Raw genomic sequence first — 144,179 nt, forward strand, 5'->3', positions numbered from 1 at the left:
TATTCTTTTTTTTGACTGGTACAAAAGAGAATTAATACTTGGATGGGCTTGAGAGATGTAGACCAGATCTATAGGTAGCCATAATCAAATGTCTCTCAAACACCTGGAAGATGGTTAGGGGAGCTGAAGTGGAGTCTGTGCATCCACCCTTAAAAATCATACAAGCAGAAGGAGGAGTACGGGCTAGTCCTTTAAAGATATTCACGAAAGGCCTAAATGAAAACATCAAAATTGAGCATTTGGAGCAGATTGCGGAGCAACAAAACTTCACCATCATAGCTTTCAGATCAATAGAGAAGAAAATAGAAAGGATTGAAATAATCCTTCTGGAGAAAAGAGAAGAAGTAGACAGGGTGTTCCCTAAGGTCTCTAAAGGCAAAAGGGTACCTCAACTAAAACAAGTTAAGCTACCCCAAAACAATAGTAAAATATCTTCAAAAAAATGTTGCTCCGATATTTACTTCCCATGAGTTGGACTTAGAAGCCAAACTAGGATCGTCCTTCTTAGAGGAATTGATTAATGAATTATCCATAAGGATGTCTTCTCCGATGCTTACTTCCTATGAGTTGGACTCAAAAGTCAAACTAGGATAGTCCATCTTAGAGGAGTTGATTAATTAATTATCCATAAGGATGTCTTCTCTTGAAATCAAAGACGCAATAAATTGTCTATCTGAAAAAGAAAACTCTGAAAATTAAGGATACTTCTTCAGAAGAAACAGAAGATGAATCACCAAAAAAACCTGTAGAGGATGAAGAGAAAAACAAAATCTCAGCCTATAAACTAATAGTTCGAGCCTCTAGAATAAAAAATTATTATCCTAGACCCACACATGCAGATCTGCAGATCAAAAAAAAATCAATACTGCAGTAGCAGTCCAGTTCAACAGGAGAAGCCTAGTCAAATGGAATTTTGATGGACATACAAAATATCAGATGTTCATCATGTGTCATCAAATGATCATGTACTCTAATTCCTGTAAGGTCCATGGAAATTCAGAAAAGGTTGTGGCTCGAATAGTAGTGGCAGGCTCTTCAAGACAACTAAGAGGCTGGCGGGATAACTATCTCACTGAACAATAGAGGCAGAAAATTCTGAACTCTATTAAGAGAGATCCTAATGGCAATTATTTGCCTGATCAACCGTCAGATGTTGTCATTACATTAATATTAATATTATATTCTATTTTGTAGGAGGTTACCAAGATATATATGAAAAGCTTAGAGAATAATTAATTAATCTTAAATACAAAACCATGTTAGCTTTTAGAGGGTACACAGATACTTCTCTATCTAAGTTGTACCAACTTCTAGATCCAAATCAAGAATTATGGAAAGAAAAATTCATCTCAGGTCTTCCACCCTTATTTGTAGAAAAGGTTAGGACTCATTTAAGAAATGAGGGTGATGGAAGTATAAATTATAGTCAGCTTGACATGGACAAAATAACCTAAAAAATTCAAAGAGTTGGGGCTGAATTGTGCTGACCAAAATTCAGGATCAACTGAAAAGGTAGAAATTGATGGGAAGAAAAGAATTAGGTGATTTCTACTATCAATTTGGATTCCAACTAGATAAATCTTATCAAAAGGAACGAAAAAAGTCAAAAGAGTATGGAAGAAGTATTATGATAAAAAAGCACAGAAAAATTCCAAAAGAAGGGGTGAGAGAGTACATGGAAGAGGAGGAAAGATAAGGTTAAAACCTCCAACTTGATACAAATGCAAGCGAATAGGACATTATGCAAACAAATGCCATAAAACGGATTTCAAGAAGAAAATTCAAAAGATTACTGAAGCAAACAATCTTGATGAGATAAAAAAAAAGTTAGAAGACCTCATCAGTAGTCTAAACCTAGATACCGACAAGGAAGAAGAAGCCAAAAGTTGTTCGTGCTGTAATGAATATTACAGCGAAGGTCAATCGAGTAATGATGATTTAATAGTATTGATTGATGAGGAACAATTTATCATTCACATGATCGATTCTCTGAAAGACCCAATGGAGTGAAGGAATCAGTTCACCAAGTTCTTTGCTATGACAATGGGTCAAGAGGCAAAGTCCCTCCAAAATTCTGAAAGAAGGCATGATTTCAATTCTCTTGTTGAAGTCTTCTAGAGGCTAAGAAAGTCTAATCAAAGCAATAAGAAATCGAGTCTTAGAAGATTTATTAAGAGAACAAAACTTGATGAAAAGAGAAATACAACTATTAAAAGAAAAGGTAGAACTTTTGAAAACCAAAGAATTAGAGAAAAGGAATGGAGAAATGAGTCTTAGAACCAGATCAAAACACCTTGGTACAGGAAGAGCCTTCAGAGTTTATAAGTTCGATAGAAAGGTTCAGGAAACAAAAATGGTACTATGAAATCTTGTACAAAATTCAAGAAAGATTTAATTCAAACGCAGAACTTTAATAGACTCAGGAGCTAATGTAAACTGCATCAGAGAAGGATTGGTCCCTTCCAAGTACTTTGAGAAATCAACCCATAAAGTTCACATGGCCAATGGTGAAGAACTTAGGGTAAGTTTCAAAATCCCAGAGATTCATGTCTGTATAGGAAAAAACTGTATTAAGATATCGTTCTTATTAGTTAAAAACCTAAGATAAGGAGTTATTCTAGAAAACCCCTTTTTATTCTTAATAAAACCCTTTACCATCACAGAGGAGGATTGTGACATTCAAATTTTGTTTAAACCTGAATAATCTTTTCTCAACCAGCTAAAAGAAGCAATTGAGTATAAAAAAAGATTTGTTAATAAATTATCATATGAAATACAAAATGTTAGGATAGATAAAGCATTATCTAATCCAAAGTTCCAAGAAAAGGTAAGAACTTTGGAAAACCAATTAAAAGAACGTATTTGTGCTAAGCTACCATCAGCATTTTGGTACTGAAAAAAAACATTAGGTTAGCCTACCTTATGTCCCTCAGTTTGATGAACAAAAAATTTCGACTAAGGCTAGGCCTATACAAATGAATAAAACACTTTTAGAAATATGCAAAGATGAAATCCAATTTTTGCTTGAGAAAAAGTTAACTAGGAAAAACACTTCCCCTTGGAATTATGCTGCATTCTATATCGAAAATGCGGCCAAAAAAGAAAGAGGAGTCCCTAGGCTAGTAATCAACTATAAGCCTCTGAATAATATATTACAATAGATAAGATATCCAATCCCTAACAAGCAAGAATAATTAGGGGATCCTTGCATTCTAGTCCCTTTTGGGGCTTGCCACGAGCCAATCATGGCTATAGTCGTAGAGACTAAGAGAGTGAGGAGGATGGTCCATCCAAGGTTGAATTGAAAAGTTATTTTGACCAAATACATTACATATCTCCAAATCTATATTGATAAACTTGATATGTTCATTATCATGTTTTTATATATATGGAAAAATCATGCAAATTAAAAATTTATCTTTCTTGCACAAAAACTTGATCTTACTACAGGTCTTGGTAACTTACTGGGCTGTGAAGCTCATTATGTCTCTTCCATTTTTTTATAGATGCAACCAAGTAGACAAAGTTTGGGATTGAACAATGAGGAGCTTAGAGTTGAAAAACCATTTGATTAGTGTTTTTAGAATAATTTGATGTGTTTTTTAGTAATTGTGGACTATTCTTTTGAATAAATGCATTAGTTTATTTATCTCTATCACTGCCTAAGTATGGAATGACATGTATGAATAAAAGTGTATGTCTTGCATGTCCTGTGGGGTTAACCCTAGGGATGTGCGGCCATCTGTCACGTCCTCGGAACCGGCTATCGGGTCTGGGCATGACACTTTTTAATATCTTATTGTATTATTAGCTATAACTTCCAAGAGGTTGACATGTTATCTTACTTGTGTAGATAAAAAAGATCAAAATTTTCATAGATATTTCAGAAATGCCATTTTGGGAATTGTTTTAGTGTTTCATTAACAACAAATATTTGATTGGTTTTATAACTAGAGAAAAAAAAAGAAAAAGAAGAAAAAATTTCAAATTACTGCCGCTGCTACTTGTCACACTTTCTAATAATCTCATACAAGTGGTCTAGGGGCTCAATCCCCAAATATTTGGATGCTCTATTGGCAATTTTCTTTATCTTTTTTTGAGTCCGTTGGCTTTTGGTTTAGTTTCCACTAATTTGTTTTTAATTTTCACTAATAAAGGTTACAGAGCACCTTCCTTTTATCATATATTTAAGCATGAGATTAGTCAGCATATTTGACATGGCCTTTCAACAATGCTGAAGACAAAAAATAATTTGGTGAGGACGAGGCTAAGCCTGCCTCACTCTCCTCATGGTTAATTAAGGTTGCAAATGGGTTGGGTCGACCCGTGACCCAATTCGACCCGATCCGAATTTTAGGATCCGCGGGTTTGGATCGGATCCTAAAATTAAACCTGAATTATTTTCTGGGTTGGGTCTTGGTTTACTCAACGGACCCGACCCAATCTGAATGGACCCAAAGAGAGAGAGGGGAAAAGCAAAAGAATCATTTTTTTTTTTGTGTGTGTGTGTGTGGGGTGGGGGGGGGGGGGGGGGGGTTGCGGTACTATTGGCCGTTTTTAAGTAAATTTATGGCGGGTTTTCAAGGCAGACAGGTAGGAGATATGGGTTTCTTAGGAGCTTGTTAGCTTGCTCCCATGGCCTTATTATTCTCTAAGGGATGGGCAATGTCAGTCAATGAGGAGGGAAAGCTTTGTACCAAAAAAAAAAAAAAAAAAAGGAAAAAGGAGGAGGAAAAGCCTTAAGGGGAGTAGGGTTCAAGCGTGGAAGGATAGCAACAAGCATAGGTTCATAGAATCCAAAGGAACCTCGGCCCGTCAGGATTCTCTCTCGATCTATTACACCGTTGATACCTCTGGTGTCCCGGTAGCTGGCTTTTTTTTTTTTTTTTCTTCTTCTTCTGCTTTTTGGTTTTTGTTTCTTTTAACTTTTGAAGGGAGAAAGTGAGGGAGCACTGAACTGAATATGGGTCATGTGCCAGTTTTCTGCAGTGGAATTGGTGGGTCATCTGTTCTGATTGAAGGTTAATTGCGAGTCCTTGGAGTCATGGGTCACCCAGCACCCCATAATTATGATATGACTAAATTAGATTTGTCCAAATTCTTTCCCAAAGCATAAAAAAATAAATCTGATTTGGATCCGAATCTAATCCGACTCGAACCAAATCCGGATCTGACTCAAGTCCGATCTGATCTTCAACCAAATCAGATTTAGGTCCAAAATTAAAATTCGAACAAAAAATCGAGCCGGATTGGAGGCATTAGGATTCAATCCGATCCGCCCATTTACACTCTTATGTTTAATAAACTAGCCTACCTCACAATGTCGAAGATAATGAATAATTTGGTAAGGATGAGGTTAAACTTGTCTCACTCTCCTTAATTGTTGATTTGATTTGCCTCCAAAGGAAGATACTCGATGGCACAAACTAGTGTTCCTGCTGAGTGCCACAAAACGACTATCATAAAGAATGACATGCTATTTTCACCAAAAAAAAAGAATGACATGCTATTGGGAATAGAATGATTGTACTAGCTCAGAGTTTAGAACAAATATCAAAAAATTAAATAACAACAAAGAGATGCTAAAAAAACATTAAAATAGAGAACAAAAAATTTATTAAAAAATATAAGAAAAGAATCAAATTTGGCTCTGCAAGAAAGCCACACACATCCCACACCTCATGGTTAATAAACTAACCTGCCCCACTTTCAACAATGTTGAAGATAATAAATAATTTGGTGAGGACGAACCTAAAACTGCCTCACTCTCCTTAAATGTTGATTTGATTTGCCTCCAATAGTGATACCTCAATGACACTAACCATGAGCCAAAACCCAGATCCCACCTAAGACCAGTGTTCATGCTAAATGCCACCCATCGATATCATTCGAAATGGATCGACCATCTTGGGTCACGATTTAGAACAAACATAAAAAAAAATAAGTAACAACAAAGAGATGTTAAAAAAAAAAAAAGCGAAAAAATTTATTAAAAAAATGTAAGAGAAAAAAAATCAAATTTGGCTCTGTAAGAAAGCCACGGGTGGTTCTATATACACCCCTCCTATTGCTCAGGACACCCCCCAAAAATTAAAAAAAAATTAAATACTCTCTACACCCCCCCATTTGCTAAGGACACCCCTAAAAAATTAAAAATTCCTAAATTACCCCCCACCCTCCCCACCCCCTCACCTAAATTGCTCTCTACACCCCCCAAACCCCCCCCCCCCCACCCCGCTCTTCCCCTCCAAAATACCTCGCCAACGCCCAAAACCCCCCGTTCCCCCTTCTTCCTCTCGTCGCCGGCATTCTTCCGATCTCCGACCACCTCGCCGGCTTCTCCCGGAACCACCTCGCCGGCTTCTCCCGAAATTTTTTTTTTTCACGGTTCGTGCTCCGTTCGGCACTGGATCGCCGAACAAAAGGCTTCTGTTCGGCTGAACAGTGCCGGACAGAAGCCTTCTGTTCGGCACTGTGCAGCCGAACAGATCTGTTCGGTTGAGGGTTGCCGAACAGAAGGCTTCTGTTCGGCACTGTTCAGCCGAACAGAAGCCTTTTGTTCGGCGATCCAGTGCCGAACGGAGCACGAATCGTGAAAAAAAAAAATTTCGGAAGAAGCCGGCGAGGTGGTTCCGGAAGAAGCCGGCGAGGTGGTCGGAGATCGGGAGAATGCCGGCGACGAGAGGGAGAAGGGGGAACGGGGGAGGAGGGGTTTAAGGGGGGTTTGAGGGGTGTTTTTTTTTTCTTTTCAAAACGAAACGGAGGAGGAGGAAGGGGGGGTGTATGAGAAAATTTCAAGGGCAATATGGTAATTACACTAAAGGTTAGTTTGGGTTTTTTTTTTTGGTTTTTGGGGGGTGTCCTGAGCAATAGGGGGGGGTGTATATAGAACTACCCGAAAGCCACACATGCCTCGCACCAAGGAAAGGACGCCTCTATCCCTCTCCCTTTTTTTTTCCCCCTTACGTCATATAAGAAGATGCCAGCCACTTTCTCCTCCTCTCTCTCACTAAAATATAAAATAAAGTTCTACAAAAAGTAGGCTTGGATTTGTTGATCCTAAAGCTCATCCTAAGCTAAATTGAATCAGTGCATAAAAACCAAAAACTATATAATCATGCGAAGTTTGTAATGACTTCAAAAAATCAATCTCTCGCTGGTTTTCCCTGCAGTGGAAGCCAACCATATTTTGTCCCCCATTAATATCATCATAAAACATTTAGCTTGCTAAATGATAGCGAGAGACGCATTAATTACACAATATCTACATACATGCGAATAAGCCGTGTCTCTGCGAACATGAGCAAGGAGGCGTTTTTTAAAAGCATCGTCAAGATGCGCATTCAAGGGCCATAAAATGCATCTACCTTCAAAAATAATGCACGCAACTAGCAAGAAGTCACGCCAATTTCCAAATAATATAATATTATCCGGTGTCAAACAAAATAAAATTTACACTAGTGGGATGCATGCGGCATGAAAGGTATCATGCCATACATAAAGTTGGTGCGGTGCATGGCAGCATTACATAATAAAAACCTATGAGAGCAGTAGACAAGGATGGCAATTAGATAGGATCAAAACAGATCCGAATCCGATCAAATACAAATTGGACCAAAATTTTATGAATTAGTATCTTATTTTTTTATTAAATATATTAAACTTTTAGATCTAAATTCGATCTATCTATTAAACCGATAGTTCGATCCGGTCTATATAACTTATTTATTAGATAGATCAAATTAAGTAAATGGATTATATGAATAAATGAAAAATAGGTTAAATGATTTTAAATAAATTTTAAATAAATTAAATGAGTTGGATAATACTCTGACTTAATTATAATTTATTTAATAAATTAGTTTGGATAGATTGATGGAATTTATTATATTAAATTTAAATTTGTTTTAAAAAAATATTTATAAGCCAGATTAATGGATCACATCATAAGTCACCAGGAGTTGAGCTATTTCCAGTACTAGAATTGGTTGTCAAAACATTTCACATAAAAGGGACGGCATGCCCCACGCTCGAATAGCTCTGTGTAGATATGTTTTCCTTCCATCAGTACTGAGGTGGCGCTGGGGTGATGTACTCATGTAGATGGTCCAGTGAAATTTTCTATAGATTGGAGAGGGCATGCGAAAACTTACGATTCGCATCGAACATTTTCTGGTGGAAGAGGGACTCAGTGGGGGCTGCTATGCGGGTGGGGTTATGCTCCACCCCCTCCCTTCCTATTTTTTACCAAAAAAAAAAAAAAAACATTTTAGGCAAATAATATCTACCCTTAGTCAACTCACTTCTTCACCGTTATCAAACCATCTTGGTACTCCAATTCCCGGGAATCCCCTGTGCCAGCCAATCAATAAGAAGTCCATCTCCATCCGTCCCTCATGATAAATAAAAAGAAAAAAAAAACAAAAAAAAACATATGGCCTTTTATTATATATATATTTATTATTTTTTTGGTATATATATATATATATATATTAGTCATTATACGCTCGGTGCAGCTAATGAGGAGATAGATAGAATGGCGGCGTCCGGTCCACAAACGCTATCACGGGATGTTAACATTTGTTACCGTCAGCCGCACCCCACCGAGCTTCTTTGACCCCGGGTTTTGCCTGTCTTAACTCCTACGACGCGCACATGCCCGCGTTATTTTACTCCCAATTAAAGATTAAAAAAAAGAAAGCCCCACTTGGCCCAAATAACTCACCAAACCTGATCCAACTCCAATAAATCGCACCGACTACTTTGATTTCCACCAATAAAATAGTTCCACGTGGGACTGGGAATGGGTCGGTGATTGTTTTGCGCTGCGAGGAATTATTTGTGAAGAAATGATGGGGATGGGGTTGGGCGCGAGTCCGGTGTCAGTCTGCGACAGAAACTCAGGGATGTCAGTCGATGTATCGGTAGACTGCGGATGCGAACTCGGATCGTGAGCCGTTCGTTGGCCAACGGGTGGCCATCCTGGGGCTTAGGAGGGCCGGGTCTCCACTCTAATGGCGAGCCAAGAATCTTCCCGAAAAAATAAAAAATATATAAGGATAAAAATAAAGGGAAGCGGAAGAAGCCTTGAGTTGCTGCTCCTCTCCTGAAGCTCTCTTCGACTCCTCTTCCTCCTCTTCTTGGGAGAGCTCCTCTTCGAGGGCGGCGATGGACGCCGGCGGAGGACGTGGAGGTGGAAAAATCCGGCGATCTCTCTTTTCTTCTAGCTCCAGTGGGGGGTGGTTCCTGTGGTGGGATTGACTCAAGGTAAAGTTCGCAATCTTTTTTTTTTTTTTTTCTGTTTTCCCCTTTCTGAAAGGTGTTTGGATCAGACCTGTGAAGAGCTTGTTCACCGGTTTGTGGGGGGAGTTCGGTGGCCAATTGGAGAAGAGAGGATGGTTTGACCGAGGTCGTATTTGTTTCTCCCAGATCTTTCCACTCTGCTTACGTTCCGCTCTTTTTTTCTTTCTTTTGCTTTTGAATGACTGATTAATGCCGGTTTGGTTGCGGTTTTATGAAAATTTGAAGAGCTGAAAGTGGTATGGGAAATTGATTGGTTGGTTCCTGTTTGCAGTCCTTTTTAGTTGTTATTTGCTAGTCAAATGAGATTTTTAAGTATTGTTGTGATAGATTTTCTCTCCTGTTTTGCTTCTTCTTCACCTTATTCAGACCAGTGGATGGACTACTGGGGAGATACTCTTTCTCCAGTCTGTTTGTTAATTGATTAAAAAAAAAGGCAATTTTGAAGTGGCCAAGCTACCAAATTTGGAGCATTTGAATATCTTCTTTCTATCTAGTTGCTGAAAGTATTTGTGTGGAATTTTTGCTCATTCTGTCGCTTACTATGATTTATTAATTTTCAGTCCATGTTGATCTTCCTGCAGGTGGATTAATTTAGGGCAGGGATATTTGGTGTATCCTTTGACTTTGGAGACGTTCTGCATAGGGTACAAAAGCCTACCTTAGGGAGAATATCACAGGATACCGTGACTTGTTGTGGTAAAAGTTTTTTGGATGACTTGAGGACCTACTTGCATCTAATTGCAACTTTACTAATAGAAGAAGCTTGGGATCTTCCTCAGCCAACCCTTGGTTTAATTGGTGGGGTTTGAGGTCATGTAAGGAAACACGGTTAGGCGTGGATGCCTCATAAATTCAGCTTCCAACATGGCTGGCATTGCGAGGATGTTTGGAAGATATAACTTCATATAACTTTTGGTGGGAAGCTTATTAAGTTAGCTACCCAGTGGCCAAGCAGAATTTTGAGCAAGACAAACTGCTACTTTTGAATATCATAACTTGGCTTGAGGTGTTTGTCAACGTTGGCATTGGTCAGGCACGGTCACATTTTCTGTCTTCAGCTCTTCTGTGAAGATAGTTGATAGACTCTGGAGTTCTGTTTTGGTCAATTCAATTGCTCATAAGAGGAAGTGGGGTTAAGGTTCACGTTAATGTGAACAACAGATATAACTTGAGCCATCAGTATCTTAATTTAAGGTTATGCCAGTTTTTTTAAATTGATACTTCAGTCAGAGTATCTTTGTTTATTCAGAGGTGTTAATAGTAGTGTTGTCCTGATAGTGATTGCCAAGCCATGGAAACTATGACATCAGGGGGAGCTGTACCTCATCTTTTTCCTTCTATTGGACCTGCGCTTATGATTTCTATGGGATACATCGACCTTGGGAAATGGGTGGCAGCTGTAGATGGTGGGGCTCACTTTGGATATGATCTCATGTTACCTGTACTCTTTTTCAATTTCACTGCCATTCTGTGCCAGTACCTTGCAACTTGCATTGGTATGGTCACTGGAAAGAATCTTGCAGAGGTAATGGATATCCTTTTTTGAACTTCAAAGTATAATAATATCTTGTTTGCTGCACCTATTACTACCACAGACTGAATGTGTGCTAAAGAATATGAGTGCTTCCTATCATGATGTTACAATGGTATTATGAATGAGTGGCCGAAACAAACACAATAACCATAGTATAAGAAACCATTGCCCTGACAACACATACGCAAAAGGAATAAAGTAAGAAAGAAATGGAAAAAGAAAATGCTAGAGAGAAATTCCTCCATCCTACTGAAGAACCGGGAGCTTGAATGTGGAAGACACTCTCTACCTGATTCGACCTGAATACAAGTTGTCCCATAAACAGAGTTCATCACTTCATTGACTTTGCAAATTGCTGACTTTTTTTTTTAAGCACTTGGCAGGTATTGTTAATGGCTAAGATATGCACCTTCAGTGAGAAATGAAGTCCTATTATAACAACCATGGTTTCATTGCAAAACATTCAAATATTGCAGATTTACACCATATTGAGGGCTGGTTGGTGTGCTGCAGTTATCAATTGAGGGGTAGTACAGCTCGATACACCTTGATACAAAGTAAACAAAAAAAATCAAAAGAAGAAAACAAGTTGTATCAAGTTGCATGGGGTTGATATGCCTTGATATGGTGTGATATGGTGCAATATGAGCCGGTTCACCCCTGGTATGCACTGGCCGCTACCGTGCCGGTCATGACCAGAATGTGAGAGTACAGATGAGATTATCAATCCTTGTTTCTTAGCAACCTGAATTTATGAACTTTTAATCCTTGTTTATTAGCAATCTAAATTAAATGAACTTAACATCCCTGTCACATGGTTGCTTTGTCATTTAAACTTTTCATTTCTTGAATGTGCTAAAGTCTGTTCTATTTCCATGTGTTCATGCAAAAGATTTGTGTCGAGGAGTATTGCAGGCCAGCATGCATTACACTTGGACTCCAAGCACTGTTATCCATGATTGCTTCAGACCTGACAATGGTATTTTATATGTTTGATTAAATGGTCATGCAGCTGCCTTATTTATGTGTTTCTTAAAACATTTTTCTTTGTTTTTTTGTTGTCCAATAATAGTGGGACGGCAAGGCCAACTAAGTTTCAGATATTTTCATAATTGATGAGTTTTAAGTTATCTTTTGTTTATTATTCCAGATTTTGGGCATTTCATATGGACTCAATCTTCTGCTTGGGATTGATCTCTTCACATGTATCTGTTTTGCTACACTTGGTGCTGTTTTACTTCCCTTTTTTGCCACCATTTTGGTAACATCTCTTCTTGGACTCTTTCTCATTAATCTTTTAATAGTGTCGAATGCAAAATGTTTAATACAAATGATGCTCCTTGAGATGCAGGACAACTGGATAGCAGAAACATTGTATGTAAGCATAGCGGGCGTTGCTTTTCTACTCTATGTGCTTGGCGTATTAATTAGTCAACCAGAAATCCCTCTTGTAATGAATGTGATTTTTCCTAAGTTGAGCGGGGAGAGTGCATACTCACTTATGGCTCTTCTTGGTGCGAATATAATGGCACACAATTTCTACATACACTCTTCAATTGTACAGGTGAATTTTAGGAGTTTCCTTGCTGGCTTTTCTGAAAACTCTCTCATGAACTTGCAAATGGAACTCATTAAACACTTACATCTTTTGAATATGAACAACATTTGTTGGTAAAAATCTTTGGTTCTAAGTTACCACAATATATGCACTCAGTTTTACACTATACACTGCTATCACAGCATGTTCCGTAAATGGATTTCAGTCCACTTCATTTGTCAGAATAGCTGCCCAGACATATTATCTGCATGAACAGGAGTGCTGTTTAATGTTTTTCCCCTGGGAATGTTAAAAGATCAGTTTGTCTTTCTGAGGCTTTGCATCCTGGAAAATGTTTCAAGTTTCAACCATATGCTAGGTCTAAACATATTTGGGTATTATTTTGTTATGAAATGTTTTGGCCAAAATGTCTTATGCTGGGAGAAATTAGAAAATAAACACCAAGTCCCATTTATTCGGGACTGGGAGTTCTTAGATTAAAAAAATTAGAGATTAAAAGAAAACAAGCCTTGCTCCAACTAACTCCAATCCCCAAAGATAGTAATACTCATCTAATCCATTTTTTTGAATCGCCAAATGTGTATTCCGGATTCCAGTTTTATGCTCAATTTTCAGAAAGGACAAGAGGTTGTTGGCCTTTCTCCAGTTGCTCTCTCTGGTTTTTGCTAGTTAGTATTCTATGCAAGTCCTTATTCGATAGTGTCCAGACAATCTTTACTACAAGGGAACTGTTGATTGCATTGTGAGGTTTCAGCAAGCATGAGAAATGTGAGTGATGGCTTATGCATGTTAACTTAACAATTCTGTCACATATTTGTTAATGCGGATGCAGCTGTTCAATGATGTTTACCTTTCATATTTATTATCCATAAGACCATAATTGTACATGTCAAAGTAACCCAAACCTCATAGACTGAATCTTCATCTCTATCTCGAAGTTATATACCTTTTATTAGATCTGGTTTTTGATTTTCAGAAAATTATTTTAATTCACAAGTTGATTTAATCTTTATCGTGCACTATCTATTCATGTCAAAATTTCATTTTGTGCTCAAAGAATTTGCTTCAAAAATCTTTATTAGTATTTAATTGCATTTCGTCTTTGTTCAGTGGCAGAGAAGACTCTCAAATGTTGCTATGGGTGCTTTATTTCATGACCATTTTTTTGCTATCCTGTTCATTTTTACTGGCATTTTTCTGGTGAATTATGTACTGATGAACTCAGCAGCTGTAGTATTCGGCAATGCAGACATTGCGCTTAATTTTCAAGATGTTTCCTTGCTGATGGACCAGGTTCATATTTCTTCCTTGTTATTAGCTTCTTATAGCTGAATATAAACATAATTTCCGGTTTTCCTTGTAACAAAAACTAATTTGCCAATAAGTATACTGTGATTTTTTAAACTGAAATCATGAAAAATGAACTAACTATATACAAGAATATATTTACAATGCCTTTTCTGGGCTAATTATAAGCTTGAGCTTTGCTTCAATACTAATACTCTTGCTTGAGAGTTAATAATCACTGCCAGTTTACTTGCTCACTCATTGTTGCTGGTCTGATATGTTTTGGTTTTGTCTTAATCTATGGTCCACTTGCAGCTGATAGGGCTGTCCCAGCTAGAAGAAGAAGGGTTCCAAGCCTACATTTGTTGAGAGAATTCACTAGGGCTATGGTGGTCCACTAGTCTTGATCCTTAGCAACCTATCACAATGACTGTATTGCTTGATGGTCATGAATCTGTAGAAAAACAAACGGTGGCCTGTTAGACACCTAGAATAACAGTGTAGGCTATCCAGGTCAAGCAGGACAAGGACAAGCAGCCATGTATATCCATCAAAAAATGTTATCCAAAGGAACATATTTAGAGAAAGTGGCATTTTAAGTAGAAGATGACTCATAAGCTACCCTAGGATGCGTTCAGGTTGGTTATTTAAAATGTCGAGTATGTTAGGTTGGTTCAGATTGGGGTTGACTTGAACCGACATGACATTTTAAATCACAACCACACCCAAACTGACATTTTACTTCTCCAATGACCAAAAACCCAACCTGGTATTTTAGGTAACAGGCCTTAACTGAGTTGAGTCCCTCACAAATTGGCAGAACCATTTTCTGAACTGAAACAAATAAATATCTATGTACCCAATCAATCCGATTTGCTGTCAAGATTAATTTTTCCTCCCTTTTAAAGAAGAATTGTGTTGAGGTAGGGGAGAATAGGGTTTGGGTGACAATTGACAACAAGGGGGGGCTCAACGAGTGTTAGCCATGAGGTGGCTGGCTAGAGACTGAGAGAGGCAGACAGAAAGAGAGAGAGAGAGAGAGAGAGAGAGAGAGAGAGAGAGAGAGAGAGAGAGAGAGAGTTATAGTTTAGTCCTAGGAACAGATGGGAAAGTTGGGGCAGCTCCATGGTAGGGAGAGAGAGATGTGGGATGACTATGGAAAAGCAAAAAAAGAAGGGGGCGCCCGCGGGGGCGGGGGGGGGGGGGGGGGGTGGTGTTAGAGAGGCACGGCTAGAAAGGGACTCATTTGATCTGGTGCTGACTCCTGCAGGGAGAGGATCAGGGAAAAGGAGCAGAAGCGAGGAATTGAGAGTGAGAAAAAATGGGATTTGGCAATTGGTTCACCTTTTTTTAAAACCCATATATTTGATAAATATATATTATATATCATCTAACATATGATATACATCCGTTTGTTGTATTATTTACAAATACATACATATATAGGTATGTATGTACGCAAGGTTCGATGTACCGGTCGGTACCGAGCGTACCGTACCCTTACCGATGGGTACCGGTATCGGTACACCAATGTCGGTACGGTCGGTACCGAGCGTACGGTACCGTACCGACACTCGGTACGCCTATACTAGTGCGGCACCGGTACGGGGTTCGGTATCGGTACGGCGAACCTTGTATGTACGTTTGTAATGAGTCATAATCAAGTCACGCTGACCTAAAACATGCCCCAACCCTATCAGTATGTTGGATAATTTGGTTGTCTCACAGTGAAGTATTTGAGTCAAGAGTTCAATGTTTGGCTTTGTATTATAACCTGCCCAAAACTCCCCATGCTAGTGTGAGCAAACCTGAACAATGGGAAACTGTTGGATGGGTAAGAAAAAGGAAGTGGTAATTTTCAGTGAAAGAAGAAAGAGGGCTTAGAATGAGCTGATTAAAAAGGAGTGGAAAAAATTGAGGAATGGTCTTTGAGGGAATAGAAAGCATCAATTGAAGGTAAATTCTTTGGATCAAGATGGGTTATAACGGAGATATTGATGGGATTATAATGATGGTAGCCTTATTTTTAGAGTTGTATTGCACGAGAACACATTTCGCTTGGAGATTTGTTGATGGAGTAAAGCAAGTATTCAAATGTTTCAAGATGCCCACAAACAAGTAGTTAATGTGTACAGGACATGCGTTGATCAAGAACAGAAAAGAAAACATGTTTAATAAGATATATAAAGGATTTATTTTTAAGTTTTTACTAGAATTTATTGGGTCATTAACTTACAACTAGACAGAGCTCAGGTTTCTTGATCATGAGTTTGAATCCCTTCCAATTCAATTATTTATTTAATTATCCCTAGTTATATGTTATCATGATTTTAGTCTATCTTGACTCAGTTATCCTTTGGTCAGTCTCAACTGAGTTATCCCTTTATTTGCATAGTTCGGCCGCATGTGAGGGGGTGTCAAGCGTGATATATATTGTCGACAGTTTCCCTATTAGTTTTAGTTTTTGGTGTCTAATGGTAAGGTAACAAGCCTGATATGCATTGTTGACCCCTTCCCTTTCAGCTTAAGCTTTTGGGATAAATTGGTTAGTTAACATAGTATCAGAAAACATGTTTGGTGGAGGTCAGGAGTTCGAATTGCTAATCATTTATTTAACTAACTCAGTTATTATCTTGATTCATCTTAGCTATTGTGTCTCTACACGTGCATGGTCTATGTTTTTTTTCTTGATGAGTGCTAACATTGGGATAAATTATTGATCCTTTTCCTTTTTGCTTAAGCTTTTGTGGTAAATTGTTTAATTAATGGGTACACGACACAAAGGAGTAGGTAAGCACTCAATGGAATGGGTTGATGCTTCCTTTTGATACATAAGGCTTTAATGGGTTTGCAAAATAGCATTTGAATAAAGTGATTAAATCATAAGACATATGTTGCTATTGTATCATAAACATGCTAGCTAAATTTTAGTAAAGAAAAAACTATCAATAGGGTTTAAGCAGTGAATATCTCTATAGCTATTGGGGACCGGCCTATCCTAGGTGCCAAGCGAGTGAGGTATTGGTGCTGGAGGGCTCTGCGATCAGCTGCTCGGATTATGCTGGGTTGCGGCTTGAGGCGGACGGCTATAGCCGGGATCCTGGTCCGCGATTGCGCTCCGACCTGAAACAGTAAAGGTGAAGAAGTCCTTTTGTTGGAGTGTATTCGGCAGGGGATCCTTCGATACCGAAGTCAGAATAATACTCAGGGAATAGAGGAAGTTGCTCAGTGGTTTGTCAGGGCGCCCGAGCACTACCTAAAAGATCCTCCTGAGAGTTGGTTGTATAGGCGAAGGCGAGGGCCTGACGCCTTGGAATTCGGACATGTGGGTCGGCCAGGATTGGTAGGCCTCTGCATGTTTCGAATATTGGGCGCGGATGTTTCGCACACGAATCGTGCCCCGCCTGTTTGGTTGGTGTGACGTCAGAGATCGCTTGGGATCTCAGCTGGGATGTCGCCAACTGTAAGGAGTTTTTGATTTTCGAAGTCGGCCGTGTGCTTCTGAGTGTGCTATATGGCGAGCCCCAATTGGTGGTGCACTAGCTCTGTGGCGAGCTTTAGTTGGCCAACCCCTTGCATGAGTCGTGGTTGGTTTCGTTGCAGATCACTTGCCCCCCACTTCTGTAACCGAGCCGAGCTTGCTAACTCGGGTTGACGAAGTAGCTTTCTCGATGGGGCTGACTCGCAAAGATGGCGATTATCTGGACTGCTCTTCTGTAGGGGAATGGAGATTTTCCGCATCCTACATTTATGAGGGGCATGACTATGCTTGTCATTTTCGAAGCATTGTGTCATAAGAGGGACGCCTGCAGGCTGAACGGATGTTTGGAGTCTGATGGTGATCCACGAGGTCATTCAGGGGCAATGTCTAGGCGACACATGGCCGAAGTTGGTGAAATGCCGTACTGAAATGGGTCGCTCGAGTCTTCTATAAATAGGAAGGCCCTTTCACCTTGTCCCTTTATGCTCCAGAACCTAGAGAGAGGAAGAGAGCAAGCGTGGGGTTTAGGTGGCTATTTTTTTTGTGCTTTCGTACCGTGGTTCGTCTTTCTCGTTATCGGGCAGAGTTTTTCTTTTGCCTCCCGGTGGATTGCTCTGTACTTTTGGCTTGCCTTGTGTCTTTTTCTTTTTCTTGTCTTCTTTTGTCCTTTTGATGCTGTTTATGGATCCATCTATTAGAGGCTAGTCTTCCAACTCTGAAAGGGTAGGTCAGAGCTCCCTCGACCGAGCCTCTAAAGAATTCCGCAATGAGATGATGGAGGCCACCAGAGATTCCTTCAAGAAGAATGTCATCATCTGCCGGGGAAGGATCCATAAAGTGGCCCCTAAGCGCGACCTCAGCTCGGTCACCTTCTCGAGGGAGTGTTCGGGCGAAGACACATTCCTTCAAATGTCGGAGAGCGAGGCCGAGGAGGAAGAAGAGGGAGAAGAGGAAGAGGAGCATGGGAGAGAGTAGTTATTTTCTAGCTCGGATGTGAGCCATGATTTTATATCTTTTCTTTTCACCTTTGTTGTCTTTGTAACCCTCTTTCTTTTGAATGAAGAAAATTCTTTTTTGCATCTACTTGCTCGATTGTTTGGTCGGATTGATGATTTTTTGCTTGAGGGGTTGCTCGGTTCGGAGCAGGGCCGCTTGGTACGTTTGTCCCCATGTCGTTCATTTTCCTAGTGGATTGCTGACGAGAGCATCGTAGTAAGCATAATAATGCCTGCCCCCAATCATTATGTAGCTGGTGTCTGTCTATTTTTTCACAAAGTTGCGCATGTCATTATGCTGATCATTTTTCAAAGTCCAAAGCATTTTCCTCCATTGGGATTTAAACTTCGACTGGGTGACGACTTGAGAGGTTGCCACCTCAACAATGAGCTCCTTGAAAATATTCCTTGAATTAAGTGTAGATCGCCTAGGAGCTGAGCACATGTCTGCTGATTCGAGCCTAGGCGCTTTGATCTCAGCCATGTATTCTTCCTATAAATAAAACTAGAATTCATTCATTGGAATAGAGGGTTGAACCCCTTGTTACTCTTCGTTGTTGCCATTCTCCTCTGAGCGAGTCCGAGGGATGTTTCGCATGCATGGTCTATTCCATCCTCCGCTGGGGCTCTTGAAAGGTTGCAGAACGATTCGTGCAAGCTTTCCATTGTTGGATAGACACCGAGCTGGTGGAGACAAAGGCAGGGCCGAGAATGGGAGTGACCCAGGAGGAAGATGTGAATCTCAAGATCACCAGATCAACGGTGCAATCATAAGTCATGCCTCTGTGCACCATGAAGAATGGGGATAAGGTTGCTCCCACTGCACGACACGAACCTTTAGCTGTTGTCGAACGTGAGAGGCTAAATCCTCATCAAGGAAGTTTGGCTGAGGATTCGTGTTGTCCTCTAGGGAGTGCGCAGTGGAAGATGGCTGCTGGACTCTTGGATGTTGTAGTCAGAGGGGGTCTGGCTACTATTGAGTCGTTCTTATTATCATTTATGTTGTTCTGTTCCTCTTCTTGCTTATGTACTTGGTTGACAAGTTGGTTCCATTGTAATTGGAGCAATGAATGAACAAAGACTTTCATTCTTAGTCTGCCCCTTCATTGCTTTTATTTCTTTCATCTTCAAAGTGTATGTGTGTGCAGTGGCCAGGTCCACTGTTGTGTGGCTCTCCACGTGCTGCCCTCATCGGTGAGGCCGTTAACTCGGCTGGGGCGAGTGCCCGTAAGGTTGACTTCTCAGTCCTGACAGTTTCATGGGAACCTCTGCAGGGACTGTAGGGATTAGCATCTCTGTTTGGATTGCTAAACCTAAAGAGGTTGGTTAGCTTGTCAAGCCTTCAGCGTGAGTGCTAGAACTCCGATTGGGCCGTTTCGACCTAGAAAGGTCAGTTAGCTCGCCAAGCATTCTCGCTAGCGGAGGATTTGGCTAGAAATGGAAAGGTAGGCAAGAGCTTTGATGTTTCCACGCCTGCCTTGCCTCCCTGCTCATAGTGATTCTAGCTAGGCTATAAATTTTAGATAGCTTTAGGCTAGCCATTGCTTGGTCGGGTTGAGTTGGCTCGTTTGAGTCAAGTTGGCCGAGTCTGACATTTCCTCCGCAAAGAAATTTGGTCCTTGAAATTGACATTCTTGGGCCTTCAAAAGGTTGAGGTTACTTAGCCTATCAGACTCAAGCTCCTAAGTAGCCTCTCTCTTAGAATAATTGCTCCATCAAACCTTGACGTAGGGGATGGTGTGGCATCTCAAGACTTGATCCTTTCTGTCCACCATCTGAATAGGGTGCAGTGGCTTAAGTTTCACTATGTGGCTAGGGTGTGGTACATACTTCTATAGCATTGGTATATGTAACACATTGCGCACCTCACATAAGGTTGATGGGAGTGCTAATGATATGCAACTTCCCCACTCTTTCCAAAATTTGGACAGACCCACAAATCGAGGCTTAACTTGCCACATATCCCAAGCCTCATCACATCCTTTGTAGGAGACACCTTTAAGAAACCATGGTCCCCTACTTGGAATTCCAGCTCCATTCTATAATCTACATAGCTCTTTTTCCTGCTCTTAAATTATGCGAAGCTGCTTTCTGGTTAACTATACATTTTCTATGGTCTATTGCACTAATTTTGGATCCTACGATTTCCTCCACATCATCTCAACAAATAGGAGATCTGCACTTTCTGCCATACAATGCCTCGAAAGGTGATATGCATTCTTGCTTGATAGTTGTTATTGTAGGCAAACTCTACCAAAGGTAAATGGCTAGCCCAGGCGCCTCTCAAGTCCAAAACACAGGCTCTCAACATGTCCTTAAGGATCTAGATGATTCTTTCGGACTGCCCATTTGTTTGTGGGTGGAAGACTATGTTGAAGTTTAGTTTGGTCTTCATGGCTTTATGCAGACTCTTCCACATTTGAGATTCGAATTTAGTATCCCTTTCTGACACAATAGAAGTTGGAACCTGATGTAATCTCACAATCTATTTAATATGCAAGTTTGCCAATGTCTCTAAAGAAAAACCAACTCCGAATAGTAAGAAGTGTGACAATTTTGCCAATTTGTCAACTAGTGTTTGCTGTGTTGGTACCGGGCCCCGGACCAGTTGCCTAGCGACACGGGTTGGTATGGGCCTGCGCTGTACCGTGCCGTGTTGGACCCATAGCAACACAATAGAGGAGGCGGAGAGGGTGAACGGGAGAAAAACAGAGAGAAGGGGGAGAGGGAGAGAGGAGGCCGGCGGAGGCCGGTGACTCGGGCGGAGGAGAGTTCCGTGGCTGGGTCCCCTGTTTCGTTCGAAATAGGGGATCGACCGCTTTGTAATTTCGGCGACTTTTAAAAAAAGTCGGTAAATCACTTGCCGACTTTACTTAAATATCACGACGTTAAAAAGGGGTCCTGAACTTCACTTAAATGTCGCGAAATTAAGAAAGCGGCTGGACCCCTATGTCGAACAAAATAGGGACTCCAGCCGCGGAGCTTGGAGGAGCCTCCTCCACGCAGCTCGTCGGCGTCCACCTCCCTCTCTGTTCCTCTCCCTCTCCCTTCCTCCCCGCTTACTCTTTTTTCCTCTCTTTCCTTATCCTTTCCCTCCGGCGATGGATTTTGTTTTCGTTCTTGGAACCATCCCGGTCCGCTGCTGGGACGACACGGTACGATCGGAATCGTCCGGTTTGGGACGGTTCTGCCGACCTTACTGGCAACAATCATCCATACAACGTTCTAGATGGATCTGTCACAAAAGCCATGGTGATGCGCTCTCATTTTCATTGGGAAACTAGGAGAGACTGCAATGCTGCAGCTTAGCTTTCACTCGCTGACACACTAAGCACTCGATAACATATTGAGCAATGACTTTCTTCATACCACTCTACAAGAGATTCTTTCTTAAGTCTCTGCACATCTTAGTACCTTCAGGATGCACAGTGTACGTAAAATTGGTAGCTTTCTCCAAGATCTCTTTATTAAGATCTCATAAACCCTGAATTCCATCAAGGTGCCTGATTTCACTCCTTTCTTTGATCTTTTGCATTTTCGGATCTTCTCTCTGAAAAACCTTAATTCTTTCAATTAGAGAGTATGCTGCACCTTAAGTGTGGCACGTTGGGCTTGAGAATTAGGTAGTTGCACCTCAATCCCTATCCTTTTCAGATCTTCCAAAACATGCCTTTGCGAAGTGATTAGAGACGCGAGTCCAGCCGAAGATTTCCTGCTCAGTGCATCTACCACAACATTTGCTTTCCCTCGAGTAGTACCTGATAGTTAAGTACTTAAGTTATATTCTTTTAACAGCTCTAACCACCTTCTTTGCCTTAGGTTCAGCTCCTTCTAGGTGAAAATGTACTTCCAACTCTTATGGTCTATAAGTATCTTTTAAGGCTCCCTGTATAGATAGTGTCTTCAATTTTTTAAGGCAAAGATGATGGCTGCCACTTGTAAATCATGAGTGAGGTAATTTTGATCATATTCAACTGTTCGGAGGCATAAGCTATCACTTTCCTATTCTGCATCAATACACAACACAGGCCCTTCCATGATGCGTCACTAAAAATGGTGAATCCTTCTGACCCAGATGGGATAGTCAGAATTGGGGCCGTCACTAACCGCTTCTTTAGTTCTTAGAAGCTCTTCTCACACTTCTCTTTCCACTCAAACTTGACATGCTTCTAAGCAGGCAAGACAAAGGTATAGCAATGCGAGAGAACCCTTCGATGAATCTCGGGTGGTATCTAGCCAACCTAAGGAAGTTCTGCACCTCAGACAACACATTAATGGGCCGACCTTACTCAACCATTGCCTCCACTTTCTTTGGAATGGAAATGCCATCCTTAGAGATCACATGCATGAGGAAAGAGATGCTATTCAACTAGAAGTAACATTTTTGCAGCTTGGCATAAACCACCTTCTCTCCTTAGATACTTATTCTCTTTTGCCCCCTTCAAGTAGACTAATATATCATCAATAAATATCACCACGAATTGGTCCTTGAAGGGTTTGAACTTTGAACACTCTATTTATCAGATCCATGAAAGCTGCAGGTACATTTGTCAGGCCAAAAGGCATCATCAGGAATTCATAATATCCATATCTTGTTATGAATGCTGATTTGGGCACATCCTTAGCTTTAGTTTTGATTGGTGGTAGCCTAAGTGAAGGTCAATTTTTGAGAACGCCTGTGCTCCCTGTAACTGGTTGAACAAGTCATCTATCCTTAGTAAGGTGTACTTGCTCTGTATTGTTCCTTTGTTCAATTCCGGTAATCAATACAAAATCGGAAACACCCATCCTTCATTTTCACAAGATTACTAGAGCATCTCAAGGAGAAACACCGAGTTTAATGAAACCCTTACCCAACAGTTTTTGGAACTACTTCTTCGGCTCGTTTAGCCCTGTAGGAGGAGCTGAAATTGGAGCACATCCTTGTTGGGAGCGATTTTCTTGACATTTTTCTCGATGAACTGCCAGGGTTACCTCTTGACAGGGAGATCGAATATTCAATTAATTTGGTTTCAGGCACTGGATCCATCTCCAATTTAAAAAGGGTTGGCTAGACAAGTCATTAACTAGGAAAACTTACACCAAATGTGAGGACCTGTGTTGACGTAGGTTTAGTCCTCTATCCGTTGTGTGTTGGGGAGATCTTGGGTACTTAAGCAAGGCCAAGGATTGCAAATTACAACATCTAGCTAGCTTTTTAAGGAGAGGTCCTAAGTTGTTACACCAATCCAGGAATAGTTTGTAACTAAATGTCTTGGTCTGTATGAATAACAAAAAAATTGTCAAAGGGCATCGTTTATCAGTGAATATTGTGAGGCTTTTAACTACTGGATTGTGCTAAAGTTCAAGTTTTTCCCCTTATATTTTTCTCTTTGATAGCGACTAGTGTGAAAATTTTACCCAATGCTTAAATGCAATTACCACGTGGTATATGGCTATTCCGTCCAGCAAAACGAGCATGATGCAGTTAGCCTGCTTTCTTTTCTGGGTGACAACATTGAGAACTCAAAAGTGTGCTTGGGCCTAAATCTGGTACTGAAGTTCAAAAATTTGGCATGGGCCTGCTGTCTCTAAGAATATAATCAACTAATCAGGGTTCAATCTATATTTGGTTTGGTAACCGAAGCAAGAGACATGGAAAGAACAATCTCTCTTACAATTGTCTGTAATCTGAAGTCAGCAAACTAGAACTTGACAATTAGATCTGACATTAGGAATAGAGTGCGTTTACATGTTTTCTTCACGATGCATTTGAAGTTATTATGATTGAGCCAAGATGATGGTTGATAGTGTACATGAGAAACTTGAGTAGCAATTATGAAGGAGTCATTGAGTATGCAAGGGAATAATATTGGAAGCGATAACCCTGCACGTCCATATAAAGTTTGTGCCCTTCTTATATAATATGTGATTACAGTACATAGATGAGCAACAAATCCAAGTACATACAGTTATGTTATAATATGACCAAGGATGGTCAAACCACATTGCACCAGCCAGTTTGGGGCATAGTGAACTAGACTGGTTTGGGACTGGCGCTATTCAGCTTATAAATTTGAGATGGTGCTCATTGACTTTAGTTGGTGGATTTGTCCTCGCGTTCGTCTCTCTCCTATTTGCTTGATTTGCCCTTGTCGCCCTCACATTCGTCTCTCTCTCTCTCTCCCCTATTCACTTGATTCGCCTTCGTTGCCCTCGCTTTCATCTCTCTCCCCTGTTCGCTTGATTCGCCCTCCCCGCCCTTGCATTCATCTCTTTCTCTCTCTCTCCTATTCACTTGATTCTCCCTCGTTGCCCTCGCTTTCATCTGTCTCCCTCTTGTTCGCTTGATTTGCCTTAGCTGCCCTCACCGCCTTCGCCAACTAGCAGATGTCCTAGGTAAGCCTCTCTCCTCCCCTCTCTGCTTCTCTTCCTCTCTCTCCCTCCCCCTCTCTCACTAACCCTCCTTCGCCTCTGCCGATGCAGTAGTGCCGTAGTGGCCCCACCTCTGCCTTTCCTCTCTTTTTGCTCTCTCCCTCACCCTCCCCCCTCTCCCTCTCTCCCTCTCTCTCCTCCCTCTCCCTCTCCCTCCCTCTCTCTCTCTCCCCCCCTCCTTCCTCTTCTCCCTTTCCCTCTCCCTTTTGGTACGTTCCGGCATGGCACGATACAGACCTGTATAGTACCGGTAGCTGACTGGTATGGGTCACGGTACTGATTCGGCGAATGCTACATATGACAACATCTCAACAGTTTTTTTCACAGCTTCACTATAGCACATGTAATAAAGTTGGGTTGTAGAAGCTTATTTGTGATCCTAGAAAGTATATAAACTTACTGACGGGTAATTGTATTGCACTTCATTATATTCTTTGGGCAATTTTTTATGAATTCTGAAATCCCCACCTTCGTGTTCATTTTGAATTCCAACTTGCACTTGTATCATCTATCAGATGCTATGAAAAATAAGGGCACAGCCTTAGGTTTAAAGGTTGGCAAATTAGGTCTTACTAGCTTATCAATGAGATGTTTATTATCAGGTCAAGCTAATAATGAGGCAACTAATATCAGCAGGCATTTGGTATTTTCTTTTGAGTGACTACCGACCCCTGCCAGATAATAGGCGAGGAGCCTGACCTGCACTCCTTAGTCCTTATAGCTTCAAGATGATTTCAGGTTCTGTAAAAAGTTTGTGGTGGTGTTGATAGTGAGTTGCTTTTTTGCTAAAGATAAGTTATAGTTGATATTGAGTTGCTTCTTTGCAAAATATGAGTCATATAGTCTATTCGGGACTTGCTGAGCATGTTAGGATTGTTGCCGTAATATATGTATTCACAATATATAGCAACCAAATCCTATTCACTTAGTACCTTCTCTTTTCCTCTGCTTCCTTTCTCTCCTGCTTCAAGAGCAGCTTTTTTAAGAATTTGGTTGGCGGAGACATTTGATATAGTTGAATTTCAAAATTAATATTCATAACAAATATTTTTGTGTTACTATCTGTTAACTGACTCATTACATCTATATATTTTAATTCGGTTGCAGATATTTAGGACTCCTATAGCACCGATAGCATTTTTTCTAGTCCTTCTCCTCTCAAGTCAGATCACAGCTTTAACATGGAATATCGGTGGGCAAGTGGTATTGCAACATATTTTTGGCGTAAACCTGCTTCTGCCAGTACATCACATGTCAGTTAAGGCTCTCACCATCGTTCCAGCTCTCTATTGTGCAAAGAGTGCAGGTGCTGAAGGAATGTATCAATTTCTTATTTTCTGTCAAGTTATACAGGCTATGCTTCTTCCATCCTCTGTCATTCCTCTTTTCCGGGTTGCATCATCAAGATTAATAATGGGAGCTTTCAAAATCTCTTGGTATCTTGAAATCTTGTCTTTGGTTGCATTTTTCGGGATGCTTGCACCAAATGTTATCTTTATCATAGAAATGTTATTTGGAAACAGCAGCTGGATAAATAACATGAGGGGCTGTATGGAAAGCAGTGCGATAGTCCCATATACTGCTCTTCTACTTACTTGTTGTATTTCCATTATTTTTACACTATATATGGCAGTTACACCGCTAAAATCTGCGAGTGATGGGCCAGAAGCACAGTTATGGATCTTGCGTGATAAGTTGGAGTTTCCTGAGGGCAGAGAAGAAAATGATCTAATCGATAACATTACATTTGTTGAAAATCATGGGTCTGCGGTAGAACCTGTCTTGGAGCATTCCAGTCTTCTTGATAAATCAGGTCATGAATTAAATGTTGATATGTCCAAGACAGCTATTGATTCTAACCATGATACACATCGGTCTTCTTGCGGTCCAAACATTCGTTCTACTTGTACTTCCCCATCACATTATCCTGAAGATTTGAAGTCTGTAGTTGAACCTGATTTGCTGGAAACCGTAGATAAAGTTTCTCCTGGTGGCTCGCCAGATGCAGGTATTGTACAGAGCATTGAGTCCAAGGACCCAGTAGAAAAGGATGTGAGTGTGGAAGCAGATGTTCATACAGATAAAGATAACGAAGAAGGAGATGCTTTAGAGGCTGAAGAGTCCCCCCCAGGAGCTTTGTCAACTTCAACCTCTGATGGTCCTGGATCCTTTAGTAGCGTCAAGGGAAAAGGTTATGATGGAGGGAATGGCAGTGGAAGCCTATCAAAATTGTCTGGGTTGGGTCGTGCAGCACGACGTCAATTAGCAGCCATTTTGGATGAGTTTTGGGGTCACCTGTTTGATTTTCACGGGAAGCTAACACAAGAAGCAAGTACGAAAAAACTGGATGTTTTGCTGGGATTAGATTTGAAAATAGTTGGTTCTGTCAAAATGAACAACTCAGGAGCAGAATTGTCCAAGAATTTCTTTACAGATGCAGATAGGGGAATGGTTATGTCAGCAATCTCAAGAGACTACGAATCTCCCAAACAGAAGAAAAATTCAAGTATGGAGTCATCCTACAGGCTTCATATGGGATCCCCATCTTGGTCACAAAACATGCATGCATCGAACACACATGTGAAAAACTCATGCAGTGACATGGTGGATCCCGGTGAAAAACTCTTTTCTTCTTTGCACTTGCCACAGTATTCTGATAATCGGGATTATCATCCTGCTACAATACATGGTTATCAGATAGCATCCTATCTCAAAGGGATTGGTTCGGGCAGAACTCCCTATTCCTCAAGCATTTCACTAGACCCACTGCCAGCTACCAAGTCTGCTGAATCCTTTATCCCAAATTTGAGGGATTCAGTTATGTATTCTCAAGGGCAAAATGGACTCGGTTCAATGGGAACATCTGGTTTGCAAAGCCCAACAGCATCTCGAGTTAGCATATTGCAGGTAGAAAGGCCTTACTACGACCCTTCCCTAGTTGAAACTAGTAAAAATTTTGGCGCTTCAGCCTCCACAAAGAAATACCATAGTTCACCAGACATTTCTGCCCTCATTGCTGCTAGCAGGAGTTCGTTGTTGAATGAGGGGAAATGGGGCAGTCCTTTTGGCCCTCGTCCATCCTTGAGTAGGATGACATCTGAGAGATCGCAATATTTGAACCCTATGCCTAGAGCTGGAGTTGCATTGCCATTTGATGAGCTTTCTCCACCCAAACTCCATAGAGATGTGTTCTCGTTACAGTCAAATTTGAATCCAGAAACCAAATCTCTTTGGTCTAGACAACCATTTGAACAATTGTTTGGTATGATGGGCACTGATCAGAATAGAGAGGATGGAGGACTTTCTCACAGATCCAGCACAGCTCCCAATAAAGACACTTTCTCTTGTTCAGAATCAGAAGCCAAGCTACTTCAAGCTCTTCGAAATTGTGTTAAGAAGCTCTTAAAATTGGAGGGATCAGATTGGCTGTTTAGACAGAATGGTGGGTCTGATGAGGAGCTAATCGATCAAGTTGCTGCAACTGAGAAATATCTATGTGAAGCAGATGTTAATGACATGAATCAGGTATTCCTGAGTGAGCTTCATCATTTGTCTTCTGATCGAAGGTTTAGTTCAGTCCAAAGGAGTGAGGAGGAAGATATCCCTAATGCTTTGTCATTGCCCAATTGTGGAAATAGTTGTGTATGGCGACCAGCTCTGGTGGTTAGTTTTGGTGTGTGGTGCATCCGCCGGATATTAGAACTATCACTTGTGGAGAGTCGGCCAGAGCTATGGGGCAAATACACTTATGTTCTCAATCGTCTTCAGGTAAAACCCTTGAAGCCATTACTAGCGATATTTCTTTTTGTTGTGAACAGAGACAGAGACTGAAACTATAATCCTGTATGTGGGTTCAGTTCAATGACTGATTTGACATGTGTGTGCATTGCAACTTGAATGCCTGTGAAGAAGGATTTGTAGCTGCTTTTATAAATATTTTCGTCATGTGCTTTTCTAATAGTTTTCCTTAACGTATAAGTGATGGGAGTCAAAGAAGAATATATATATATACACATATATATATGTGTGTGTGTGTGTGTGTGTGTGTGTGTGTGTGTGTGTGTGTGTGTGTGTAAATTCTTGACTAGCATTTCCATTTTGTTTATTCTAGCAACAATGAAATAACTCTGGCTTTTGTGCAAGCATAGATTTGCACACATTGTGAGAAGCTTGATGCAGTTTTTCCACATTTGAGTTTCCCCAAATCATGAGGAAGTCGTCTCGGAATTTGGGATTGAACTTCTTAATACTGACAGTGATGTCGCAATACAATCTGATCTTCTGAATAAAATGGCTGCTTTACATGTCATCTCGTTGAATTTTGCTGTGCAAAAGACATAAGCAGCAGCATGAAAGTGCAATCTCTCTCTCAAACACAACTGGAAGTTTATTACCCTTCTGTTTGGCTTGCTTATTAAGCTTCTTTCAATGAGGTTATTATAGCCCTTTGATGTACGTTGAAATTATCTGGATTTCTTCCTCGGGTAGTTGGGCTTTGCTTTCTTATTCTGTACTTACAGGGGCTTTTATAGCCACAATTCCTGACCCTCTGCTTGTTGACCCCAATTTTGTATCATATCTTGTGGTGATGAAATCTACCTATAAAGGAAAGGCAATATACTTGTCTTGTACATTTTCGGCAGCTTTGACAAGGGTTAGAATTGCTAAATCAAATCATACGAATGCAAAAAAACTAAAATGGTTGCACCTCCCATAACTTGCACTGATTTGGGTTATTCTAATTTCTGATCAATGATGAGTGCATTTACATATCTTGATGGCGTATCTACTCGGGCAAATGCCCGCCAACTTGGGTTGTAGATTGTTAATTAGAACATAGCCTTTTGCTTTGATCACCTTCTAGATTCTGCTTGTGCTGTTTGGGTCTAATTGCATGCTTATCCATTATACCTGGATCGGTTCTCATTGCACTTTAACAGTCTTTTTCAGTTGGTGTAGTACCCAATAATTTTCCTCTCTTTTTTACTGTATCAATCTCTGCGTGTTGATATTCTCTTTTTTTAATTTTCAAATAATTCCAGGGAATTCTTGATCCTGCGTTCTCCAAGCCCCGGAATCCCATCAGTCCCTGCTCATGTCTTGAAAGACTAGCAAAAGACATGAAGAGCTTCAAGCAGTCGCAGCAGAAATCAGTTAATGAATCCCTTACAACAGCAAGTACAATTCTTAAGATCATCAAGGATGTTGAGATTGCAGTCTCAGGCCGAAAGGGCCGGACAGGCACCGCAGCAGGTGATGTTGCATTTCCCAAAGGGAAGGAGAACTTGGCATCTGTATTAAAGCGCTATAAGCGTCGGCTCTTGAACAAGTTTCCTGGGAACCATGAAGGTACTTCATCCGGCAAGATCCCTACACCTGCCACTTCCTTGGGTTTATAACATGCAGAATGTCATTCGGAATGTTTATTTTGCTACTTTCATGCATCATGGGTTTTTTCGTTGAAAAACGTTTTGGGGTTCAAGGATTATGGATCTTTGTCCCTTCCTAGTTTCAACTGCATGTATGTTGTATAACAGTTAAAGGAACGGTAATTGCAGTAGAAAGTAAGGGTCAAGGAAAGAATTTTTCTTTCTTTATTATTTCTCTTCTAACTTTTTTTTTCTGATTTTTATACTTGGTAAAATATTTACAGAATAAGAGAAAAATAAAAGAAAAAAAAGAGAGGATTTTATTTATCTGTTCGGTTACATTCGGTATATTTCAGGAGTTATATATATTCGTGTTCAGGCTCTATATAAAAAAAATAATATAGGTTGATATAGGATCATGCTAATAAAAGAAAATATTACTTGCTGATACAAGTTGTTATGGAATTTCTAAAATTACTCTAACAATATAATATTAATAAAAAAATAATACTGAACAATAGAGAATCATGCTAACAGAAAAATATTATACGTTGATACAAGTTATGTGATTCTTAAATTATGCTAATATTTACTCTCAAACTCAAGATGGTACTATAAGTGCCAACTTGAGTTTGGAAACTAGACTGTGAATGTATCTAAAAATTGGCATACTAGATTAAGAGCTAAAGTACCAGCTTAAAAATTAACATGATAGACTAGAATGCTGACATAACAGTTCAAAGGCTGATGCATTAGTAGATTAATAGTTGACGTGGTAGCATCGAGCTTTATATGGCAGAACACGAGCTGTTATAGCTGCTCAGAAGCTGATGTAGCAATTAGGAGTTGACATAATAACTCAAAGATTGACATGACAGATTGATGTGTCAAGTTAATGTGACAATACAGAGAGGCTGACAAAGTGACAAACTAGGTGACTCCAATGTGGTTGTTCATAGTGGATTAGAGTATTGACAGATCTCATCCGTATTATCGGGCTATCTTTAGGATATATTGCTGGATGACACGAGTGGTTGTATCTATTTAAGGACTCTGTAGAGCAATTGGATCCAAATAATCATAATAATAATAATAATAATAATAATTGGGCTTGAATAACGTCTTGAGCTGGTCTCGGTTTTTCCAATTATATTCGATTTTTTATTTAGTTAACAAACCAGCAGGCGCAAATTGCATCTTAAAGAAAATTCAAGACGTCAAACCAAAGTCGACCTGCCCCCCTCCCCACAACAATAGAGAAAAAAACAAAACAACAAAAGAAAAGTAAAAAATAAAATATATAAAACGCAAACACAATATAATGTGAATAAAAAGCAACAAAATCTTAGGAAAGATAAAACAATAAAACTTCAATTTCTAGTGGCCATTAGTTTCATTGTGTTAACGACTGTTCTATCTTGGGTTACGACGTTTCAAATCATTCACTCTCTATCAGAGGTCCATGAGGTACTTTTTTTAACAGACATTCTTAAATAAATTTATTCTGACAAATTAGGAAATCATTACATCTATCGGTTCCTTTCCAACTTTCTCATTTATTAGAGATGAAAAGTAGAAAGCTAGTTTCTATGGAAATAACATAAAAAAGAGGAGCTAATGATGAGGAATCAGCTATTAAAAAATAAAGATGGGAAATGGAGTTGTTTTTGAAAAATATTGTTTGGTGAATGTAAAGATATTTTAAAATTTACTGAAAGGCATTTTTGTTAGAAAAGCTAGCTGACAGAATTGCACAGAAAATAATCTGAGATTCAAATATCTATTTCTAATATAATATAGATTAGCGGTTAAAGTGTAATGTCGGTATCTCTATCTATTTATCTTAGTACCATACTATCTATTTATCTTAATACTATAAAAGCCTCTTAGTTTTTTTCAATTCTGAACGTAACCCCAGTCAGTCCTTTAAATGCTAAGTATGCTAAACTTTTATTTAAAACAAAAAAGACTAGGATTACCAGACTTCGGACATGGAAGGAAGGCTGACAAATGAGTTCTGATGTATATCTCAAAGGATTCTCTCATTTTGCCCAAGTATGCAAGCAGATCTACCTTGTGCCAGCCTCCAACCTAATGAGTGAGAGCGCATGAAAGTGGCTTAATTTTTTAATTTTCAGTTCAGAAAATAAAGCTGATTAGTTTGTTAAAAAGTTTAAAATATCATAAAGTTCTATTTAAAATAAAAAAGACAAGAGTTTTATACTCTGACAATGCAAGGAACGCTAAAAATTTTATTCCAAAAGTGCATGTCAAAGCCTTCTCTCAAGCAAGAGCAAGCCTAAATTTCACCGACTTCCAACACGAGATTAGAGAAAATCAGATTTTGAAAACATAATTCAAAGACTTATAAAGACGAGATGTTAGTGTTTTCATTCTAAGGAAGGAGGGGAGAGAGAATGTAGGATGTTTATGGACTTTGTTGTGGCAATTTATAATAGGTATAATGTGGCACATAAGGATTCATCCAGCACACAACTCTTGTTGTGCTTCTTATGCGTCTAAGGGTCCTCCGGAGTAGTTCGACTTGATTTTCTTGGTCAGACGCAGAGGTAGTCTGAACAAAGCATAAGCATTCAAACCCTAAGGCTGACCTCTTCCTAGCTCGGCTCCGCTACCTCAATTGCTAACCCATGCTAAACATAACCTTCCTGCAAAAGAAAAAGCTTGGCTTCCACCATCTCAAAGATATACTTGCTTCTGCCACTTGCCAATTTGTTATGGCATGTCCCCAAGATTGTTACGCCACATCAACAGTCCATAGCGGCACAACCTCTGGTTTGTTAAGATGCAATCCTAGAGGTTTCGAACTCTAGCTATAAATAGGTCCAAATGGTTCTCCAAAAAAATAACAATAATAACAACAAAAATCACTTTGGCTAGAGGAAATTTTGCTTCTGTATTTTCTGGTCTTTCTTTCTCCTTCGTTTTCTATCCACAAAATTTTTATTGACTTAAGCATTGGAGAGCCAGACCAGAGCCAATCCAGTAAGCCTTTATCCTTCATCCGTTGTTTTGCAGGTCCACATCCACGTCAAGGTCCCAGGATCAATAGCAATAGATTAGTGCCTTTTGTGAGAATGGAGGAGAAAACAATGAGGTTTCCAAGGAGTAATCGTCAGATGCCCACCTGAGCTACTCCAGATGGCTCCTTGTGTAGTCCTTTCGAATCTCAATCTTCTCAACTCACTATAGGAGTTGTTGATGCAGGATGGTTCAATCTACTTGCCCAACGAGTACAAGCCCTAGAGTTGCAGTGCAGGATCTATAGCAACAAGCCAGTAATCCTCCGAACGGTCAACTGAATCACAAAGAGGTTTCAGCATAGAACAGTGATTTCCATCAGCCCTAGAGCCCAAAATAGGGCCACAAGCATGATTTCCCCTTTCTCAGTATGAGCTCTAACTTTGAAAACTCTTCCCATATTAACCGAAATAAATCTCTAACCGGAAGGCTGGCCTTCGTCGCAAGATCGAGGAGTTGTGTCGTCAGATTGAGGTCTTACAAGAGCAAAGGGCTGATATAAAAGATGACTTGAAAGTGATAGGCAATTCGCCTTTCACCATGGAGATCTTGGTGGAACCCCTATTGAAAAAATTCAAGATGCCATAGTTTGAACATTACGATAACACTATTGACTCGATGTATCATCTAGCAAGCTTTAGGGCTCTTTGGCTGATCCAGGGTGCTAATGATGCTGTGATATGCTATGCTTTTTTGGCTACTCTTAAAAAGGCTACTCGACTTTGGTTCTCCAGTTTACAATCAGAATCTATTAGCTCCTTCGACCAACTTGGTCATCGGTCTGCAGACTGCTTCCTTAGTAGCAAAAAGAAGAAGAAGATTTCCACCGACCTCTTTGCCCTCAGGTAGGGGGAGGATGAGATGCTTTGAGCTTACATTAGTCGATTCAATGATGCAACCTTGGAAGTGCATGAGCTAGATTGGCCCATTGTTGTGGGCACAACGATGAACGGACTGAAGCCTTCACATTTCAATTTCTCATTGGATAAGAAGCCTCTGAGAGACTTAACATAGCTCCTCTCTCATGGGGACAAGTACATAAGAGTTGAAGAGGCCGGGGCTGCCTGAAAAGAAGTGGCAAGGAAAGGGAGTAGTAGAAAGCATCAGAGCTATAGAAAGAAAGTCGAGCCTTGAAGTAAGTGTGACTGAGATGAGAAGGTCGCCACAAGATCTTGTGATCTACCTCAAAGGTTTGAAAGGTATACCCCTCTCAATGCTCCAAGGCCCAAATCATGATGGAAATGCAAAATCTGGGGTACCTTGGTCAACCTTGGAGGATGAAGACTCCAACCAATAAAAGAGATCCAAACAACTTCTGTTGGTTCCACAAGGACTATGGGCATGGCACTGAAGATTGTCTCCAGCTAAAGGATGAGATCAAAGCCCTCATCCGATATGGGCATCTTTGTCATTATATTGGGATCTAGAAAGAAAATGTCGAGTAGGACAATCAACCCTTAGGAGAGCTGGATAGCAACAGACCACTCACTAGAGTAACCGTCTTAGTCCATGAAGGATCAGCGGCGAAGGAGAGCCCATGACTTGAAATTTCAAGAAACAAGACCAAAATTTTGACAAAGTGAGAACCACCAAGCGAGGAGAACACCGAACAACTAACCTTTGACACAGACAAAGTCGATGCAGTAAGACTTGTAAAATTCACTCCAGTATTTTTGTTGCGAATGATATTAAGTTTCAGATCTTCTCCAATACAATGCCTCGCATTGATATAACCGACCTGTGGAGACACCCACAAGTAATTGGGATCTCCGTTCTATGAGCCTACGTAGCTAGGAAGCTAAACTTGGAGAGCCAAACCCTAAGTACTCTCGTGGAGACACCCCAAAAATAGTTAGGATCTCCATTCTATGTGCCTACATGGCTAAGGAGCTAAATTTGAAGAACTCTAGGTACTCCTCCAGAGACACCCCAAAATTGATTGGAACCTTCAAAAAGTTCTAGTCTAAACTAGGCTTGGATGATGCTCGGTTCGATCCCCTGAGCATGCTGACTAGAAAAACCTACTTGATTGTAAGTTCTTGTCTCAACTAGGCTCGAATGGAAGAAAACATGTCGGTGTTCCCCCCGAGAATCCCTCCCTTGTTGCTTGCTCAGGGTCGGTCGGAATCACACACTGGAATTCCTCTATCGAAGGTTGCTGCACGGAAGTAAGTTGAGTAGATTGATCGAAAGAGTCAATCGGATACGATGGCAAATCAGTGGGTATCCAATTGGTGTTCAGTCAGGGGTATGTGATTGATTTAAAAGAAATGCATTTATGTTTCAATTCGACGTTTGTAAAGAAGGAGTCGCATGAGCGGCTTCATGTAGAAAACCAGCCTAGAAGTTATGCTTGAAAATGGAGAAAACTACATGTTATTGATTGGATATCCCTATGATAGGAAATGAAAGAAAAGGTCGAGCTTAAGCCGATTCCATTGTGGAAAGAAAGGAGGCGATACCATTCCCACCTGATACGTCAAAAACGGAATTTACTAATCCTGGTTTGATCACCCCAGTATTATCGACCAAAAGAACCTAACCAAATTTAAATTCTAGCATCAACTAAGCTCAAATGGGAGAAGCATGCTTGGTTCGATCATCTGTTGCCAACCAGAAGAATCTAACCGATCTTAAATCCTAGTCTCAACTAGGTTCGGATGGGAGGAAGCACACTCAACTCAATCACCCGAGCATTGCCAATTAGCAGAACCCATCCGATCTTAAGTCCTAGTCTCAACTAGGATTGGATGGAAGGAACCACGCTCAATTTGATCATCCTAGCATTGCTAATCAAAGAACTCAACCAGATGCCAACTCAAAAGCCCATAAGAGGCTATACTGTGCTTCAGTATGGCAACAATTTCGACATATTTTATGGTCAGTGGTGCTACTGTTAACTGTGGTTATTATAAAATTCTCTTCATGATTCAACCTATCTTCGAGAAGCATTATCGCTAAAATATTTATGGCTCTTTTTCCTTCCTGACTGGCTTATATATTAGCTCAACTCATCTTGTCATGGTCTTGCCTTATTATGCTTTTTGGGTTTATCTTTCTTTCTTGACTAATATTTAAGAGTACTATGGCATTGTGGCCTTTTTTCGAGATGCTCAAATGTTCTTGGATGATTATTCTGTCGACTACGACTCTATCCCAACTATCTGGCTTGATTTGGCCATCCTAATGTCACGTGGACAACCCGTTACAGGCAATTTAGGTGATAGAGATAAATATAAGAACCTTTCTTCATTTCATCTATAATATTTGAGTACATGGCAGGTTCGAGATCATGCCAGGCTACAAAAAAAGGGAAAGAGAGAATAAGGAAGAGAGGCAAGTTGATCTCTCCAAAAGTCTACTCGCCATGCCTTGGAGAAGGGTGTTCATCTGATGAGTCCCACCTTATCTTGGGATGACTCCCATTGGGAACGAAGTAAATAAGGTCTGGCTAAAGTCTAGCAGTTCTCTTCTAACATTCTCAGAAGTCCTACCAGAAGAAATCAATGATCTCCTATTGGAAGTCAACTGAGGACTTGCATTGCTTTCCCCTCAGCCACTATGACTTATCTAACCTTCAACAATTTCTAACGACCACAGAATCTCAAATCTCAGCAATGTCAGCACTATCCTCAGTGGCCCTCAATTGGACCTCCATTTCAATGATTCTCCGTAGAGAATCAGTGCCTGCAGAAGCTGATTCATCCGCTAGCCTCGCCCAAAGAGACCCTAGCTCGGATTCCACTTGAGCCACCTTCTCCATAATCCGTTGAAGAGCCAGCTGGAGTACCTCAATATGTTGATGAAGACCTTCCTGCAAATGATCCATAAGAACACTATGTTGCAATAGAAAGGACAAGAAGAAGATTAAAAGAGTACTGAACCCCTTGGGAAGAAAAGAAAAGAAAAGAAAAGAGAGGTCACAAAATAACTTTATAAGTTGATTTGAAGTGAAGTCATTCCTCGTCTTTTTATAGGTGGCTGGATGGCGTAGGTTAATTTGTACGAGCAAATTAGTGGACACATGTCACGCCCTCTTTGTTTCTAACAACTGACATCCTTTTAGAAGACGAAAGAATAGAATTCAACAGTCCGATAAAAGTCGTGGCCCATGGATTCGCTTCTTTTTTGAAGTGGTACAAAGTTCAATGGTAGTTACTTTCTTCGTCTTAATCAAGGTGATGCTTTGGACTCGAAAGTGAAAGCCTAGTGTTGTGGCAATTAAAGATCGGTGTAATATGTGGCATAAAGATTTGTCTAGTGCATAGCCTGCTCTATGCTTCCTGCACGTGTAAGGATCCTCTAGGATAGTTCAGCCCGATCTCTTCGGTCATACATAGAGAGCAGGCCGAGCAAAGCAAAGGCATTCGACCCCCAAGGCTTACCTCAACCACTAATCTGTGCTGAACAGAGCTTTCTCGCAAAACGAACAACTCAGGTTCTACCATCTGAAAAGCATATCTAGTCCTGCTACTCGCCAGTTTGTTATGGCATGTCCTCAAAATTGTTATGCTATGTTAGCGGTCCGTTATTGTACGACTTTGAGTTTGTTAGGATGCGATCTTGAAAGATTCAGACTTCAGCTATAAATAGGTCTGAATGGTTCTCCAAAATGGTAACAATAATAACAAAAAAATTACTATCTAGGGGAGATTTTGTCTCTCTATTTTTTGTTCTTTCTTTCTCCTTCGTTTTTCATCTATAAAAGTTTACTGACTTAAGCATCGAAAAGCCTGACTAGAGCCAAATTGGCGAGTTTAACCCTTCGTCCGTTGTTTTGCAGGTTCATAGAGGCAATTCACAGCATATTTTTTAATCCCGTTGGTCCAAAGATTATCATGGTGTCTATTACTGCCGATCCCGAAACGTCTATCTAAAGTTTTGATACTTCGATGAAATGCGATAAAAAGAATAAGTTCAGCAAGAAAAATAGTAAGAGGAAGCTTTCACTGTTAAATCCACATTTCTATTGATATTCCAAACCACAGTTATTCACGATTTCACACCATCTACTAACAAGTTATTAAAACTGTGAAACTTGCACTTGCTGACATATTGATGAAAAGAATAACTAATACAGATTGTTCACATGATAAGAGTCATTAGTTGCAAGAGTTGTTTGCCATATAATCTCCCTCAGTTTTTGGACTTGCTTTGTATCAGCGTACAAAACTCAGGTGATAAAACCAGGCTTACGAACATTATATTCTGCACTGGCTGCCTTCCTAGTTAACCAGTCAAGCCACCTGGCTGGCCTCCCAACAAACATGACTAGCAGACTGAGGCAGGTTCAAATAAGTCTGCCAGATGCCAAGACAGCTAAAAATAAAACTTATTATTCTTTGAATAGCTGAAAATCCAAAAAATGTTGTCATTTCCTCGCCATCATTTTCTGTCATATTTATAGCAGCTAATAATGGTTCTTACAGCATTTCTTAAAACAGTCCTGTTTACAGGTAAACTGAACAAACAAGGGCTGTTGTTTCCATTATCACAAATAGATGGCTTTTCCTGGTTTCTGCTGCATGGATGTATTGGCATTTTTGAAACCTTGGTAAAGCTTTCTACTGTGATATTCTTATAGCCACAATGTATTACAGAATGCCCACTTGCATGGAAGGTTACTTTTCTTCACGACATAACGTCTTGAGGAGAAATTACAAGAAACCGCTGCTGTTATTGACAAACTCCTTTGACTCCAACCAACTACAAACTTACAACTTTTTTCTCCTTACCTCTGGTTTCTGCTACAAGCTTTTCAACTGACAGCGATATCAAAACATGCATGATCCATGGAGGGTACCGTACATGTCATTGAAAACATCAGTTATCACAAACACTAGAGCACTTTCTGAATCTAGTCTTTCCCTTCAATGCAGCATAAAGCAATATATACATCAAATTACCAGATTTTGTGGAAATCGTGACAGTCTGCTTCAAGTTGATAAAGAGAATCTCGGAAGCCATATCTTCAGTGAATTGTATGTAATTTCACCAAAGAATTCTTCAGAAATGACTGGTCAGAGTGCAAAGAAAACACTTATCATCAGCTGGAATGGAATGCTATAAGGACACCCTGCTGATAAATGATGGCTATTGGTAGATCTGATCTAATTCTTTGGTTAGAGATGCTGCGTCACATTCATATTAATCCTTATTTTGTAATTGTAGCCTTCAGGATTAGGAGCTCGATTTGAGCTACCTTCTTGAAATTAAATGGTTAAAAGAGCTGCAGGTGGCTTTCTTCAGTTTCAGTTATCTACCATTTCATCTGAAGCAACCAGCTTTAGCTTTGTGGTCAACCAACTCCAGATAGTGTAGCCATGGACTGTAGATCCATCTGTCAGCCTCCAATGTCTGAAGAATATTCATTCTGCGCTACAATTTGAAGAACTGAAAATCATCCAGAAACAAAAACTAGGAACATTCAGTCGAACTTGTGGAAGACATAGAATGATCTGACACATTTCTCTCTCCTTTGGCATCTTCTTTTCTATTTAGAACACTGTTGTCAACATCCAAGCGACAATATTTAACACCATCATCACATAATAAATTCTCGGACTCGTGGTCTGGAGCATCATGTCTAGCTTGATACTCTGCCTCAATATCAGTTGGTACGTTGTTCTTGGAGATTGAAACATGAGGGATATCTGGTCGATCCAAGCTAAGGGATTGCTCATTATGTGAGACCGATGCACTGCTCCTTGTGGCCTCAATCATGTCAGTCACTCTCACCTGATTCAATGATTAGTTTGTTCAAGTTAGTTACCATGCGAAACCATTATGTCAGACATCATTAACATAAGTATTCATATATTTCTGGTACCTGCAGTGGCTCCATGACATCAAATTCTCGATCCTCGGTTCTGTTGAGTACCTCTTGTGCTTGTAGCTCCATTGAGTCTCTTACGAGCTGACTCAAGAAGGTCACATCATCGGACATGACACCAAGCCCTTTCAAAAGCTTCGAGCCAAGTTGTAAACTAGTCTGTAGAAGAGAATAACAAAGAAAAGCAGTGATGGCAGTAAATTAAACATTCTATTACATTAATTGATGCCTGGAAGCAGACATTAGAAATCAGCCATGACAGCAAAATTAGAAGTTGCCTGTTGATTACCTCAGCATTTTCAAGAATAGCATCTGTGACACCTGCTTTCTTCAGATCTAATAGATGGGCAAGGTCCCGAGCTCGGGCATAAATAGGGACCTGTTAAAGGAATCTTCAGTGAGAACATTCATTGAAACAATTGAATAAAATTAGAGAAGTGCGAAAATGTCATTGCAACACATTTTCTCATCTTCAAAATCAGTGTTTTTTCTTGGCAGCAGTTCCCATTGCCAGCATACGAATATATTTTAAAACTTTTGAATAGCTGGAATCAGAGAACTACAAATGTGCTTCTCTCTCTATGTATATTTTCTTACCACATAGAATCTCAACATTCTCTTAAGAAAGATTTAGTTCATGATGAATTGAACTCAAATCAAATTTTCATAATAAAAGGTATAAAAAATTAAGAATGAAGGACTATAGTCAAACAAAATGATCAAAGAAGTCAAATATTACTGCAGGAAAAGCAAGCCTTATTCTTTGAACAGCCTCAATTGTTTTTTCCTTTCCTGCATACATGACCATGACAGCCTTAGGAGAGGATATTCCAGCAGATTGCAAAACTGCTGGGCGTGACCCATCTCCGTATAGTATAGGAAAACCTGCTTTTTGAGCTGCCTGAGTGGAAGGAAAGAGCACAAAACTTTAGTCCATGACTGCAAAGCTTAAGAAAAAATTATAGGAATTTTTGGGTAAACAATAACAAATGAGAGACATGGAGGAGCTGTGCTAGTAAAATTTTTCTTGTACCTTAACTACTCCAGGATTAAGATCAAATGCAACATAAGGACATCCCACATTGTCACCATCTATTCCAGAAGCCAATGGAGTTGAAAGAAAATTGGCGAGGACCTGTAATTTGGATCATTAAAACTATGCAGAAAACACAGATTGCATCACCAGATGATAATTACTTCAAAAATCATTTGGCAACATGCATAATTACCTGACCCATCTGCCCAAATCCAAGAATGATGACTGGTTCAGTGGCATCAAAGCTCCCCATCATATCAATCACTTTCTACCAGGAAAGAAAGAAAAAGAATTCACTCAAGAGAAATTTGTTAATGAAAAGGTCACTTTTTCATTGTTACGAAAAGAAACCAAGTCTAAAGACATACTTCTTTTCCTTGAAACTTTTCATCAATGACCTTGGCAGCTCTCCTTCCAAGTTCATTGAGTAAAGGAGTTAATGCCATTGACAACACAACAACGATTATGAGAAGTTTGTTCAACTCAAGTGGTAGAACTCCAAGCCTGTTTTAAAAAGTAAGCTTTCTAAGAACAAACCATAAAATGGGATTAATCAAAGAAACCACATTCACAACTTACAGTTTAGTGATAACTAACCTGTTTGCCAAGGAAAATACGACAAATCCAAATTCACCTCCTTGTGAAAGAAGCAATCCTATTCTAATGCTTTCTTGAAAAGTTAGTCCCACATTAGGTCCTATTACAGTAATTATCACTGTCTTGATAACAATCAAACCTGCCAAGAGGGAAAGCACATTTGGCCATTCTCGGAAAAGAAGCTGCAAAGCAGAAAGAGTTTAAGAAAGCCTGATGGAAATCCTTCTGTAAATATAACACAAAATACAATTGAAACTATATGCAGAATTTTTGTTCATATTACCGTAGAACTAGAAACAAATACTAACATCTATACTCTATATAAAACATTATATTCAAGGTGAGGCAAGAAAAAAAGGCAAAAGAAAAAGAACTACTTGAGTGGCTTGTTTCCTTCACCAAAATAAGGATTAAGCAAGGTTTGAAGAAACATGGTACATATGGGTCAGGTCATGTGTCAGAACAGTAATGTACAATGCTATGCCCCTGTATTTACTCATGGTTTACTGAAGCAGGGTCGTGCAATATGCAGCATGTACCAGTATGGGATGGTACATACCTTGGGATATGTGATATGTGATATACCAGCATGGTACATATGGCATGGTCGGTTTCTCAAACCTTGGGATATGTTATTCTAAGTTTCAGTTCATCTTTATGTTCTTATTGATTTGTGTGAGTCAGGACCCTTAAAAAATTCAGTAATATCAGAAGCTTGTGCATATGGACAGGTGAAGACACAAGAATACATTTAGGTCTCATTTACCTAAACTATTACTCCAACAAGCCACTATAAAGGCTCAAGAGGCATAACTATTATCCCAGCATCAAAGTGTCAGTGAATTCATTCCTGTCTTGCTTCAAGAACCTATGGAACCAAAAGGGGCAACCTTGGTCTTCAGCATAAGATATAAATGCTCTCACTTTAAATAAAGGACATTTTGGAAGAACTTCAAGATACATGTCTGTTTGAAAATTATATTTTTTTATTGCTGAGAATGAAACATCAAGACTCTTTTTCGAGTTTTGGAAACAAGCAGACATGAGATCAAAAACTAAAGATACCAAGTCAAACACTGATGGCATAGAAGAAGGTATTCAGGAAAAGAAAGCGAGGAAGGAACATCTTTGATTCCAAGTCCATGTACTCATATTGTAATATCCTATTAGAAACATATTTGATTTCCAAAAATATCAACACCATAATCAACATGATCAAGATAAGAAAATTAGCTCTCTCATGTTCATGTTTCCTGATAAGAATATTCCTTATGTAAGATGTCACAGAAATGCTCACCTGGGCAGACAACGCTAGATCATGACTGTGGCTGGAAAGTGGCTTTTAAATGATCAACAGCCAAAATCTTATGTTTGGTTCAAATTGATGGAAGAAGTCAGCCTGCACCAATTCTCAGTTTGGTGCCATGCTCATCTCACAGGTTACCTTTTATTATATATTATTTTATTTTACAATTTTTGAGAGGAAGTTCCACAGCCTACTTAAATCCACGGCTATCAGGAGAGCATCCTATTTTCTATAGGTTGAATCGTACCATCAGCAAGGATATCATCATCATGTATATAGTCTTTTTGTTTAGTGCCTTCCCACATTATAAACCAATATGTTTAGTGACTAGAGAAAATATGCATTCCAATCATATTACAAGTCTTACAAAGCACACATCTTGGTCAAAATTGCAAAATGGCATGTAGAAAACCAAAAGCACAAAAAATGTGATTAGTTAGCCAGGTGAACATATTTTTGAGGAAAAAACAGAAGTACCTGCATGTCAATGGATGTCCCCGTAGTTACAAAAAATAACCCAAGCAGTAAGCCTCTAAAGGGCCTTATATCAGCTTCAATTTGCGTCCGAAAATTTGTTTCCGCAAGAATTGCTCCTGCCAGAAAAGCTCCTAGCTAGACATGACAGCAGATTCATAATTATGTCAAGCAGAAAAAGAAAACACACCTTGATGCTTAACAACTTCATCCTACCGTGTCACTAAAGCCCAGCATTTGTGTAAGAAGTGAAGTCCCTGAAACCGTAAGCAGACAGAGAGCAACGAAAGCTTCTGAGCTTCTTGATTCTGCAACAACCTGCATTACGGTAGTTATAGTTAAAATTCATAATGACAACCATTATTCAACTAACCATGAAAGAATAGTAGAGATAAAGATCATCATACAGACTTCAAAAATACGCCTCAGAAAGTATTTTCCTCCCAGGGAAAGTAGACCAAGTCCACCTAAAGCTTTCAAGCTTTCAGTTGCTAGTGCTGGCCAAATACTTTCCCCAACAAGGTTCTGCAATCAAAGATCAAAAAAGTTGAATACAATATCAGTGGAAAGAGAGTTGAAAAGTGGGGTCCGATTGAAATTTATGGGAACGAGATACAATGACATGTTCAGATTTGAGATCTAGGATCTTTCATACCAAAACAAATGGAATCTTACAAATCAAAACCATTCAGGTGCATGTCATAAAATAATATCATGTAAAAAATGAACTTAGCTAGTGTTTGGTTGTGGGGTGAGGGATAAGTGAAGAGATATATGTTTATCCTATGGTCCTACCAAACACCCAACCTTTAACCTAAACACTTTATTTACATTGATGGCGGTTAACACATTTAACCTAGCTAACATTATTTGGGGGATGGACAGGACAAAATATCTTTACTCTGTGGGTTTGGGGGGAGTGACATGCCACTGCCTAGGCTTGATGGCACCATGCAAGATCAAGGTGCACGAGGAAGCAAGTATGTGCTAAAAGTGGGGTTGTGCGTCAAAAATGGGGGATGCTTGCAAACAAGTACAATCCAGTGCGTATATCATCATGTATGAGACATTGGCAGGACCCTAAAGGCCTTAAGTCACCCTATACAGGATAATTAAGATCTAAGTTGCATAATTCATAGAATTAAGGATGCCAGGCAGCCACACCATAGCATCCCATGTGGAGTTGCCTTGCCTTTTACTTAGCGGAGGATAGTTGAAAAATATTTCAGTATATGTCGAAACTGTACTCATCAATATCATTTCTTCTTCTCTTAGCAAGCACCCCTAACCAAGTTTCTACAATTCTTCTCTGATTTCTCAGTGCTCTCCAATAACACACAAAGAATGTTTCCCTTCCTGTGCTATCTCCTCACTTTTGATTTCCTTGTTCCACCATCTTCGCTCAACAATGGGGCCTCTACGCTATTCTGTCCATGAGGAAATCTGCCCAAGCCATCCCTTTCATACCTCCAGAAGTGCCATGAGCGCCATGGTCTCCTTGTCCAAGTCAACACTTCTTTCCCACATGTTTTGTTCTGCAATCTCTATCCCAAGAGCAGCCATTGCAAGTCCAAGTCAATCACCTTCTTCCACCCACCTCCACTTCTTTTGAGGCCTTCCCCTTCTTCCACTCACCTTTGCCCCTTCCGTGTGCTTGAGGTTGATTTCAGTGTTCACCTGCCATGAGCCCCTCTGAGCTTAGTTAGCTCTAGAAGTTACTTATGATGTTGAGAAACATGATCAACACTAACAGCTAGAGGAAGAGCCTTGTAGAAGTGAAGCAAGGTAAGAGAGTGGAAAGGAAGGTTGGGATGAAGAAGAACGGACATTGGAACATTAAGCAGAGAAGAGAGTAAAGGATGAGAGAGACCAGAGAAGGGAGAAGGTGCTTGAGAAAGTAATGCACTGCTTGGGCATGGTGCTAGACGAGGGAGAAATAAGACAAATTACAAAAGGAAAGAGGTAGAGTTTGGAATTTAACTCATACCCCGTCGTACAATTGGCCTTGGTCAATAAAAAAAAGGAACATAGCATGGAATGTTAAGCTTGGCTCCCTATAATTCCTCTAATTCCTATAGATTCAAAGGAATCTTCTGCCAAAATCTATAATGAATGGTTGGTTGCCATTAGAAAGCTTCTTACAGAAGTAGTTGCTCGATATGTGTGCTTAAGAGCAACTTCAAGCTCCCAATCCAATCCAAAGATTGCAAGAAAGGATAACTAATAACTACACCTTGCTACCAAATGTCTTCCTTGACCTCCATAATCCACCAGTCTTCAAAGGTTGTTCGCAACTTGCAGTCAAACAGTCCCTGGAATCTAGGATTGCTCTAAAATCCAACAGAAGGCGCAAAAAATTGACCAAGAAAGAGAGAAACATTCAAAGTACATTTGAAGGAATAAAGTTTTCATTGATTGATGAATCAAGAGTATGGGGGGTATTTGTAGGTTCTAGGGTCCCTTACAATGATTAGACTCATGGGTGCTCTTAGAATTTGATACAAACTCTAACTACTAAAGAAAATAAGATTTTCCTAGAAGTAATCTTGCACCTTAAAGGCAGTCATATGACTCTGGCTCTTTTGACAACATTTATGTTGTCGTCTGCACCTAAACTAATGACCACCAGGGTGCCATAAGATGACTCTAAGGATAAGGACTTTCAGAACGAAAATCCAACTGATGGCTATAGGTCATAAATCTGTTTTAAAGATGGATTTGGATCTCTAAAGAGACAAAAGATTCACAATTAATTTTTCTTTTTTTAAATTGGACCCCTCCAATTCACCCTATAGGAGAGGGTTTTTTGTTTATGTGAATCCATGGCTCCCAGCAAGCTCAAGAGCTTATTATTCATCATCCCTTTTTCCATCGATTAAGAGCCCTTAAAAAGTTACTATAGAAAATCAGTGAAAATATAATGTAGGTTTATTGCAATTTAATCAAATTTACATGGATTAAATCCCTATTATACATTGTTTTACGAGTAGATCTACATTTACCAGGAGTCAAGAACAGGAGATTAAGTAGAAAAGCACAGTATAAAGATTTTGAAATCCAACTTAAGTTTACCAAGTTTTAGGACTTATCGGTCCTTCTTGAATTTAGTTTGCCTAGTTTAAGGGACTGCCTGTCTTAAATATAACCAGCTTAGAGACTTAGAAGTCTTTTAATTTTGGCTAGTTTAAAGACTTAGAGGTGTATCCTGAATTTGTCCATCTTATAGACCTAGAGGTCTATCTTCAATTTGTCCAGTTTCGAGACATAGAGGTCTTTCTTAAATTTATTCAGTTTAAAGACTCAGAGGTCTATTTTGAATCTGTCTAGTTTAGAGACTTAGGGTTAGGGTCCTATGTTAAATTTGCCCAATTTAGAGACTTAAAGGTCAGTCTTCAATTTCTCTAGTTTAGAGACTAAGGGGTCTCTCTTGTTGTTTCTTCCTAGTTCAAAAAATACTTAGAGATCTATTTTGATTAAAAAGAAAAGCTATTCCTAAAGGAAATGGCTACATTTTAAAGACTTTGAAAGTCCTTGGAGCCAAACCACCATGAAAGAATATGTCTATAAACCCATTTTTCATGACTTCGATTGTTTTGGCCTACATCACCTTAAAGGGCATGGTTGTGGGCCCTCTTTTTAATGTGCCACTTTGGGCTAAACTATATCAAAGGATATGATTTGGGGCCTACTATTCTTGGATTAAACCACCTGAAGGATATGGTTTTGAGTACATTGTTCAGAACAAGGTCTGCCAAACCGGTACTGGAACCCATACCGGTCAGTGGGCGAACCAGTACCATACCGACACACGATACGCTTAGGCTTGCCAGTTTGTCGGTACGCTTGGGCGTGCCCGTTCCGAACCGGCACACCTAATTTTTTTTAAAAAGTTTTCCAAGTTTGATTAATTGGTAATCAATTTTTTTTCAACTTTTTCAATGATTTTAAGTATCATTTGATGTTTCTTGATGTTTCTACGATCCCGATTTAACCTAAATAATGCATCTTATTATTTTAAAGTGATACAAAATATAAAAAGATTAATGAGATGTTGCATGCTACAAGAAGCAACATAAAATATCCTAAAATCAACTAGTAAGGTAAAAAATATAAAATAATATAATCAATTACATATATTTAAAGTACAATATATATACCGATATTTAAAATTTCATAGCATGGCAATGCCTCTCGTAGATATCCGGATCATTAACATAATCAAGAGGCATATCAACCCACCCCTCTAATTAAGCAACCCTCTAACATAAAGAATGTGCTTTGGGTTATAAGCACTCTAGGATCTCTCGCTGAAGCTTTACCTCTGAGAGGTGTCCTCTGGCTGATAATGCGGCTGTAGAGGGGCTCATCCGAATATAATGGCAACAAAATCTGATCCGTAAGATGCTCTGGATTGTGTAAGATAGTAGCCCCAGAAGACAATGCCTTAGATGCACCAGATTTAGGCCCGAGGGCATATATCAAAGGATATTTGTTTCTCAATTTTTTTCAAAATTAGGCCTCGGTCACTATGCATATGATCGCATCAAAACTTGAATAAATGGACACCAAATTTAGCCGAAAAGTAGCTTGCATGCCCCTAAATATGCTTCTGATTTTACATTTTTTTAAAAAATTATTTATTTTTAATTTTTAATTTTTAAAAATTATATATAATCTAAAAATTAAAATTTTTTGTCATCGTGTAAATCATCCATAAATCTACAACATATCATAAAATCAAGTCAAAATCAAAATTTTTGGTATAATCTTTTCTTATTTTGCAAATTTCAAGATATTTTTTTGTGTCCTAAAAAAAGAGAATGAGATAGAGGAGAGGAAGCATACCTTATTTAGAATTGGATCCTCCTTCAATCGTGCTGAATCAGCATATTTTTTTTGCCATAAAAAAGGGGGAGAGTATTCGGATAGGTTGGGAAGGCCTGAGAAACTTCTCAAGCTGTTTCTCAGGCCTTCCCAATCATCTTTTAATGCAAAAGGAAAAGGGAGGGGGGCCGGTTAGGAGTCGGTCCAACTTGGTGCGAACTAGACGGTTCACATTGGTTCCACATAAAACCGGCCGGTTCGGACCAAGTCCGGGCGGTTCGCGACCAGTTTGGGCCAGTTTGGAGCCCGTCCCGAAAAAAAGTGAACCGAACTGGTCCCCCACTAGGTCGGCTCGGTACGGGCCGAACCGCCCATTCGGCGGACCTTGGTTCATAATTATACATCTTGGAAAAAACCACCCAGGAGTTGATTTTGTGTGCATTGTTCATGATTAGACATTCTAGGCTAAACCATCTTGAAGGGCACTATTTGATGCCCGTCTTAGATTATCCATCTATGCATTTAATATGCTTTAATTGTCACATGTGGATGGATTTAAATTGTGGTTGCATTGCATCTGTGGAATGGCATGGGCTGCATACATAAAACACATCTAGACTGCATATATAGATAGCCAAATTTTGACTACATATATGACTAGTTTTAGGCTGCAGATCTGGGTTGGTTTAGACCATAGATATGAGGCCATACTAATAACAATTTGGGCTAACCTACGATATATTTGCACAACACAAGAGGTTGACATGAGCATGGTACGCCGTACTGGTCCAAACTAGGCGGTACGGGATATACTGTACCATACCAGTTCGGTACCGGTATCTGGAATGGGTGGCGTACCAATACTTGATATGCCAAAAAAATTCTGTAGCATACCGTACCGACACTGTGCTAGTGTGGCACCAGTAAAGGGTCTAGTACTAAGACAACAAACCTTGGATATGAGAATACCCATATGAGGATGATAATGTTATTTTGATGATTAACACAACCATTGAGGCCATATCAAATTAGAAATGCAAATTAACTCGATACATCATTGATAAATGGCACACCCTTGATACACTCATGATACATTAGGACTATATGGTCAGAACCACTCTCAAGAATTGATAAACGAGATAAAATTTGTAATAGAGAATGGTAGAAAGCTCAAGAATCCATTTTGGCAAAGTTTCACGTTAAAAATATCTAAAAGGGCAATTCGGTAATTTCTACTGTTAAGGGTATGAAACTCTATTGTGCCATGTATCGTAATTTGCTTGGAATATCATATTGTTGTTTCAATGTGCATAACTAACCTTCAAAGTGCAGAAAAACATGATTAGAGTCGACCCCAATTAGTTTGGAGTCGACCCCGATACATTTGGCACGCCTTGGAACGAAGTGGCACGCCTTTGGAACACTTGGCACAGAGTAGGAGTCGACCCTAGAAGAGATGGAGTCGACCCTAGCACGTTTTAGAAACATTCTGGCACATTCTAGCACTTATGGCACGGATGAACAGCACTTGGGTCGACCCAAGTGAAAGTTGAGTCGACCCCAATGGAACTTGAGTCGACCCCACCTTGAGTCGACCCAACCTTGAGTCGACCCAAAAAGAGTTGAGTCGACCCAAGTGAAGGAAGGTTGAAATACAAGGTTCTGTATTTTCTGAGAGGGCCGACCCAAGAAAAGCTTGAGCTGACCCAAGTCTGATGAACAGTGGTTTGGGTCGACCCAAACTTTTTTGGGTCGACCCAAGCACGGGCAGAAGCATAACGGCTAGTTGTGCAGAAGTGCTTTTTGGACTCCCAACGGCTATAAACGGCTAGTTTCTTCAATCCAACGGTCAGGAAGGACTATTTGGAGGTTGGAGAAGTATTTAAGAGGGAGTATTCATCAGAGAAAGCAAGCTTTGGAAAAGACATCAAGTGCATTCAAGAAAAAATCCTAGCAAGGCAAGCTTCATTCAATTGCTTCATTCAAAGAGCCAAAAGAAAGTGGTTGAGCAGATTCCAAGAGACATTAAGAGCTCCACCAACCCTTAAAGAGTGAAGCAATCTTGACAAAGAAGAGAAGAGCCTTATTAAAGGGATAACTATATTTTAAACTCTTCTTTGTAGCTCATAATTGTTTTATTTGCTCATTTAGAAGCTTTAGTTCCTTGTTCTTTATTCTTGTTGTAAGGTTTGTTGGTAAGCCCGTAAAACCAACATTGTTAGGTTGTTGGTAAGCCCGTAAAACCAACGTAGGTTGTTGGTAAGCCCGTAAAACCAACGTAGGTTGTTGGTGAACCCGTAAAACCAATTGTGAAGGTTCGTTGGTGAGCCCGTAAAACCAACATAGGTTTTTGGTGATCCCGGAAAACCAAAGTGTAAAGGTTTTTGGATTGTGAGCCCGAAAAACAATCCAACTGTAATCCGCGGGATTATAATGAATTCCCAAGGGGTCGCTTGGGGAGTGGACGTAGGTGCTTAGGAGAGCACCGAACCACTATATTTCTTGTGTCTTTGCATTGTGTATTGTCTTACTTTACTACAATTACTTACTCATCAATTAACTCGATTAAGGAATCAAAAAGTTAGAAAAACCAATTCACCCCCCCTCTTGGCTTGTCACGTTGGGCAACAAGTGGCATCAGAGCAGGTGCTCTATAATTCCTTGCCTTTTTGATTTTGACCTAACCGTCAAAGAGCCAAAGATCATGACAATTCAAATAGACAGTTTCCTAGGAGAGGGACAGTTAATTGATCGACCTCCACTATTTAATGGCATAAACTACACACATTGTAAAGCACGCATGCGCATTTTCATTCAAGCACATGACTATGATTTATGGAGTATCATAGTCAACAGGCTACACACAAATACTAATCATGATAAGAAAATGGCTCAGCAAAATGCAAAAGCCATGAATATTCTATATTGTGCATTAGATGATAGTGAACTTAATAGCATATTTTTTTGCATAACTGCTAAGGAAATCTGGAATATGCTTGAAGGTAAATATGAATGCACTAACATTTTTAGTGAATCTGAAACTAGCTCTGAAGAAGAAGAGCAGCAAACTGGAATTAAAAATTCTTGCTTTATGGTACATGAAGATAAGGTATGTATTGGAACACAAAGTGATTTCTCATTCCAAGATAAAGTACATGCTGAAACTCAATCTGATTTTACATTTGATGAACTTCATGATGCTTTTTCTGATCTATACTTAGAATATAAGAAGCTTAGTTTAAAGAATAAAAAGCTAAATCAGAAAAATCTATCTCTTGCTGAAAGCTATGATATAACTCAGAAAAATAATAAATTACTTTCAGAAGACAATGAAAGGCTAACTAAAGAAGTTAACAAATTTAAGCCTATAGTTGAAAAATTTACTATCAGCTCTGAAAAACTGAACTTAATGATAAATAATCAAAGAGCTGAATTTGAAAAGGCTGGATTAGGATATCAATCTTGGTACACACAAAAATCCCTTAATGACATATGTGTTAAATCCTCCACTATCTATCATAAAACGGATTCTAATTTATCTGATGAACCTAATGAATAAAAACAGAAAATTAAAAATCCATCATCTACTTATATTAAATCGATGTTTGTTAAATTTAATAAGAGTATGCAGAAATACATTCCTTATAATCCTAAAATCTGCAAGCCTATGGACAAAATAGCCATTAAGAAAATATGGGTTCCAAAAGGAACAATAATAGCTAACCTACAAGGACCCAAAAGAGCTTGGGTTCCTAAGTTGAAAATCTGAATATTTTCTGTAGGTGTGTCTAGCACTCAAGGCTCCAACAAAAGATGTTAATTTAGACATTGGGTGCTCTAGACATATATTAAAGAATGAAACTTAAAATATACTTAAGAAAAGTAATTGAAATGAAAAGAATAATGAAATTAGTAATCCTTGCATCTCATCATTCTCTTTGCCTTAGTATCTAATTAAAACATAAATTGCAGGTATTAATCAATTTTGTGATATAGGTAATATTTTTAAAAATATAATCAAATCACTTCATTTTATAGTATGCTTTACTTACTGCTGGATAAGTTGCTAAATGATTAATCAATTTATTAAGAATAACTCTATGAATTCTCTATATGCTTGATTGAGAGTTTTTATCAATGGTATTATCTTTTATTGATCATAGACATGAGAATGTATACTTGGTATGCCTTTAAATATATGCACTATGAATACCAAGATTAAAGAAACCACTTTTGGCATATAAAATCAACTCATACTAGTATGTACTTAATCTCAAAAGACCTTGTCATTGGCTTACTTAAATTAATTTCTACAAGGTCAAAGTTTGCTATGCATGTCATCTAGAAAAACAAACTAAAATCATTTCGAAATCTGAAAACATTGTTTCCACCTCTTAGTCTTTGAAAATTCTCCATAAGAACTTATTTGGATCTCTAGGATAGTGAGCCTAGGAGATAAGCTTCTTGACTTTGTAATTATGGATGATTTTTCAAAGCTAACGTTGGTTTTATTCTTGGCACTTAAATTGAAATATTTTCTGCTTTGGCACAAACTTACAAAAGGTTTCAAATGAAAAAGGTTTGCAAACTATGAAAGTATCATGGCACAGTTTTGAAAACCAATTTGTTAATAAGGTTTGCACAGAAAACGGTATTGAATACAATTATTTTTGCACCAAGAATACTATTACATATAGGGGTTATAAAAATATAAAAATAGAACCTTTGTTGTGTAAGGACAATGCTTTGTGATAGCAGTTGATTAATGTTATCATCACAGCTTGTCATATTATAAGGTTTCTATTAAATCTATTTTTGAAGAAAACCCCATGTGAACTCATGAAAAACAGAAAATCAAATGGTGCATACCTTCATGTTTTTTTTCAGTTATACATGTTATGTTCTCAAGAATGAAATATATGCCAAATCTGATAAAACAAGTATTTCTTTGGATATTACTCTCTGAGCAATGCATATAGAATATTCAATGAAAAGATACCAGTTGTAGAAATGTCAATTCATATTATTCTTATTAAAACTAGATCTTTTATTGAAAATATAGTTTGTCATTTTGCTTCTATTTAAAAGACATTAAGAAGAATGAACAAGATGATAATTGGTTAAGTTAAACTAAATCATTTTGAAAGGGATAAAATTTGAAATCTTATTGAAGAATCTGAAAACTTTTTATATTTGGAACAAAACTGAGTTTTTCAGAAACACACTTAATTAAGAAGAATTTGTGATTACTAAAAGAATTAATCAGAAAAGATGAAATAGATCTTGATGAAATCTTTGCATGATTAGAAGCCAAAGATAACCACTTTCATTTGATTGTTTTATGAGACTTGTATTTTGTCAAATGATGTGTAGAATGAACTTCTGTGTGGTTATATTATTATAATTTTTATGTAAAAATAACCATCTATATTTGAAAAATATTCATTACAAATATGATAAAATACTATTTGATTTAGAACAAGCACCAAGAGCATGATATGAATGATTAAGTAACTTTTTGATAGAAAGTAATAGTGATAAAACTATGTATCAAAAAAAAAAATTCTGATATCATAATTGCTCAAATATATATTGATGACATTATTTGTGGTGCTACTAATGAAGCTTTATGTAAAGTTTTTTTTTTTTTCTAAGCTCATGTAGGGTGAGTTCGAAATGAGTAAAATGGATGAACTAATCTTTCCTCTCGAACTCCAAACTAAGACAAATAAGAAAGGGGATCTTCATTGGCCAAAGTAAGTTCACAAGAATATTCTTACAGAAGTTTGGCATGAAGAAAGGTATATCTATGACCCCATATTGTAGAGCTTAAAAATAATGAGCGAGGTAATTTTACTGTTTGAAGCTGTATTACTATATCATGCAGCTTGTAGGCCAAATTGTATGCTCATTTTGTGCTTATATGCAAAGATATCAAACTAATTCTAATGAATCACATCTAATTGATATCAAAAGATTCATAAAAATCTGTTAAGATAATAAAACTAAGTACTCCAATCTTAGGTAAAAGCAAAACAAGCATAATATATTCAGCACATTTGTAAGAATTATGTGAGTATTCCTTTGGATGGGATAAAATCCATAATCAACTATAATAGGAAGAGTTTGGAGTGAACATTTTTAAAGAGAAAAGTTTAACCTTTCTACATTGCTCATCATAGGGATGGTGCCAATGGGGAGGCTAGTGGTAGTACCCGGCACGATTTGACCCAACTATTCGGTGTAGGGTATATTAGGGACGGCACAAGAGGGAGGCTAGTGGTAGTACCTCGTGCCCCTTCCAACTCCACTGGATAGGGAGCAAATAGAATATAGAGCATAGAAAAGTAAAACCGAAAAACAAATGAAGATAATCAAAATGTTCATTGAGTGGTTAAAGAAAGAAATTAAAAAAAAAAGATTTTGGAGAATAACTCAATATGATTCCTAGATAAAAACTACGGTTTAAGAAAAATAGAATTAATTTTGATGCCTTGGTTGTTTGCTCCGATACGCATATGAAACATATCTTTCTATCTTATAAGTATACTGAAATTGGTCTAAATGATGTGTTTTTCAATAATTTTGATTGCGAACAAATAGTTCTAAGCATATGATTTTGTTTTGATATTAAAAAGATTTATTGTGCTACATGTATACATTGCTAAGAAAACATGACTAAGAAATTGAATTTTATAAATATACACTTGAATGATTTTCTATATGCTTTTCTCCTACATAATTAAGTGCTTCTATCATTAAGAGAAAAAGCTATTTTTAGAGGAGAGTGAATGATCTTAAGGCTAATAATATTTTAGCTCACTCAAATAATTCATAAAGAAAAGAAAATGTAATTACTTTTGAAAGAAATTTGAGCTTCAAAAGAATTATTTTCAGATCAATATTTCAGTGCATATTCTCAAAAGTTAAGAGGAAGCATAACTTGTTCTTGAAAGACTTAAAAGAGTGATTGCTATAAATTTTGAAAAACTCTAGATCACTCTATATCACAAAATTTCAGTTCATTCATGCTTATCATTAAAATCTGAAATTCAATAAAAGAAAAGAATATTTAAAGAAGAATGTATCTTTTGAGGGAAAGCCTTAAATATTCAATCTTCTTGCATTCTGCATCTTTTTCAAAAGTCACTTACATTTGATGCATACTTTGAATGTTTTATGTTTGATTCATAATCATTCTTGTCAATTTCTAAATTTAACCGCTTTACTTACAAAGCATGAATTAATATCAAGAGCCTTACATAAATGAAAGAGAAATGAATTTTCTTAAAGCTAAATCATTAAAGGTTACTCTATGTAAATTTGGCAAAGAACTTTTAGTATGTTTTTAATGTCTAACTGATCTAAAACTGATATCAAATTTAAGCATATTTTGGCATTAGACTTTGTGCTTCATTGAATATCTTTTGAAAGTTGGATTTTCATCTGTACTTAATTGGTAAATCACTTGGTTTGAAAACTAAGTGAAAAGGATTCCATTTGTCTTAGTATTGGAAATTTACTTTGGAATCCACTAATGAGCTCTTATTGGCTTGCACTTTAGTGTTTCAATCCTGAGCCAGTTCATTATAATTGATTTTGATGCTATGATCTTTAAAGGAGTCAAAGAAAGTCTTTAAGAGAGCTTTAAAAGAACTTTCAAAGCCCTGAATTTTATGTATCCTACATTGCATAAATTCATATTTTGGTATCTATGCCCCAATACTTCTATATCATGAAAGAACTTTGAAGTCATTAAGAATTAAGGATTCAACATAATCTTATGTTTTTCGAGTATATAAGTTTTGATCTTTATCTGCTCTTATACTATACTCTGAAAATTAATTAGATTGCTCTCATGTTGCTATATACTTAATATATTAAAAAAAAAGGTGTTGGATTTTCACTCGTGCTTTCTTTGAATATTATTCTTGATACTCCTTGAAATAACTTGAAAAAGATTCCATCTACACTTGATTTGAAAACTATCTTTGGAATCTACATTTAGAGATCACTTCTGGCTCACATCCTAAATGTCTCATTCTTAAAGCCAAACTTTTCATCCTTGATTTTGATGATATCTGTTACCCCTGAAATTGTTTTAGATTTACTCTTTTTGAAAGAAAGGTAAAAGAACTTTAAAAGAATGTTAAAATCATCAAATTTAATGTGATCTCATCATAATTTTGAAACCACCTTAATTGGCTCTGATCTATACTCATTATCTTGCCCTGACATTATTGCCTTGAGTTACGTGATTCATATGCTTGCAATAATTTGACATACATTGAATGAAATATTGCCTTGTGCTTAATGTTTCACTATTTTGCAATCTTTTTGATATTGTCAAAAAGAAAAAGAAATATCTGAGTATATGCTCATAATGCTTTATGTTTTGAATTGAATATAAATCAGCTTAGATTGAAATATGTTGATAATGTTAAAGCTGATTAACTCTAAAGCATTATCATGAAGTATGTTCTTAAAGTATCTCCCAGACTTTGTATTTGTTTTGACTTATATTTGCTCTTGTGGTAGTTTGTATTTCTTCTCTAAAACATAGTGCTTTTGGCATAGACAATGTTTCTCTTGAGTTATGATCTTTGTGATTGTCATTACAATGCTATCCATTTCATTATTATTCATTCTTTTTGATGATAACAAAAAGGGGAAGAAAATATAAGGGAGAAATTAGAAGCAAATTCTATAAGAAAAACAGTATAGGGGAGAAAATATAAAAGGTATATATCTTATACTTAAGGGGGAGACATGTGACAAAAAGAAAATCTAAATTCTGGCACATAATCATAGAGATTTTTCTTGCCTCGATACATGTGACAAAAAGAAAATCTAAATTCTGGCACATAATCATAGAGATTTTTCTTGCCTCGATACATGACTTGAAACTCTTGCTTTGACACAAACTTTCGAAAATTTTGTCTTAATGAAATACAAGAGTAAAGGGGAGCAAAGCTAAAACTCATTTGGCATCCATTTGGATAGGATAGGGGGAGTTTTTGGTTCATTTATACAAACTCTAAATAAGACTACTTTGAAACTCTTGAACCAAAAGTACTTTATGAATGTTAAATCTAACTTTTCATATGAATGCCAATTTGCTTACAATCAATATTTTGTAATCATCAAAAAGGGGGAGATTGAGGATGATAATGTTATTTTGATGATTAACACAACCATTGAGGCCATATCAAATTAGAAATGCAAATTAAATCGATACATCATTGATAAATGGCATACCCTTGATACACTCATGATACATTAGGACTATATGGTCAGAACCACTCTCAAGAATTGATAAACGAGATAAAATTTGTAATAGAGAATGGTAGAAAGCTCAAGAATCCATTTTGGCAAAGTTTCACGTTAAAAATATCTAAAAGGGCAATTCGGTAATTTCCACTGTTAAGGGTATGAAACTCTATTGTGCCATGTATCGTAATTTGCTTGGAATATCATATTGTTGTTTCAATGTGCATAACTAACCTTCAAAGTGCAGAAAAACATGATTAGAGTCGACCCCAATTAGTTTGGAGTCGACCCCGATACATTTGGCACGCCTTGGAACGAAGTGGCACGCCTTTGGAACACTTGGCACAGAGTAGGAGTCGACCCTAGAAGAGATGGAGTCGACCCTAGCACGTTTTAGAAACATTCTGGCACATTCTAGCACTTATGGCACGGATGAACAGCACTTGGGTCGACCCAAGTGAAAGTTGAGTCGACCCCAATGGAACTTGAGTCGACCCCACCTTGAGTCGACCCAACCTTGAGTCGACCCAAAAAGAGTTGAGTCGACCCAAGTGAAGGAAGGCTGAAATACAAGGTTCTGTATTTTCTGAGAGGGCCGACCCAAGAAAAGCTTGAGCTGACCCAAGTCTGATGAACAGTGGTTTGGGTCGACCCAAGAAAAGTTTGGGTCAACCCAAGCACGGGCAGAAGCATAACGGCTAGTTGTGCAGAGGTGCTTTTTGGACTCCCAATGGCTATAAACGGCTAGTTTCTTCAATCCAACGGTCAGGAAGGACTATTTGGAGGTTGAGAAGTATTTAAGAGGAAGTATTCATCAGAGGAAGCAAGATTTGGAAAAGACATCAAATGCATTCAAGAGAAAACCGTAGCAAGGCAAGCTTCATTCAAAGAGCCAAAAGAAAGTGGTTGAGCAGATTCCAAGAGACATTAAGAGCTCCACCAACCCTTAAAGAGTGAAGCAATCTTGACAAAGAAGAGAAGAGCCTTATTAAAGGAATAACTATATTTTAAACTCTTCTTTGTAGCTGATAATTGTTTTATTTGCTCATTTAGGAGCTTTAGTTCCTTGTTCTTTATTCTTGTTGTAAGGTTTGTTGGTAAGCCCGTAAAACCAACATTGTTAGGTTGTTGGTAAGCCCGTAAAACCAACGTAGGTTGTTGGTAAGCCCGTAAAACCAACGTAGGTTGTTGGTGAGCCCGTAAAACCAACGTAGGTTGTTGGTAAGCCCGTAAAACCAATTGTGAAGGTTCGTTGGTGAGCCCGTAAAACCAACATAGGTTTTTGGTGATCCCGAAAAACCAAAGTGTAAAGGTTTTTGGATTGTGAGCCCGAAAAACAATCCAACTGTAATCCGCGGGATTATAGTGAATTCCCAAGGGGTCGCTTGGGGAGTGGACGTAGGTGCTTAGGAGAGCACCGAACCACTATATTTCTTGTGTGTTTGCATTGTGTATTGTCTTACTTTACTACAATTACTTACTCATCAATTAACTCGATTAAGGAATCAAAAAGTTAGAAAAACCAATTCACCCCCCCCCCCCCCTCTTGGCTTGTCACCTTGGGCAACACCATATATGTTGTCTTGTAGTGGGCTTCCTTTATCACAAGTTTAGAGTAATCTATGATACATTTGGACAGCACAAGAGGTTTATATGGGATAGGTATATAAGTTGTCTTATAGTGGTCTAGGTTACACAGGTGGAGTAGCCTTTAGATTGCAAACATAGGGCTGTTTTGGGAGCCACATGGAGGTCATTTTAAACTGCAGACATGGCTGTCGTGGAGTCATATGGGCCACATGTTTGCACCGAAATGCATGACAGCATAGGCTAAAGTCCCAAACTACTCTTGATGGCATTCTTTCAAACATGTAATGGACATGTAGTTAATGCATAATTTAGGACTGAATAATATAATTATCAATCAGCACATCAACATATGCTAAAAATAGAACTTACTACTACTGGGACATTGCATCAAACCTTAACCAGCCATGACAGCAAAGATAAATTAAAGATGAAGCATTTAGTGAACGCAAGCAATAGGTGGGGTTCTGCTGCTATCCTTCTTTGTTTCTTACTCCTATTCTTTCTTTCCCTCATCATTATATAATATAACGGCTTTTAGCTTTTAGAAAGATGGATTTTGGTATTAGAGATGAGATTGGTGTAAACTTTGATGGTTTTTATGGCTGAATTTTGTCACATCATTGAAGAAGGCTAGGAAAAATTTGGATAAAAGCCATAACAACTAAGACAGGTAATGAGATTAAACAAAGGTTTTTGTGATGGGATGGAGGTCTGTTGAGAAAGGACCGAGGTGAAGAATATATCCATGGTATGTTGTACCGGCCCGAACCGGACAGTACAGGGCGTACCGTACCATACCAGTTTTGTACCGGTATCCAGTACGGATGGCGTACCAACACTCGGTATGCCAAAAAAAATATCATACCATACCGTACCAACACTATGTTAGTGTGGCACCGGTACGGGGAACGAACCTTGAGTGTATCTATAGAGAAACATGATGGTTCTGCAATGAGACTAAACAACGGCTTTTGTGATGGGATGGAGGCCTGTTGAGGAAGGACTAAGGTGAAGAGTGTATCTACAGAGCAACATCATTGTTCGGCTGTGAAAGACTTCATGTATAATGTGGGTCCCATTCTATAATCAAATGCCAGCATTCTAGAATGCTTATAATTGGGGTGTGGTTTAGGTCCACTATTTTGTGGAAACTTAAGTTTCTACAGAACCTAATCTGTGACCACTTGGTGCTTTAAGATTTTAATCATTCGCTGAAGGTAGCCAAAAAAAAAGAGGATACTAATCCAGTTACTTATCCCACCACGCAACCCACTCGAGCATCCCTCTCGCTCTTTCTGCTTCTTCCAAGTTTCCTCATCTCTTCTCTTCTCTTAAAAGCCATCAAGAAAGTCTCCTAAAGATAAGTTTTTAAGGTGTATAAATCCTGTTTTCTTTGAGTCATTTAGGATTTTGTTTATAACATGGCTACCGGAATTTTGAGAGAGCAGTAGTGGCTTTTTGAACTCTAGGAGGGGGGGGGGAAGAGAGAACTGGAGACGAGACTAGGATCTTGATCCTCATGAATAGGTTATGAAGGAGTTCTTTCTTCAAGTACAAATGAAAGGAAATCATAGGCAAAGAAAGGAAAGTAGGCAATGGAGAGATCGATATCCTGCCAAAATTGAAAATAGGCTGCCATAAAGAGAAATTATAGAGCGTTGAAGGAGAAGAGAAAAGCACATAGGAGAGTTGCGTGTGCATGTCTTAGAGAGAATAGAACAGGGTAAGGACACGAGAGAGGGGGGGCGGGGAATGAGGCTTCGATATATCCTGGAATGATGGGAGGCATCTTACTAGGCTTCAACATGATAGCAGAAAAAGTGCAAGGGAAAGAAGAGGAGCTTGAACAGACGCATGGTCGGATAACAGGGTCAGAATCCCATTTTTTTCCGTTATATCCATCAAAGGTTTAAAATCTTAAAGCATCATGCAGTCACAGATTACGTGCAGTGCAAACTTAAGTTTCCGCTGTGTAATAGACCTAAACCTCACCCTTATGATCCTCAACAATATTGGGAGAATAAGTTAGGTGTATCTTGTCTCACACAGCAGTGGGCCCCTTCCATAAACTCGATGGGTCCCACAAAGCTTCAAATCATATATGATTGTATTATCTCAAGTCCCAACAGACTCCTTTGTAAAACCTTAATGTTAGGAATTGTGTCCTAAATCCAATCAATTGTTGATTGTAAATGTATTTGAATCAATTATAAATAATATGGTATTTATTCATCACCAGAACATCTTCACAAACTCCGATGTGATGAAGTCCTTAGGACTGCTTTGTGTAATGAAATATGATTTTGTCACACAGGTCCTTAAATGTTCATGACCGTATGATATACTATTAATAGGACGATAGTATTATCGGGCGTAGGTCATTGTGTATCATATTTGTTGGTTGTCTTCCAAACCAAAGAGTATAGAGATACTAGTATGATATACAGGTGAATGGTAGTGTACGTTCACTGAACGTGACCATTGACGGACTCTCTCTTGTCAAGAGTTGTTCCGAGTAGATATGGGTATATGTATCCTTTAGACCTGAGATTGCAATCGGTGGCTTGCAAGCAACTCACTGTACTTTGGTGCCGGACTACCTGGATTTCTAATCCAGCGACGGAAGGTTTCTGGGTCCAGTCAAGTACTTGTGGTAGTCAGTTGCAGATCAAGATGGGATTGACCTCCCTTAGAAATAAGGGTGAATGCCTTGTGTTTTCAATTAAGTAGTACCCTGACCAGGAAAAGTCAAATCACTATCACTTGACTTATTGAATTGAAACATATTTTCGGATGGATCGTTTCAGGGTAGACAGACTCTGAACCCACCCTAGGCATTTTCTGGTCAAAAGGATGAATTATGCGGTAACCATAGTCCATAGGTTCTAGAATGTTGCTTTGCATCTATTCGGCCTATCCGGTCGTCGGGTCCCATTGCTAGATAGTTACTTCGATTAGTGCAGGAAGTGTTCTTGTACTACCGGCTTAGGTTCGAACCTGTGAGGTCACACGCTTAGAAGTTTCTGGATTGATCAAATGGCTGATTGACGATTGAGAATCATCTAGAGGTAAAATAGTCAATGTGATTGACTGATTGCCCTAAGCAATTGTTGCTTGGAGAAGTTAATTGGTGATTGGATCACTGATTAGACTCAATTTGATTGAGTAATAGAGATTGGGCTTGACCAAATTCAAATATGATTTGAAATTGGTAAAACTGTAATTGATACCAAAATTGGTTTGGTGAAAATGTCTAATTTGCCCCCAACCAAATCAGATTTGGCTTGAGTCAAATTGGATTAAAATCAATTATGATCCTAGTATGACTAGGACTTCCTTCCCTATGTGGGACCCACACACTGTATGTGGGACCCACATACTGTATGTGGGACCCACGTCCTGCATTTATGAGATCCACATACTGTATGTGGGACCCACATCCCGGCCACCTCACTCCTTTGCATGCGTGACACGTGGCGGAGCAGGACACCTCTTTTGCTTGCATGCATGACACGTGGCGGAGCAGGACACCTCTTTTACTTGCATGTGTGACATGTGGCGAGCCTGGACACCTCACACTCCTCCTAATGTCATCCATGACCTCATCTGCCTCATGAGGTCATCCATGACATCGCCCTCCAGGCCACCTCACCCCTTTGCATGCGTGACACGTGGCGGAGCAGGACACCTCTTTTCCTTGCATGTGTGACATGTGTCCTGGCAGGACACCTCATCGGACACCTCACCCTCTTCTTGGCCTATAAATAGGCCACCCCTCTTCCTTCTTCTGAATAAGATCAAGAGCACCAGAGAAAGAGAGTGAGAGGAGATAGTAGTTCTGAAGGTGAAAGCCCAAGAAGGAGTTCTTGAGCTGTGAAGGTCCATCTTCTTCCTTCTTTTCCCTTTCAGCCAACCTTCTGCCTCCCTGCGAGCTAGCACTCCCCGGGAAGCTGATTATTCCAAAGCTTTGCGAGTCATCGAGGCCGGACGCTTGTGCGGCTGCGAAACATCCTTGAAGGAACCCCCTTCTAAAGGTAAGAGATCTGATCTCTTTTACGGTTGAGATATGATCTCAATCTTCAAATCACAAGAAGTTGTGATTTATGCATATTTATTTGAATCACACAATCCTCGGGATCTGAGGGCTTTGTGATATTTGGTGTTAAAGCAAAGGATTAGTGGAGACTATCCGATTTTCGGAAACTCTCACGCGCGATCGTGTGACGAAGCGTGGCTCTCCACCCGGGGGCTCATATGATGAGTGCTTTGATAGGCACGCGCGGGTGTCACCCTATGTATTGGGACTGAGCCCGCGCCACATGTGATGTGCAGTTGAAGACTGTTTTCGACTGGTACCAGAGTCAAAATATTTAAAATATCAAGCATGTTTTGGGTTAAAATGTTTAACCCGTTCTTTCCGCATAAAATTTTTCTGAAATTCATGCTTAGCCCTCTGCACGCACACCATCAGTGGTATCAGAGCTCGTCCAGGTTCTTTGTGATATCAAATATCTATGCAAGATGTGATCTTTTACATATGATGTAAACTGATTATATTATTTCATTATGTTATTCATATGATAAATGAACATATTTGTTTGCATGATTAACTTGAATCTTAAAATTGTTTTAAGGATTTAAAGTTATGGAGCATGCAAAACAAAGATAAGACATGAATAATGCAATATACTTAATTATGAATTAAGTAATGATATAGATCCTAGACTTTAAATGTGATTTGAACGTCTAAGACATTGCATAATTCATGGGGTAATGGTTAGCTAAAACAAATCCAATTGAGTTGGACTCAATGGTTGAAATCAAACTTGGTAGAGTAGTTGATCTAATCTAATTAAAGTTGTTTCTTAGATTGGGTCAAGATTACTCTTGATCTTTGCAATAGTTGTAGTTGATCAAGTCTATGTCTTTGATTAGACCAAATGGATGTTGATTTAGACTTCGTGGTTGAGCTTGAGTTATGATATTGATCGAATTGAAATTGATAAACCAGTTGGTGTCAAAGGCAACTGTAATCAGTAAGTTTTTAATTGGGAGCTACTTACTGGGTTTCGGTCCAGTCAAGTTAATGGCATACCCTTCCGCTGATCTCACTTACCTGGCCATCTTGGTGAATCTCTTTTGATCAGATCTCTGATTGACTCTAATTGACCCATGCCTATAAGAAAATCAGTTGGACTGATTTAGGTGCACTGACTTGAATCTATTTCCTATGATACCTGACTTATGAAGTCAGTGGGAGCATTTGGATTGAGTCAGCTTTTTATTATAAAAATCCTCTAAATTATTAGGTCCATAAAATGATATGGTTAATGGAGATGACCACGTCATAGCCTCCCATTAGTTGTGTGATAATGAGTCCAATGCGCCTATATACATTGGAGGCGCGTGTGCGCACTGGTGCGTATCGGCCATTGGAATTGTCATACAATAATGATGAGTCAGTTGCAACTATTGGAATGGGTGGTCCGGTTGGATACCGGCCAAAGTCGGGCTTGACCATCTATTAGATAGTTTGCATTGATTGCTACATGTTAATGGTTGGACCTAACCGGGACTTTCAGTAGTGTCGATATACGCCTGCTGAAGTGCTTCCTGGGGCAAAAAGATCACTAGAAGTTGTTTAGTTGAAGCAATTTGTTATGAACCTACCTTTAGGTGTATTTGGGTTGATACCGACCAAAGCCGAGCCCAGGTATAGCCTATTGGATTCTAGTGCCCACTAAAGAATTAAGAGTAATTCTTCGGATTAGAGGTAGAGGCTCCTGATTCGTATAAAATAGTGGGAGGATCTTTAGACTAAAATCCATGTCTTTAGATTAATTGATTAATTTACTAATAAGGCCATGGTTTTGTCCTTTATGCAGAAATGTCCTCTTATAAGTTCCCCCTATCACTATTGGATAGTGATGAGCCGACTAAACCTTTGATTAAGAATCAGGCTAACTCGAGTGCTAATGAGAGAAATCAGCAAAGAGTTGCTGGTCAAGGTGGTTATATGATAACACCTTATAATTTCTTTGTATGTGATATTATGACTTGGGTATTGGATACCGGAAGTCCTTTTAATATCTGTAATACGTTGAAAGGACTGCAAGTCATTGAGAATTTCGGTAACAATGAGAAATTCCTAAATATTGGAGATGGAAGAACTGTTCCAGTTCTAGCATTAGGTAATATTCAAATTGTTTCAAATTCTCACATAATTGCCCTTGGTGAATGTCACTATTGTCCTAGTTTCTTAATGAATGTCATTTCCGTTGGTCATTTGGCTTTAGACGGTTATGAAATTTGTATAAAGAAGGATTATTGTGATATCATTATGAATGGTGTTACAGTAATCAATGGACGATTAAACAATGGCATTTATGTATTGTCACAATCTGTTAGTGTAATGTACACTACAAGTAAACGCCCTAGATCTGATGATGTCTCTGATATCTACCTTTGGCATTGTAGGCTAGGTCATATTAACAAGAACAGGATCAACAGGTTGGCCTCACTGGATATTTTAAATATTAATGATTGTGAATCATTACCTATCTGTGAGTCTTGTCTTCTTGGAAAGATGACCAAGTCGCCTTTTACTGGAAAAGGTATACGAGCCGGTGCTGTATTAGGTCTTGTACATTCGGATGTATGTGGACCTATGAGCACTAGTGCAAGAGATGGATACAGCTATTTCATTACATTTACCGACGACCTATCTCGGTATGGGTATGTGTTTCTTATGAAACACAAGTATGAATCATTTGAAATGTTCAAATTATACCGTAATGAAGTAGAGAAACAAACTGGACAGTGTATTAAGATACTTCGATCTGATCGAGGTGGTGAATACCTCTCAAGTGATTTCTTGACATATCTGCAGGAGAATGGAATTCTCTCTCAGTGGACCCCTCCCGGAACACCGCAGTATAATGGTGTGTCTGAAAGAAGGAATCAGACTCTGTTGGACATGGTCCGGTCCATGATGGGGTTTACAGTTTTGCCCTTATCATTTTGGGGTTATGCACTTAAGACCGCTTGTTATATTCTTAATAGAGTTCCCAGTAAATCTGTGACTAAAACTCCATATGAGATATGGACCGGTCAAAAGTCTGTACTCTCTCACCTTAAAGTTTGAGGGTCTCCAGCCTATGTTCGTCGTTTGAAAGCAGACAAACTGGAAGCTAGGTCGGAAGAATGTCTTTTTGGCGGCTACCCAAAAGAAACCAAAGGGTATTATTTCTACCAGGCTAATGAACAAAGGTTGTTCGTCAGCAATAGAGCTATCTTCTTGGAGAAGAAATTTCTTGGTGAAGGAACGATCAGCTCTAAGGTTGAGCTTGATGAAGTTCAACAGGTAGAGGATCAGACAACTAGAACTGAACCGTTAGAGTCTGATTTGATTGGATCAAACTCAGAACCCATTAAGGTTGCACCCGTTAGGCGATCCGGTAGAGTACCGCATCAACCGGATAGATACTATGGTTTTCTTGTCCGGGACGATGATCCCATTGGTCTCGATGAGAACGATGAGGATCCCGTCACCTATATGAATGCTATGCAAAGGTCCGACTCTGATAAATGGCTTGGAGCCATGGAATCTGAAATGGAGTCCATGAAGGTCAATAATGTATGGACATTGGTTGACCCACCCGAAGGATTTAAATCCATAGGGTGTAAATGGATTTTCAAACGGAAAAGAGGCGCAGACGGAAAGGTGGAAATCTATAAAGCCCGTCTAGTTGCCCAGGGATTTCGTTAGCGTTATGGTATTGACTATGACGAAACGTTTTCGCCTGTGGCAATGCTGAAATCCATTCGGATCATGCTTGCGATTGCGGCCCATCTAGACTTTGAGATCTGGCAGATGGATGTTAAAACCGCTTTTCTAAATGGAGATTTAGAGGAATAGGTGTATATGATACATCCTGAAGGTTTTATTTCTGCAGATGAGTCTAAGGTGTGTAGGCTGCAAAAGTCTATATATGGACTAAAGCAGGCATCTCGGAGTTGGAACATTCGTTTTGACAGGGTTATCAAAACTTATGGCTTCGTTAAGAACGGAGAAGAACCTTGCATATACAAATGGGCTAATGGTATGGTAGTTTTATTTCTTGTACTGTATGTGGATGATATTCTCCTAATAGGGAATGACATCGCTGCACTAAAGGGAGTAAAAATATGGCTTTCATCACAATTCTCCATGAAGGATTTGGGAGAAGCATCCTACATCCTTGGGATGAAGATCTATAGAGATAGATCTAGGAGGTTGCTCGGTCTGTCCCAATCCACGTACATAAATACTGTGCTGAAACGATTCATCATGAAAAATTCCAAGAAAGGCTATCTTCCGATAGGTCATGGAATCACTATTTCCAAAGGAGATTGCCCGACAACTCCCCAAGAAAGAGAGCGTATGAGTAGAATTCCATATGCCTCTGCTGTGGGATCTATTATGTATGCTATGACATTTACTAGACCAGACGTGGCACACTCGCTAGGAGTAGTGAGTAGGTACCAGTCTGATCCAGAAAAAAGCCACTGGAAAGTTGTAAAGACTATCCTCAAGTATTTGAGAAATACTAAGGATAAGTAGCTTGTTTATGGAGATACTGAGTTGAGACTTGTCGGTTATACCGATTCAAGTTTTTAATCAGACCGTGATGATAGCAAGTCTGTGTCTGGTTATGTTTTTACCCTGTATGGTGGGGCTGTCTGTTGGAAGAGTTCCAAGCAGACTACTATAGCGGACTCTGTGTGCGAGGCGGAGTATATTGCGGCATTGGATGCGGCAAAGAAAGCTATGTGGCTGCGGAAGTTCATTGCTGAGCTTGGAGTTGCACCCTCCGCTGATGGACCAGTCCCACTATACTGTGATAGCACTGGGGCCATCGCTCAAGCTAAGGAACCAAGAGCTCACCAGCGCACCAAGCACATTCTACGCAGATATCACCTGGTTCGTGAGATAGTAGAACGAGGTGACGTTGATCTTCAAAAGATTGACGGGAAGGATAACTTAGTCGACCCTTTCACTAAGGCCCTCAGTGTAAAGGAGTTTGACCATCATTACTTGAAAATGGGTATACGATACTGTACTAATTGGCTTTAGGTCAAGTGGGAGTTGTTAGGAATTGTGTCCTAAATCCAATCAATTGTTGATTGTAAATGTATTTGAATCAATTATAAATAACATGGTATTTATTCATCACCAGAACATCTTCACAAACTCCGATGTGATGAAGTTCTTAGGACTGCTTTGTGTAATGAAATATGATTTTGTCACACAGGTCCTTAAATGTTCATGACCGTATGATATACTATTAATAGGACGATAGTATTATCGGGCGTAGGTCATTGTGTATCATATTTGTTGGTTGTCTTCCAAACCAAAGAGTATAGAGATACTAGTATGATATACAGGTGAATGGTAGTGTACGTTCACTGAACGTGACCAATTGACGGACTCTCTCTTATCAAGAGTTGTTCCGAGTGGATATGGGTATATGTATCCTTTAGACCTGAGATTGCAACCGGTGGCTTGCAAGCAACTCATTGTACTTTGGTGCCGGACTACCTGGATTTCTAATCCAGCGACGGAAGGTTTCTGGGTCCAGTCAAGTACTTGTGGTAGTCAGTTGCAGATCAAGATAGGATTGACCTCCCTTAGAAATAAGGGTGAATGCCTTGTGTTTTCAATTAAGTAGTACCCTGGCCAGGGAAAGTTAAATCACTATCACTTGACTTATTGAATTGAAACATATTTCCGGATGGATCGTTTCAGGGTAGACAGACTCTGAACCCACCCTGGGCATTTTCTGATCAAGAGGATGAATTATGCGGTAACCATAGTCCATAGGTTCTAGAATGTTGCTTTGCATCTATTCGGCCTATCCGGTCGTCGGGTCCCATTGCTAGATAGTTACTTCGATTAGTGCAGGAAGTGTTCTTGTACAACCGACTTAGGTTCGAACCTGTGAGGTCACACGCTTAGAAGTTTCTAGATTGATCAAATGGTTGATTGACGATTGAGAATCGTCTAGAGGTAAAATAGTCAATGTGATTGACTGATTGCCCTAAGCAATTGTTGCTTGGAGAAGTTAATTGGTGATTGGATCACTGATTAGACTCAATTTGATTGAGTAATAGAGATTGGGCTTGACCAAATTCAAATATGATTTGAAACTGGTAAAACTGTAATTGACACCAAAATTGGTTTGGTGAAAATGTCTAATTTGCCCCCAACCAAATCAGATTTGGCTTGAGTCAAATTGGATTAAAATCAATTATGATCCTAGTATGACTAGGACTTCCTTCCCTATGTGGGACCCACACACTGTATGTGGGACCCACGTCCTGCCTAGGTGGGACCCACATACTGTATGTGGGACCCACGTCCTGCATTTATGAGATCCACATACTGTATGTGGGACCCACATCCCGGCCACCTCACCCCTTTGCATGCGTGACACGTGGCGGAGCAGGACACCTCTTTTGCTTGCATGCGTGACACGTGGCGGAGCAGGACACCTCTTTTACTTGCATGTGTGACATGTGGCGGGCCTGGACACCTCACACTCCTCCTGATGTCATCCATGACCTCATCTGCCTCATGAGGTCATCCATGACATCGCCCTCCAGGCCACCTCACCCCTTTGCATGCGTGACACGTGGCGGAGCAGGACACCTCTTTTCCTTGTATGTGTGACATGTGTCCTGGACACCTCATAGGGACACCTCACCCTCTTCTTGGCCTATAAATAGACCACCCCTCTTCCTTCTTCTGAACAAGATCAAGAGCACCAGAGAAAGAGTGAGAGGAGATAGTAGTTCTGAAGGTGAAAGCCCAAGAAGGAGTTCTTGAGCTGTGAAGGTCCATCTTCTTCCTTCTTCTCCCTTTCAGCCAACCTTCTGCCTCCCTGCGAGCTAGCACTTCCCGGGAAGCTGATTATTCCGGAGCTTTGCGTGGACGAGTCATCGAGGCCGGACACTTGTGCGGCTGCGAAGCATCCTTGAAGGAACCCCCTTCTAAAGGTAAGAGATCTGATCTCTTTTATGGTTGAGATATGATCTCAATCTTCAAATCACAAGAAGTTGTGATTTATGCATATTTATTTGAATCACACAATCCTCGGGATCTGAGGGCTTTGTGATATTTGGTGTCAAAGCAAAGGATTAGGGGAGACTATCCGATTTTCGGAAACTCTCACGCGTGATCGTGTGACGAAGCGTGGCTCTCCACCCGGAGGCTCATATGATGAGTGCTTTGATAGGCACGCGCGGGTGTCACCCTATGTATTGGGACTGAGCCCGCGCCACATGTGATGTGCAGTTGAAGACTGTCTTCGACTGGTACCAGAGTCAAAATATTTAAAATATCAAACATGTTTTGGGTTAAAATGTTTAACCCGTTCTTTCCGCATAAAAATTTTCTGAAATTCATGCTTAGCCCTCTGCACGCACACCATCACTTAATTGACTTATTGTAAAGATGGGATTGTAGAACTTGCCAGACTTGGTTTATTAAATAAAAAACTATATATAACAACATGTGCTAATTTCTGTTGATTGCAATCTAATGCCATGCTCCTTGCTACATGAATTGCTAGCACTAACACGGCCTAGGTTTTTTGGCCATATCTTCCTTGTTCAAACTTCCGTGAGGTGATTCATGAAGTATTGGAAGCTTACTCAACGTGGAACACAATGAAAGTCGTTTGACGTTCAAACACATTTGCTAATCATGGTGAAGCCATGTTTGGACCGAGCACGAGACTTCTGTTCTCATTGCAGCTTGACCTTACACCAAAAACCCTAACATCAATTACAAAATTTAAGCTCTTGGACACTGTGGATCAGATGCCCATCATGTAATGGATGAAACTTATGGTGCGAAGTTAGCAAGGCACAAAATGTCAAGGCACAGGTGGTTTGCTCTGAGAGTTTTTGGTGCGACCATGTTCTCTTCTTGGTGGTCTTTAGCCCTTTCTGTCACTCTTTTGAAATCCTTTGCCATATATTTTGATGTAAGATGAACCAAGGTCATGTGGACAAAAAGTAAGGGGTCCTTATGCCACATAAGGGAGTTGTTCTTTTCCTTTCCCTATTTAATCTCTTATTCCCCATTTAACCCTTCATTTCAATGAACAACATTTTTAACAACACTTGAATCAAAACAGATATAACAAAATTTCAACCAACCAGCATTCAGACTAAACCTCAGAATAGTAACATTAGAGGGACATTTACTAATAGAAATAGTCATCCCACTTGTTCCTATTCTAAGACCAAATGTAGCATTATGGCAGAATATAGGTTGGAAAGATGCAGCATATAGCTAGAATTGGCCCTACCCGAGGAAAAGAGATGGTTTTGCATTTTGACATTATGCACTATGTTTAGGCTAAATTTTAATTTCAAATTTAGACATGTGGATTTATGTTTGTGATACTTGGACCACAAGGATTTTTAAGCAGGTAAATCCTTAAATAGAAAAAAAGAACTCATTTCTAATGCAAAAATAATCATCTTTGATTAGATCATTGGCCTTTCCAAAATACTTAGAATTAAGCTAGTAAACAGTAAAAGTATATTTTATCAAAAAAAGATATGTAGTAGCATGACATAAAGGGTTCAAAGTTCAAACATTTGGGTATGAATAGGATGGCTCAATCTAGGTTCTTAGCTTAAAAGGGATGCATGCTTGGCTAGGCTGGGCTGGTACTATAAGTCCATGCTATACCAACGACAGGCATGGATGGACTTGCTACAGAGCTCAAGCTTGGGACACCTTGACCCAGTCTAAGGTCAGTACTTCTAAAGCCTTAATTAAAACCGTTTTATTTCAGTTATTACCATCCTATCTAACTCTTCACAAAATTTTTCACAATAATTATATGAAATTGATTTGCTTAATTTTTAAGATTTGGATACTGCATGAAAGATTGGTGATTGTTTTCACTTACACAACAAAATTGAGGTGCAATTAATGATAGCTTGTCAATAAAGTCTTCCCTTACACATATTCTTATGAAAAATCGAACTAGAAGCTCAAATAATTCCTGGCATCAACAAGTCAATACTAAATTTTGTTCATAAGGTGCTTCCAGAACCAGATTGTCTGAAAAATCTATTTTGAATGTAAATATGAAAAAATAACTTGCTTCACATTTAATTGGATATAACATGTCAAACAATTGCTGGCATCAATAAGTCAATACTAAATTTTGTTCATAAGGTGCTCCCAGAACCAGATTGTCTGAAAAATCTATTTTGAATGTAAAATATGAAAAATAACTTGCTTCGCATTTAATTGGATATAACGTGGAATTCTAAATTGCACCGCTTCCATCAGAAATATTTTTTTTATTGAATTCACAAAGGCTACACTTGCATACCTGACTCTCAAGCACAGGAAGTATCACCAACAAAGGAACAACTGCTATGTCCTGCAAGCATCAACAGAAGAGCTTCTACTAAGTCATTAAGTTGAGAACCTATCATGTGCATGAGTGGAACACGATATTCAAAATATTAAAGATGATAAAAATCAAGATTTATGAAACATCTCACGTAAATAGAGAAACAGACAATTTACGAAACTTGCAAGTATGAAAGTTAAAAGAATAATAACCTGCAGAAGAAGAATTCCCAAAGTCGCAGAACCAAATCGTGTAGGAAGCTCACCTTTCTCGGCTAGAAGCTACACAGGAGATAGCATAGAATGTCAATATATTACATGGTGGATTGACAATTTGACCTTTGCAATATTTTGTTCATTATCTATAATTAAGTGATGTGATGAGATGAGATATGCAACCCTTACATAATTTATTCCTCTTTAAATTTCTTTTAAAGTTTTTTTACCTAGATATACATAATTACAGTACTAAGAGATTGAAAGCCTTGAGGTGTCACTCTTTTCCAATCCCAATGTTATTCCTTCCATATGGTAAGCTTTTTTTAAGAAAAAAAAGCATATAATACCTTTTTTTTAACTGTTGAAGGTTACATTAAAAAAATCTATAAACTTATCATTTTAGTCATGCTCTTCCTGTCATTGTCATCATCATCATCATCTTGTTTATTGACAATTCTTTGTTCTTTCACAATTTTCCTATTAAAAGTTTGCCGGTGCCCTATGCTCTCTCACACATTATTTAGCCATGGCCAAAATGATGGATATCACAATATTAGGATTTCTCTTGTATTGTCCCATTCCACTTGATTAAAAGAAAAAAGTAGGTTCTATTTTAATCCCGCAGTTTCATAATGGCAATGGAGGTTTTCTTTTCCTCAGTCTAGCACAAATTAAGAAAAATGAAAAGGTGTATAACTCTCTCTAGAATGGGCTAGGCTCAACTATTCAATCTCATGATCAATCTTCATAACTCTTGGGTTTGGGCTCCCCTTTTGGGTTTATTTCAGGCTTGGGTTGGGTTCGATGGCCAAGCTAGGGAAAATGTTGGCTCGGGCCTGGCTTGGCCCACCGTACCCATCGTTATGCAAAGTCTCAAGTAAATTAGCATATTTACACAAAGCAAATCAGCAACCTGTAACATAGCTTCAATGAAGTTTCACCTACTCAGTCTGCAGTATTGTCCCATCCTTTGACTAATTTTCTTATAGAATGGTGGTCATTATTCCTTAATCAACACCGCATAGTACATACTCTAGGTTCTTCAAGATTTGCCATCTCAGTACCGGTGCCACGCTAGCACAATGTTCGTACGGTACAGTTCTGGCCTGTACGGCATACCATGAGGCTCTTCCTCTTTTATTGCAATAGCTATCATGCCTCCTCCAATAAAGATTCTTATTCAATGCCACCCAATAGCACCAGCAGCACGTCATGAAGAAATTGAACCTCTTACTGCCCCAATTGCCTTACTTGGTAGTTCAACTGTGCACAATCAAGTTTCCTCGATTGATCACATTTTTTCTTATACTCCTGAAATTGAAGATCTCTTGTATCATCATTTTGCCCAATGGAACCCTTAATGGTGGTAGCTGCCGTGTCAAAGGAGATGTCAGCTTTTTATCAAGAAGTCGGGCAGTGGAGACTTCCTGATGCTCAATAGTCAAGAATTTAACTGGTTGTAAATGGTTTTGTAAGGTGACACATGAAACTTATGATATAATCACCAATTGCACCAATTCATTCATTCCTCCCAAAGTTGTATCCTAGATCTTTGTTCAAATTGTAATTCATGCATAAATATGTCTTATGCACTAAATCAGGATTTTGGATTATCATATAGATAACACTCGTTGCCATTTTCTAATTTCTAACATAATAGTCCCAATGATCTTCTTAGGCTTTTAAACCTTCTCCAATTCATCTTTTGCATGTGTGATATACTGTTGCTCCTTAAACTGTTAACTACTATATGATTGCAATATTCCTATTTCAGTGATATCACTGGCTAGGAAATCTACAATAAATTGCAAAGGATTGCCATCAGACTGAGAGCCAATTATAGAAATGCAGATCTTGATGGATCAAATTTTAGTTCATAAAACTGAACTTGAATAGATGAGACAACTTACCTGTAAAGGTCAAGATGTGCTAACCTAACATTAATTCTCCATCTTCCTCCAACAAGCTTGAAACTCATATCGATAAAATTAGGCCTTTTAATAACTAAATTACAGAACATATTTTGCAAATTTCAACGGTTAAATTTAATACCTGGTCTAAATTCCGTACACTCAAAATATGCATTAACAAAGATGTAAAAGTTTGTAATATGACTCTTCATGACATTGCACACATGCCAAAAAAGCTTTTTTTCCATTATAAGAGTATCAATGCAGAAGAAAAAATAATCCAAGGTGATAAATAAATTCAACTAGAGCTAATAATGAGACTTGAATACAGAAGAAAAAAAAATTCTCCAAAAATGCTGACAATCTATAAAACATTGTATTGTGAGTGACTAGTTTCAATTTGCTCGAGATTTAACAAAGTTTAAATGGGACAAACTGAGTTTCTAGACCATCCAAACAATTCAGGTACCAATTTAGCTCCAAATATACTAATCAATATGAAGTTAAAAAGATGCACACCTGTAGAACAAAAGCAGAAGATGATAATGAAAGAGCAGCACCAATCACTATCGCTTCGTCAACGCTTCTGATGTTTACCTGTTTTCACTTAAACCAGATAATCTCAAGTCCCAAAAATAAAACTAAAAACAATGGAGCCTTATTTATATAAAGCATTTGCTTCATTACATATAAGCAAATAGGCGCCCTTGAGATGACTAAGCAACATTTACAACATTTGAAATGTTTACTTATGAAATATAAATCCATAATGACAAAACAAGGATAACATAAGATTAAAGATTGTATAACTATAGGGACTGTATAACTATAAGCATTTAACTGACCAACATAAATTATATAGTGGATAAATTAAAACCACATAAACAATTGTAGAGAGTTTGTTCACCACTATAATCAGACAACTACACATCCAGAAGTAAAAGTTACAAGAGAAGAATGATAATATGGGTCTCATTAAAAAGGAAAATAGTGTGGGGTAGGTCAGTTAGTTCTGATCACCCTTCTATTAATTGTTAAGGACTTGATCTTTATCCAACTTGATCAGACAAGTTATGCCCCATACCACTCGCAAGTGAAACTCACGGTGACATTGCTTGATTCACATAATCCTTACCATTCTGAAAATTATACACAGATCTCCAAGTTTTTGTTGCAACGCAAAAGATAACAACCGCATTTTACTTATAATTGACTACTTGTAACTATTTTAAAGGTTCAAAACAGTGAACTAGCATCAGCAATGTTTTGAAACATGATCACTTCGGTCGCCTACATGGTCTTGCTACGTGAAGCTTAAGCACCCGATAACATTTTGCATCATGTTCAAGTATAGAAGAAGAAACTATTTATACATTATGTTGGTTGTTACCAAGCTGATAGTTCTTATTGATTTACATATGATTTGATAAATTGTGTTCCATTTATTAGATTATAACTATCTATTAGGTTCATCCTTATATTTAATATTTGTTCTTAATATATTATTTGGGCTTCCTTGACCTCTGGATGGCGACCTGCTTAGGTACTAGCTATGTGTTAGACAGCCCTCTGGCTGTTCATTTGCCACTGGCAGTCTTTTATTGAGAACCAGATAACAGTCCCGGTTCTCCCATGGTCCATCACAAAAAAGTTAAAAGTGTATTAAAATCTAGTGCCAAAGTGTAATATCTTGCATGGTACTTGCAACTATGGTTATGCACTAACACAATAGTTGAACATATAAGCATTAAAACTCTAGAAGAAGTGTAGTTTCTAAAATTTCTCCTATCTCACTTACAATCATTTTGAGCAACTAAAATTCTAATAGATTCTGAAAAGTGACTTATGGCGACTCTAGTGGCGGCAGTGGCGGGCACACTAGTGATGTAGTGGAGGTGACAATAATGAGGTTCGCTGTACCGTCCAGTATGGAGCATACAGTACCGTACCATATTGAAAGAAAACTGGTACGAAACATACATTTAAGTCGGTACAAGCCCCGTACGGCCGTACCGAGGCATACTAAGATGTGTACCGATTCATACCAAGATGAAAATTGAAAAAATGTGTAAGAGAGCTATTTCGGCATAGAGGTATATCATACCGTACTGAACCGATAATGTACCGATACGTTATCCGGTAACGAGATTGCAAGCCTTGATAATGACAGTGGTAGTGTGGTGGAAAGTCAGGTTCGCCATACCAATACGTACATCCATGTACCATGCGTTCCATACCATACTATCGAATCAAATCTCCATATAGGGGACATACTAAATCTTGGTATGCCGAACCGACCCTCGTATGGATATACAGACATTGTATCAATATGGTACCAATATAGATTCAGTACCGAGATCGCGAACCTTGGTTGAGATGGTACTGAGTAATAGTGGCAAAAGTGTTAGTTATTTAGTAGAGATGGCGATGATGGCAGCAGTGGTGTGGCAGTGGCACAGATAGTGGTAGTGTGGGTGTCGGCAATATGGCAAGGGTGGTGCCGTGAAGACGGTGGCGGCGACGGTAGTGGTAGTAGCCGCAAAGACGACCACAGTGGTGGTGTTGTTGGAGGCATCGTTGGTAGTGGTGATAAAAAACATGTTTCTTATTTTCAGAAATAATAAAAGTGATTTTTGAACAAGGTACGCCGTACCGGAACCGGTAGGCGTACCGGTCGTCTACCGAACTAGCCAAAAGAGAAGCACCACGGAAGGAAAAAAAAGAGTTCGCGGGCGCGCACCACAGAGTGGCTTAAATGCCACTTTGTGGCATTAAAGGCCCGGCGAAGGGACCCCGCACGGGCGCGGTTCCCGCCGCGCACCTCCGTGGGCACACTGCCCAGCGCGGGGAACTGCACGCGGGAACTCTGCCCAGCTCAGGGAACCACGAGCGAGCACGCTGCCCCATGCGCGAGGCAGCGTGCCCCGGTGCGAACCGGTCTAGTTTGCCCGATACCGGACTTGTACCAGTGCAAACCGGTCGGGTTCGCACCGGTACAGTGGATTTATCATTCGGTTTGCGGCCCTTTAGGGCCGGAACCGTTTTTCACAGCTAAACCGGATCAGTCCAGTATAGGCTGAACCGGCCGGTACAGGCCGATTCAGCATACCATGCTTTTGAGAAAATAGAAAATATAAAAAATAGCATCAAACATGTTTTGTCTTAGCTTTTGTGATTTTCTTTTTAAAAATATAAAACAAGAAATAAAAGCAATGCCAAATAGGCCCTCGATAAGGAATTCCATGTTTAAAATGAAAATGGACAAGCAGTCAACCCTCTGCTCATTTAGGCTTCAACTTACAAATGAACACAGGACAAGAGTAATTGAAATTAAGAAAAAAATTTATAGGTAGTAGTTCCCAAGCATTTGCATAATGTACAGGGAAGCAAGACATCATCAAAGGTAAACGAAGGTTTTGTCTCCGACAAAGTTGGAAGAGGAGCCGCAACACCAAAGGTTTATCCCTTGTGAAATGTTAAGTGAAATACATCACTGGAGATATAGGTTTCAGAAAAACAATACAACATGGACTTGCCAAATCAACAAAAATTTTGATCAATTGCCACTAAGGAAAATTGGGAAAGCACTTACCAAGGGCTTCAAGCACTTGAAAACCCTATACAATTCTATTGCAATCAATTTCTTTATGTAGTATATCTCCATCTATAATAAGCATGGTTGACTATACCACCCCGAACCGCCCGTTTCAGGGCAAACCGAGCTGAATCGTCAGGAAACCAAGATAATTCACCGAGCGATTTAAGTGGTACCAGGACAAACCTGGGGGTTTGGCTCAATTCGGTCTCAATCAACCTCTTCCCTCTTAAATAATTGAGGTGGGAGAGGCCTCCCACGCCTACTCAACCTCTCCCTCATTTTTTTTTTAATCGAAAAAATTGTTGGAAGGGTCGGATTTTTGCAGATCTAAGCTAGATTGAAGGTAGAAATGGGTAATTCCCCTCCCCTCTTCCTTCTTCCTCCTTTTCCATTTTGAAGCCAAAAATTGGCCAGCCTAGTATCAGATAGATGACTCCTCGTAGGGTACCCATCCAAGGTACATAGATTACTCCTTTAGAATAGCTATCTAACGGGCGCAGGTTATGGGAGGACATAGATGTAGGACTATTCTACAATACTCATGGAGTTTTGGTCTGTTGTGCTAGGCCCGAACTATAAACGCAATTCCAACATCTACGAAGCACATCGACATTCCACAAGATTTTAGATTGCAATACGTATTTTGTATTTTAAATACATTAAAGTACTTCATTTGTTGTACTGTATGTATATTTAATTATAAATACATAACTGTTTGACTTCAATTAAATTTCACGGTAAAAAATGACATAAAAATTACAAACTAGACAATAATAATTATCAAAATTATAAGTGAAAACAAAAAAAGAGAAAACAAGAAGAAAAAAAATGGTGTACCGATCAGCTGACCAGTATCCCAGATCGTACCCTGCATTCAAACGGATTGGTGGTCAACTAGTACAGGTCCAGTACTAGTTTAGTGAACATTGATCATAGGGTTTCTTATGTGAAATAAAAATTCAAATAGACAAATATAGCAAGTTGCTTCCTTTGTGCAAGACATATGATGGAAATTGAGTGGATACAAAGTTTTACAATAATAAGCAAGATAAGTTGTAATCATAACCCATGAAACTCAAAAATTTTTGCAACATGTTAGAGATTCAGTAGAAGGAAATTGTAGGAACGGTTTTAGATTTCAATCAAAAATTCAAAACTAAAACTAAGCTTTCTTTCGGACCGGCTCGAATCGGTATGCGCCGGTACGGGCCAGTACCGTTTTCCACCGCTGTACCGGACCGGTTCGGTGCGGGCCGATTCAGCATACCATGGTTTCAGCCAAAATTGATTATGAATGCGGATTGATTTCAAATTGTGGTTGAAAGCAAGGTTCGTCAAACCGGTACCGAGACTCGTATCGGTCGGCGACCGGTACGGTTCGGTACCGGTTCGAACCGAACGAAACAGGCCGACCGGTACAGTTCGGTATCGGTACGAACCGATGAAACCATCCGATTCCGGTCGGTTCCAGCCACATCCAATCAGGTTCCGAAACTATTTTTCATTAGAGAACCGACCCGGTCGGAGACCGGGTCGACTTGGTTCGGGCTCAACCGGCTGATACGGCTCGATTCAGCAATCCTTGGTTTAGAGTAACTTGTAGGGCCAAGTATATTGCTTATATCGACAAAATGTGCTAATTGTTAGTCATTTCTTCATTTCTTTGTACTCTAGAAAATATTTTTTCAAGCACTAACTTGGATTCATGAGCTGTTGAGGAGATTTGGAAGCAATTTCATGTTCAGTTTTGAAGAAATTTAAAGGAGAGAGAGATTTTCTGACATAGGTTTGGCTATCCTAAAGCCCAGATCTCATAAATCATCGAACTATGAAATTGATATATTACAATCTAAAATAGCACAACATATGATATTAATCTTTTAAAAGGCGTTGTTTCTGTTGATTCAGCATGAAACACCATACCAAAGTCCTAAAAGTTACATTATGCTCTGAACTTGCCGAATGTATTTTATCAACTTATTTTCTTTTTTCCTGGAATCTCAAATATTCTTGAATTTTTTTATATCATTCCTCGGTTAGAACTGGCAAAACTGGAATACATATTGTTGAGTTGTAACCCTAACCCAGGGGCCGCCGTATCGGTACCGGCCCCGGTACCGGTCGGCATACCGGTGGCGGCCCGGACCGGTACGAAACCGGTCCCATACCGGTCCGTACCGGTGGCATACCGGTGGCGTACCGATCCGAACCGGTCCCGTACCGGTCCGAACCGGTTCTGTACCGGTTCTGTACCGATTCTTCAATAATAAACTATCAGTACCTGATTCCACGCTGATCCAGTACCGGTCCCAGACCGGACCGGTACGTACTGACCGGTATGGCAGACCATGCCCTAACCTAAACTGAGATTTGAGACTTGGTTAGGGACGACAATGAAAGCTATATACAATACATTAGAATGGATGATTATTCATGTCCGCTATATTTGAGTATGAAACAATATACAAGTAATGAGTATCTAAACCAAACAAATACTCACAAATGTGCATGTGCACATGGAAGTATACAATATGCATCTATATTCTTACAGATATTATGGGGGGAAAAAAACAATGCCAGGGTTTCTAAATTAATGTTGATAGCAGTTCAGCTCTCCACTCAGCGTAAGATTGCTCCAAAACAAATTCTGAACTGTGCAATGAATTGTATGCAACACTCCAAAACAAATTCTGAACTGTGCAATGAATTGTATGCAGCACCAACTTACAAAAAAATAATAAAGTCCTACTTTTATAAACGGAAATTAAGTAACACAAATAATTTCCTATATACTTTCCATTTGGAATTTCAAGGAATATTCTCACCAGATCAGGTCTTGAATGAAAAAGGAACTCCAAAACTTTTGTTCCAATAGCCCCATTAGGAGGAAGCTCAAATGCAGTAAAAGCAAGTGTAGACAACACGACCTTCAAGGTATGGAAAAGGCAAAACACAATTCATAGTCATGTTTAAGAAACTAGCAAAAGCACACAAAGTAATCAGCAACCTAGACTAAAATTATGTATCTCCAAAGAATAATATAAAAATAATAGCACTAGCAGCATACTCTAACATGATATAGAATGAGTGAGCATATTCCAAATTCAAATGCAGAAAACTGGCAATTTAAATCTCATGAACAGGAGGAAAGAACCACAAGCTGTAACTTTCTAGTTGATTGCTTGCAAATGGCAAAGATTTCATCCTCCTCCATATGTAGAATTCTAATATTGTTCTCATTTTTTTTCTTGATCAGCTAGTAGTGGTTCAAAGTAAGGTTTTAAATATCAATACTAAACCCTATACTGGTTTTCCATCGGAATGGTATAGAATCGATGCAGTATCGGCATCGAAAATACATACCAAAACTAACATCTTTCAAAAAAAATGAAAAACCATTGGTTCTGACCAATATGGTCAATAAAGACCACTGGTACACACCGATACGGCTAATGCATATTGGTACAGCTATTCTGGCATCCCGGCACCCATATTGGTGTCGGTTTCAAGCCAAAAATGGTATTGTACCAGTCATACCGTCCCATTTCAGCAATTTTTGAAACCATGGTCTGACATCCAAACTATACTGATATTCAAGACACTGAAGTTTTAAAGATGATCAGCCGTATGCCACTGTTGAAAAATAATTTAGAAGAACTAGGAAGTCTTTCTGGAGGTGGACTTGATCCTGCAATGATCAGATGTATGCCACTGTTGAAAAATAAATTTAGAGGAACTAGGAAGTCTTCTGGAGGTGGACTTGATCCTGCAATAGATATCTATGTGAAATCAGACAACTCTGAAAATCAGGCTCAATAGAATAGGTTAAAGGTTTCTAGGAGTTCAAGATTAATATATTTAAATATAATAGCCACGACCAGTACAGGTCTTTCAACTACCAAGCACGACAAAAAAAAAGAATATTGGGTAAGTTAATGTTGGGCCTAGATTGTCATATGGAATTGAGAAAGCTTCTAAAGCTTGGGAGAAACCACTCTCCTTTGATCCAAATTGGGCTAAGCAACTGCTCCTAATACCCCAAAAAGTAGAAACAATATTAATATAATTTAAATAGGATTAAAAGTTACATCTTTGCTACATGAGAGGCTCCTCACGTTGTCAATCCATGCAAAAAGAGCAAACACATCACTTGATTGAATATGCAGAAGAAAAACTTTTGGATAACAAATCATCTTTGTGGCTGAGGTCTTGCTACTCAAGTTCTCATACAAAGTGAATACAGTCATACATTAGTGTAAATTTCACGAAAAATAGCTTACACCTCATTGTAGTGGTAAAATTGCAGGCCACATCATCAAGAAGCTCAATAGCTCACAGCTCAAAAGGGTGAGCAATTGATCCTCAATTGAAAACATACTGAGCACAAAAAGGTATTAGCCCTATACATTTAGTGTGGGGACCCATGCAGGCATCCATTGTGTCCCACATTGGTTATGTTGGGGAGCTCTTAGGCATGTAAGTAGGGACAAGGACCCCAACTTACAACTTCTAGCTAGCCTTTTTCAGTGAGGTTCTGGGTAGTTATAGATAGTGAGCTTGCATAGCATGCATATAGACTGCACACCTTTTTCTCCAGCCCACCATTATAATGTCTCGTACCACTTTCACCAAGGTTTAAGTCTATCTGGTGTTGTTTTAACAGAAAATTAGGACAACAACTAATCCTTATCTATCATTTTCAAGAATATGTGATTTTTGCATGCAATTTCCAAGAGATTATGAAAAAATGGGTGGAAAGGCCATTTCCGTGGCCTGCCAAGGGTGTGCCAGCATGTGCCTTGTGCCACTGCATGTGCCATGCCAGCCAGTGACTAAGACCCCCCAAATCTTTGTTATTGCCGATGCACCATCAAGGATTCAAATCTCAAGGAGCAGTGTTGCAACGATCGCCCACTGGTACAATAGATGGTGCCACATTACATCTTGATACGCCTTATTACAAATGAGCAGAAAATATAAAAAATGTGTATTTAGCAGTATGGCATTGGTACATGATCAATACACCTCAATATGGGAGCGGTATACCATGATATGGGTGCTATGGCACATTACACGCCCAATTGGACTAATACCAATGCATACCAGGACTCATAGATAAAAATATGATAATAGATAATGATAGCATAAACAAATTTTCACATGAGGACAGCAATCTACTTGCATCTTGACAATGAGTATATCCACCTTGTTCCAATTCTTACACAATAAAAAAAGTGCATTCTCATGTATGCATAAGCAGTTGCCCATACACAATAGCACTAAGAATATTAAAATAAGCTAAACTATGAATAGCATAATTAGAAACCCAATAATCACTAGTTGCAAAAAGAGAACAATGGTTGATATCAGACCTGGGTCAACCCCATGCCAAAGGCAAATTTTGCAAGAGCTCCTAGGCGTGCCAATGAGAGCTCCAATCCCATCTCAAACAACTGCAAAAAATCACAGAAGTTTGGTATAACTTGTGAGTTAAATACTACAAAGTAGAAATATTAAACAAAACAAAAAAATTGGATAATCGATAACAGTCGCATTGCAATGTGAAAGTAAAACTAAAGAAACTTGAAGAATGCCATTCAAATAAATGATTCATATATTTGACATCATTCAAATTGCTTGGCATATCTCATTGAGAGGACCCACTATAAGTCACTAAACTGTATCAAGAGTAATAACACATTTCAAATGTTGGTACTTCATTGTATATGGACAGTAATATAGTATAGTATATACACAAACCGTACGCCTATAACATTGATATTACAAAGGAGGATTTATAACCTAGTGTAATTCTATACATTTAAATAAGCCAACCAAAAGTCAAATTACCACATTATAAATTCGTTCCAACAAGTAGCCCTATAGTTTTTTGATATCTTTGCAAGATATAGCTTCTCCAGGCCTTCTTGATGTGGAAAAAGCACAAGATCGGAATATGTCGAGATGTTTTTGGTGGGTGATAGGAGCAGTACATTATACATATAAGAGTGATAAGAGCAAGCACAAGTGAACAATATGCTATTTATAAAAAGTGTTTCTGGTCGATGTTGTTGAGGTCATCTGTATATGTACTATTTATAGAATGTGCTTGGTAGTTGAGAGCTTGGTTTTAAGTACGGACTCATATGGTACTACTTATGCACAGGCTAGTATGAGGTCTATAATAATGACTTGGTATGGCGCTAATCTGGTACAGGGGCTTGGTACATCCCCTTATCAACACATGGAAAATTCATAAGAACATTCAATATTTGCTTAGTCTTCGCCTGTGAATTTGTTAGCTCGCTTAGCATGGTTTAGCTGGTCATAGTACTTGCTGGCTACACCCTGTGTTTCATCACTACCGACCCAATAAGCTATTGGTATGGGGTCTCGATACCAAACTCAAAACATTGGTTAAGACTATGGAAAAGGTGAAATTGAATTGAAAGGATTGTCAAAAATAAAATTTGAATTTTGAAGAATAAAACAATGAAATGTTACTAAGTATAAAGTTCAAAGTCAACATGCAAAAGAAACTAAATGAAATGATTGCTAAAAGTCTTAGGCCACTATAGTTCTCAGAAACAAAGGATGAACGGATAGAATATGGATCCATAGTTATATGTATCTCTAAAGCTATGTGACCATTAACTCAGGCTAAAACAATTTTTTTCTAAAAGAAATATAAGGTTAGTTATATTGCAAGGATCAGAATATCTCTTCATGAAGATGACATGAATTTAACACGAGAATGAAGGATTAATATTCTTAAGACAATATGTTGTAAAGTCGAAAAGGGTAAAGGTTATATCATATGATTGATATAGTAGCTTAAGATTAGCATAACTAAACAAAATTGAGAATAAGAAATAAGAATGATTAAAGTTAGTTTAACTATATGCAATGTAGGGTAGACAAAACCCAAGTGAAGTGAGGATGCAACATCAGATTGACTAGTCAAAAAAAATGAGAACAACAAATAAGAGTTGAAGTGGCAAATAAAAGGGAAATTTAAGACATGATTTCAGACATCTAAGTTTGGATAGATTACTTATAAAGTAGGCTCCATTGTGCCAAAAGTATAAGGGGTAATGCTTGTTTCCCATGCTTGTTTATTAAACCAAAGAGGTCATATAACAAACTTAAGACTTGGCAAGAAATTCTATATGTTCTACTGCAAGTCTGCAGTAGTGATCAAAGCCATGACATCCACCTCCCTGCACTCATGCTCTGTCATCGCTATTACGTGATTTTTGACCTCGATCTTTAATCCTGTTTTCTTCCAAATGATCAACGCTTGTGTTGTAATTTCAATCCAGATCCATCAAAAATCAGAATCAGATATAGATGAACATAGTAGATACGCCATTATTATCACAGGCATAGAATATAACTCGAAACAAAGGCATGTGTCATCGAGGTGTTGCATAATCAAGGTAATTGAAAGCTCTGACACCTCATGTTTGCCATATAAGAAAAATGAAAAATTTTGGAATATGATCTTAACATTTATTCTCTGCCCAGACCATATGTCAATCTCTGAATAGTTTACTGTAAAATGTTCCTGATGCTTAAAACAGCAAACCATGACCAAGAAGTCATAAGCAAGTTATAATTTAGGTTCCGCTATTTCTAGTATAGGATGAGAACCGTGACTGCCCCAGCCTCTAATTCCATAAACAGGATTTTAATAACTCTCCACTTCTCTTACTTTTATATGTTTTGGATACACAATTTATATAGGATTGACAGCATGTATACATTTGCTTAAAAGAAGAGATGTTACTCTATGAAGAGAACACTGATTAGATTGAAAGCTGTGTTCAACATTGTCATGGTTACTGTCATGTGATGCAAAGGTGACCATATCCATGACTTACTCATCTATTTTTGATCTGGAAAATAAAACAGATTTTTTAACAAAGTGCAAAGCCCTATAAAGGAATGAAGATAAAAGAAAGCATACCAGGAAAAGAATTCCCCATTCTGATAGAAGTTTAACATCTGTGAGATTCCTAATAAGGCCAAACTGGTTAAGTACAACCCCAGCACAGAAAAAACCAAGAATCTGCATGCAAACAAGCAAACACATTCATCCATGAAACGATACAAAACTAGGTCCAACATCCTACTCCAAAATAAAGTACATTTGACTTTTATAATATATGAATAAGAACTAAAGAGACTAAGTTTAATAAACTCAAATTCAATCATTCGCAAATGTTATTTTAGCTCACAAATTCCCAGATAGATAAGCAAAGGTTGCTAACTACAATCATATTTTAGAATGTCAGATGGATCACTAGGAGCCTACTTTAAAGAGATATATCTTAGCCTAGAGAGAGAGAGAGAGAGAGAGGAATAACTAGTTTGACTATCTCATATTAAAGAAAACTACCAAAAAAAACCAGAACAAATAAACCATAAACAGCTTCTGAAGGTTGGCTTTAGGAATCATTGTTCTCCATGTATTCTTAATGAGGGCTGCATCCTATATCAACACCACAAGTGACGACCCAACGTGTAAAAAAAATGAAGTTTACAGTTAGGTTGATTGCTCAGTAAAACCAACCAACGATAAGTATGTGTTTGTGCATGCATATGGGAGTGAAGGAATAACACTAAAAGCATCACGAATTCACGATCATATGCGAGTCAGTCTCAGTCAGTTTATGCAATGATTTTTTTACCATTTTATGAAGCCTTTTGTAAAGCAATGCATAGAGGAAATCAGAAAGTCAGGAAATCATAAAAATTAATAGGAGAATACATCATAGTGGTCACAAGATTCAATGAGGCGTTCATGTATTGTATAAGAACTATCTCATGTAATCCAAGAGGGTTACAGTATATATTTAATATGTTAGTTGAGTGCATATTTGTCAAGCAGCCTGATGATGATGAAGGGTGGTACAGTCATATAAATCAGATAACTACTAAGATTATAAACAGAACCCCAGATTATGATTAAAATAAGTCATACATTAAAAAAGAAAAATCTGATTTCTTTTGCTTATTTCTCATTTCATATCAGGTTCTGGGAAGGGGTTTTGGACGAATGGCTTCAATCCTACAGCCTTTAAAGCAACGTCTAAAGACTTGGTCTGGGTGCTGGTATTAGTTGAGGACCAGGCTGGTATTGTCTAGCATTTTTTTTCCCTCTTTTATGGTTCTTTAGGCTAGTTAAGGCTTGTTTTGGCTTTGTTTAGATCTAGGTTGGCAATCTCGATATCAGGTACCATACTAGTACCTTACCAGTTCGATATGGTACAGTCGGTACGGTATGGTTGGTATGGTACGATACATATCCGAAGCAAAACAGCTCTCTAACATTTTTCTCATTTTTTTATCTTAGTACAAGTCGGCATGCCTCGGTATGGGTCAGTACATGCCTTGCTACGCTTTGATATGGGATAGTACAAGGCCTATACTAACCCAAACTTGAGTTTCGTACCAATTTCCACCCAGTATAGTATGTATGTCCCATACCGAACAATATGGGGTGGCATGACAAACCATGGTTTAGATCATTACTAGGGTTAAATGAGTTTTTAGGGTCCATGACTAGGTTTGCAGTGCTAGTAATGGAACTAGCACCAATTTTAACATTTTTTTAGAAATGTTTTTTTAATGGTTCTTAAATTTTAACTAAGCCACTCCATGAAATCATATTCATAAGTTTAGCATAATGCTCATTCCTCTTTCCTCCTCTCCCTTTCCGCTTTCCTGTTCTCCCGTTCAAACACAAACATCAAAAACAAAAAAGAATAAAAAAAGAATAAAGAAGAAAGAATAGTTATTGCTAGTTATGTCCTTTTTAGTACCAATTGATACCAACCAAGTTGACCCCCTTCTAAAAGGATTGGGATCCGTGTGCCCAAGGACCCGATCAGTCATCAGTTTGATTGTGATGGCATCCATGCTTTAAAGTTCCAAATGTTGTCAAGTGCCACCCAAGGAGTTGTGAGATTAAACAATAAAATCTTTGAATCTTATCAATGTAAGAGTATCTAAAAGGAAGTGCTTTTATAACTTTAAATTAGCAAACTTAGTCTCCATGTTCCCAAAAATCTCTTAAGCTCGTCCAACCTCATACAAAATGGTACTTCCAACTAGTATATTTCTACCTCTTAAACCAATGCGAAGCTCTTCAAACAAAAGACACTTGACAATTTTGATTTTTTTGCATTCAAGCAACTATGCTGGAATTTTATTCACATCTAGCTCTTTGAGAGTGGCTGTTTTCTACGGTTTCTACAATTTTTGTCTTTTTGGTTTTCATTTTATCCTTTTCTATCCATATCAGCCTTTCCTTTTTAAATTAGGGGAGTATGTCATGGCTGTCTTTTGTGTTTGTCCCGAACTACGCCTGTGAGGACATAAACGAGTCAAGAACAACTCAAGATAACAACTAGGAACAAGTCAAAGAGAAGAAATGACTCAAGATAATGAATGGGTGATATTAAAAACAAATGGTCTAAATGATATTTGAACCATGATGTGCAGCTCTAATACCATGATATTACCACAACTTAAGCTATCAAGGAAGCGCAGGTCAACAATGCATATCAAACCTTAATAGTGCCAATAACTAATAATTAGAAAATGCAAATATAACATCAGTTGGAGCCTAAACGGGAAATGATAAATGATAAAGCCAACTAAAAATAGTCGCAACAAGGTTTGATGCTTATTGTCATGGTTTAACTGGGAGTTACACTCATCTATATATGAGGATCGATTTATTAAAGTACATCTACATACAGCATTGCATTTGCAGAATTTATGAACAAAAATCAAACTTAATTCAATGTAAAACCCTGTCGGGATCATTTTACGTTTATGAATAATCTTCAGAATAAACAATATTATGAAGATACAAAAATTTTCTAAATATAATAAAAGTACACAGTATTTTAATGTGCCATCAAACAAACAGTACTGATTCATTAAATAACTTAAAATCGGTCCAATTTGGCCATAATTAGAGAAAATAATTCTTAACTGATAGACAAGTGTTCAAGATAAAACAAAGATAAAATTAAAAATAATGTATGATAAAAAAGTAGCATCAAAGACTCACAGGGCTGGCTTTAATGATCTTGAATGCAGGTACAACCAGAACAGTCACAACCAAGAATGTAAGAGTATCAAATCCTAAATCATTTATTACTTCAATAGCGCTGGCAACATCAAGCTCAGCGTGTGCCTGAAATCTTTGCCAGCAAGCTTTTCTGCGGCTGTGAAAGTAAGAACCACTCCAACCAAAACTTGTGTGACCAGACTGCATGTAGTGCCCCTCTGAAATTCTTCTTGGTACAAATACCATACGGCAGTATCTATGTGATACAGCAGATGGAATAGCAACATGCTGTTTACGGTAAGAAAATATGTCACAGAAATGCCTAGTATTACTTGCTAATGCATGATGACAAGCCTTTTTAAGATTTCTGGGATATCTAAGCACACCTCCCTGCAAATAACCAAATGCAGTAGATAAGTAATATTGAAACATAGGTATCATCCCAACTGTGAATGGTGGCTTACTTTTGTTACTAAAATAAGCATAAAATGAGCATCAAAAACAGATTCATTGCAAAAGGATGCATATATAATATTGCAAAACAATATTACCAATAGTAAACTACTAGTAAGCCTTTGACATGATTGAAACGGGGGAAAAATAACAAGCAGCACGGCAAAGACATGAAGCAAATGCCAATGACAAGATTCATGGTGAATTGGATGGAACCAATAATCAAGATCCATAGTAAATAAAGCTACAACCCCTGTTTATCTAGTCTCCATCATTGCCCAGGAGTGAAACCAACTGCCAGAAAATTTTTTTCCGAGGCCAGATAGTTATACTATTCACCAATAACTGAATGTGGCTCCACTAGTCCAGGCATTCAAAATAATGTATTAAGCCCAAGGTGTGCCGAACCGCCTGGTTCACCCCGTATCGAACCGAACTAAAGGAGAACCAGGTCGGTTTAGCCCTAAATTTTGAAATCCGCCCAAACCACCCTGAACTGGATGGATCGGAGCAGAACCGGTGCAAACCACTCGGTTCACACCGGTTTGAACCAGTCCCCCCCCCACTCCCACCCCACCTCTTTAAAAGAATTGAATCATGCTCTATTGAACCGGGGCGAATAACCCGGCTCACCCTGTACCAAACCGATACCATACCAAACCGATAGCCGACCAGCATGGGTCCTGGTACCAGTTCGGCTAACCTTGATTTCAGGCCTATTTCTAAAAATAATATTAAAGTTTTAGAATTTAAGAATAAAATTATGGTACACTAAATATATTGAAACGAACATCTGCTGTAGAGAAAATCTTATGCAATAAACAATAGAGGATGCCTATATGCTCTAAAATAGTTTCCTTTGAACTGCAATTTTTCTCCTTAGTCACATAAAAAAGAGTTGAAAATAGATTTTGCTAACAAAGGTTCTCTCTTCAAATCAAATTCCTGCCTTTTCTTTCTTGATAAACTCAACTTTTTTGACAAGTTGAATGATTTTTAAATAAAATTTGTATAAATATTGGTATTATCACTCATCTTAGTAGCAATATTACTAAATCTGGCACATCAATTATGTTGTTAGGTAGGCCACTTCATCTATTTTACATTACAAAGTCATTATTGACTGCATTATTGCATGTTGCTGTAATTTCGAAGAAACAGTTCCAACAATGCAACACAAGCAGGTGTGCTCTAATTTTGATCAAAATATGAAAAATTCCAGCAAGATTCGTCGAACCGGTACCACAAATCGTACCGGTTGGTAATCGGTTTGGTATGGTACAGATACATACCTTACCAAACCAAGGCGTACCTGAACTAGGGGAGAGAGGGACAAAAGAGAAAGGGAGAAGAAGGAGAAAGGAGAAGGAGAGGCCGAAGCCTCCAGATCCGATGGTGGCGACCGAGAGAGAGGACTCAACTGGCTAGGACGTCATCATCATCATCAGACATCGACGGGACACTATTGACCTGCATCATTGGAGGACAAAGGCCAAAGGAGGAGGCGAGAGAGGGAGAGGGGAGGCAAAAGCTTCGCTAGGGCTCTGAGTCGTCTGACGCAACCAGATCCGACAATAAGGACCAAAAGAAAAAGAGGATTCGCCTAGCCAGGACGTCGCCATTGTCGAACAGGATGCTGTCGGATGGCATCATTGAAGGACAAAGGCCAAGGGAGGAGGTGGTAAAGGGAGAAAGGGGAGGCAAGGGTGTCGAGCAAGTTGGGAGAGTCAAAGAGGTCTTTAAGCGAGGAGTTTATAGCGTCTCAATTTGACCAACTGAATAATGCTGATAACCGACCAGTCCGATTTTGAACACTTTAACCTAACTGATTTAGCATGGTTCGATGAACCTTAGTTCCATAATGCAATGCAAGCACTTAAACAGAATTTGCAAACTCTGCTTCATCAACTTACTAGGTAGAGGGACTTAAATGAGACCAGATTAGATAAAGAGGAGGGATAGGGACTACGGCGAGGTTTAGATAGGAGGAGGAGATGTTGGAAGAGAAGAAAGTGGTGGGATTAAGGAAGGATGAGAAGAGAATAGAGGACAATTTTTGATAAATAAATCATTCAGATGAGGACAAATTATCCTTTATGATGGTGGACACGTTTGGTTCGTGAGAAAAGGAGGGAGATAGCGGGTCAGCAAGAAAATGGAGAGATACCTCATGTTTGGTTGGAATTTTCAAAAAAGAGATAGAAAATTAATTTTTTTATGGGAATAAGATTTTTCACATTTCATAGGAAAGAAAAACCCATGTAGGGCATGAAAAGTCCAATTCCCACTAGTTGAAAATTGAAAAAATATTTTTTCAAAAATAACCTTACGCTTTTAGATAAAATGGATAAGATTTTTTCTTTTATTAAGAGCATAACAAATATTTTATACAACTTTTTTAGAAAACTAGATGCTCAACCAAACATGCAAACACTACTTTTCGAGGAATCATATACTTATACATTAACTTCTCAGAAAAAACATTCCAGTGAGAAAAAATTCTTTCTACGAACCAAACGAATCAGACATGTTAGCTGCATTAGACGATGGATAGGGCTCGTGACCACATTGAACCACTTAACTAACTTCAAAGACCATTTTGAATTTTTTAAACTCAAGGATAGTAAGTTAAATTGGCCCTAAGTTGAGGGGGTATGTAGGTAATTTTTCCTTAGAAAAAGATGCTATAATATTAAGGGGCCACTTTGTGTTAAGGCCACAAATAAACTTGTAACATATTTGGAGAAAAAGATTAGATCTAGGATGATCGTGGAGTTCTATTTATTAGCAGCAAAAACAAAGGCAATTAGAGAGCTAATAGAGAAGTTCAGAGAATCAGGTACTGAAGGAAGAGAAACTGAGAGAAAAGAGAGTAAGACTTGAAGAAAAATATCCATCAAAGAGCTAATTCACAATACACACACATGTACGTATTTATACATGTTTATTATATAGATCATATACAATTCATCACTGTTTTATGGTTTCATGTTATACAAATAAACAATACTAGAACAATATTTCATGATCATAAAAGGAGACCCAACTTACCTATAATGACCCCACGACTCTTACATAATTTGACTCAAAATAGGATTCCAGTCAACCTACCTAAGTATCTATAATCGATAGTCATACATCGTCTCGATATCGGGCTCCGTATCAGTGCTACCCTGTTACTATGTCGGTACACCCAGTACGGAAGCAATTCGGCATACTGAATGTCGGTACGCCCCTCCTACCGTGTACCGATACTAAATCATTATGGTATTGTATGCCCTGTACCACCCGGTCGGTACAGTATGGCATATCTTGCTTAAAATAATCTACTTTGCAAGCAAAAAATAACCAAAGCTTTCAAAGATAGAAAATTTTTATTTCAAAGATAAAAAAACTTTATATTTCCAAGGAACCCTACTAGGAAGGTACCAAAATCACCTAAAGCACAATTACAGTCATTAAAACTTTCTTAATCCAACTTAGACCAAAGGAAGACTCGTAGACACTCATCTTTTTAAAATTAAGACTCAAAAACTCACTAAAAATAGCATGAATATTGAGCATAGAAATTGCAAGAAAATATAAAGCACCAAAACAACTTCTCCTAATAATAGAGTAATAGAAAGGATAGTAGAAAATTAATAAGTTAACTAAACCTAAAACTAATATAAATGTAAATTACTCATATGGAGGGATGTATCTCACAACATTCTGGTTTTTGGGAGCTTGTTGTAACGTCATTTTCTTAGATGCAAGGACCACAAGAGATGTAACAAGACTATCTAATTAGCCATTAATTAAATCATGCATCTTGTAGCCCCTGAATTAGAGTTCAACTTCAGCCTATTACCCTGATCCTATAAGCTTATGGAACAAAGTAGCTTGTTCAACCACCTTGAAGCCACCTAGCCAAGATACTAGTGGAGTATAGTGCTCTGGACATTACATTAACCCCCTGGAGAACTTTGCAGTAGTAGCACAAATTTAAACATGCCAAAAGCCTAATTAAGTGGGTCTAACCTTACCTCTGAAACCCCACCTCGCTCCCCTCGAGAACCTATACGACTTTGGTGCATAAACAAAGTAGTGTTCAAGCAAGGATCCAGAGTGGGTCAAAAAAAGTTGGAGGTCATATGTTGTTCTATTGGCATGCAGCTACAATATCCCCCTTCTCATGTAAGCCGATTAGCAAAGTGAAGGTGGAAATGAATGAAAAGTGAGATGAACGTTATTTTCAAATCGATAGATGGCCTGATCTGTTCTACTAGATCGAATGAGTGCGAATGGATAGAGAAGAGGGAATCTTTCAAAAATAAGGGAAATCCCCTATTTCTATCTATTGATCAGACTGCAGCTACAAGATCCCCCGTCTCATGTAATCTGATTGGCAAGGTGAAATTATAGTTTCTATGCTTGTCATCATTTTAGGATAAGTTTTGTCATGCAACCATTATCTTGTACCCATAATCTTTTGCAGTTATTTTACCTACTCCTACAATGCTTTTACAGAGTTAAACAATCTTTTCAATTTCCAAAGCAAAGAAATTGCAGCTTCATTCTGTAGTTTCTTGGAATATTAACAGCTAAGCTCCATGACTTTTATCCACTAGAAGTTGTTATCACTACAAAATTATTTACTCCAATAGTGCTGACAATTGAAAGTTGCTACTTCACGGAACTTCAAGAATAACTCCTTCGTCAGCCCATTGACCATAACAAAGAATTAGAAAGCCCAAACAAACAGCATGTACTGAACAAGAGCAATGCTACTAAATATAGGTGGAGAGTTTTCCCGGTATACAACTCATATGACTACCAAAAGTGGGCATGCACTAGTTGTAAGCTACAAGCAGAAACCAATATAGCATCAAAGTTCACAACAACAGATGAATCAGTGATGGGCTAGAAATGCCTAAGCACGAAACCCTTCAGGCATTAGAAAGCACAGGTAGCATTATGATGAGGTACTCGTTTGAACATATCCCTGAATCTTGGTTGTGAATAATAAAAAGAACAAAAATTTAGAACAAAGTAGGCGAACATAATTTAATACTCACCTTGAAGCATTGGCACTCAGCCATGGCTTCCAATAGCTCGACAATTTTTGGACGGACGAGGAAAAAGCGCAAAATCAGCGGTACCCAACCTCAATCTCTCACAAGAAACACCAAGAGTAACAATAACGACTTGTTCTGAAGCTAAAAGTAGATTTGAATATTATTCCAAGATTTCATGTTTGAGATTAGACAGAGAGGATGGCATCAGGTCGACCTCTATAGATTTAGTTAACATCTTTGGAACGGAGGAGATAATAGAAGAGAGAATAGAACGAAGGGCACGAGGGAACTTTTAGATATGGATTTCGAATCGTCTTCCGTTCTATCGCTATTTTTCCATAATCAGAGGGGGAATGGATAAGGACAAAAGTGGAGGGAGAGGTAAGGAGAGGGCCGCGCGGATGTGCAAACGCCGAGAGTGAATGCCGTGGTGGAGAGTTTCGGGATGGCGGAGATTTTTTTATTTCTCTCTATTCACTCCAAGAAAAAAGGAAAGATTTTTTTGGCTCCAAACTACAACAGCGGAGTATCCAACACACTAAAAAAATAAAAAAGAAAAGAAAAAGAAAAAACCTACAACAACGGAGTAAAAGAATATTTTGATAAAAAAATACGGATATCTAACAAATGCTACATATTTGTGAATCTTACGCAGAAGATCTACAAGTACGCAGGTAGAAAGGAAGTTTAATTTGAAAGTTAAATATAATTAATTATAAAATTTATTAGATTTGCAGTTTGATGGAAGTGGCGCAGTAACCACCTTTTTCTTTGGGAAACTATGAAACATTATTAAATTCCGTTCCAAGAGGATCGGACAAGTTAAGTAGAGGGAAAAAAAAAAAAAAAAAGAAGAGAACAAAAAAAAATAGAAATTTAAAAAAAAAATTCTATTTTAACATCCACGGTAAGCGAAAATCGCAAGAATCTTATCGACCCCAAGAAAAAGAAAAATAAAAAAATCCCAAGAAAAAGAAATAAAAGAACCTTAAATCCCAAGAAGCGAAAGAAAAAACCCTCCTATAATTCTATGTTTTCATCCTATCGACAAACTTTAGTCAAGTATTTTAAAATTCGGACCATTCATTGAACTATAATAGGACTAGGTCACGAGTCTTGGATTCAATCGTTGGTTTAACCGAAATTGAATCATGATTTGAATCATGATCTCATAATAGCATAATAAATATATTAATTATTCATTATTTATGTAGAATGATTAGATTAAAAATATAAATATACCAAAAAATAATAAAAAATCAGAAATTTTGAAGCATTTTTTGAAATTCTAACAATTTTGCTTCTCTCTATGCTCTCTAATGGAATTACAAATAATGCATGACATCATTCTTCAAGACCAAGTAAAATATGAAAAATAGAAAAAAAAATAAAAAAATCAACTCACTATTGAGAGCTGATGTCATGTGATAATTGGCTCATATTAGGCCCATATTGGACTGACTCAGCTAGCCTAATCGACTTCAGCCTAACAATACAAAAAAAGTGGAACGGAGGGGATCGATCGAAATAAGGGATTGCCATCCTCTGTCCAACCTTCTGCTGTTGGGGGCTAAGGATGCCACTGCAAGCTTCTCAGGGCTCGTATGAACGACCAACGACCATTGGGGGTCGATGCAACTGGTGAATGACTGGCCTCATTAGCCATTAAGCCATGCTCATCCGGAAGCTTTTAAATCCCTTTATCCCTTGTGACAGATTACCACTGAGACCCTCCCCACTTCCTCCCTTCTTCTTCCTCATCTCCACTGGCCGGCGTGCCACTTTGCGAAGCATCGCCGCCTGAATTTCCCTCCTCCTCTCTCTATTTTTCTCCATTGCTTTGTTTCTCTATTTTGAGACTTATCTCGATAGGATTTGTTGGAATCCACCACCATAGTTGGTAGAGATCCGCCATTGCCATTGTCGGTGAGCTCCCTATCTCCTTTCCTCTTCCTCCTTCATGTCGAGCCCTACTTTTTTTGTTTTAAATCCATCAGTGGGCCTTGATTCGATCTGTTCACAGATTGCCACCATCTCCGACCGTAGCTATGGTCCTTGATCGTCGCCACCATTGCCAAGGTCGTCGCTGCCGCCAGCTCTATCATGCTTGGCCATCGGATCTCCGGCACCCACCCTTGATCTCCTCTCTCTCCTCTTGCCTCTCTTCTCATTTTCTTCTTATTTCTTTTCTTCCCATTTTGTTCTTATTTATTTATTAATTTCAAAAAGAAAATCTGATTTCTCTTTGGCCTTATATGCAGGGATGACCCATTCCATTACAACAAAGACTAGATTTCTGATTAAACCTAGACTAAGATTCTCTCTCTTCTCCCTCTTTCTCTCTCTAGACACGCTTAGGGATCATGGTTTAAGATTCTATCTTTTTTGCTCGGATCCAAGTTGACCCTAGGGTGGAGGCCCTGACTGCCCCGGTACCAGGTAGTAGGCTGGTGTATTACCTTGGCCCTTTCTGGTTTTCTTTGGAATTCGATCATCGTTGATCTTCATTGAGTTACCTAAATCACATCTGATTTTGACCGGTTGAATTCATATTGTTCGGACCCACTCGAGTAATTGGGCACTATCACCTGGCCGACCTTATTTTTCTTTCATCCGAATTTGGGTATCAGGCCGTATCCCCAATAGTATTTTAATTTTCAACTTTACTTGGCTTTTAAGATAATGATAAAAATTAATTATATTTTAATAATATTAAAGCAGGCGAATCTGACCTGTCTAACTGAAGTGGAATTTTGAAATGGTAAGAGGTAAGTAATCTAATGCTTCAAAGTGTGTTTTTTAAAATTTTGATAAAATAATAATTAGTTTATTAAAATTAATTATGATATCTATTTTATATTTAAATAAACGGGTCAGGCATATTATTATTATGATAGTAATTATTTTAAAATATATTATGTACTATATTATAAAATTTAGAAATATGACTAGGCAAATTATGAAAAAAATTGTTCTATGTGTATGTATTCTCAACACAGCTATGATCTGGCCCACCAATGGAGATTATTTATTAGCCCTGTCGACTTATAATCTGAAAAACTGATTTCGATACCAAACCACCAGTGATTAGAATAGTGGTATATGAACATCAAACAACCGGTGGTTAAGAATAGTGGTATTTGGCACTTTGTGCATTCTAACCCATGCCACTAGATTACGTGGCCATAATTTAATGTTGGATTTCTAGTATTAGTTCTGAAAATAATAATAAACTTCAAAAGAGATATATATATATTATTCAAAAATTAATTTATTTTCAATCAATATCTTGCCCTTTAATTAATTATTTATTTGGCATGCTTAGACTCCACTTTGGGATATTATGTTGCTTACTCGGCTAGTATAGCTTATTATCCTTTTTTTTTCTATTTTTCAGATTCTCAAAACTTGGGAGAGTGTGCTAGATCTTCTGAAGATATTTTCAGTATTTTTTATGGATTCTAGTTAGACTATTTAGACTAGTTAGAATATTTTATTTGATTTAAATAAATAATTAAGCATATGCAGACTTATATCACTTTGGAACAATTGATTGTAAGAATTATTTGTATAAAATCTTGATTAAATTAATTTTCAAAAATTATTTCTTTGATATGATTTGTAGTCTTGTATGATTGTATGGTCCGCCATGCAAATATGCGGTATCTTTTACGCTCTAGATTCGGAGCGTGACATATCACGATTACCAACTTACCATATATCATTGACTGTGCTTGTAAACTAGATTAATAAAAATTAATATAATTCTAAAACCAAGAGAATGATTGACTCGCTACTGAGAGAGGGAAAGGAAGATCATGTCCAACAAGCCAAGTACTTGAAGAGCAGAGGGGCAGAATCAAAAAATTGAGAGATGGAGAGATAGGAAGCCAAAGGAGCCTGTGACTTTAGTATTACCAGATGAGTGAGAAAGAGAGAGAATGGATGAAAATGGGAGGGAGAGATAGGACGATTAGGAGAGAGAGAGCAATAGGGAACACTATTGCTACTTATTAGTATCTTAGGTAGAGAGACAAATGTACCTCAGTCATCCATTGCTCACAAGTCATCCACCACTTTGTGTCCACCAACCATGCATTACCCACCATCTATTGTCCATGTAAAAGAAGAGATAGAAGAGAAAAACATTATGGAGAGGAGGCAAAATCTTTTTAATTCAATCATCCACTTGCCCTAATTTCCACCTGAATTTAACATGCTACTTTGAAAATCAAAAGATCCTTATAAAACCATTTGGGTTTGAATAATAGCCAGCTAAATTGGCACTCCATGCATTTATTAGAAATTAAAGAAATTTTTTAAGGATAGACCAAGTTTATGATCCTACCTAGAGTATAGATCTAACCAACCAACGGTTCAACTAGTTTAATCGACCAATCTGATCTATGTTTTGCAATGCAAATGAGTCGACTAGCTTCTTCATGTTTAAATAATCTAGCCCTGTTAGTTTTTACCAAGACTCTCTTCAGTTCATAACAAGATCTCAATGTAGGATCAAGCCTTCAAATAGCTATAGCTAACATGTACCTAAAAACAAAATACCTCTAGCTAACAAGATGCCAAGTCCGATCACTTAGCTAGCTTGAGCTTTATGCTTTTAAGCTTATGCATAAAAAATAGAAGAGAAAAAATGCATAAGATAAATCTTCGCTATCTCCATCACTTGAGACATGGAGAGGGAGTTCAAAAATAAAACATCCTATGAGGGGGATAAGTTCCTAACTTATTGCACACTTCCACAATTCCCACCTAAGCAATTTTCTTAAAGGAGCCAACTAATTTCACCATTAGCTATTCACTCCTCCAATGATAGTCGATGGTTGCTTCATGACCATCTCCATGAAAAAAGAGGCACATGTCTGTTGAAATCAATTACAAAAAGCATTTACAACATAGGGGAAGATGGTAGGCGGCAACCACATGTAGTTGGTTGCTTCATTTCACCTAAAGTATCTGAAGAGGATAGTGCTACAAGAAAAGGAGAATGTGCTCTCGTTTCTATACTAGCCTCTCTACAAAGATAAATCAAAGAGTGCTCCAAAAATAGGTCAAGTCCACCAAGCTCCTACAAGCCCACTAACCACTTTGGGCTCTAGTCTTATGCCTCCTAAAGAGTAATGAAAGTGTGCGTAGGCAGGCTCAAGCATTGATTCTGCTCATGAGCAAATATGGATCAGATACTAGTTATCCATATCTATATTTGTTTTGTTTGATGAATACAAATATGGATATGGATATTAGTTGAATGAAATAATTTATATTTATATTTATTTTAAACGGATATGGACATGTTAGATAATTAAACTTTATGATCATAAAATCAAAGTTATAAATAAATAGATGATAAATCAAGTTAATAGCATGTTAATGTAACCAATTATTTTTCTTAAAAGTTTATGAGTACTATATTAAATTAAATAAGGTCACAAATAAAATTGGATATTTGAATATAGATCGGATTGTGGTGTATGCATATCCATATCATTTTTTTTTTGACAGATATAGATATGGATATAGATATGAGTTAGATGCTCAAATTGCTAACTATATCGAGATAGATTCAGATAAAAAAATAGATCTGAACAGATATTAACCAATCTACTTTCACCCCCATTAATAGGAATTTTCACTTTGGCACACTTCGCTTAAGCCTGAACAAAACCTAGCAAGGCCTTTCATGCAATTGAACTTGCCTTTTTCCTTTCTAAATATTTTCTCATGTGACAACCCGTGAAATAACGAAGAAAAAAGAAAGATAGGAGGGATGGATTTCTAGAGGCTAAAGGCAAAATAGGGTGCACCAACAACCCCTATAAGAAGGATAGATCTTCTGCTTACCTTCTACCCCAAACTAACAAAGTCATTTTCTAATAGCTTATAAAGACATGCCTTGATATAAGAAACCCTAATTCACCCTAGCATATGGAGCTAAATGAGTTGAGTGGGTTTGCTCAACTGCATGTAGATTGGTGGTTAGTTCTCCTCAATGCATACTGCTTTGCCTATGGCTACACCAACTGCTTTCCAATATCAAAATAGGTTGCTCTTACCTTGGGACCCTCTCACCTTCATATGCTCCTTGCCTAGTGTTGCCCAAGGTGACAACCCAAGAAAGGGAGTGAATTGGGTTTTCTAAATTTTAAGGCCTCAAATTAATTTTTAAGTGAATGTGGTTTGGCCTATGTGATAATATAGGTGCAGTGGAAGCAATAGTAGTAAAGCTTTAAACAATTGCGGTTAAATCACTTTTAGAATTTAAGCTAGAGCAATTGCTTAAATAAAGAAAATAAACCAAAAAGCACACAATGCAAACACAATCAAGTATAGTGGTTCGGTGCACCCCAAAGCACCTATGTCCACTCCCCAAGCATTTCCGTGGAAAGTTACTATAATTCCTCGGATTACAGTTGGATTATTTTCCGGGCTCACAATCCAAAAACCTTTACAATTGAGTTTACGGGATCACCAACAAATCTACACCGTTGGTTTTACGGGCTCACCAACAAATCTACACCGTTGGTTTTACGGGCTCACCAACAAACTATACAGTTGGTTTTACGGGCTCACCAACAAAGCTTACAACAAGAATAAGTGAATCAAAGTATAAAGCTCCTTAATGAGCAAATAAAATAAATATGCACTAAGGAGAAGAAAAGAAAAATGTTATCTCTTTGAAGGCACTTTTCTTTTCTTCGTTGAGATTGCTTCACTCTTCAATGGATTGGTTGAGCTCTTGAAGGCACTTAAATTCTGCTCAACACACTTCTTTTGGGTTTGAACTTGAAACAATAAATTGAACTTTCTTGGATTTTTCTTTTCTCTTGAATACACACTTAGATCCTCACCAAGATGCTTTCCTTTAATGAATAGTGGCTCTTAAATACTTCTCCAACCTCCAAAGATGACTTCCTAACCGTTGGAATGGAGAAACTAGTCATTTATAGTCGTTGGAGACTTGAAAAACAATTCTGCAGAACTAGCCGTTAGGCTGTCACCCGTGCCGGGGTCGACCCAAGCTTTTCTGGGGTTGGCTCAAGTCACTGTTCATTAATCCGGGGTTGGCTCAAGCTTTTCTGGGGTTGGCCCCTGCTACAATGCGGTCAACCCTCTCAGAAAATTCAGAAGCTTATTTTTCTGACTTTTCAAACTAGGGTCGACTCATGCTTTCTTGGGGTCGACCTATGCTACAGTGGGGTCGACCCAAGCCACAGTGGGGTTGGCCCTCTCAGGGATTTCAGAGACATATTTTTTGAGTTCTCAACCTAGGGTCGGCTCCACCAGGGTCGGCTCCACCTGGGGTTGTCTCATGAAATCTTGGGGTCGACCCTCTCAATAAATTCTAGAAAGCTGTATTTTCATATGGCTGAAGTTGGGGTCGGCCCGAGCTTTTCTAGGGTCGACCCAAGTGTGGTCGGCTCCAAGTTTCTTGGGGTCGGCCCGAGTACTGTGCCTATTTTTCTGAGGTCGACCCAAGCCCTGTGCCAAGCATGCCAAAGTGTGCCAAATGTATCAAATTATGCCAGGGTCGACTCCAATTCTTCTCGAGTCGACTCTAACTCTGATTTTCTATATCTTAAGGTTAGTTTAGCACAGGAGACCAATAAAAATATTACAATTGATTTTGAATGCTTGGCACATAAAAAATTTCATCTCTTTGACTAGTGAAAAGACAGAATTGCCTCTTAACAATGAAACTTCACTCTTAACTTTGTCAAATTAAGATTTAGGTTTTTCCTCAAGTTCTTCTAATAAATTTGTCCTTAGATGAATTCTTGAGAGTTGTTTTAAATGCACAAGAAGAGTGTATCAAATATGTATTGAGTATGTATCGCTTCTTTCTTCCTTGAGTATTTATATAGTTGATTAATTTAGTTAATGGTATTAGCACTTCCATATAGCCTCAATGGCTTTGTAAGTATCAAAATAACACTAGAATCCTCAATCTCCCCCTTTTTGATGATTATAAAACATTGAGTATAAGCAAATTGATATTCATGTAAGAAGTAAGGTTTAATGTATAGAAAATGCTTTTGGTGCAAAAGTTTCAAAATAGTCCAATTTAGAGAATATATTAATGAACCAAAAGCTCCCCCTATCTTATCCAAATAGAATGCCAAATGAATTTTAGCTTTGCTCCCCCTTACTCTTGTATTTCATTAAAACAAAATTCTCAAAAGTTTGTGTCAAAGCAAGAGTTTCAAGTCATGTATTGAGGCAAGAATTTAGATTTTTTTTTTTTTGGTCCCATATCTCCCCTTTAAGTATATAATACATGTCTCCCCGTTAAGTATGCAATATATATCTTTTATATTTTCTCCTCTATACAGTTTTTCTTATAGAATTTGCTTCTAGTTTCTTCCTTATATTTTCTCCCACTTTTTGTTATTATCAAAAAGAATGAATAACAATGAAATGGATAGCATTGTAATGACAATCACAAAGATCATAACTCAAGAGAAAATATTGTATTTCATCCAAACCAAAAGTAAAATATTTTAGAGAAGAAATACAAACAATAACAGAGAGTAAATACTAGTCAAAATAAATGCAGAATCTAGGAGACACTTTAAGAACATACTTCATGATAATACTTTAAAGGTAATCAGCTTTAACATAATCAACATATTTCAATCTAAGCTGATTTAAAGGATTATGAGTATATACTCAGATATTTCTCTTCCTTTTTGACAACATCAAAAAGGTAGCAAAATAATGAAACATTAAGCACAAGATATATTGCATGTCAAATTATTGCAAGAATATAAATTACATAACTCAAGGCAATAATGTCATGGCAAGATAATGAGTATAGATCATAGCCAATTAAGATAGTTTCAAAAATATGATTAGATCACATCAAATTTGATGATTTTAACATTCTTTTAAAGTTCTTTTATCTCTCTTTCAAAAAGAGTAAACCTGAGACAATTTCAGGGATAACAAATATCATCAAAATCAAGGATGAAGAGTTTGGCTTTAAGAATGGAACATTTAAGATACGAGCCAGAAGAGATCTCTAAATGTAGATTTTAAAGATAGTTTTTAAATCAAATGTGGATGAAATCTTTCTCAAGTTATTTCAAAGAGTATCAAGAATGATATTCAATAAAAGCACGAATGAAAATTCAACCTCTTTTCTTCTTCTTTTTTTTTGAAAGATCTTCAATAACATATGAAGGCTTTTTCATTTAACGAATTAAGTATAGAGCAATATGAGAGCAATCAAGTTAATTTTCAGAGTATAGTATAAGAGCAGATAAAGATCAAAACTTATATACTTGAAAAACATAAGGTTATGTTGAATCATTAATTATTAATGACTTCAAGGTTCTTTTATGATATAAAGCATTGCGCACAGATACCAAAACATGAATTCATGTAATGTATGATACATAAAATTTAAGGCTTTAAAAGTTCTTTTAGAGCTCTTTTAAAGACTTTCTTTTACTCCTTTAAAGATCATAGCATCAAAATCATGGCAATAAATTGACTCAGGATTGAAACACTAAAGTGCAAGCCAATAAGAATTCATTAGTAGATTCCAAAGTAAATTTTCGATAGTAAGACAAATGGAATCCTTTTCAATTAGTTTTCAAAATAAATAATTTACCGATTAAGTACAGATGAAAATCAAACTTTTAAAAGATATTCAATGAAGCACAAAGTCTGATACCAAAATATGCTTAAATTGATATTAGCTTTAAATCAATTAGACATTAAAAGCATACTAAAAGTTCTTTGCCAAATTTACATAGAGTAATCTTTAGTGATTTAGCTATAAGAAAATTCATTTCTCTTTCATTTATGTAAGGCTCTTGATATCAATTCATACTTTGTAAGTAAAACAGTTAAATTTAGAAATTGACAAGAATGATCATGAATCAAACATAAAACATTCAAGGTATACATCAAATGTAAGTGACTTTTGAAAAAGATGCAGAATGCAAGGAGAATGAATATTTAAGGCTCGTCCTCAGAAGATGCATTCTTCTTTAAACATTCTTTTTTTTATTGAATTTCAGATTTTAATGATAAGCATGAATAAACTAAAATTTTGTGATATAGAGTGACCTTGAGTTTTTTTTTTCAAAATTTATAGCAATCACTCTTTTTAATCTTTCAAGAACAAGTTATGCTTTTTCTTAACTTTTGAGAATATGCACTGAAATATTAATAAGAAAATAATTCTTTTGAAGCTCAAATTTCTTTCAAAAGCAGTTACATTTTCTTTTCTTTATGAATTATTTGAGTGAGTTGAAATATTTCTAGCCTTAGGATCATTCACTCTTCTCTAAAAATAGCTTTTTTTTTTCTTAATGATAAAAGCACTTAATTATGTAGGAGAAAAACATATAGAAGATAATTCAAGTGTATATTTATAAAATTCAATTTCTTAGTCATAGTTTCACATCAATGTATGCAAGAATCACAATACTTTTTTTTTTAATATCAAAATAAAGTCATATATTTAAAGACATTTGTTCGTAATCAAGTTTACTGAAAAATACATTAACCAGACCAATTTTATGTACACTTTAAAGATAAGAAAGGATATGTTTCATATGCATATCGAAGCAAATAACCAAGGCACCAAATTAGTTCTATTTTTCTTAAATTGTAGTTTTCATCTAGAGTCATATTGAATTATTCTCTAGAATGATGCAATCATTGAAGCATATAATGAAAGTTACAAAAATGCAATGATAGAAGCATTTTTAAATTAAGTTTAAGCTTTTATACAAAATTAGATTCTGAATTTCATAAAAATTTTCAAGAAAGCTTTCAAGATTATAATTTGAAATATGTATCTTCTACATTGTAGCTTATCTTAAATTATTAAGATTAAAAACAAATATTTCAAAAGAATTAGAGCACATCCAGAGTTTTTGTAATTCATATTGAATTTTGGTACAAATTGAAGGAATTTAACATGTATCAGGACATTATATACCAATGTTAGGCAAGATGAAAGATAAATCTGAATTAATTCATTCTGCCAAATTTGTAAATTTAGATTTTTCTTTTTTTTTATTTTTCAGAAGATATTCATTAAAACGAAAATATTATTTCCTTCTCCTTTTTACAAATATATTCAACTTTCAGATTTCAAAAGTGATCATGTACGACAAATCAGAAAAAAAAAATTTAAAAATACTTTTAGAAAAATTCTTATGTAATATTTCAAATATTCAAGCATTGAAGTTGATTTAATAAGAAAGTTTTACAAGAGAAATCCAAGATATCTTTGATGAGTATGGAATGCAAGTGAAAATAATTTTCATTAGGTTTTGGAACATAAGTTATTTCGAAGTCAGAAGTGAAGCAAAAACTTATGTGCAAAGTTAAGGCCTATTTCAAACTATGAATGTCATAAAGGGAAAGATGAAATTGCTATTGGTAGAAACATGTTTCAAACAATTTGTTCAAGCATGAAGCATTACAAGTTATATTTAAAGAAGATATCTGTTATCTGAATACATAATTCAAAACATCAAGTCACATCCAAAACATAATATGCCTTAAGTCATAATATTATGTATTAAAGCATTAAGAACAATCATGTCAAGAATCAAAATCAATTCTTTTCAAGTAAAACTCCCTCTACTTAACTATAATTCTGCATTGATTTTATCCTTAAGATACATTTTCAAGTGCTTGAAATTTTATTTGATTTTTCACAAGCTTCTTGTATACTTTTATTTATTTTGTGATTCATTCCCTCAAAAAAAAAAATTGAATTTCTTTCTTTAAGAAATCAATGAATATTTTAATTATCTTTATTTGTTTTTCGTTTTTACTTTCTTATGCTCTATACTCTATTTGCTCTCTATCCGGTGGAGTTGGAAGGGCACGAGGTACTACCACTAGCCTTCCCATTGGTACCATCCCTATGATTAGCAATATAGAAAGATTAAATTATTTTCTTTAACAATAAAATATTCACTTCAAACTATTTCTATTTAAATATAGTTTATTATGAATTTTATCTCTTCCAAAAGAATGCTCATATAAGTCTCACAAATATGCTGAATATATTATGCTTTTTTTACTTTTACTTAAGATTGGAGTATTTATTTTTACTTAGCTTTTACTTCTCTTGAACAATGTTTATTTTCTTTTCTTTATCTCTTTCTCTTTTTGTTATTTTCAAGTAATTTACATGAAAGAGCAGAATAAAGAGATAATCTAATATATCATATAAATGTATATCATGCAAACAACATTTTCATTATGCTCAAAGATTTATAGCTTATCACAAGTTATATTAAATCAAAATTTGAAGCATAAACTTATGTATTTCATAGTTATGCATCACATGGGCAAAGGTATATTTCAATTCAGGCAAACCATAAAATTCTTTTCAAAAGCATAAGTCAATCAATACATATGTAGGCATGATATCAAGAAATTAATGATTAAAAACTTTAATCATGCCACAATAAGATTTAAGTTATTGACTTTACTTAGCTAATTTATAAGAGAGTACCTGAAATCACCGATTTATTCTGCATTTTTCAAGTCAAATACATACTAGATTTCTTATGTATAAACTTTTGGCTGAAGAATGTCCTATCTCTTGTTTGCATGTGAATGTTTATTGTACCTTATGTGGAGGTGTCCTTCAAATTGAAATCTCTCATTTCTAGCTCATAGATCCTGCATTATTAGCAAAATCTTTTTTTTTTGAAGGAAAGTCATTAGTTTCTTCAAGGTACAAAACATTCATACAATATATTTCTTAACTAGATGACTCAATGTAAGACATGACAAGAATTGAATATTGAGTCACTCTACTCAAAAGATTGCCAAAATATAAGCAAGCACAAGTCACTTGAACTAAAGAGATAGCTTCAGTAAAATGGTTCAAGGACAAGCATATGAGGCAATAGAAAGATTCATTAAAGTCAAATCAATTTCTTGTTTTCAGAATTAATTTAACTTAGATTCTATTTGCTTACGATAATTATCAATAAGTTATACGTGTTGAGTTTTAATCAAATTATCTTAAACAGTTGTTTCTATCAAAATTCTGATTATGATTTAGCTTTCAACATAAATAATCATATCTCAGGAAGATAAGCAATCTTCTTTTAGAGCAAATAAGATTGTTATTTTTGACTTATGAGAGATAGTTCAAAGAAATTAATATTCATTCTTTAAAAGATTTTTATGCTTAGTTTAAACATGATGAGTTAAAGTTAATCAGCAGAATTTGGGATAGTTTTAAAGCAAGATATTAATTATGGATACAATGATTATACTCAATAAAGTTTTAGCATGGAGGCATGAAATCAGCATCAACCATTTTTACTAAAGAGAAAATTTAGATTTTGAAAAGTCGAAAGAGAAGATTATACATATTCATTCATTGTTTTCTTATCATCATGCAAGCACTAGAAAATTTCATGCTAAGATCATAAAAGGCATTTAGGGCTTTGATGCAAAGAATATCGCAGTTCCACACAAAGACAATCTCAATATATGATGTAGAATGTTAAACCTTATGCTAGATTCAATAACTAAGTTGAGACTTATGTTTAATTATGTGTCAACGCACCCATTTGTATGAAAGTTCCATTTGTTCCATGGGTAGCTTGGCACACCTACATCTATACCCTCATATTTTCATTTTAGGTACCTAAACTTGCTTGGGTTCTAAAGGGTTAGTACATATAGTTTCTTTTGGAACCCAAATCTGTTTAATTCTAATAACTTTACCATTTGATTTGTTTGTATTAGAACTATAGGTAAAATTTTTATGCCCATTCTTTTCATATTTGAGATAAGTTATTCTTTTTGATGGTTTACTTGACGAATTTGTAACCTTTTTTTTTAGGAGTTCATTGTTAAACGAGGGAGTTAAGCCAAGTTTTAATTTATCAAAAATAGCATGTTGGCTTTCAAACATCATTTTTAATCTTTCTGAACTTACAGTGAATTTGTTGATAAGAGATTTCAGTTGGTTAACTTTTTCACTTAAGTTTTGGTTTTCTTTAATTAAGTTTTGATTTTTCTGAATCAATTCTTTTGAATTTAATCTTAAACGTTCATTCTCAGAATTTAATTTGTCTTTCATTTCAGCGGTATAATTTCTTTCTTTTGACATTTTTAGATTTAGCTTTTTAAGATTTTTGTTTTTCGTAGTTAATTTTCTATATTCATCATACAAATCATGAAAAGCATTTCATAGTTCATCATCAGAGAATTCTTTTTGAAATTCATTTGATGTAAAATCTGATTCAGATTTTACCTTATCTTCTTATGTTATAAAGCACAAGTTAGTTACCTCTTGTAGTTCTTTGGAGCTGATGTCATTATTGTTGCTCCTAGCTTTTATTTTCTTGCTTGACTCACTCTTGGTCAAGGCTTTCTTGCTTTTGATCTCTTTCTTCCTTTCTTCTTGCTTCTTCTTCTTCTTTGTCTTCAGGAAGCTTTTGAATTTTTCGGTGTTCAAGGATGGATTCTTGTTTTCATCACTGAATTCTTCATTTGTTGTTCTTTTTTCCTGATTGGGAGATTCAAAATCTTTTTCTGCAGGCGCACTGTTAGTATGTAATTGAAGCACATGTGAGCAAATCTAGGATTTGTCATAAATATTTTCTAAAGTATTCCAGATCTCCTTAGCAGATAAGCATGCAAAGATTTCATTAAATTTAGTTTCATGGATAGCACAATATAGTATGCTTATAGCACTAGCATTCAATTGTGCTAAATCTTTTTCATTAACAGTGTGAGAGTGTGTGAGGGCCATTTGTTATGATATTCCATAACTCATAGTTTTGTGATTGAATAAAGATTTTCATTCTAGCTTTTCATTGAATATAGTTATTTTCATCAAACAGTGGAGGTCTGTTTGTGGAAAGTCCCTCAGTAAGTAACACATTATGCAGGGTTGCCATGGTCTTTAGCTCTAGTCGGTTAAGACTATAAATGACAAGAGAGCACCTCCTCTGATACCACTTGTTGCCCAAGGTGACAACCCAAGAGGGGGGGTGGATTAGGTTTTCTAAATTTTAAGGCCTCAAATTAATTTTTAAGTGAATGTGGTTTGGCCTATGTGATAATATAGGTGCAGTGGAAGCAATAGTAGTAAAGCTTTAAACAATTGTGATTAAGTCACTTTTAGAATTTAAGCTAGAGCAATTGCTTAAGTAAAAAAAATAAACCAAGAAGCACACAATGCAAACACAATCAAGTATAGTGGTTCGGTGCATCCCAAAGTACCTACGTTGACTCCCCAAGCGTTTTCTTGGAAATTCACTATAATCCCTCGGATTACAGTTGGATTGTTTTACGGGCTCGCAATCCAAAAACTTTACAATTGGTTTTATGTGATCACCAATTAACATAGCCGTTGGTTTTACGGGCTCACCAACAAACCTACACCGTTGGTTTTACGGGCTCACCAACAAACCTATATAGTTGGTTTTACGGGCTCACCAAAAAACCTATATAGTTGGTTTTACGGGCTCACCAAAAAACCTTACAACAAGAATAAGTGAATCAAAGTATAAAGCTTCTTAATGAGCAAATAAAACAAATATGCACTAAGGAGAAGAAAAGAAAAATGTTATCTCTTTGAAGGCGGTTTTCTTTTCTTCGCTGAGATTGCTTTTTGGGTAGGCCCCGCCGGGTGGGCTTCTGTATAGTGATTCTGATCCTGGAAGAGTCTACGATAAAGTCAGAATATGATCAATTGAATAGATAGATAGGCCATCGCTTTAATTATACGGTTAGGTGGGAGAGCGGAACTTCCCCCATCAGAAAAACATGCTTCACTCTTCAATGGATTGGTTGAGCTCTTGAAGGTACTTAAATTCTGCTCAACACACTTCCTTTGGGTTTGAACTTGAAGCAATAAATTGAACTTTCTTGGATTTTCCTTTTCTTTTGAATGCAAACTTAGATCCTCACCAAAATGCCTTCCTTTGATGAATAGTGGCTCTTAAATACTTCTCCAACCTCCAAAGATGACTTTCTAACTGTTGGAATGGAGAAACTAGCCGTTTATAGCCATTGGAGACTTGAAAAACAATTCTGCAGAACTAGCCGTTGGGCTGTCACCCGTGCTGGGGTTGACCCAAGCTTTTCTGGGGTCGGCATAAGTCACTGTTCATTAATCTAGGGTCGGCTCGAGCTTTTCTAGGGTTGGCCCCTACTACAGTGGGGTCAGCCTTTTCAAGAAATCTAGAGCTTGTTTTTCTGACTTTTCGGACTAGGGTCGACTCATGCTTTCTTGGGGTCTACCCATGCTATAGTGGGGTCGACCCAAGCTACAGTGGGGTCGGCCCTCTCAGGAATTCCACAGACATGTTTTTTGAGTTCTCAACCTGGGGTCTGAGGATGATAGTGTTATTTTGATGATTAACAAGCAATTATCTAGAGTATATTATAAGTTAAATTGATACTTCATTTATAAGTTCATTACTCTCAGTATATTTGTATGAATTGATATAGATACATGTCTTTGTTCATTTGAATGAATCTAACCTTGAGATGCAGCAAAGTGTAGATTGAGTCGACCCAAAGGTTGATTGGGTCGACCTCGGCACATCAAGAAGTCATTTGGCACACTTCTGCAAAATTGGCACAGATGAACAGTGAGTTGGGTCGACCCAAGGTAAGCATGAGTCGACCCAAACTTCAAGAACCTCAAAACATGAAAGAAATATGTTCTCTGAATTTACTGAGAGGGTCGACCCAAACAGTGGTTGAGTCGACCCAAGCTTGAGTCGACCCAAACCCTGAGAGGGTCGACCCAAAGGCAAGACAGAAAGGCAGACAGAAAATGGTTCTCTGGAATTACTGAGAGGGTCGACCCAAGAAGAAGTTGAGTCGACCCAAGTGAACTTTGAGTCGACCCAAAGAATGGTTGGGTCGACCCATGGGAAGGAAGGGTGAAATTTCAAGTTTCTGTGTTTTCTGAGAGGGTCGACCCAAGGAATGTTTGAGTCGACCCAAGTGAATGTTGGGTCGACCCAAGGACAGGTTGAGCCGACCCAAACACGGGCTGAAGCATAACGGCTAGTTCTGCAGATGTACTTTTTGTCCTTCCCAAGGTCAGTAACGGCTAGTTTTTCAAATCTAACCATTGGGGCTTGTCCAAAGGATGTGGGAAGCTATTTAAAGGGGCACTATTCATCAGATAGAACAACTTTTGAAAGAGATATCAAAGAGTACACAAGAAAACAAAAGTGCCCTAATCTTCTTCATTCAAGTGCTTCATCCAAGAATCAAAGAAAGGGGTTGAGCAGATTCAAAGAGTCATCAAGAGCTCCATCCTCCCTTGAAGAGTGAAGCATCTTTGACAAAGAAGAGCAAAGCCACTTCAAAGCGATAAATACTTTCTAACTCTTCTTTGTAGTTAATATTGTTTCATTTGCTCATTTAGGAGTTTGAATCTTTCTTTTTGTTTGTCGAACTATTTGTAAAGGTTCGTTGGTGAACCCGTAAAACCAACAAAGGTTTTTGGTGAACCCGGAAAACCAAAGTGTAAAGGTTCGTTGGTGAGCCCGCAAAACCAACAAAGGTTTTTGGTGAACCCGGAAAACCAAAGTGTATAGGTTCGTTGGTGAGCCCGTAAAACCAACAAAGGTTTTTGGATTGTGAGCCCGGAAAACAATCCAACTGTAATCCGCGAGATTATAGTGAATTCCCAAGGGGTCGCTTGGGGAGTGGACGTAGGTGCTAAGGAGAGCACCGAACCACTATATATTGTTGTGTTTGTGTTGTGCTTGTGTTTACATTTATTCTTGCATTATCTTCCATCTTTGTTCTAGTTTAACTCATTCAAATAATCTAAGAAAGCAACCACCGCATTTAATTAAGAAAGCTTTTAAAACACCAAAAGAGAAGAAACCAATTCACCCCCCCTCTTGGATTGTCACCTTGGGCAATAAGTGGTATCAGAGCAAGGTGCTCTAATAGTACTCATTGATCTCACAATCAAGAGTTAAAGATCATGACAACCCAAGTGGGATGTTCTATGAGTGAGGGACAATTAATTGATAGACCTCCACTATTTGATGGTATAAACTACACATATTGGAAAGCACGCATGCGCATTTTCATTCAAGCACATGACTACGATTTATGGAGTATCATAGTCAATGGGCTACATACAAATGCTAATCATGATAAGAAAATGGCTCAGCAAAATGCAAAAGCCATGAATATTCTATATTGTGCATTGGATGATAGTGAACTTAATAGCATATCTTTTTGCATAACTGCTAAGAAAATATGGAATATGCTTGAAGTTAAACATGAATGCACTAACGTTTCTAGTGAATTTGAAACTAGTTCCGAAGAAGAAGAGCATCAAACTGAAACTGAAAATCTATGCTTTGTAGCACATGAAGATGAGGTATGTACTCGAACACAAAGTGATTTCTCATTCAAAAATCAAGTACATACTGAAGCTCAATCTGATTTTACATTTGATGAACTTCATGATGCTTTTTCTGATTTATACCTAGAATATAAGAAGCTTAGTTTAAAGAATAAAAAGCTAAATCAGAAAAATCTATCTCTTGCTGAAAGCTATGATATAACTCAGAAAAATAATAAATTACTTTCAGAAGACAATGAAAGGCTAACTAAAGAAGTTAACAAATTTAAGCCTATAGTTGAAAAATTTACTATCAGCTCTGAAAAACTGAACTTAATGATAAATAATCAAAGAGCTAAATTTGAAAAGGCTGGATTAGGATATCAATCTTGGTACACACAAAAATCCCTTAATGATATATGTGTTAAATCCTCCACTATCTATCCTAAAACGGATTCTAATTTATCTGATGAACCTAATGAACAAAAACAGAAAATTAAAAATTCATCATCTACTTATATTAAATCAATGTTTGTTAAATTTAATAAGACTATGCAGAAATACATTCCTTATAATCCTAAAATCTGCAAGCCTATGGACAAAATAGCCATTAAGAAAATATGGGTTTCAAAAGGAACAATAATAGCTAGCCTACAAGGACCCAAAAGAGCTTGGGTTCCTAAGTTGAAAATCTGAATATTTTCTGTAGGTGTGTCTAGCACTCAAGGCTCCAACAAAAGATGCTAATTTAGAAATTGGGTGCTCTAGATATATATTAAAGAATGAAACTTAAAATATACTTTAGAAAAATAATTGAAATGAAAAGAATAATGAAATTAGTAATCCTTGCATCTCATCATTCTCTTTGCCTTAGTATCTAATTAAAACATAAATTGGAGGTATTAATCAATTTTGTGATATAGGTAATATTTTTAAAAAATATAATCAAATCACTTCATTTTATAGTATGCCTTACTTACTGCTGGATAAGTTGCTAAATGATTAATCAATTTATTAAGAATAACTCTATGAATTCTCTATATGCTTGATTGAGAGTTTTTATCAATGGTATTATCTTATTGATCATAGACATGAGAATGTATACTTGGTATGCCTTTAAATATATGCACTATGAATACCAAGATTAAAGAAACCACTTTTGGCATATAAAATCAACTCATACTAGTATGGACTTAATCTCAAAAGACCTTGTCATTGGTTCACTTAGATTAATTTTCGCAAGGTCAAAGTTTGCTATGTATGTCATCTAGAAAAATAAACTAGAATCATTTCTAAATTTGAAAACATTGTTTCCACCTTTTTGCCATTGGAAATTCTCCATAAGAACTTATTTGGATCTCTAGGATTGTGAACCTAGGAGATAAGCTCTCTAATTTTGTAATTATGGATGATTTCTCAAAGCTAATGTTGGTTTTATTCTTGGCACTTAAATTGAAATATTTTCCGTTTTGGCACAAACTTACAAAAGGTTTCAAATGAAAAAGGTTTGTAAACTGTGAAAATTCATGGCACAGCTTTGAAAACCAATTTGTTGATAAAATGGTATTGAATACAATTGTGCTTGCACCAAGAACACTATTGCATATAGGGGTTATAAAAATATAAAAAAAAAAAATTAGAACCTTTGTTGTGTAAGGACAATGCTTTGTGATAGCAACTATCATCACAGCTTGTCATATTATAAGATTTCTATTAAATCTATTTTTAAAGAAAACCCCATGTGAACTCATGAAAAACAGAAAATCAAATGTTGCATACCTTCATGTTTTTCAGTTATACATATTATGTTCTCAAGAATGAAATATATGCCAAATCTGATAAAACAAGTATTTCTTTGGATATTATTCTTTAAGCAATGCATATAGAATATTCAATGAAAAGATACTAGTTGTAGAAAGATCAATTTATATTATTCTTATTAAAACTAGATCTTTTATTGAGAATATAGTTTATCACTTTGATTCTATGTAACAATCTGAATTTTGATAGAAACAACTATTTAAGATAATTTGATTAAAACTTAACTGGTATATCTTATTGATAATTATCTTAAGCAAATAAAATCTAAGCTAAATTGCTTTTGAAAATAAGAAATTGGTTTGACTTTGATAAATCTTCTTATTGCCTCACATGGGTGTCCTTGAACCATATTATTTAATAAAGTTATCTCTTCAGTTCAAGTGACTTGTGCTTGCTTATATTTAGGCAATCTCTTGAGTAAAGTGACTCAAATTCAATTATTGTCATGTCTCATGTTGAGTCATCTAGTTAAGAGATATGTTGTATGAATGTTTTTGTATCCTAGAGAACCTAATGAATTGCCTTCAAGAAAAGAAAAAGATTTTGCTAATGATACAGGATTTGTGAGCAACAAATTTCAACTTGAAGGACACCTCGATGAAAGATACAATAAACATTCCCTTGGAAACAAAAAAAGAGGAAGATTTTCTTCAGCCAAGGGTGTAAAGAATCTAAAAGGTATTTGGCTTGAAGAATGCTAAATGTACTGGTAATCTAAACTCTTCTCTTGTGAGTTAGTTGAGCAAAATCAATAGTCTGAAATTATATGGTAGCATGATTAAACCTTTAATTGCTGATCATCTTGATATCATGCTTCATTCTCATGCTAGTGATAATTGTTTAATGGTGTGATTAAATTGAAGTTTACTTTTTCCTATATAATGCATAACCATGAAATACACAAGTTTATGCCTTAAATCTCTAATTCAAAATAACTTGTGATAAGCTATGAATCATTGGGCATAATGAAAATGCTGTTTGCATGATATACATTTATATGCAGCATATTAGATTAATTCTTTATTCTGCTCTTTCATGTAAATTACTTGAGAATAACAAAAAGAGGGAGAGATAAAGAAAAGAAAATGAACAATTATTCAAGGAAAGTAAAATCTAAGTAAAGGCAAATGCTCCAATCTTTAGGAAAAGCAAAACAAGCATAATATATTTGGCACATTTGTAAGACTAATATGAACATTCCTTTGGAAGAGATAAAATCCGTAATTAATTACAAGAAAAGTTTGAAGTGAACATTTTAACCCTTCTATATTGCTCATCATAGGGATGGTGTCAATGGGGAGGCTAGTGGTAGTACCCGACACTATTTGACCCAACTATTCGGTGTAGGGCATATTAGGGACGGCACAAGAGGGAGGCTAGTGGTAGTACCTCGTGCCCCTTCCAACTCCACCGGATAGGGAGCAAATAGAGTATAGAGCATAGAAAAGTAAAACCAAAAGAAATGAAGATTAGAATGTTCACTAAGTGGTTAAAGGAAGAAATTCAAAAATGAGGAAATGAATGACAAGATAAATGAAAGTATATAAAAAGCTTGTGAAAAGCCAAATGAAGTTTCGATCACTTGAAAACACACCTTTAGGATAAAATCAGTGTAGAATTATATATAAATAGGGAGAGTTTATTTAAAAAGAATAAATTTTGATCCTTGACATGCTTGCTCTTAATGTTTTAATACATGATGTTATGACTTAATGCATATTATGTTTTGCATGTAACATGATGTTATGAATTATGTGTTTTGAATATTCAAATAACAAAGATCTTTCCTAAATATAACTTGTAATGCTTCATGCCTATAAAATTTGATTGAAACATGTTATTACCAACAACAACATCATTTTGTTTTAATGAATATATTTTGAAAAATAAAAGAAAAGAATAATTTGAATTTGCAAATTAGGCAAAATGAATTGATTCTGATTTATCTTTTATCTTGTCTAACATTAGTACATAATGTCCTCCAATTTGTACCAAAATTCAATATGAATTACAAAGATTCTGGATGTGCTCTAATGTTCTTGAAATATGTGTTTTCAATCTTAATAATTTAAGATGAGCTACAATGTAGAAGATGTATATCTCAAATTATAATCCTGAAAGCCTCCTTGAAAATTTTTATGAAATTCAGAATCTGATTTTGTATAAAAGCTTAAACTTAATTTAAAAAATGCTTCTATCATTGCATTTTTGTAACTTTCATTATATGCTTCAATGATTGCATCATTTTGAGGAATAACTCAATATGATTCCTAGATGAAAACTACGGTCTAAGAAAAATAGAATTAATTTTGATGCCTTGATTGTTTGCTCCGATACGCATCTGAAACATATCATTTTCTATCTTATAAGTTTATTAAAATTAGTCTAAATGATGCGTTTTTTAATGATCTTGATTGCAAATAAATGGTTTTAAACATATGATATTATTTTGATATTAAAAAGATTTATGGTGCTTCATATATACATTGCTGAAAAACTATGTCTAAGAAATTAATATTTTGAATATACACTCCTGCATAATTAAATGCTTCTATCATTAAAAAGAAAAGCTATTTTTAAGAAGAGAGTTAATGATCCTAAAGCTTAGAATATTTCAACTCACTTCAATAATTCTTATAGGAAAGAAAATGTAATTACTTTTGAAAGAAATTTGAGCTTCAAAAGAATTATTTTCTGATTAATATTTCCATACATATTCAAAAAAAAATAAGAGGAAATATAATTTATTCTTGAAAGATTAAAAAGAGTGATTGCTATAAATTTAAATACTCAATCTCTTTATTGAAAATTATCTTCAAACTCTAAACTCTCAAATGGAATGATTAATTAAGGGGGAGAAAGAAAATTTCAGAGTGAGAGATCATATAGAACTTAATCGTATAAATTCGCATCTAAAGATGAGACAAAGAATACTAAATGTAAAGTGGTATTAAACTTTGTGCTTCATTGAATATCTTTTGAAAGTTGGATTTTCATCTGTATTCATCGGTAAATCATTTATTTCTGAAAATTTAATTGAAAAGGATTCCATCTGTCTTAGTTTTGAAAATTTATCTTGGAATCTACTTATGAGTTCTTATTGGCTTGCACTTTGGTGTTTCAATCCTGAGCCAATTCATTTTAATTGATTTTGATGCTATGATCTTTAAAGGAGTAAAAGAAAGTTTTTAAGAGAGCTCTAAAAGAACTTTCAAAGCCTTGAATTTTATGTATCCTACACTGCATAAATTCATGTTTTGGTATATATGCCCCAATACTTTTATATCATGAAAGAACTTTGAAGTCATTAAGAATTAAGGATTCAATATAATCTTATGTTTTTCGAGTATATAAGTTTTGATCTTTATTTGCTCTTATACTATACTCTGAAAATTAATTAGATTGCTCTCATCTTGTTATATACTTAATATATATATATATATAAAGATGTTGAATTTTCATTCGTGCCTTATTTGAATATTATTCTTGATACTCCTTGAAATAACTTGAAAAAGATTCCATCTACACTTGATTTGAAAAATATCTTTGGAATCTACATTTAGAGATCACTTCTGGCTTACATCCTTAATATCTCATTCCTAAAGCCAAACACATAGAAATAAGATATCATTTTATTAGGGATTGTGTGCAAAATGGAAACATATGTATTGAGCATATATGTACTGAAAAACAATTAGCTGAAATATTCACAAAACCCTTGAGTGAAGATAGATTCTGTACGCTAAGGAGGGAATTAGGCATATGTGATCCTTTTTATTGAAGAGATATAAAAGGGAGCAAGCAGTCTCATGATACATTTCTCCCATTTCTAAAAACCTATGAAACATGAGTCAAACTTGTAATCTATAGATTCCTTACTCATGTATCATTGTCCCAGAAAGAATTTGTAAGGATTGGAAGCAAGGAAAATTTTTAGAAGCGAAAAGGAAGAGAAAGGAAAAATTTCTGAACTTGGGTCGACCCAACCCAGAATAGGGTCGACCCAACGTTGAGTCGACCCAAGAAAATTCTTGAGTCGACCCAATGTCGGGACCCCACTGTTAAAAGGGGGACCCGTGAGCTATCTAGGGCACTATTTACCCTTTGTCCTCTTCCGAAAACCCTATTTCCCACTCTCAAATCTTCTCCAATCATCTCCAAACAGTAGATTACTTCAATATCTTGGAGAAATGGGACCCAAGAGAGCCGTAGCCAAGCGATCCGGAAGAGTCTCACGATCTTGTTTAGAGCCTAGGATATGTATCTAGTTCTCATATGTATTTTGTGTTGATCATGTATTTTGAACCTTGATTGAGGAACATTGTATTTGCTTTTGTTTTTGGCATGATTGTACTAAAATGTTCCTATTTTGATCAATGAAGTTTGAATGTTTGTTATTGTGTCCTTTCCCATGTACCTATTTGATGATAACAAAAAGGGGGAGAAGTAAAGAAAGAGTAATAGGGGAGAAGTAAAGATAGAGTAAATAGAGTAACAAAAAGGGGGATAAGTAAAGAAAGAGTAATAGGGGAGAAGTAAAGATAGAGTAATAAGAGGAGAAGTAAAGAAAGAAAGAGAAATAATTTGTAAAACAAATTGAAAATCATATAGGAAAGCATATACATCCAAGGGGGAGCAATTTGCAACAATGAAAATGATCAAGTCAAAAATTTATATCAAATTTCAGAATTTGGCACATATAAATTCAGAATTTGGCACGCACCTCTCGCACCCCGATACATAACCTGAAACTCATATCTTATCTCAAATTTTTGAAGTTTCATCGCTAATGAATTATAAATGAAAGGGAGAGCAATTCAAAGAGTCAAATTGGCAACATTTAAATAATATAGGGGGAGATTTCACTCTTATATATGAAAAGCTGAAATTCAGCAATTTAAACCCTTTTATAAACTGTTTTTAAAGACAAGTATCAATAGGCTTATACTCTTTATTTTGTAATCATCAAAAAGGGAGAGATTGAGGATGATAGTGTTATTTTGATAATTAACAAGCAATTATCTAGAGTATATTATAAGTTAAATTGATACTTCATTTATAAGTTCATTACTCTCAGTATATTTGTATGAATTGATATAGATACATGTCTTTGTTCATTTGAATGAATCTAACCTTGAGATGCAGCAAAGTGTAGATTGAGTCGACCCAAAGGTTGATTGGGTCGACCTCGGCACATCAAGAAGTCATTTGGCACACTTCTGCAAAATTGGCACAGATGAACAGTGAGTTGGGTCGACCCAAGGTAAGCATGAGTCGACCCAAACTTCAAGAACCTCAAAACATGAAAGAAATATGTTCTCTGGATTTACTGAGAGGGTCGACCCAAACAGTGGTTGAGTCGACCCAAACCCTGAGAGGGTCGACCCAAAGGCAAGACAGAAAGGCAGACAGAAAATGGTTCTCTGGAATTACTGAGAGGGTCGACCCAAGAAGAAGTTGAGTCGACCCAAGTGAACTTTGAGTCGACCCAAAGAATGGTTGGGTCGACCCATGGGAAGGAAGGGTGAAATTTCAAGTTTCTGTGTTTTCTGAGAGGGTCGACCCAAGGAATGTTTGAGTCGACCCAAGTGAATGTTGGGTCGACCCAAGGACAGGTTGAGCCGACCCAAACACGGGCTGAAGCATAACGGCTAGTTCTGCAGATGTACTTTTTGTCCTTCCCAAGGTCAGTAACGGCTAGTTTTTCAAATCTAACCATTGGGGCTTGTCCAAAAGATGTGGGAAGCTATTTAAAGGGGCACTATTCATCAGATAGAACAACTTTTGAAAGAGATATCAAAGAGTACACAAGAAAACAAAAGTGCCCTAATCTTCTTCATTCAAGTGCTTCATCCAAGAATCAAAGAAAGGGGTTGAGCAGATTCAAAGAGTCATCAAGAGCTCCATCCTCCCTTGAAGAGTGAAGCATCTTTGACAAAGAAGAGCAAAGCCACTTCAAAGCGATAAATACTTTCTAACTCTTCTTTGTAGTTAATATTGTTTCATTTGCTCATTTAGGAGTTTGAATCTTTCTTTTTGTTTGTCGAACTATTTGTAAAGGTTCGTTGGTGAACCCGTAAAACCAACAAAGGTTTTTGGTGAACCCGGAAAACCAAAGTGTAAAGGTTCGTTGGTGAGCCCGCAAAACCAACAAAGGTTTTTGGTGAACCCGGAAAACCAAAGTGTATAGGTTCGTTGGTGAGCCCGTAAAACCAACAAAGGTTTTTGGATTGTGAGCCCGGAAAACAATCCAACTGTAATCCGCGAGATTATAGTGAATTCCCAAGGGGTCGCTTGGAGAGTGGACGTAGGTGCTAAGGAGAGCACCGAACCACTATATATTGTTGTGTTTGTGTTGTGCTTGTGTTTACATTTATTCTTACATTATCTTCCATCTTTGTTCTAGTTTAACTCATTCAAATAATCTAAGAAAGCAACCACCGCATTTAATTAAGAAAGCTTTTAAAACACCAAAAGAGAAGAAACCAATTCACCCCCCCCCCTCCTTGGATTGTCACCTTGGGCAACAGGGTCGACTCATGCTCTCTTGGGGTCGGCTCCACTAGGGTCGGCTCAAGGCTTCCTGGGGTCGGTTCCACCTGGGGTTGGCTCAAAGAATCTTGGGGTCGGCCCTCTCAGTAAATTCCAGAAAGCTATATTTTTAGATGGCTGAAGCTGGGGTCAGCTCTAAGTTTCTTGGGGTCGGCCCGAGTACTCTGCTTGTTTTTCTGAGGTCGACCCGAGCCTATGCCAAGGATGCCAAAGTGTGCCAAATGTATCAAATTGTGCCAGGGTCAACTCCAATTCTTCTGGAGTCGACTCTAATTCTGATTTTCTGCATCTTAAGATTAGTTTAGCACATGAGACCAATAAAAATATTGCAATTGATTTTGAATGCTTGGCACATAAAAAATTTCATCTCTTTGACTAGTGAAAAGATAGAATTGCCCCTTAACAATGAAACTTCACTCTTAACTTTGTCAAATTGAGATTCAGGTTTTTCCTCAAGTTCTTCTAATAAATTTATCCTTAGATGAATTCTTGAGAGTTGTTTTAAATGCACAAGAAGAGTGTATCAAATATGTATTGAGTATGCATATCTTCCTTGAGTGTTTATATAGTTGATTAATTTAGTTAATGGCATTAGCACTTCCATATAGCCTCAATGGCTTTGTGAGCATCAAAATAATACCAGGATCCTCACCTAGGGCAATAGTTGAGAAGGGATCAAGCCATGGCTTCTAACCTATAGTCATATCCCAATCTATAGACAAGAGTTGGCAGAAAATAAGACCTCTAATCGGTGCCAATAAAGGAGCCAGCACTTCCACTATGAAGACGGTGTGGAGAGGCTACTAGAAAAACAAGCCAAATCTCGATCCATAAGAACTCTAGCTTCGAATTCCGCGGAGCAATCTCTAGTCTAGCAATCAAAACTAGTTAGCTTTGTACAGCACCCACCACCTTCTCAAGCACCTCTTAATTCGCATATTAGTGAAAGCCCTTAAACTAAAATCCAATAATGTCTTGCAAATATTGTTGATTGTACTTTTCTCAAAAGATCACTTAGAAGATGTCAACAGTTAATCTATCCACTTTCTCTATTCACTTAGAAGCTTTTGTTGTTTGTAGAGATGATTTTATTGCAGATAATGATTATTTTTTATTAATTTATATTGTTGCAATAAGTAGGAAGAATAATGGAATAAGAAGAAAAAAAGAGAGATAACAAAAATACATAATATTCCACGGGCAGAGACAATGAAAAAATTTCACCATAGAAAGCTGGAGATTGCAGAGGACAAAGTTTCTTCTCAAACTCTAGTCCCAATATACCCGATCTTTAGAACTCTCAATTGCTCTCTTCTTTTAGGGTTACAAGAGATGTATATAATAGAGTAAGTTGATTTGGACTTGAATTGGTGTCTTATAACAATCAGATTAGTCTAGCTGTGGGGGCTCCACCTCCGCACTCTTGGCTAAGTAATCATACAGCTCAAACAAAACAAGTATGGTGGTTTAGGGAGGAGAGAGAACATTTTTCCCAGAGTGGAGTGAGCAACTCTCTAGAGCTTGTAAATTCTAGGTACACTGAACATATATTTATCTTTGTATTATATGATTAAAGAGGATGATTTTTATTTTTATTTTTTTGGCAGCGTAGGATTTATGAGAAAAGAGAGATGGAAGAGAGAGTTAGGTGGTTTGGTTATTCTCCAATCCAAGAGAGGCTGGCAATTGATGGACAAGAAAGCTGTGAAATAAAATCAACATTTTACCGGCAGAGTATGCAAGATACCAAGATGAAAATCGATATTGGTTTGCTCAGAGAGAGAGAGAGAGAGAGAGAGAGAGAGAGAGAGTCTAGGTTTGCCGCAAGTTCTAGGCGTTGAATCGTTTTGAGATAATGTTTCAAATTTTATTTCTTTATGTTTATTTGCAGGGTTTCTCTATATTTGTTGATGATTGTGATGTGATGCACATGGCCTGAGTGCTTCTCCTATGATGCATAAATTGGTACCATGTGAAGGATGATATCGACTTAATTGCATGATTAACATGATTGATCTGTTTGAAGTTTACAAAACACTGTAAGCATGGGTATGGAAGGGCATGCATGGGTATGGAAGGGCATTAGACAAATAGTTATAAGCTTGTTTAGATTGGATCTCAAATCTTTTTCTTTTGATAGAAGGCATATAGATAATGATTGGATCATGATTGGACAAAACACTGTAAGCATGGGTATGGAAGGGCATTAGACAAATAGTTATAAGCTTGTTTAGATTGGATCTCAAATCTTTTTCTTTTGATAAAAGGCATATAGATAATGATTTAGATGAGTATGCTAATCACTAACTGAAATGAAAGGTGCCAGATTAGCTTGTGAATAGAATATATTGTGCTTGTGACCATTCCATCAAAAAAAAAAAAAAATGTGCTAGTGACCAAGGTTCAAATCCTGCCTGCTCATTAGGTTGAGTTTATGGGGTTATAGCCACTTTCTTCTACATGAAATAAAAGATCGGATGAAGAATAATACTCAAACTAATAAAAATGAAAATAAAGATAATGATGTATTAATTAACATATAATTGATTTATATAATCGTTCTAATACTTTTGCATTCATTGGATTTGATATGCATCAAAAAATTTAGAGAATTGCAAAATCCGTTGGAGATTTGTGTGATAGAAATTGAATATGAGCCATCAGAGAGGCCAATATTAGCTCAAAAGGTTCCAAGTCCACCATGTCCCAGATAATTTCCCAGCCGGGCCTGCTTTGGGCATTGCAACTCCCTTCCAAAAGCATGCAACTAGTATAACTACTTTTGGCCAAGGACACAACACCAAAAAAGACCAAAAAAGAGACACAAAAATCATATGGGGTAGGCATCAGAGAAAAAAAAAAAAAAAAAACTAAGCAGGCTTTCTATTTTGCAATTTTTCATCTAGTGCCCATCTTAAAAAAAAAAAATCATAAAAGTTATAGACTCCTACTATCAGAGTTTTCAGTCTCGTAATTAAAAAACTAAAAAAAAAGAAAGCTGCATGTAGCATTCTCTTTCTTCCTCATTTCCAAATTATAATTTTTATCGGAATATATTACATGCCAAATAATACATACCAAGCAAATTAGTCATTTATAAAGCCAACACATAGTTTTTAGAATATAGTATTTACTAGTAGACAGTACAAAGACAAATGATAGACACTTAACAAATTAATCATCTAGCAATCTAATACATACCTTCAAACAAATTGATACACAATTATTACATCATATTCATCAGTACACAGTACATGGTTAATGATATATACTTCTCGACTTCTAATATCTTCTTGCAAGCTTATTTGATAAACACCCAATAGTGTTTCAATACACACCTTCAAGTAAATCATGTCCAGTTTTCATAATATACTTTTTACCAATATATACTACATGGTCAAATGATGCACACCAAGCAAATTAGTCATTTAACATATCAATACGCACTTCTAGATAAATTGATATATAGTTTTCAGAATATGGTATTCATCAATACGGATACATAATTTTCTAACTTTATCTAACATTAAAAAAAAAAATATTCATACCATTCCCTAAATTTCATGAACTCTTAGGTGTAAAGATTCTAAAAAAGTTAAAAATTTAGAGGAGGAAAAAAAATCAAGAGAAGGCAAATCTTGTAGACTGGATAGACAGCTTAATAAGGAAAAAAGACAAATTGAGAGACTTTGACGAGAGAAAAAAAAAAAAAGTATACAGAGGGTGTCTCTTGGTGCATACAATTTTTTTTTCTTTTTTTTAAGTTACAAGATTGGTGAACTCCGTTATAGTGCTGATTTTTGATCCATCAGATTACTCTCGCATTCTTAACAACCTCTTGGTGGAAGAGTAACAGCTCTTTTTTCCCGGAAGGAAATCTCTCTTGGATGTCAAACGATTAATTCGGCCGGTAGGAATGCTTCTGATTGATTGTTGTAAGAAATATCCCAGCGTTAGCCAGAATATTTGTCACTCCCGAGTTACGACAACACTTCCTCTCCATGTTCACAGCCGCCAATTTCACCACCTCACCCAAAAAAAAACACATGATCTTTCTTTTTCCACACAGAAACAGCACCAACCACGCCAATTGATAATGTTCAGTACTTAGTGCAGCAGGGAAATTACAGTGAAAATTACAGGCTCTTCCCCAGCCATCAGAAAAATAATTTCTTCAGCAAACCTCAAATATATGCTATCCATCAAAACTTACATTGTTGTACATCCCAGCACCAGGAAATTACAGTGAAGACGTGATGTTGAAAATATCTATCATACATGCCTGCCAGTATAGTTTGTGAAACTCATCATTGCTTTCACCAACACTATGATGTCTTCTCAAGAGAAGAATCTAAGCATAAGAAAGAATACCTAATAAAGTAAGCCTATTCATCATTCCCATGGGCGACACAGGAGACCACATACACTCTACCTATCTGCCAGCAATGTTGAATATACACAGGTGAAGTTTTGCAGGAACCCAGGCAACACTGGATCAAACTAGTTCTGGCTTAGAGAGTCAACCACCTTCAGGGCATTATGGATTTACATGCCGATCACACATTTCACCATTGGTAAGCTGCTGCGCTGTAATTTCAAAGGTGGCTCCTTGTGTTGATCCCCTTGCATACCATCATGTTGGCTCCTAAATCTCACAAGGTGATCCCTTGTGTCTAAATGAGAAACAGCCAGATCCCCACCAGAAAGGAGCCTCTGACCATAGAAGAGGGATGACCATATCAACATGTGACAAAATGCTATATCCAGGCAAGAGAACTTCGATCATTTGCTGCTTGCGAGCGGCCCCTCGTTGGCGTTGGTGGTCTGTTAGCATTAAGTTCCTGATATCACAAGAATGAAAAAATCAGCTCAAAAATACTCATGATTACAGAACAGTGAAAGCATCAAATCGCCAGAACAGGAAGGTTTATGCAAAGAGCAGAGCAACACCTGCATCCATGTATCCTCGATATGATGGTCTGGTGATGCTTCGGGTGAACTAATGGCAGGGGGTAACGGATGAATAAGTTTCGGAACAACCACAAGGTCTCTTCCCAGAACTAGAATTGCACCTGCATTATTTGCAGTGCCTATACACCCACCATAGAAAAGATTAGCAGAGGAAAATAACAAGAATATCAGCTGCTTAGCAAGTGACGAATCCCCTACCACAATAATTAGTAGCAGAGAAAAGAGTAATCAAATGTCCCTGAGCAAAACGTTCAAAACCATCCATCACACACTCATGTGCTCGTACTATCAACTGCAAGTCATTGTTGTTGCAGAACTCCATTACACGGTCAGGCTGCAGTAACAAGTAAATAGCATCAGAAACACAGTCCCTATCAATATTACAGCAGAAGCAAACTAACCAAATTAAAAAGTAAAAAACTAACCCCAAAAGTAACTAGGCCTGGGCCCCTAGCATTTGGTCTTAATCCTTCAACACTATCATTCTCTGTTGGATCAGACCTATATGTAAACAAAAATGGCAAAAGTATGATGCTGCTATAATGTCATTTTTATATCAGACAAAAGGCTGAAATGATGTCAAGGCATTATAGGTAGTTGAATACTGACCAAAGCAGATCCATAAGAACAATCGATCCTGCCTCCATCGTAATTGGTCGTTGAAGGTTCTCAATCTGCTCCACATGATTTATGGACCTACCAATGCCACCATGCATGCAGATAATCTTCTTCTCAATTAGTGCAGCCAAAGGGAGCCAATTAAATAGTCGATTTATGCGGTGCCAAGCCCAGATTCCATCTCGCTCTCCCTAGTCCCAGATGAAGTAAATTGATGATTTGCAACAAATTGGCTCGAGAATACAATTAAGAGGGCAAGAAAAGAAATATATATACATATATACATATATATATATATATGTATATATATATATATAGAGAGAGAGAGAGACATATATATATATTACCATTCGCTCGATGCACTCGATCCGGAAGCCAAATAGAGCATTGATATCTGCTGCCTCATGGTTCCCACGAATTAAATGTACATTATGAGGATACTCAACCTGCAAATTATCAAGCTAACGGTTTAGCTATGGTTTATGAGATGAATTATTTTTTTTCCAAGATACCTCATCTGCTAATCTAAAAAAAATGCAGCTAAAATATGCATGCATGCCAAAGCAATACCTTTAATGCTAGAAGAAGAGTAATAGTTTCCAAACTATGCTGGCCACGATCAACATAGTCTCCCAAGAAGAGGTAATCAATATAGCTGAAAATGACAGGCACCAATAAGCAAAACAAGCATAACAAATCAGCTAAAACAAGTTAACAGATACTCCCAGGCTCCCAGCTGAAAGTATGCAGCTATTTGTATTGCAATATGCCATCTTGAGTATAAATATATAAAATTATTGGCTAAGCAGAGAATCTGAGATACTTTAAGACATGCAGGCATGTTACACACGAAAGACGAAAGCATCCTCACATTTCATATCAAGTAATAAAATTATATAATAAATGATAGCAGATTATTCAGGAAAATCAACCTATGATATAAATCGAGCAAGTGATTAGAATCCCCAAGGAACCATCCAAAATATAAGGCAGAGCAACATTATGGCATTGGAATATGGCAACATTAAAAGAAGCACAGAACTATTAATTATGCTATGAAGACATACGCTATGTCCCCTGCTGTTGAAGGAGCACCATACTCATCAAACAAGCGCATAAGGTCCCCAAACTGACCATGTAAGTCGCCAAAGATCTTAACAGGAGCTTTAATGTTCAAAACACTTGGCTCGCTTGAAAATATTCTTTCAGCACTGTCACAGAGATCTGCAATTTCATTGCAATCCAAAAAGAACTGCCTGCGTACAGGAGGCTTCCAACCACGGGGTTTTAAAAGATGCACGATAACCTGGATTAGTAAAAAGGCATATCAGAACAATGAGATGAAAAATCTAGTTGGAAAACCTAGATACTAAAGAATACTCTACAAAATACTGAAAGACAGTCAAATAAACACTTAGAATTAAGGGTTTCATGTTTAATTCACTTATTCACAATACTCTTAACTCTTTTTACCAAACACAACAATTTAGTTTCCTTCATCTTAGTGTTTCAGGAAGAAGAAAAGGGACGGAATATTTTATATTATATCATTTTCCTTTTGCTTCATTTCATATCATATTTGCCTGCCAATATTGACTAAAAATACAGAATCAACTAAAAAATTTCTTTTACTAAACCAAAATGCAAAAATTTAACTGCAATGAAGTTCCTGCATGCACTCAATCTGCGGGCTCGACTACAACAATAAAGTTCACCTTTTTAGGCACACTATTGATAGACATCTGCCGATCTAGTAATTTCCTAGCTGCATTTGCACTCTCAGGGGTACCATAGCTGACTCTCCTGCCTTCATTTTCAAACTGATCAATGGAAAGCTGCCTAACCATACCACCCAAAGCACCCCCTGGCTCTGCAGCTACAACCACCTGCATGACAAAATTTAAATTTCAAGGTCCCAAAAAGCAGAAGCACTGATTAGTTTTCAGATTGTAAAGCTGGATTTACCACAACATTAAGTTATCAAATATGCTTTAAACTAGACATGGGATGAAACTTGGTAACTTGTAAATCAATCATGTGATATGAAATAAAATACAAACAAAGCTGGAAACATGTTGACACTTTCATACTGACCGCCCTGTGATGTAGCCGAACCCCAGCTGGTGTAGAATTGTTTGGGAGAGAAGTATCAGGAACTTTTATCAAGCTTGAGATTTGTTTTCCACTTGGAGTAGCCTCTGAACCACCCATGTCAGGCAATTGCTCAGCTTCACCATTAATTTGCCGGGCTTTAGCAGCAGCCAGAGTAGCACTAATTGCCTCAGCCTCTGCTGCCGAGGCTTCAACCAAATATTCTACACCTTTGCTCAGTCTCCTGCACCAAAATCAATCCTAAGTGACATATCCCAATCAATTCTAGTAAATTCCACTAGATTTTTTAAAAATAATTGAAGGAATTGGCTAATTTTCATTCAAGACCCAAAAAAATCCTGCCACAATAAGCTAAAACAAAACCAGAGCAGTCATAAGACATTCATATCCTCACTGATAGACTACCTTGGTCCCTGCAGCATGGCATTTTCAGTGCTTATGTCGGTGTACATATCCCCATTAACAGGAGGGGCAACAGGAGTACCAAGCACAACTGCACCATCAGGAACGGCTTCTGGAATAGTTTGTTTTGATCTTTCATCAGCATATGTGAATCTTCCAGGTGTTCCAGGTGATCTTCCTGCTTGTACATTGGCAGCTGCTGCAGCATGGGAAGCTGCACTTGTTGTTTCAGCAGCAGCCAGATCTTCAGCAACAAGTAGGTCATCAAGAAGCACACCTGCATCAGAAATCACTATCCATTTAACAACCAAAGCAATCAACTTATGATGGTCAACATTAACTTATCTCAAACATCTAGCATCAGAGAAAATGGATAAATTTCCAGAATAACAGAAGCGTGAGTTTTTAGAATATCAAAAATATAATGTCATTATCCACTTGCTCCACTGACGGTAGTTCCTAATGTATAAACTTCATCTTAAGAACAATAATACAATGACAACCTTACACAAATATTTTAAAAAAAAAAACAGAGAAAAGCACAAGTCAATTATGCAGGAGGTGACTTCTATTCCCTTATCTTGATCTTAAAAGATCATTTTATCCCTTCCTTCCTCACCTGCTCTTCTCCCTCCTACTTCCTAAAGAATTTGATGCGGCCATGCCTAACTGAACCCCACCAATGAATATCTCAATCTCTTCCCACTACATATGGCAAATTTTTAAATGAACAAAACCATTAAGGTGCAGGTCAAGTTGAAATTGCAGCTTTAGTAGGGGTTAGGCGCAACAAACTTACCAACAGAAAGAGCAGGGTGCACGTAGCACCTAACAATGGAGGGATAATTATGGAATTTTAATGCAAGAAGAGAATTAGACATACTTCTACATGTTCATAACACAAAACTAAAGCAGAACTGGTTTGAAATTCTCAAAATGCCATCTTACTAGGCTCATACATTATTATTAGTAAGTTTCCTTTATCATGTATTTAGTTACCCTTAGTACGAACAGGCGTGGGCACAAACTTAAGAGAAGAAGTTAAGAAGATCATTAAAAAATTTTGATATTTTAGAAAACAAACACAGAAGCAGGATCTGGAGATGGAGAGATTCTGAAGAAGGTATCACACTTCAAAATTCTGGCCATTGAGATTATGTTAACATTTGATGAAGACCATTTAAATCAGATGTAGCTGGTTAGAGAGGTCGAGTAGAGTTAAAGGCAACAAAAGTTGGTAGGAGGATTAGGCAGGTGCGGAGCCGTCAAAAGCTCAATCTGTTGTCCAAGCAACAAAGGCCCACTAATAGATCAGGTTGGTATCAGTCGAGTACATATATTTAACTACATAACCTAACCTAAACACAAACCATTCTTGCAACTGTTCTTCTCCATACCCCTTCTTAAGTAACAAATCCAGCCATATCTAATAAAATCATGCCTCTCAATCTCTCTCAAATTAACAAATCCAGCCATATCTAATAAAATCATGCCTCTCAGTCTCTCTCAATCTCCAATTCCCTCTACCTCAGCTTTTTCTCTTTCCCACTCCTCAACAATCAAACTAGGTAAAAAGCCTAACTGGTCCTATCAACTAATCTCTCCACCCTTGACAAGCACAAATACATATATGGGCTACCACAATCCATAATTAGTACTAATTGGTGCACACTATAATATTAATCTTGTGTGAATTTGACAGAAGACAAACTCAAATACTATGGCCAATCTTGCAATGTTTATTGTTGTTCAAGATAGGAGTTAAAGGAAACAAAAAAGAATGATGTGAGGTATGTTTAAAATGTTACTTTACAGAAATATTTTTTATCTTTCATGTTCCAACGAAGTCCTATTAGTAGTGGAGGTAATTGGTGATGATATAAGAGATGAATATGACTAGTAACATCATATTTAAAAATAACAGAAGGCGATCTGCTATCACTTTAAAAAGCAATTTCTGGTGTATGATACCATGACGGCAGTCACCATGAATAGGATCATGAGCATAGAATTAATTCACAATAAAGTGATATATCATTGTACGCATCTTATGTTTTGCAAAAATTTGAAAATTGATAGACATTTTCTTGAACATAATTAGCAACCAGCCCATGTGAGATAGACACTCAAAATGTGTACGACAAAAGCCAGGGTACACATCAGCTCCAATGTCTTAGATATTGATAAAACAAGTTTTGTTACAAATAAATGAGTCTTAATTCTTACCACCGCGTAACCCTCCATAAATAAAAATCAAATCACCAACTGCAGCAGCCGCATGCCGACAACGACGTGTTAGCTCAACAGAAGCATCTCCACCAGCAGCATCTGCACTGTATCTCCCTGTCCTGGGACTCGTGACTACAGATTTTGTATCACACCAGACCCCAGCAGCAGTATCCAATACTAAACAGAACAAGAATACAAAGCACCTGTGAGATATCTGTAAAGAAATTCATCATGCAAAAAGCAAAATAAAATAAGGAAGCCTTGTGAGTGTGCTAGAGAAAGATCTAAAAGGAAGCCTTGTGAGCGTGCTAGAGAAAGATTTATGTAAACATGCTAGTCATGCACCCACAAGAATCACTATTAACTGTAACATATTAATCAATGTAATAAAGAAACAGATTGCCAACTTCACTTATTGTAAACAACCATGCGGATACGTGGCTGATTCACTTACCATGCCTAATTAAAAGATTGGCAGCATTTGAAATCAATGTATAAGCACAGCCAACGCAAGAAATACTCAACAGGCACAAGTTTGAATGAATCAGTTTCTATGGTGTACCTCAATCATGACATTGTAAAATACTGTAGCAACAAACAGACCTCTTTGACTGCACACTGATAAACAATTCAACTACTGGTAGTCAACCACCATGGAAGTATTTCACAAACAAGAAAACAGCTTACTAACTTAAGGATTTCTGATATTAATTTTAACCAATAAATTAATGCACTGTGATGCTCTCATGTCAGCTGTATTATACCCTACAGCTAAGGTACCAGTACTAGTACACCCTCAGAATTGTACCATGCTGATACGAGGTACTCCATCTCACTTTGCCTTGCAGCATAACATGCATACTGCCTGTCGGTACAGTACCATACTATACCTGTAAGATACCGGTGAAGGCACTGAAACTTTAAACATTGATTTAAATCATCCATGATCATGGCTCACTCATTGTCAGAACAACATGATAAAATAACTTCATTAGTTAGCATTTAACACAGCATTTAGATTATGACTAGATTTAGTTTTCTTTAATTTTAATTGCACAGAGGGCAAGATATTAGACATTCAGTGAAATCAGGCCTGAGATTTTCGATAAAGCAAAAGCAAAGATTTTTTAAGATGATTAAAACCATAGTTTTTCCTTTTCTTTAATTAAGGAAATGTAGGTAACTTTTATCAGCAACAAGTGATACACCTACACTATGAGGATAACAGCCCTGCCTCCCAAAGAAGTTTGCATCCATAAGCCAGAAAATATTTGAACTTATTTGCTTTCATAGAAAGGTAAAAGCAAGGTTTGCCAATACCAGTCAGTACAGTACCGTATCTTACCGGTGTACTATACCGTACCAATACTGAACTAGAATACAGTGTCATACCATACTGACACTCGGTATGCCTCGTTGTTTTGTAATGTATTGCATACCGACAATGTAATAGAATGGTAGGGTCCGATACCAAGACGGCAAACCTTGGTAAAAAGTAAGAGAGACGCCCTTGATATTGTACCATGCTGCATCAAATAATATAGTTCTCATGGATGACATCCATCATTAGCCTACGAGATGTTAAATCCTGTTGCAACGAAAAAGGCTCCAATGGACGAAGTCTAAGCTCTACTAAGGGATTCTACAAGAGTTTGGGCTGTCTCTACATTGAATGGCCATCACACTAAAGGTATAGAGATCAGAATGACGAAAATTTACTAAGAACCTCCCAATCAAATGTTGATTCCTAACCAAGTAAATAGACTTACTCCTCAAAAAGATAGAAAACCAATAGAAGAACAAATCCTCCTCATGCTTTTGACAATGAATTTAAGAATGTTCGGAGTCTCGAAGATTCAGCAACCATATATTGTCTTATTCCCAACTCACTCACATCTGTATGCAGATATTAGGTAGATTGCAAGTTCATTTAACACGAACCAAAGAATTACCATGGAACAAAGAAAACTATAATATTATTTGGGGAAATCAAAATAACCAATAAAGCTCTGGAATAATATCGACTTACCTCGCCCCCTTACAATGTAGGAGGCCAGCTGACTGCTTTAGCACATACAAGAAACATGCAATTCAAAGTGATTTACTAAGGCTATGGTATAAATGATAATTAACTATCAAAAATAAATCTGAAAATGAAGGGGGGAAATCCATCTTTAGAGAGTTCCCTCCAAGGTCTGCCAAACCGATACCATGACCTGTACCGGTCAGCGAACAGGTTGATACAATATCGAACTGATATCATACCGATATACGGTATGCTTGAGCATGCCGGTTTAGTACCGTACCAACACATGGTAAGCTTAGGCGAACCAGCATGCCCAATTTATTTTTTTTTGAAGTTTTTCAAGTTTGATTAATTGGTAATCAATTTTAAAAAAACAAAATCAATGGTTTTAAGTATAATTTGATGTTTTTTAATGTTTTAATGTTTCTATAATTTCTATTATGCATTCTTTTGTTTTAAAGTGATACAAAATATAAAATGATTAGTAAAATGTTGTATGCTACAAGAAGCAATATGAAATATCCTAAATTCAACTAGTGAGATAAAAAATATAAAATAATACAATCAATTACATATATTTAAAATACAAAATATAAATCGATATCTAAAATCTCGTCGAGTGACGATGTCTCTCGTAGATATCCGGATCTTAATATAGTCAGGAGGCATATCAGCACATTCCTCTAACTAAGCAACGTTACAATTTTGTATATTCATCCCATAAGAAACACGCTTTGGATTATAAGCACTTACGGATCTCTTGCTGAAGCTCTAGCTCTGAGAGGTGTCCTCTAGCTAATAATACGGCTATGGAGAGGCCCATCCGAATATGCCAGTAGCAAAATTCGATCCGTATAATGCTTCGGATTGTGTAGGATAATAGCCACCAGAAGACGATGCCTTGGACACACCATATATATATATATATCTGTATCCATATGAGTCAGGCATTCAGTATACAACTCAAAATTTGATACGTCTATGGATTCTACTCTATATGCGAGATCATCTACATCTGCATCGTGTCCTTCTAAATGACCTCAAAGAGTTCGTCCTCTATATGCAATCGTATCCTCGCGGGCTCTACCAGATCGTGGACCGTGGTTCCTATCCTGTGTAGCATGTGTAAACTGAAACTGACTGGTGAATCGAAGACCATTTTGTGAATGCAGTTGTCTCATAAACGGTGGTCTCATGTCCACCACTCCCTCCGTGACCAGCAAATTCATGACCACTAGAACTATCCTTTAAATTAAAAATTATATTTTAAAACCATAAATTCAAAAAATATATTTTTACTTTAGAAAATACTTCTAAAAAATATGTATCACATACTACTAATTTTTTATAATTTTTGGTATTAATTATATATTTTTATTATTTTTTAAATTTAAAATATTTTTTAAATATAAATATGTCAAAAATTTAATTTGAGCTCAGATCTATGTAGAAACCTACAATGGATGCTATATATATTTTTGTAAGCCCCTGGGCATACATCAAAAGCTACTTATTTCTCAAAAAAAAATTCAAATTTAGACCTAGGCTACTATATGCATAATCGCATCAAAACTTGAATAAATAGACACCAAATTGAGCTGGAGACTAGCTTGCATGCCCCAAAATATGCTTCTAATTTTATATTTTTTAAAAATTTTGTTTTATTATTTTATTTTTTAATTTAAAGTATATTTTTAATTTTAAAAAATTATATATAATCTGAAAATTAAAAAATTTTATGTCATCGTGTGGATCATCTATAGATATAAAACATATCATAAAATCAAGCCAAAATTAAAAATTTTGGCATGATTTCTCTTTATTTTGCAAATTTTAAGATATTTTTTGGCGTCCAATCAAGATAGGAGAGAGGAAGCATACCTATTTAGAGTTGAATCCTCCTTTAATCGTGCTAAATCAACGTATTTCTCATCATAAAAAAAAGAGAGTATTCAGATAGGTTGAGAAGGCTTGAGAAATTTCTCGAGCTTTTCCAACCAGTCTTTAAAACAAAAGGAGAGGGGAGGGAGAGTCGGTTCGGAACCGGCCCGACTCGGTATGAATCGGACAATTCACAACAGTTCCGCACGGAACCGACCGAGTCCAAACGATTCGCAACCGATCCAGCCAGTTCTGGTCAGTTTCGACCGGTTCCTATCGATTTCGGACCGATTCCAGCTGGTCCAGAGCTGGTTGCGAAAAAAGCAGGTGAACCGACTCAGACCCCCACCGGGTCGGCTTGGTACGGGCCGAACCTAAGAGCCAGTTTCAAAAAAATAGGTGAACCGACCTAGACCCCACCGAGTAGACTTGGTACGGGCCGAACCGGATGATTCAGCACGGTTCGACGGACCTTGGTTCCTTTAACCACCTTCATCTCCATTTTAGTAGATTTAGAATAAAGGCATAACATTAGCATGAGAATCGCCACCTTAGACATGCCTCACACCAATAAAATTGCATAGAACTTTCATTTATAAAAGCCATGGATTCAAAAACCACCAAGATAGGATGGATCAAACTGTTTAGACATGAAACCAGCACTAGTATAGGTGTTGGGACAACGAAATTGTGTATTGAAATGTACCGACTGTACTGGTGCATCTCGGTATGTACAGATGCCGTATCTGTGCATACAAATGTGTACCAATGGTACCATACCAACTGTACCGAATATGACAATTTTTTTATTTTTTGAAGCTATCAATTTTGGTCAAGGCTCGCCATACCAATGCATGTCATCCCATGCTAGGCATACTGCATAGTACCAGTACTGAACTGAGACATGATATGGGGGTATATCGGCGATAGTCTCGGGACATCAAACCGACCCCGTACCGGAGGTACCGTACAATACTGGTACCGCACTGAGCTCGATACACCGAATTGACCCCATATAGGGCATATCAACACTGTACCAGTATGGTACCAATACAGGATCCGATACCAAAACTACGAACCTTGGTATTGGTAAGTACCATCAGTACTAGTATCATACCATTTCGATGAAAAATGCTACAAAGTTCAATATTGGAATTAATTGAGGGTTGTACTTCAACACTCAATGCCAAGATCTACATGTTGAACTAGTACATAGATCAGATAAGTACCTCTTCTTGTTCATCTAATAAGAACCAATGAACGTATTGCCTTAACACTAAGAACAAAAATAATACTGCCCAAACCACAAGGCAACCATTAGAATATCTCAGAGTTCTCACCAATGAATGACAACATAGTACCTACATCAAGTTAACATAAAAATCCAATTCTTGGGTTGGTCTATCATTTTTGAGAGAGAGATGTAGAACCACCCATACTATAATTAGCTAGGCCCACATTTTTTGGCAAGGCACCACCAAAGAACCAAAACCAAATACTTGGGTGGGGTTGGCCAATCTAACTATCCATCTTCAACACAACCTTAGACATAAAAAACTACCTGCAATGCTTGAAGAGTCTTCTACCATGCGCCCACCACCAAGAGCCCCTCCAGATACATGAAGTCGTGCATTGACAAAAACCTACAACAATATGATGTTAACAATAATTAAACGAATATGACAAAATTTATTGATAGAAATGTAATGTGGGATATGAGCCGTACAGCTGCATGTTGGTATCTAGGGGATGGAGAGACACCAGGAGCAATAGCCCACTCCCAACGTCCATCCCTATGTTTGGCAAGACCATACGCACTTGACAGAGGCTACATAAGCAAGTTAAAAAAGGATAATCATGTGAATCAGTAACCATAATTTTTTAAAGAGGGACTCGAGAAAGATAATATTTAGTCAACATAGTCATTCAGAAATATCAATATATACATTAAATATACCACAATGGATAATAATGGATACAGGTCTTTTGCAAACAAGCAGCAAGGCTTATTTAAATATAGTATAGGTAGTTCATTGTCATGATGGAGGTGTGTGGCCAACAAATAAACACCGCAAGATTGCTTTTTGTTGCTTATGATGTTTCTTCAAATGATAGCATCCAATGAGATCTTCTACAAATGCATCAGTTCAAAAAACTTTAAGGCTTTTAACTCATTACTCAGATAGAGAATTATTTTGCTTTCACATTTTGCAACATGAAGCCATGCCAACTGGAAGATTTACCTCTCACTCAGCCTACTAGCACCTTTACACATTCACCTGATTAAAATAAGAATAATATCTTGATAGCTCACAGACAAGGGCATGAGTTTAAAACTGCATTTCTTTATTTTGCAACAACATTGTTGTTGACCACCTCTAGCACCCTAAACTGCTGAGATATGTATAGGAACTATAAAATGAACAAGAAAAAAGAGACATAGGGAACATGGAAATCAAATGCGGAACTGTGACTGAGGAACATGCTCTCTAATTTGATGGCTTAATTTAGCTAGAAAACATACTTCTTTTTTATTTTGGTTGTCATATTTTGGCATAATTAATGATGGGCTTTCATTAATTCAATTATCAACTAAAAAATGTCGAGAAGAATAATATAGGATTTGCCCCTTAATTATTATTATTTTCTAGGCACTATACAAATGCTTAACTCTGACAAGTGATTATAGATGTGTCAAATATACACATACGAACACAAACTTATCATATCCAAGTGTTATGTGATTGATTCCTTTTTCAAGGGATTCTGGAGAAACAACACCCTATTCCAATGCCCAACATAGACACCCATGCCTATGCCCAAGCAATATAGTCCATACATCACAAACACAAAGGTCCTCCACAAAGCAAAAGGAAGATACCTTGTGCACTGCAAGGAAAAGCCGGACTCAGATGCCCCATATCCATCGTTGTTAACCCACTTCATCCTCCATCAGTGTACGACAATCAACTAGCATCAATGGGAAAATAATCCTTGCTATGCTACAACTTTCATATGATTAATAACCTTCATTTCCCAGCAGTTTAGATAAAGCGGAAAAGCTGGAATCCAAATTGCCCCTTTAAGACCCTCTCACACCCTCAGGTCTCAATGGAAGAAGGTCAACAGGTCCTAACAACATGAAACTTAATTCCATATCTACAACTGCAACAATAGATGTGTATCAAGTTATCTTTAAAAGTACAACAATATACCACCATACTTTCCCCACATACACAAGGGAAATCTAGTCCTTTCATAGAAGAACAGCATACTGAACTTACAGAGCAATAAGTTAGGCTATTAGTTAAAGTTATAGCTTGCATGTAAAATGTTAAAGAAATGGTAACAATCAAATCAAGGCCCAATATTCTAAGGGACTTGTTACACTATCCTGAAAAGCGGTGCAATACTAATAAAATGCCAACTCCTAAACAGTCAAATATGCAGATTAATATTGGAATAAGTCTCGTATACCACAGCATGTTATTAACATTAATGATTATCAATGTCATTTTGTTGCTTTACACTATTGATAAAGAACACCTTTTGATACAGTTATCATTCTCTAAAGCAATTTTTGACTTACCACACTATTTGCATCCCTCCCTCCACATAGCAGAAGAAGACCGTCAGAGCGCGCACTTGCAGTTGCATACCTGAAAACAAACAGCAAGTAATGAGTTTAATCAGGAGGACAACTAAGCACATTAGAGAAGTTCAGTAACCATAAATTAAAACATTAACAATCTAAAGATAATACAAAACTTGTTAAAAAAGGTTATTACAAGTAACAAACTATCTGCTGTAGTCAAGTGTGGCATGGAATCATGTTCATTTCACAACAAAATACCTGATATAGTTAGAAGGCATTCTATTTAAGCATTACACACTAGAATCATGTTCATTTCATAGAAGCATTAATATCATTTATCAGCTCAATTTGCACCTTCAAAACCAGTGTTGATGACGTGTTGTTCAATTTCAAAAGTAATATTTGTGTCATGATCAAATTAATATTCCCAAGCAGTTGCATCATGCCATCATAGAAAACAATATAAACAGATTCCAATGATCTATAGCTATTGTAGAAGCGAAGAAGAATATCTCTTTTCACTTATATTAGTTTGGTTGCACTTCCTTGTCCTGCTAGGCAGGCAGTTGATTTTCCCCACTTTCTGCCATGCCTCTTCTTCAGTGTCAATGTCATCCTATTAAGCATGGTAATAATTATCGCAGATGGAGGTCAACATGACTATTAGATTATTGTTTTATCCTTTTTCATTTTCTGTTGTTTCAGATGCAGCAAGCAAGACAGCATGAGATAGATAGAGGCAACATTTAACACCTTATTTGGAAGCTTCTTTCGTAGAACATAAAAAGGAAAAAACCATATCAAAGGTCCAGCTCAAATCCCATGATTATCTATTGGACCATCAACTAGCACTTAGCACGTGTGGGAATTCAAGGGACTACATAATGGATAGATATAAACCAATGAGTCAAAGAAATATTTGGGTACAAGAGAAATTAATGATTATAAATTTGTGATGTTATCACATGTTTTGCATGATTGATTCAAGCAGGTGGAATATTTGATAAATGATTGTAAAGCTGCGGTCCACTGAAATTTTGAATTTCTTTTTTTCTGACAAACTAGTAGAAGATTTTAATCTGTTGGCCAGTAAACAAATTGGATACATATATAAATCTAATCATTTTTTGAGCATGTAAACAAGTTATGGGTCAACTAACAAAGAAAGAGAGAGGAAGGTGGGCGCATTCGCCCAGGCTATCAGGGTTGCCGCAGTTTCCAGGGTCACTATGGGAACAGGGGTCATGGAGATGCATGAGGCATCGAAGATGCTGAGCTAGAGAGGGACACAAGCTGTAAGGATTATGGGGTCCAGTCCATGACATCCATCAGATGTTTTAGTACTTCAAAGACTGAGGTCTCCTGCCACTAGAAAGAGGGAGACAAGAGGAAGGAGAGGGAGAAGAGAGGAAAGGAGATGCGGAGAGGGGAGCGCAGGAAGATGAAAGGAGGCAGAGAGAAGGGAAGGAGATAAGATGCGGGAAAGGGACGTGAGAGGAAGAAAAATGAGGACGATGGCAGGGAAGGGAAAGAGATAACAGAAGCATAGCAATTAGATATGTAATGGGTTTTAAGCAATAAAACAGGGTTTTAATCATGGCCATCCATTTTAAATGAATGGATGGCCAGGATTTGTTATTAAAGATTTTATGTACTGTATATAAACACACATCATATATGCCATGTGTGCAATTTACCTGCTCATGCTTCCAGCCAGGCTACTATCTCCACAAATGTGACCCAAATTTTTAGTTTTGGCCTTGATTTTTAGATCTGGCCCCGAACATCATCAACCTCTTTTCCTTCTTTTACTTCCATACTCATTATTTCTCTCCATATTTCAATTTCAGTCTTGATTGCATGATTTTTTTCCATACTTGATCTAAACCATCAAAGTCCTCTTTTCTTCTCTCTTCTTTTACTTTTAGACTTGTTATTTCCCTTCAAAATGCAAATTCAATCTCATAACTTGATCTAAAAACAATGCTCCCTTCTATGCATTCAATTAGTTATTTTTAAGAGAAAATTACCAAACATCCCTCAATTTAAAGCCAGTTTCACTTAAACCCTTACCTCTTGTTTAAAAATTTTCAATTAGATCCGTTAGGTCATTAAGTGATGCAATGTGGTCTTGGGCCCCGCCAAACACCCAACACTGTTAAGATGGTGTCTAGAATGACAAAATTATCCTTGACCTACACTCTCCGATGCCTATGGTTTGGTTTGGGACTCAAGTAGAGCCCCACCTATCTCAGGAGGAGACAGCAAAAGGATCAGCCTTGGGAGAAGTGATGAAGGAGGCACTCTTGGAGATGCTGAAGCTGTGGGCGAGGTTAAGGGAGGAAAGGATAGAGAAGGAGGTAGGGGGCGTCTCCAGGTCTTAATCAACAGCTATAGAGACATCGAAGGAGAACTCCAAGATTTGCAGCAAGAGCAAGGGCATCTCTGTCTCCATGATGGTGATAGAAAAGAGTAGTGGAGGGGGACGCAGAGGAGGTAGAGGTCAGGGCTCAGGCCGTAAGAGCGAGAGAGGAGAGATCCTCGATGAAGTTCCAGAGGAAGTGCTCTATTTCTAGCGAGATTCCATGCAACAAAGAAGGGGGTGCTGGCTGCAACAATGAGAGGTCCATCCATGGCAACCTAGACTTCAAATCGGGCAAATCAATCTGAGCCGACATAGAGCTGAGGGCAGTGGCTACTGGTTCCAGGTCAACAACAACTCCCATGTGCCAACAGCATCCATCGCCATTCCAAGAAAAGAAACACCTACCATGTCATGATCGAGATCTTCAGCTCGTACCATGCTGATGTTGAGTTCTAGTATACAAACCCACTTCTTTCCTCATTCAAAGTGGCAGTTTCTGCTAGTTATACGCAACCATAGATCTAAAGTTCATCAACGAATACATTCTGTTCGTCGTAATCTACCTAGCTTGAACAACCTCTAATTATGGTCCTTGATGACTACCATCGATGCACTCACCATCTTGTATTATGACCTTGATATAACACCATTCTTGGGGCTATTACTGGATAGGCAGCCACATGAAATCGGGCTTGTGGTGAAGGACAACCAACCTTACTAGCTACTGAGTAGAAACCTCCATTTATGGGCGGATGCATGGTCCCACATAATGGAAGTTGGGCTGGTGGACTGCTCGGCACCATAGCTCAAAATTTACCAGCATGCCAAGAGGCTAAACTAGGACGAGCGGTCGAAGGTGGACATTGAGGAGTTGATCTAGTTCTCTCGGTGGGTGAGCTCATTGAAGGGGAACATCACCACCATGGTGCGACAAAAGGTGAAGTTCAAGAGCCGGGTGGAGGTCTCGAATCAAGGGCAATGAAATAGGTGGTGATGATCAACAAGGAAAGAACCACAATGAGGTTGGACAAGGGGGGCACTAGGCATTAGGAAAGGTCCAGCTCTTCATTGAGGCACTGCTCTAGTGTAGACATCGAGTGTGAATAGGGTTGGTGAGATGTGTTTCAAAAGACAAGGTTATACAACCAGATACAAGAGATTCGAGAATTGAAAGAGAACATGGCATCGAGCAGAAGCAATTTGACAGACCGCCAAGAAGTGGAGCGGTCTATGCTAGTTAATAACCTGGTTGTCAAGTCTTTGGTCAAGATCCTAGAGTCCAAGTTCAACCTCGGCGATCCAATGGAGTGGGGTTGCCTTCTACTTTGTGGAGACCCTATATAACCACCTCTTCGTCACTACCGAAGGTCCTCATCAAAAGGATCCCTCCTCATCGCCGCCATCCACCACCTTCTACAATTTCTCACCAGAGGACTTCCTCCTCTACTACAAAGCCCTCAACAATGCATGCCCCACCTCAAAGTTTGCCCACCTCATGGCAAACCAAGCGATCCTAAAGGCTACCGAGTTAATGTCCCTAGATCCAAGGACCATGTCGATAGTGGTGACAAGATCAAAGGAAGCTAACTGTGATTAGGTAATTTTAGTTCTGAAGTTATCAAAGGCATTTTAGCCCTAAATATATCAAGTGACCATCATATGATGCGATCCCGAACTCAGGTAAACGAAGATGGATAGAGAGACGACATTGCATCAGTTAATAAACTTTAAGAGATCTAATTGAAAATTTTTAAACAAGAGGGGGCAAGGTATGCCAAACCGGTACCGGTCGACGTACCGGTCGGCTACCGGATCGGTTCGAACCAAATTGAACTAGTACCAAACCGGTACCTTGGTTCGTCGTGGCCATAGTGTGCCACAACACATCCGCATTGTGGTCAAATCAAGCTTCCACGCTGTGGGAAAAAAAATGAACTGGGTTCGCACCGATTCCTAGCCGAACCGGCCGGTTTCGGCCCAGTAACACTGTAGTTTTGGCCCCATAGGGCTGGAACCATTTTGTATAGCCGAACCAGACTGGTCGACACCCGTACCGGTTCGGTACGTGCTGAACCGGCTGGTACGTGCCAGTTCAGCATACTTTGAGAAGGGGGTTAAGCAAAAGTCATGTTAAGTTGAGGGGGTGTATATATAATTTTTCCTATTTTTTATTTCAATCTAGTTTGGAGTTCAATTTTAATTTGAATGTTTCCATATAGATCCAAGCTGTAGCACTATACTCATTTGTAATGTCTTTTTTGGGTAAACCCGAAATCTCAAATAATATATGTACAGAGACATCCTCTAAAATCGAAAGTAAGAAGTTCCTTAAGAAATGGAGGAGAAGAAGGGGGAAGTCAAGCAATGCTGACCAAACTGATCGATGACATAGTTGGCCATCCAATCAGTTAGGTTATTGCCTTCATGGTAAATATGGCTAGGCTTAAAATGATCATGCTGAGTGCTTAGCTGAAGGATGTCCAATGTTAAGGAGGCAGATGGATGCATGGAGATCCAAGAACAATCACTTGCCAATCACCTTCCATCCAGACATGCAAGGCCCTGAGTTCAGGAATAATAAAGATGAGACCTTCTTA

The 144,179-nt window shown here is 37.5% G+C and overlaps 3 protein-coding genes and 1 long non-coding RNA gene across 7 annotated transcripts in view; 2 read left to right on the plus strand and 2 right to left on the minus strand.

Annotated features, from left to right (window-relative positions):
- Window positions 1–9,061: 9,061 nt before the first annotated feature.
- On the plus strand, window positions 9,062–30,172 carry LOC103697682 (protein ETHYLENE-INSENSITIVE 2-like). 3 transcript variants are annotated; one of them, XM_039131982.1, is made up of 9 exons: window positions 9,062–9,267; window positions 9,885–10,497; window positions 10,582–10,828; window positions 11,730–11,816; window positions 11,988–12,098; window positions 12,189–12,401; window positions 13,506–13,688; window positions 25,680–28,340; window positions 29,615–30,172. In XM_039131982.1, exons 3-9 carry the CDS (start codon window positions 10,595–10,597, stop codon window positions 29,969–29,971), a joined length of 3,846 nt encoding a protein of 1,281 aa, XP_038987910.1. In that variant the 5' UTR covers window positions 9,062–9,267; window positions 9,885–10,497; window positions 10,582–10,594; the 3' UTR covers window positions 29,972–30,172. The 3 variants fall into 3 exon arrangements, with proteins under 3 accessions (XP_038987910.1, XP_038987911.1, XP_038987909.1); XM_039131981.1 differs by adding an exon at window positions 9,333–9,409 and having other exon boundaries at window positions 9,072–9,267; window positions 9,885–10,828; XM_039131983.1 differs by lacking the exon at window positions 11,730–11,816 and having other exon boundaries at window positions 9,885–10,828.
- A 7,764-nt stretch (window positions 30,173–37,936) lies between these two features.
- LOC103698442 (K(+) efflux antiporter 3, chloroplastic) lies at window positions 37,937–95,168 on the minus strand. The gene is made up of 19 exons (XM_039131984.1): window positions 94,659–95,168; window positions 89,149–89,538; window positions 86,032–86,133; window positions 83,435–83,515; window positions 80,888–80,989; window positions 74,984–75,061; window positions 72,549–72,617; window positions 72,313–72,363; window positions 43,640–43,753; window positions 43,445–43,546; window positions 43,232–43,366; window positions 41,449–41,630; window positions 41,220–41,355; window positions 41,045–41,119; window positions 40,849–40,950; window positions 40,555–40,716; window positions 40,105–40,194; window positions 39,813–39,974; window positions 37,937–39,721 (listed from the first exon to the last, which is right to left on the minus strand). The coding sequence occupies exons 1-19, from the start codon at window positions 94,680–94,682 to the stop codon at window positions 39,401–39,403; spliced, it is 2,478 nt and encodes an 825-aa protein (XP_038987912.1). The 5' UTR covers window positions 94,683–95,168; the 3' UTR covers window positions 37,937–39,400.
- LOC120112474 lies at window positions 62,715–71,507 on the plus strand. The gene is made up of 2 exons (XR_005514112.1): window positions 62,715–62,946; window positions 70,541–71,507. It is a non-coding gene; the product is annotated as an uncharacterized LOC120112474 (long non-coding RNA).
- A 30,339-nt stretch (window positions 95,169–125,507) lies between the features above and the next one.
- The window catches only part of LOC103722488 (serine/threonine-protein phosphatase BSL3-like), a 23,828-nt gene continuing 5,156 nt past the window's right edge, over window positions 125,508–144,179 (minus strand). The window contains exons 7-21 of one of the 2 annotated variants that reach the window (XM_008813064.4): window positions 139,212–139,281; window positions 137,349–137,450; window positions 137,184–137,265; window positions 131,713–131,892; window positions 129,490–129,763; window positions 129,067–129,304; window positions 128,688–128,858; window positions 128,040–128,278; window positions 127,543–127,627; window positions 127,320–127,418; window positions 126,964–127,163; window positions 126,780–126,855; window positions 126,553–126,688; window positions 126,334–126,473; window positions 125,508–126,224 (exon numbers count right to left, since the gene is read on the minus strand). In XM_008813064.4, coding sequence (XP_008811286.2) covers window positions 126,141–126,224; window positions 126,334–126,473; window positions 126,553–126,688; window positions 126,780–126,855; window positions 126,964–127,163; window positions 127,320–127,418; window positions 127,543–127,627; window positions 128,040–128,278; window positions 128,688–128,858; window positions 129,067–129,304; window positions 129,490–129,763; window positions 131,713–131,892; window positions 137,184–137,265; window positions 137,349–137,450; window positions 139,212–139,281 — 2,176 coding nt within the window. In that variant the 3' untranslated portion in view covers window positions 125,508–126,140. Of the gene's footprint in view, window positions 126,225–126,333; window positions 126,474–126,552; window positions 126,689–126,779; window positions 126,856–126,963; window positions 127,164–127,319; window positions 127,419–127,542; window positions 127,628–128,039; window positions 128,279–128,687; window positions 128,859–129,066; window positions 129,308–129,489; window positions 129,764–131,712; window positions 131,893–137,183; window positions 137,266–137,348; window positions 137,451–139,211; window positions 139,282–144,179 lie in introns of both variants that reach the window. The other variant, XM_008813062.4, reaches the window with a different exon arrangement.

The sequence above is a fragment of the Phoenix dactylifera genome, chromosome 11 (assembly GCF_009389715.1).
Source record: "Phoenix dactylifera cultivar Barhee BC4 chromosome 11, palm_55x_up_171113_PBpolish2nd_filt_p, whole genome shotgun sequence".
Classification (NCBI taxonomy): Eukaryota; Viridiplantae; Streptophyta; class Magnoliopsida; order Arecales; family Arecaceae; genus Phoenix; species Phoenix dactylifera.

Excerpts from the sequence above, each read along its gene's own strand:
- LOC103697682 (XM_039131982.1), top strand. The coding sequence starts at position 10,595 with ATGGAAACTATGACATCAGGGGGAGCTGTACCTCATCTTTTTCCTTCT. Across the intron at positions 10,829-11,729 it reads CTGGAAAGAATCTTGCAGAG|ATTTGTGTCGAGGAGTATTG; the intron begins GTAATGGATATC and ends TTCATGCAAAAG. Across the intron at positions 13,689-25,679 it reads TTTCCTTGCTGATGGACCAG|ATATTTAGGACTCCTATAGC; the intron begins GTTCATATTTCT and ends ATTCGGTTGCAG.
- LOC103698442 (XM_039131984.1), bottom strand. The coding sequence starts at position 94,682 with ATGGCTGAGTGCCAATGCTTCAAG. Across the intron at positions 86,134-89,148 it reads AGATCATTAAAGCCAGCCCT|ATTCTTGGTTTTTTCTGTGC; the intron begins GTGAGTCTTTGA and ends GTTTGCATGCAG. Across the intron at positions 43,754-72,312 it reads TTCCTGTGCTTGAGAGTCAG|AACCTTGTTGGGGAAAGTAT; the intron begins GTATGCAAGTGT and ends CTTTGATTGCAG.